At 48.0% G+C, this 142450-nt stretch overlaps 4 protein-coding genes and 1 pseudogene across 5 annotated transcripts; 1 reads left to right on the forward strand and 4 right to left on the reverse strand.

Annotated features, from left to right (window-relative positions):
• Nucleotides 1-12094: 12094 nt before the first annotated feature.
• On the reverse strand, nucleotides 12095-37513 carry PTH1R (parathyroid hormone 1 receptor). 2 transcript variants are annotated; one of them, XM_077129519.1, is made up of 15 exons: nucleotides 37407-37513; nucleotides 36267-36389; nucleotides 25557-25656; nucleotides 23597-23731; nucleotides 21805-21915; nucleotides 21568-21686; nucleotides 21292-21386; nucleotides 20935-21130; nucleotides 20308-20461; nucleotides 18661-18721; nucleotides 18234-18300; nucleotides 17839-17933; nucleotides 17039-17180; nucleotides 16899-16940; nucleotides 12095-16390 (listed from the first exon to the last, which is right to left on the reverse strand). In XM_077129519.1, exons 2-15 carry the CDS (start codon nucleotides 36339-36341, stop codon nucleotides 16013-16015), a joined length of 1770 nt encoding a protein of 589 aa, XP_076985634.1. In that variant the 5' UTR covers nucleotides 36342-36389; nucleotides 37407-37513; the 3' UTR covers nucleotides 12095-16012. The 2 variants fall into 2 exon arrangements, with proteins under 2 accessions (XP_076985634.1, XP_076985635.1); XM_077129520.1 differs by lacking the exons at nucleotides 36267-36389; nucleotides 37407-37513 and adding an exon at nucleotides 29098-29320.
• Nucleotides 37514-55871: 18358 nt separating this feature from the next.
• MYL3 (myosin light chain 3) lies at nucleotides 55872-61234 on the forward strand. The gene is made up of 7 exons (XM_077129521.1): nucleotides 55872-56065; nucleotides 58252-58279; nucleotides 58416-58565; nucleotides 59387-59560; nucleotides 60565-60642; nucleotides 60754-60796; nucleotides 60989-61234. Exons 1-6 carry the CDS (start codon nucleotides 55928-55930, stop codon nucleotides 60780-60782), a joined length of 597 nt encoding a protein of 198 aa, XP_076985636.1. The 5' UTR covers nucleotides 55872-55927; the 3' UTR covers nucleotides 60783-60796; nucleotides 60989-61234.
• A 32599-nt stretch (nucleotides 61235-93833) lies between these two features.
• On the reverse strand, nucleotides 93834-97848 carry LOC143656801 (serine protease 44-like). The gene is made up of 5 exons (XM_077128627.1): nucleotides 97500-97848; nucleotides 97100-97256; nucleotides 96172-96437; nucleotides 95211-95374; nucleotides 93834-94669 (listed from the first exon to the last, which is right to left on the reverse strand). The coding sequence occupies exons 1-5, from the start codon at nucleotides 97846-97848 to the stop codon at nucleotides 94433-94435; spliced, it is 1173 nt and encodes a 390-aa protein (XP_076984742.1). The 3' UTR covers nucleotides 93834-94432.
• Nucleotides 97849-112031: 14183 nt separating this feature from the next.
• On the reverse strand, nucleotides 112032-112402 carry LOC143656802 (diphthamide biosynthesis protein 3-like). Its single transcript, XM_077128628.1, has 2 exons — nucleotides 112381-112402; nucleotides 112032-112288 (listed from the first exon to the last, which is right to left on the reverse strand). The coding sequence occupies exons 1-2, from the start codon at nucleotides 112400-112402 to the stop codon at nucleotides 112035-112037; spliced, it is 276 nt and encodes a 91-aa protein (XP_076984743.1). The 3' UTR covers nucleotides 112032-112034.
• A 4317-nt stretch (nucleotides 112403-116719) lies between these two features.
• On the reverse strand, nucleotides 116720-121565 carry LOC143656803 (serine protease 42-like; annotated as a pseudogene).
• Between the last annotated feature and the right edge of the window lie 20885 nt (nucleotides 121566-142450).

The following is a 142450-nucleotide window of genomic DNA, read 5'->3' on the forward strand; positions in this document are numbered from 1 at the left end:
CTTTGAGTCATAAATAAAAAAAAAAAGAGTTGACTGTATGAGAAATGTGAAGAGAATCAGGGTTGTTTGTCTATGAGGTAAGTTAACTATCTTCATGGATACAAAGGAGTAAACTGAGTCTTCAAAGAGAAGGTTATACCATAGAAAGAAAGAATTTAATTGAACATGGGTAGTGATTAAATTTTCAGAGGCCACAGTGTCTCTACAAGGTAAAAAAACAAGAAAGTCAAATGCCTTTCCTGAAGAAGCTTCTTCCTAAAGGTAAAAACTGGTTATTATAAATCTTTTAGCTTAGATTCAGCACCATGATAGGCACTGAAATTAGATACTTTATCTTTCCAATTGATCACAGAATCTGGAAACTAGCAGATAATTGTCAGTTAATTCATACCACTACACTAATATATTTGAGCAACAGTTTTATCAGTTATATTTCATTGCAGAAGATAAAGACCTTCACCCTTATGATTTTTTTGTACTTAAAAATGAATTTTCCTTGTGTGCTTGCATTTTTAAAAAAATGGTTTCCTTTCTGAACAAAAAATTTTTCTTCTATAGGAAAAAAAGCGAGCTTATATAAACAACTAAACTCCTAAAGGAGTTGAAAAATCACGTAACCCATTTAGATAAAAAGGACGTCAAGGTATATCACTTTAAAATATGCATTTTACAGCTTTAAATGGAAAAAAAAATCTGTCCACAGTAAAATATATAATTAAAAGAAAACTATATATTACCACAGTAAAATGTAAAATCATAAATGTACTTTCCCATTAAATAAGCAAGCAAAATATAAAATATGCAATTTAAGCCTGCTTCTCACTATTATACTCTAAATGTCTCAGCAACTGCAAGTTGTTTGTATATGTTGCTTAAACTAGAGCTATATTGGGATCTTTTTCCTTTTAACAATTTTACTCTGAGGTGTGTAAAAAAAACCACATAATCTCCCTACTAGAAAATTATGAGTTTAAAGGAAAAATAAAAATTGCTGTGGTTGGAAAATGGCTCATGCAATGCCAAATTAGAAAAATAAGACAAAGCACTAAATATCATTAACATTTATTAAGTTTCATAGGGCATATGGCATTATAATCTGTGAAATTTTCATTTTACACATTACAAAATTTTTTGAAATTACCTGAGGAATCCTTTAAAGTTTTTAATAATAGACTTTATTTAATGGAACAGCAGTGAATTTTGTAGAAACATTTTTAAAGTATCTTATAAGGAATCACAGCAGTCATAAGGGTCCCAGGGACTTGGCTTGTTCCCCATTCCAAGACATTTGCCCAGGTCCTTTCCTGGAGATTAGGCATGATATCTTAGGTTTACTTTATATTGAATCAGCCTGTTTTATTTAGAGAACAAAGTTAGCCTTTAATAGAGTTTGGAATTTTGGTGAATTATCCAGTACAGGAGGCAACACCTGCTTTTAAAATTCTGCACTACAACTGGAACATTTTCAGCAGGATGATACTGAGTCAGGTACCCTGAATTCAAGGGGTCTCTGATTTAGGGGATCCTTCTAAGTGATTTAAGAATCCTTGGGAGAAATTAAATGAACTGTGCATCTTTATGTTCAAAGAAAGGCAATGGATTATTCTTAGTTATTTAGTAGCTAGGCTAATCAACAAGCTCTGACTTGCTCAGGAGGATAGAAGACAAAAGCTCAGCATAAGAAAAGGAAAGGATATATGAAAGTTGATTTACAGTACTAGTTTTTTTGGGGGGAGAAATCTGAGTATCACAGTCCTCTTTGAGAAATAGAATTATACATTTATATATTAAACATACAATTGATCAAATGCCATCTTATACCAAATTCTTGTATAGACTATATTCAGTAGGGGGCCACAAAAAGTTTTGGAGAACAAATTTGGGAGAAATACTGTAAAACAAAGTTTATCCATTAACACATCTCTTTATTAGAGCTGAGAAAAGACTATTAGATTGGATAGATCTAGTTCTTAAAAATACCTGTGTTCTTCAGGAGCAGAGCCTGAGACTCTGCTCCATAATTTATATATATTTCTTTAACTACAGCTGAAAAATACAGAATTTTAATTATGCTATTAGAATTTTGGGTTGTTGTTCACTGACTTTTCCCTTGTTTTAACCCAAAGAATGAACATACACCATTGTTTTGTATGTTTTAGTCGTCTCATAAATCTGGGAAGGAAATGTAAATTTCAGACTTGTTCGTATTCATTAAGTTCCTAAGCATTTTAAATAAATACAAGTTTATGTGAAGAAATAACTTTATCAAGCATAACAGGTGAGGGCTATGTACATAAAGAACACTTAAAGTATTGTACGTTGTTAGTAGGAGGATGGTATTCAAAAAAGTTGAAGACGCAGCAGTGCATGCTTTTCTCCATCTCCTTTAGTTTCTCTTTCATTTTTCCCCCTGAGTATCTCTTGAAGCACCCCAAATTCCTTTTTATCCACCATTTCATTGCCATCAGCGTCAGACATGTTAAAAGCTATTAAAAACTGCGTATGGTTTTGTTAAAAGACGTAAAAAGATATTCCGTGTAAGAAATCACACCTCTTTTAAGATTTCAAAAGAGCTTTGATGACCCTTTCCAAACTGGTGGAGATTCAGAGAGCATGTGATTTAATTCATGCTTGGAAAGTCACTTCCACATTTTAGTACATTTGGGTTCATCTTTTGTAACAGCCAATATAAAATATGGAGTCATGAACCATTGCCTTCCACATTCTGTGGAAGCAGGTAAACAAAATCGCCCCTGCCGAGAAGTTGCAGAGAAGTGAAGTCTTCGTTGGCTGTTCTGCCCTTGGCGGCCGCGACCGGGATGGGCAGCAGGGGCGGGGCCTCGAGCTCGGGCACCCGCGCGGAGTCCCCCGGCGGTGCTCGGCGGCCCGCGGCGCCCAGGAAGGGGCCGGGGAGGAGGGAGCGGCGGGAGGGGCCGAGGCGGCGGCCGCCGGAGCCTCCGGAGCGCGGCCATCGCGGGAACCGCCTTGGAAGGCTAACCTTCGCTTCTGTGCACTTTCCTGTGTGTGCTGTATTTCACACACGGTTTTCTAAACAGGATTTTACACAATTCACAACGTATGACACTCTAGGCATGAAGTGGGATGTGAAAAAAATGGCCTTGTCTGCAGTTTCACTACCGTGGTCTAGATTAAAATACTGAAGATAAAAAGAAAAATCATACAAGTTGCCTTAAAAAAAACAAAAGACAAACATTACCTAAAAGGAACGAAAGTTTCACTGTTTTCACTGTTCATCAATAGATAGTGGAAGACAATTTTTTCCCCTAAGTGCTAAGGGAAAAAACGTCAGTCTGCTCATTATCATAAAGAATAAGGGTAAAATTGACATTTTCAGGCTTTTAACAGTAATAAGCATTTACTATGTGCTGATCTTTGCTGAGAGAACTAAAGGATTCTGTGCCACAAGAAGAGCGGGGATGTGGGCTGGATGGGCCTCGGGACAGACAGCCACAAACGGGAGCTTCAAAGGGGGTGGTGCCTGTCTGAAGTCCGGAGGGGCGGAGCGGCTCCGTGAGGGCACCTCTGTCTCCCCAGCGCCCTTCTAAGCCCGCTGCGCCCCCGGGCTGGAACCCTAGGCCGGGCGGGGAGAGGGAAAAGTGGTGGACTAGCTGAAGACACCGTCGTTTTCAGCTGCGTCCCCCGGCCTGTCCTCACGCCTGACCAGCCTTACTGTGTGACAGGGCCACCGCTGACACAGAAGGATGTGTGGGAAATGATAGTCCGTGTTCATGAATTGAGAAGACTGAATATCGTTAAAATGTCAGTTCTACCCCAAGTGCTTTACAGATTCTACACAATCCCAATCAAAATTCCAACGGCTTGACACTCCCTTTGCCCAGTGTGTGGGCTGATGAGTAAGAAAATAAAGACAAAAAGTAAATAATGGGGAGGGGGTGTAAGGGATATGGGATGTCTTGGCTGTTTTGTTTTTTTGTTTTTTTTATCTTTGCTTTGTTTTGAGTAATAAAAATGTTCTAAAATTGATTGCGGTGATGAATGTACAACTATATGATAATACTGTGAGCCACTGTATACTTTGGATAATTATATCATATATGAATATATCTCAATAAAATTACATTTAAAAATAATTTCAATGCAGAAATGGAAAAGCCAGTCATCAGATTTGGTAATAGATAATGGTGATGGCAGCACAACATTGAATGTAATTAACAGTACTGAATTACATAGGTAAATGTGGTTAAAGGAGAAATTTTAGGTTGGATATATGTTATTAAAATAAAAAATTTAAAAAGAAAACAGGACTGTGCAACACTTTATTGTAATCTTACTTAAATGATGGATTATAGTTAATAACACAATTATAAAAATATTCATTCATGAATTATAACAAATGTACCACACTAAGGTATTAATAATAGGGTAATATATGGGAACTCTGTTTTATGCATGATTTTTCCATAAACGTAAAACTTCTCTAATGAAAATAAATAAATTAAAAAGAAAAAGCAAAATGACAAGTGTTGGAGAGGATGTGGAGAAATAGGAACGCTCAGTCATTGTTGGTGGGAATGTAAAATGGTGCAGCTGCAGTTGAAAACACCTTGGCAGTTCCTTAAGAAGTTAATTAAGGAGTTACCATATGACTCAACAATTCCACTCCTAGGTATATATCCAATGAACTGGAAAGCAGAGGACTCCGGCAGGTATATGCACACTGATGCCCCTGACAGTTCTTGTGGAAATTCACATTTGCCAAACGATGGAAGCAACCTAATGTGCGTGAACTGGTGAGTGGATACACAAAATGTGATGTATCCATACTATGGAATATTATTCTGCCTTAAAATGAAATGAAGTTCTGGTATATATGACAATATGGGTGAACCTTGAAGACATCTAGTTGAAGAAATAAGTCAGACACAAAGGACAAATATTATATGATCTCATTGTTATTACATAATTAGAATAAGCAAATTCATAGAGTCAGAAATGAGAGTATGGGTTACCAGGGGCTGGGGTTGGGATAGGGGAAGTGGAGATAACGCTTAATTGGTACCAAGTTTCTGTGTGGGGTAATGGAAGAGTTCTGGTAGTGGCTGGTGGTGACGGTAGCACAACATAGTAAATAACTCCAATGAATTATATATTTGAATGTGGTTAAAAGGGGAAATTTTAAGTTGTATTTATGTCATTAGAAATTTTAAGTTGTATATATGTCACTGAACTCTAACGTAAATTATAGACCATAGTTATTAGTAAATTATAATAATATTAAATCAATTATACAAAATTACCACACTAATAATAAAGAACGTTAATAGTAGAGGAAGCTGCGCACATGAGGAGGGATATATGGCAACTATATTCTCTGCATGATTTTTCTGTAAACCTTCAACTTGTGCAATTAAAAAAATACATTTTAAAAAAAGTGAGGAATAAAATAGGCTGTATCACAACAGATCTCACAGACATCGATAGGACAATAAGGGAATACTTCAACTCTGTCCACGTAAATTTGACAAATTAAAGGAAATGGACCAATTTCTTGAAATGCACAAACTACCACCACTCACCCAAGGTGAAATAGATCATCTGAATAGCTCTGTAATAGTTATATTCACTTCATATTTTTAAAACTCCTGCAAAGAAATCCCGACACCATACCCAGTTAATTTCACTGGAGAATTCTACCAAACCTTTAAAGAAAAATTAACGCCAATTCTACATGATCTCTACCAGAAAATGAGAGAGGGAACATTTCCCAATTCATTTGATGAAGCCAATATATTATCCTGATAGCAAAACCAAAGACAGTACTAAAAAAGAAAACTACAACACAATACCAAAAAAAGAAACTTTGGTATAATGCAGAATCCTCAAGAAAGTATTAGTAAACTGGACTTGGCAATAGATAAAAGGAATTATACAGCATGACTAAGTGGAGTTTATTACAGGGATGCAAGGCTTGTTATATATATGTGAATAAAAGCAGTGTAATCCATAGTATTAACAGGATAAAGAAGAAAAAAAATCACATGATCTTATTAATTGATACAGAAAAAGCACTTGGCAGAGTTCAAGACATATCCGTGATAAAAGCTCTCAGAAAATGAGGAATTGAGGGAAGCTTCCGCAACCTGATAAAGAACATATGTTAAAACAACCTGCGGTGGACTGGCCACGGTGGCTCAGCAGGTAGAGTTCTTACCTGCCATGACAGAGACCCGGGTTCGATTCCTGGTGCCTGCCCATGCAAAACAAACAAACAAACAAAAACAACCTGCAGCTAACATCAAACTTAATAATGAAGGGCTGCATTCTTTCCCCCAAGATTGGAAACAAGGCAAGGATGTGTATTCTCACCACTGCTACTCAACGTAGTACTGGAAATCCTAGTCAGCACAATAGGGAAGAAAAAAGACATACAGACCAGAAAGAAAGGAAGAATACTTCCCCTGCTTGCAAATGACATGATAGTCTAAACATATCCTACTAATAGTAGGGTATCCCATGGCATCTAGAAGAAAACTACAACTAATAAGAGATCTCTGCAAGCTTAAGGGTTACAAGATCAACATACAAAAATCAATTGTATGTATGTATTCTAGCAATGAACATGTGGAGACTGAAATTAAAAAGACCTTACCATTTATAGTAACTCGAAAACGTGATACTTGAATATAAATTTAACCTGTTCAGGATGAGTATGCTGAAAACAACAAAATGCTGATGAAAGAAATCAAAGATTTAAATAAGTGGAGAGCCATACCAGGCTTATGTGTTGGAAAACTCAACATAGTAAAGATACCGGTTCTTCCCAAATTGATATACAATTGTTATCAAAATCTCAATAAGATTTTGTTTTTCCAAATACAGACAAGATTATCCTAAAATATATACAGAAAAGCAAGGGAACTAAAAGGGTTGAAACATGCTCGAACAAGTAGAGTGATCAGCAAGAAGCATCACTACCCATTTGAAGACACTACAATGATTGCCATCAGGATTATGTGGAATTGGTAGATCAGTGGAATCAATTAGAGAACCAAGAAATAGCCCCACACAAGTAAGGCCAAAAGATTTTTGACAAAATTCCAAAAGTGATGCAATGGAAGGAGGATATTTTCAATAAGTAGTACTGAAGCAATTGGATAGCCAGTGTCGAAAAGAAAAAGAACCGTAGCCTAAATTTCAGGCCATATATAAAAATTAACTCAAAATGGATCATGGATGTGGTTGTTAGATTTAGGTGTCAGCTTGGCTAGGTGAAGGTGCCTAGTTCTTTTGCTGTGGACATGAGCCGATGGCATGTGAACCTCATCTGTTGCTGATTTACATCTGCAGTCGGCTAGGAGGTGTGCCTGCTGCAATGAATAATGCTTGATTTAATTGGCTGGTGCTTAAATGAGAGAGCTCAACGTAGCACAGCCTAAGAAGCTCAGCATACCTCATCTCAGTACTCACGGCTCAGCCCAGGCCTTTGGAGATGCAGAAAAGAATCACCCCAGGGAAAGATGTTGGAACCCAGAGGCCTGGAGAGAAGGCCATCAGAGACACCCCTGCGCCTTCCCACGTAAGAAGGAACCTCAGTTGAAAGTTAGCTGTCTTTCCTCTGAAGAACTATACATTAACTAAATAAATCCCCTTTTATTGAAAGCCACTCCATCTCTGGTGTGTTGCATTCCTGCAGCTAGCAAACTAGAACAATGGATTTAAGTGTAAAATGTAAAACTTTTAGGAGAAAACAGCAGAAAATCTTCAAGATCTAGGATTTGATGAAGAGTTCTTAGATATGACACTAAAAACGGTCCATAAAGAAAAAAACAGATAAAAATTGACTTCAAAATTAACAGCTTTTGCTCTGAGAAAGATCCTTTTCAAAGGATGAAAAGAGAAGCTACAGACAGAAAATATTTGCAAACCACCTAACTGACAAAGGCCTTCTATTTAGAATATATAAAGAACTCAAAGCTCAACAGTTATAAAACAAAGCAAAACAGTCCAGTTAGAAAATGGGCAAAAGACATGAAGAGGCAGTTCACCAGAGGACATGTGGATGGCACATAAAAGATATACTACATCATAGCCATTAGAGAAATGCAAATTAAGACCATGATGAGCTATCACTATATCCATTTCAGAATGGCTAAAATGAAAAATAGTGACAATACTAAATGCTGGCAAGGATGTGAAGAAGCTAGATCTCTCTTATACATTGTCAGTGAGATTGTGAAATGGTACAGCCACTCTGGAACATAGTTTGTCAGTCTCTAAAAAGTCTTCCAATCGGTGACTTATTAAGCTGTGGAACAGCCATACCATGGAATGCTATAGCTATTCAGTAGTTACATATCAGGGGATGGCTCAGCAGTAAAAAAAGAATGACTGATATATGCAATGGCTTGGATGAGTATCAAGGGCATTGTGCTGGGTGGAAAAAATATATATATATATATATGTACAGGTAACATTCTTGAAATGACAAAATTTATGGAATAAATTTATTCTCCAAGCATTAGAGATGGTGATTATAAAAGAGAGCTTGAGGGACATCTTTGTGGTGATGGAATAGTTCTATATCTTGATTGAGGTGGTTGTTACATTAATCTACATGTATAATAAAGTGGACGGAACTCTACACACACACACATTGTACCAATGTCAAATTCCTGGATTTGATACTGTACTGCAGTTACATAAGATACAAAGATTGGGAGAAACTGGGTGATGAGAACACAGGACATCTCTGCCCTTTTTTTTTTTTTTTTTTTGTATTCTCTATGGCAGGGGTTACATTTCGTTCTTTTTCCATGTGAGTATCCCCTTATTGCAGCACCATTTGTTGAGTTTTTTGTTTGTTTGCTTTTCATTTGTTTGGGAAGTGCATGGGAATCGAACCCGGGTCTCCCGCATGGCAGGTGAAAATTCTACCACTGAACTACCCTCGTACCCCCTGCACTGTCTTTTAATTACTTCACAGTAAAAAGTTAAGAAACTGGTAAAACTTTTTTTGTAAATGCAGATTTTTTTTTAAGTATGCCTTTTGAGTTTGAAAATGAGACAGAACACGCTTTCTGGAGTCTGGACCACAGTCTCTTAGAAGACTGACAGGATGGTTCAAGGTTAGTCACAGAGGGCTGAGGCCTGGCCTTGGTTGGAGGGACAATGTGGGGCTCACAGGCCCCAGCAGCCCCTTTGTATAGGGCTGAGAAGATGGACCAGTGAGGGGCAGTGCCCAGCTCTGTGGACAGAGCCCCAGTGTACCCGCTCCTGTCCAGTTCACCAGGTACTTCTCCAAGACAGCCCTGCCTGACCTCCCGACATTCAGGTCTCTTCCTGCTCAGGATCCTCCAGGATGTCTGGCCTCTGGATCAACTCGAGAGAAGGGCTGGGATATTCTGCAATGTCATGAATGTCCTTTCCCCAGCAGAGGACAGGAGAGTGGGGTTGGGTCACCTGGAGACCCAGGCTCAGTGACTCTGGGTCAGAGGGGAGGTAGCAAGGGGGCTGGGGGCATCGCAGCTGGGGTTGTAGGGACAGATCTCCAAGAAGACATCCAGGCTGGTTTAGGGCCTTGTATATTGGTGAGAAATGGTGGGCTTGGGGTGAGGGAGAGGCACAGCCCCTAAAGTTAACAAGGGAAAACTATTGTCCACTCCAGCGGGCTGCAGGCCAAGTGCGTACAGAACACCAGTTTCGGCAAGTCTGGACTGCTGAACTCTGTCTTGCCTCAAGCACTGGGCGTCCATGGAGCTTCCGTGCTGCAGCTTGACACCTGCAGGGCTCCAGTGGGTGAGATGCCCACCCATGGCAGGCACCCTCTCCTGCAGCTACCTCCCCACACAGGAGTCTGGTGATTCCACCGGTTGTTAATTCAGCACGTTTCTGAGCACCTGTCTATTCTGGACACTTCTGGGTGCTGATGCTGCTGTGACCCTGAACCCTTGAGGAGCTGACTTCCAACTCAGTGTCTGTGCCTGCAGCCAAGCTCCTTCCCTCAGACCAGTCTGAAAGACCTTGCTTCCCCCAGAACCACCTGGCTAAGCATCCCAAAGTGTCACAGTGAGTGTGTATGTGTATGTGTGGGGGTGGGATTTAAGATCTCCAGGGCCCCAAGTCCCCTCAGTCAAGAGACAGCATGGACTAAAATCTGCTCGCAGTTGTGGCCTTTATTTCGCCACTGTCCTCTCATGGCCACTGGGGGGCAGCAGGCGACAGACCCCAGGGTTCCTGGAGGGGAATAGGATATCCTGCTTCCCCCACCCCCCTACCAGCCAGTCTTCCGTAAAGCAGATCACCCCGTTGGATGAAGCAGCCCTCTCCTTTTCCCTAGGGCCCATGCTGTTTGTGAAGTGGCCAATCTTCAGAGATCTAGAGAGTGGGGTCCAGTTCCTCTGAGGCCCAGAGCAGAGGGGCCCGTGTTCTGGGGAGAGCAGCACCAGAGGCCGTCCTCCCTCAGGTTCCAGGTTTTGTGGGGTCCAGGCAGGATGTCTGGAGTGCCCTGCTGACTCTGGGGCAGCGTCACCCCTCTGTGCTGTGGGGTGTGTGTGGACAGAATGCCCAGGATGTGGAGCCACTGTAGTCTGGTTGGGGAGGGGGTGCCCGGAGGGTTCGGCTCCCAGGTCCTAGGTCAGTCTGAGGTGGCATCCCCTGAACCAGTCCTAAATATATGCTGCTCAGAACCAAGCTCCTAAAATGCCCAGTGTTGACCAGGGGCGCTCCAGGTGGGGGGCTCACGCGCTAGGTGGGCTCAGATGGGCAGACGTGGGAAATCCACAGAGCAGGGCAGGCCTGTGCACCAGGTCCTGGGAGCCACTCCCTTCCTGGCTCAGGCCTGACTTCATGGGCTGGGCAGGTGTGTCCAGGCTGAGCTTCCCGGCCAGCCTGCCCCTTTCATATTATTTACTGGTTTTCTTTAAATATTCCCATTACTCAGACCTCTGGTAGGCGCAGAGACAGAAATAAATCCCACAAGGCAGCCCAGCCAGAAGCCAGGAACCTGATTCCCCCTCAAAGGCTGGAAGAGGCCCCTGGGCAAAGGGAGCCAGGCCACAGGGCCCACACACTCCACAGGGCCGCAACCCCATGTGCACACTGAGCACATGCACACACACTGAGCCCTGCATAGCTTTGCCTTGTGCACACACACACACACGCACAGGTGCAGACTCACCTTGCACCTGCACACACACACATTCACACAAATGCACCCCTGCCGCAGATTTGTCTCAGACACACCCACCCCGTATTCACATACACACAACCCCAGACTTGCCCCACATGCACACACACGACTTCAACACAGACACCCTCATCCACACTCACCTGCACACACTCCCCACCAGCCCAGCTCACGGCCAGTTGGGACCACACACTCTGGAGCCACAGATACAGCCATCCTTAAGACACTGGTAGGTGCAATCAGTAGATGAGGTTGTAGAGGGTGGAAGGACGAGGCAGCCTCTGCACAGCTTCAAGGAGAGAGCCGCCTCATGGGAATGCAAGCCCAGGGCTGCCAGGGCTTCTGAATTTTTAAAAGAAGCTGGAAAGCTGAATTTTTATGTGAAATATCCTGCTTTTTAAATTTTGGCTCAAGATGTTGAAAATACTGTGAGGGCCAAACCAAATACATGTGCGAGCCAAATTCCACCCACAGGCAGCGTTCTCATACCTCGAGTCCACACAGACACACACAAATAGACACACACAAACACACAGACTCACATACAAATACAAACAGATATGCCACCTCAGGCAATACAGACACAGACACATACAGATACACACACAGACGCATATATACAAACACACATGGGCCACACATACAGACACAAAGCAAACAGAGTTCAGTGTATATACCGACCGACACATGTACACACAAATACAAATAAACACAGACACATACAATGTGGACACACAGCACATGCCTCTATCTTGCTGACGTGGGCGAGCTTGGTTGGGGCCAAGTAACCTGACAGTGTATCCTCCAGGCAGGGCCAGGGTGTGGTTCACACCAAGGTTGTCCCCTGACTTATAAACGCTAGAGCAGAAGGAGGTGCCAGAGCACAGGGTGCCTAGGAGGCCCAAAATGTCCTGGGCTGAGGGGGTAGGAAGTGGAGAGGGGAAGGCAGGCCGCTCATGTCAGTTTGGTAGGGCGTCTGACCGGAGTCACTGCACTGAGCTGAGAGGGAGCGAAGAGTTCACCCTCCACTGTCCCAGAACTCTACCTACCCAGCCCGGCCTTGTCTGTGCAGCCCCACTGTTGGGAAGCAAGTCCAGCAGGAGCCCAGAGGGTGGCCTGTCTGCAGAACTTGCCACCAGACCTTCTGGAGATGTCCCCATCCCCCAATGGTTCTGTCCGTGTCTGGCCATGACAGAGAAAACTGAGACAAAAAACCACTGGTCCTTGCAAACTGGGCTGGTGAGTTCCCCTGCTGAGTGATTCTGCAGATGTACCTCCCTACCTCTGCCCCATCTGAGGCCAAAGTGGAAGAGGGGCCCCACCTACTCTCCCTTATCCACAGGTGGGAGACTGAGGCCAGAAAGGACTGGGGAGTCACCAAGGCCCATGCCAGGCCTGCCTGGAATCTGGTCTCCTACGTCCCAGTCCCCAGCCCCTGGGGGGAAGGACCTCTGCAGAATCCTCTTGTCCTGCCCAGGCCCCTTGGCCCCCACTCTTAATATATGACCTGAGGAAAGAAGGAGCCTGCCACTTAGAAATGTCCTGGTCTTGGATCCTGCAGGTCTCAAGTCTGCCCAAGGGAAGAACAGTGGCTCTGTCACGCAACCAAAACCCAGCCTGAGGAGCCATGGTGGGGAGGGGATACTGAGTCCTTGCAGGCACATGAGAGGGGCAACTTGCTGGGGGTCACATACACACATGGAGCTTGGCTGCCTGGCTCTGGAGCCCCTCTGCCCCACTGACCAGTCCCCCAGGTGAGGCCTAATGCTGTTGGTCTTGACAGCTTCATGCTGGGATGGTTCTCCAAGAGTAGTCTGAGAAGGCTTCAGGGAAAAGGAGCTGGACCAACCCAGCCTGTGCGCCAGGGCTGTGCAGCAAGCTCCCTTCCCCCAGACCCTTCCAGTCACAGTGTGTCTCTTCCAACATCCAGAACAGAAGCAGATCCCTTTCAGACACGCCAGGGCTCATCTGTTGTCCCCCCAGACCTCCTGGGCATGGCTGTATCCCTTCAGATCCCCAGGGCAGAGCAGTTTCCTCAGACCTCTAGGACATAGTCATGTCCTTCTTGACCTTCAAATGATTTAACCCCCTCCCCATTCTGTCAATTCTATCTCTGACCAGCCCAAGGCTGATGGGTTTGGGCAACCTCCTTGGATGTGCAGGGTTCCCCCAGTCCTTTTCCTTGATGGGCCACCATGTTGAAGATAGGCAGAGCCATCTTGTTGATGTTCCTGGATCCCTTAGAACTCCCTGAGCTGGGAGCTCCTGGCTTTCATGGCTTCCCTTTGAGGCCTGGCCTGTGCCTGAGGGGTGAGCAGGGACCCCAAGAGGGTGTTCCTTCAGGGGGTCTTCAGAGGTCCTTCCCCCTGCCTCGGCTCAGGGGAAATTGGCCAGAAAGGGGCAGGACCTGTCCACATGCCTGACAGGTGGGAGCCAGGCAACCTGAGAGGTGCCAGACATGGTGGCCAAGGAGGCTGAGGAGTCAGGGTCTCTTGGTACCCTCCTCCCTGCCCGTAGCGCAGCTCAACTGGTGTTTACGTGTTCCCTGCGGTTTGGCTGGGCTGTGGGGCCTTGAAGGCAGAAGTGACCAACCTGGCTCTAGCCCCTGCTCAAGGCAAACAGGGTCCTGACCGCCTGCCAGACCCTCTGAGGGCTCCCACTTCCTCTGCCAATACCTGGACAGCCCAGAAGTTCAGGGGCTTCTCTGAGCCAGGGAGGCTGAGCCTGGCCTAGAGGCTCTCAGGAGGGAAGAGACCTGGTCCTGGCCTAAGGGTCCCACATAGGCGTGAGGGCCAGTCCTGCACTGAGTCTGAGGGAAGAAATGGTGCTCAGTCGGAAGAGGGAGGTCTGGACACACCCTGGTGCGAATGTTCTGAGGAGAGAAGACCAGTCCTCATCTGGGATGTGGAAAGCCTGGCCCTGACCTGGTGGCAGCAAACCTGGGATGGAAGGGCCAGCATTTCCGGGGGGCATTTAGTCCAGAGGGGAAGGTGGTGGCAAGTTTGAGGGGGAAGACACAGCACCCAGTCTGAAAAGAAAGACTCAATCCTGTCCTGAGGGGCACCTAACCTGTGGGAAGAAGCCCAGCCCTGCCTTGGGGCTGCCAATCTGAAGACTTCAGGGTGAGTAGTCCTCATGGGCTCAATAAGGGATGAGGCTGGACTGGGCCACAGGTCTAGCTCTGGACCTCAGTGACCCTGCCTGTGGGAGGGGTGGGTCCAGTACCCTGGATGCCCAGTGGTTTAGGGATCTCGTGGCTCTCAGTGGTCAGCCCAGACCCTGAAGTGGGTAGCTAGGTGCTCTGGGAAGAGGCTGAGGACATGTCCTGCTTTTGTTTCTCTCTCTTAGCCAGCACTCTGTCCAGCATCCTCCTGCTGCCACCACCATCTCCAGGCCTGGCCACTTGCTTCACACCAGGTAATCTTTCCACTTTGGAGCAGGGGCTCTCTGACTGTTGCTCAGACTTTGATGCATTCCCTCCTAGGACTTCCAATGGCTCCAGCATTCACGGGAGTCTTTGCCACTCAGCCTGGCTCAGTGGCCCTTTTGGACCTGGCCCGTTGCCTCTTTCTCCACCACTCTGAGCAGGTCACACCACACAGAGCAACGTGGGGGCTCAAGGCCTTTGGACAGGTTTTCTTGCCACCCACCTGAAAGGGAAGACAGGGCTGGGCCTGAGGCTGATCACTGTCAGTCTATGCTGCCTGCTGTGTGAGTGAGTTTATCACTACCCACCACAGGGACAGGAGCCTGTTGGAGATGGGGGGTACTTCCTGGACGCCGGGTCCATGGAGAAGAGCAAGGTGGTTTGTGCTGGAGACGAAGGGAAGGGAGGGCCAGATGGGCACCAGCAGGGACACAGACCTAGTGACAAGACCATCCTCAGACATGAGCAAGAAACTTGTTCTGGCCAGAGCAGAGGGTGGAATGCAGATGGGTCAGTCTCCAGGAGTCAGGCTGAGGGGCTGTGCCTTTCCAGGGCCCACGAGTGGCTCAGGACTGGGGTGGAGAGAGCCCAAGAGGACCAAGTAAGGCAGCACAGGGAGGTGTCAGAAGGTGCTGCCTAGTGACTTTCCGGTGCTGGTGAGTGTGCAGACCCCCGCCCCAGCTAGCCCTCCGGGCTCCTGGTGCCCCCACAGCCCCTGAGCCAGGACAGAGACCCAGCCCACCTTTCACGTGCTGCCCCTGGTACTCTTCCTGCACTTACTGTCTGGTTGCTGGAGGTATATTAGGTCTAGGGTGGGTGGTGGACTCCCCCAGTGGCCTCAGCCTGCAAGGGGCAATGTCCACCAGGTAGCCAGGAATGGATTCCCTCTGTGGCAGAGCCTCAGCCTTGGGGAATGTGACCAGGAACCTAAAGGCGAGTGGGCAAAGGAGTTGGCCCAGAGGCGCCCAGGTCACCCATGGGGCCTGGGTGTGAGTGGGGAAGTGGCTGAGGTAGCAGTGAGTGGCGGGAGGGCTGGGTCGAGATTCCTGCACGGGCCCACTTGGCCACTCTGTGACACTTGCAAACTCGAACCTTCTCCGGACCTTGAGAGGGACATCACCCAGGCCCTACTGTTGGACTATGGCCAAGGACCCCCATGGGTTCCAGATGTCCTCCTCCTGAGGTGAGCCCTTCAAGGATTCCTCCATGGCTCTCACCTCTTGTCCCCCCACTCCTGAGGTGAGTCCCCAGTTCAGACCAATGGAAGCCATGCACTGCTTCCTTTTCCCTTTTCTTTCTTTTTTTTTTTTTTTTGCCTCCTGGTCCCAGCCCTGAGTGGGCAACCATCCAATCACTTGTCTCTTGGTCCATCTGTCCATCTGCCCTTGTGTCCTCAAGTCCAACCCCCAGGTCCCCAGTCACATGACTGTCTCCCACTCTTCCTGCAGGAGAGCAGGTGGCCGCTCGGGCTCCGCAGTCTCCTCATCCAGCCCCGAGCAGGAGCCGTTGAGGAAGCCGTCACCCTTGGGAGCAGCCGTGGCAGGTGGCGTGTTCTCGAGGGCCGGGGGTCCTGGCTTGGTGTGGCTGGGCAATTGGAGGTGGCCATTGGTGGTGGCAGCGGGCAGCAGGCGAGGACTGAGGGGCAGGCCGAGTCCTGCACGGGGGCCTACGTTGGTCACACTTGTGTGTGACACCATCGGGCCGTAGCTGTAGCTGCTGCTCCCGCTGCGAGCCTTGCGCTTGAAGTCCAGGGCCAGTGTCCAGCGGCTCCAAGATTTCTTGATTTCAGCCTGTACCTGGGGTGGAAGCAGGAGGGTGGATGGTCAGGGTGGCTTCAGTTGTCACATGCCCCCTCCTCACGGTGCCCCCATCCCTGCCCTGCAACAACCCAGCACTGAATGAAAACAGAGGAATGGTGGATTGCTGGAAAATTCCAAGACTGAGTGAAACCCTGTCGTCATCAAGACATGGGGCCTACCCGCAGGCAGTTGGCACATCCTGACAATCTACAAGGCTCCAATGGCCCCAAACGGGGCCAAGTCCTTCAATCTGGATTACAGATAATTCAAACCATGGGGATAGAAAGATATTTGGATAACGTCAGAGACCGAATAACCCACAAATCCTAGCACATCTTGAGCCTGAATCATCTGGAAAGGCTTCTCTGTGCCTTTGGAACGTCATGGGGGACATTCTTGGAGAAGAGAAAGAACGGAGCAGAAGAAGGGAGAGTCAGGACTTAGGGAAGCCCCTGGCACGTTCGGGCCCCCTCCCTGCCCTGCCCCAAGGCTGCCCACTGCTTACCTCCCCATTGCAGAAACAGTATATGACGGCGACAAAAAATCCCTGCGGCGAGAAGGAGGCGGGGTCAGGGCCTGGAGCCGGGGTCTGGAGCAGCCGCCCACCCCGCCCACCCCAGCCGGGGCTCGGTCAGGCCCGCGCACCTGGAAGGAGTTGAAGAGCATCTCATAGTGCATCTGGACTTGCCAGAGTGTCCCTGAGACCTCGGTGTACGGCGTGGCCATGAAGACGATGTAGTGGACGCCGAAGAGCGGCATGAGCACCAGCGTGGATTTGAGCAGCTTCCTGGGCAGGAGGGTCAGGGCCGAGCCATTTGCCCCACGACAGGGACTGTGCCGCCTCCCCCACCCTCTGCCAGCCCCGGGCTCCAGGAGCTACAAAGGGCCCGAGGCTCTGGCCACCCCAGGAGGATGACCATGTGATGTCCTGGCAGTGTTACCAGGCCCCCTCGGTTCTCAGAGGGTTTGGAGTGGACCACAAATTACACAGGCCACATGCCTCTGGGGCCCCTGTACCTGTTGGGCCCTCTGCTGGAAATGCCCTTCCCTCACTCTCCCATGGCCACCCCCAGGTTTTGGCTGGGCTGTGGCCTCCCTGGGGCCACCCACTGCCCACCTATGCCTTGTGGGATTCCCGGTGACCAGCTCTTTGAAAAGAGCCATGGGTTCGTCTTGCACTCGCAGAGCGCAGTCCTGGCGCAGGTCCTGGCACCGAGCTGAGTGGGCCAGGCTGGATGTGGGATGCCCCAGGTGAGACCCCATCTCTGCTGGGGCAGGCCAGGCTCTGAACCAGCCTGCCAGCAGGGCCAGCCAGGGAGTCAGGCTCATCCATGGGGCCTCCATCTTCCCTTTTGTACATGGGGCTGGGGACAATGACCCCCAAATTCTGACACCTCTCACCCCCCCCAGCTCTGAGGAGCCTGGGTATGACAGGCGCCGCTCACCGGTACTGCTGTCGCGTGTCACACCGGCCAGCGTTGGTCTCCCGCAGCTTGGTGGCAAGCACCCGGACAATGTTGATGAAGAGGATGAAGTTGAGCTGTGGGTGGGGTGGGGTGAGGGAGGGCTCACTCGTGAGGCTGACCCTATCAGGGCAGGGGCAAGGAACTACAGACCCACGGCCATGCCGCAGGCTCTGCTATGCCACTGCATCTCTACGTGGCTTCTTGGGCCCTCAGTTTCCCCATCTGGGTAGGGGATAGAGATCAGCTGGTTCTTAGGCCATTGTGGTTCTGATCCTGGGATCCAGGGAAGCCTCTCAAGTTTGCTGTCAGGGGCTGGTCACTAGGGCCCGAGGTCCACATCCTCACCCCATGGCCAGCTGCCCGCCCCTGCTCACCACAATGGAGGCCAGGATGGGCACTTGGATGATCCACTTCTTGTTCCCGGAGCTCAAGTCCCAGCACCTGGGTGAGACTGAGGTATGAGCCCCCTGCCCCCTCACTGTCCCCACCCTGAACCTGCCCACAGACAGACTCCAGAGCTGGCTTGCTTTGACATTAGCTGTTGGGGACACAGGACAGGGGTGCTGGGTGTGCCCAGGCCTGGGGCCACCCTCTAGGTGTCTAGAGGAAGTGGTCTCCTATGAACCTGAGGGGATGCCCCAGCTGGTGGCTTAACTGAGAACTCCTGAAGCTAGGGCCCCACTTGGGGCCAGGGGGCAAGATGTCCCCTCACAGGCCTCATGGAGAAAAAAGGGTCCTTGGGGAATTTCTGGCCTATATCAGAGCCCCTCCCTCCCAGGTCCTCTCCCCACCTGGACCTACCCGGTGTTGGCCATCGTGGCTCTCACACCAACCCACACAGCCACGAAGGTGGCAGGCAGACCTGTGGGCACAGAGGCAGAACATGTGAGGGGCTGTGGATGCCAACCATGGATGTCTCCCGTCCCTCAGCCCACCTCGTGGGTCCCACTCCCCTCATGCCTGATGACCCCAGCTTACCCCATCATTGCTCCTGCCTCACCCCATCCTGGGCACGGGGCTTCTCAGTGAAAGTCACATTCTGGCAAAGTTGCTCCAACAGCTTTCCCCCGGGGTCCCAGCCCTCAGTACCCCAGCTAGCCCTCGGCCCCCATCTTGATTCTGCATGTCCTACACACACACACACACACTCACACACTCACTCTCACATGTCTGTTGTGCACATGGCAAAATAAGGTATCACTAGCATGTACATGTCCCAGGCCACTCCCTCTCCCCTCACTGGAAGGGTGGTTGCTCTGGGCCTGGGGATCCCCACAGAAAGGGGACTTACGACGGCCACTCCATCCCCATCCCTGGTTTGAAAGGTCCTGGCCCCCATGCATGAGGCTGGATGGGGCAAGAATTGCCCTGAGCTAGGCAGGAGGTTACCTGGAGGCTCTGTGAGCCTTGGCCTGGGCTAGCTCAGAGTGCATGAGGCATTGGCAAGGGAGCTTTGCCTCTAAGCAGGGATACCTGGGACCCCCCCGACACACACACACTTCATTCCAGGCTCCAATGCACCTCAGGAGGTTTTGATGTTCACATGCCACGGGGTTCCATGCAGCCCTGTCTGCATGTTTCTCACTCACCCTGAGCTACCCAGCCCTAGAATGTGCATCAGTTCCCAGGACCAGGCCCAGGTCTCCCCACACTCAGGCTCGCCATGGGTGAGGTCAGGGTCAGGATCTGTGCCAAGGAGCAGGGAAGCTGCGACCTGAGAGCCTCTGGATGTTTGAGCACAGAGAGGGCTCCAGCCACCCGGCCCACCCCTCTGCAGTCTGGCCAGTGGCCCCGGAGCCCAGCCAAGCTCTGGAGCTGCCAACAATAATGGACAATTATCGGTAACTTGATCCCAGAGTCCGTGAGGGGCTGGGAAGGGCGGAGAGCCCCAGCAACCCATTCTGCAAAGGGACTGCTGAAACCCAGACGTTCCTGCAAGGCAGGCAGGTCCCGCTCCAGGTCATGCACCCTGTGGCAGCCTCAGGTGTCCCTGCCCAGGCAGCTCCATTAGGGTGAGCAGTTTGGTTGGGAAACAAATATTTGCCCGGCCCATAGGGCTCAAATGGAGGTTTGGCTGGACCGTAGGGTGAGGGAGGGCCCTGGACCCCCAACTGCTGGATGATCTCTGACTCAGCAGCACACTGATCACAGGCTGAATCTGGACCTGATAACCCCTAGTCTTCTCTCCTTAGGTAAGTCTGAGCTCTGAACTCAGGTGAATGGCACAGCAGGTGAGCCCTGACCAAGGGCTGAGCCCCATCTCCTGCCTGGAATGGGGCCAGAGTCACAGAAGGGTGGGCAGGCCTTACAGCTCAGGGCCACCCACCTGCTTCCCTGCAGCTGGGAGAGGATATGCTGTGTGGGCACCTCACATCTGGGGGTGCCCTCTGACCCTGATGCCCGAGGTCCCCCCTGGCCCGACTCTCACACCCCACGGTGCCTGCATACCCCAGCCGAAGACTGTGAAGCCCCACAGGTACTTCTTCTCCGAGAAGAAGGCCATGAAGATGAGGCTGTGCAGATACAGCCCCTCCACCAGTATCCAGTAGTAGTTAGTGGCCAGGAAATAAAGGAAGAGAGTCACAGCCACGCGGCAGCCGGCCTAGGAGACCAGCTGGAGTGAGCAGGAGGTGGGGGCCTGCATCTGGGGAAGTCAGGGCTGGGCTGGGGCATCGGGGAGGAGGAGAGGTAGCAGGGGTGGCGATGTTGTGTTGGGATAAGTGGCGCTGGCTGAGGGGGCAGGGCGGGGGCCTCTGTTAAGGGCAGGGGCTGAGGGAAGTGGGGAGAGGCCAAGGGTGGGGAGGAATTCACAAGGGCAATGGCTGGAGTCAAGATGCAAACATGGGGTGGTTGGGGGCTGCGGTCCGGGTGTCGAGGAAAGTACAAGGGTTTGGGGGGAGCACACACAATGCTCCTAGGGGCCGAAGGGCGTGAGGGACCCCGTGAGGTGGGAGGCACCCAGGGAGCGGGTGGCAGCCAGAGCCTGGCAGGGATGCGGGCGGGGCCGCGGGGTCGGAAGCCGCGGGACGCCGGGGTGGCAGGGGCTCGGGCGCGGCCGGGAGGGGGCGTACTCACAGAGCCGGCGGTGGCGGTGGCGGGGGGCGGGGGCGCCTGGGCGATGGTGCGCAGCTCGTCCTCGGTGAGACGCTCGGTCTCGTCGAGCCCGGCGCCCGAGTAGAGCACGGCGTCCTTGATGAAGATGCTCACGGCGCGCAGCATGAAGGACAGGAACAGGTGCATGTGGATGTAGTTGCGTGTGCAGTGCAGCCGCCTGCGGGACCAGCAACGTGTCCGTCGGGGGGCGGCCGGGGCGGGCAGAGCGAGCAGGGTTGAGGGGTGCAGGGAGCCGGAATGGGGGTGGGGGTGGGGGAGCGGGAGCCACCCCCGGCCCCGCCCCCCACAACCACACCCCTCACCCCCCGCCGGGCCCACCTGAAGTAGACCAGGATGAGCACAGCCACGGTGAGGGAGGCCAGAGACACGGAGTAGCCCACGGTGTAGATCTTGCCGAGGCGGTCAAACACCTCCTGTGCAGGTGGGGAGGCACCATGAGAGCCCCGGGACTCCTGGGCAGCGTCAGGGCAGGGGTAGGGGCTGGGCTAAGGTCACTGTAGGAGCCCCTGGTCAGAACCCAGGTTGGGATGGGGGTCACCAGTGGGTTTGAGGTGGCCAGGGTCCAGGTGAGGTCAGGGAGGGGGAAGCTCGCACCCGCTCACGCGTCTCATTGGTCAGGAACTTGACGCACTCGCTGTAGTTGGCCCAGGTCCGGTTGTGCCCGGGTGCCAGCTCCCAGCTGCCATTGCTGTCACAGCGGCGGTAGGCATGGCCTGCAGGCCAGCGAGAGGGCCAGGGAAGGCAGAGAACGGAGAGGGGCCACTGTGACCCTGAGTCCTGAATCCTGGCCTTCCTGCAGCCTCCCCATTCCCACTCCCAGGTGGGCCTTACCATTATGATTGAAATCATAGATGTAGTCGGGACAGGGCACGGCCACCACTTCGCCCGGTGCCCCCAGTGGCCAGCAAAGGAGGTGGTCCCATTCAGGCATGCAGGGGCGCCCTGTGCCCACAGAGACAGACAGGTGAGACGGACCAAAAGGTTGGAAAGTCAAGTCCATAGCTAGTGGTCCAGAGGGATGACCACACCTGTGGTCAATGGTTCCTACAAGGGCAGGTGGGCCCCAGAGCTGGAGAGCTCAAGCTTGAATCATTCTGGAGAGGCCCAAGACTCTGATATGGCGGCCCCGTATATTCAGCCCTTACTCCACACTGTGCCCTGCATCCCACTGGCCTTTTAGAATTCCCTAAAGCCCCTGTGATACAGCTACTGGCAATGAACCCATTTTCCAGATGGGCTGATGGAGGCCCTGAGAGGTAAGTGATTTGCGGAGGCCGTGCAGCTCTGCCCTTCTCAACATTCAGCTCAGGCCAGGCCTTTCTTCCTTCTCTCAGCTCTGGTTCCACCATTCAGGTGTCCTTAGAAGAGGGCAGGTTCCCTTAGCTGAGAATGGCTCCCTATGTGTCCTTCCCCAGGGACTGTGGATAAAAGGATGGAGGTCTGGTTTCCAGGGCCTCCTGGACTCCAAAAAGCTGCTGACCCCAAACAGGTGCCCCCTTCTTTGCCCCGCAGTTTCCTCCTGGGGGATTGGGACTGACCCTACGAGCCCACACTTCCTCCACCACACAAGGCCTGCCCTGAGCACCTGCTATGAGATTCTTGTGACCACTCACGGTGGGAGGAGGGGGACAAATGTGATACCCCCAATTTAAGTACTAATGGTGGGATTTAAGGCAGGGTGGCACGTCTTATATTGGCGCCCTGGCCTCACTGCTGAGATGCTGAGTGACCTGGAAGGGTTCACTCCCCAGGCTCCCAGCCCCTTTTCTCCCCATGCAGGTCTCCAACCACAGGACTCTCTAGCCATCTTGGAAGGCTGCCTTGGCAGCGGGACCCGCCCCAGCTTGGTGAAAGGCTCTCTGTCCTGAACACCATATTCCTGGTCCCGCCCAGCCAGGCCCACAATTCCCTCTGGTCCCTGGGGAGCCACAGGGTTACCACAGCCTCCCAGATGTGGCCCATCTGGAATCCACTGCCCACCACCCAGCCGGTTCAAGCCGGCCCTGTGGCCAGAGCCTCCGCTCTGTGTTTGTCTGTGTTTGTCAGCATCTTCCTCCTTCCTCCCTCTCTTCTCTCCTCTTTGTCCCACTGTCTCCAGCCCCACCCCTCTGCAGCCACCCTCCTCTCCTGCTCTGTCTCTGTGTGTCCCCACCCCCACCCCACTCTGCGTCTCGGTACCCCTCTGGCATGCTGAGACCTGGGCTCTCAGTTTGTCCTCCTGGTCCCCTGGCTTGTTCTGTGACTCTCTGTCTCTCCCAGCCTCTGTGTCTGTGTGTCTCTTCTTGCCTGTCTCTCCGTCTCTGTGTGTCTCCTTGCTGCTCTTTCTGTTTCTTTCCTGTGCCTCTGTCTCCTAGGCTCTTTCATCTCTCTTTCTTTCCCTAGGTGGCGCTGTAGTTCTAGGTCCACCCCTGGGGTGGAGGTGGGGCTGAGTCAAGTTCTCTACCCACATCTTCTGGGGGCCTGAGTCCACCCAGACTCCCTATCCCTGCCACACACTGTCCCCTCAGCTCGGTCTCCTCCCAGACCCTGCCCACTTTGCTGCCGGGAGGGCTGCAACCTCTGCCCTCAGGGAAAGGAGCAGTGCGTGGTGGATGAGACTCGTGCAGTGGAGTCATAGACATACCTTGGTGCCTGCCGCCAGTGGGTGCCTCATCGAGCTCTTCGGACTCAGGCGGGAACTTCTCAGATGCCTTCTCTTTCTCGGGCTTCTCTGATGTAGGCACCGATGTCCAGCTCTGGTCTGACTCCATTATGTCAGCTAGAGAGGTCAGAGAGTCCCGGACGTCAGCTGCCCTAAGGCATTGTACACACTGCAGTGGTCTGTACAATGGCACTGACTTCCCTTTGCACAGTGGGGCTTGTCCCCTGCTCTGCTGACACCCTGGGCTGCCGGGAGATCTGAGATGATGAATGAGGAAGTCTGTAAAGTGCCCAGGAGTAAGTGGAGGGGATGGTGACTGTCCACAAAGGGTGCAAATGGGAGAGGACACCACACGACGGTGGGATCAGCTGGGGGGCTGAGCAATACATGTAGGAAAGATAGGGGCCGGCATCAGAGCTAGAGCCCCCCCCAGGAGGTGAAGGCCCCACCAGGGGGCGCATGGTCAGGTAGCCCAAGGTGGTGGAGAGGCTAAGCTGCAAGAATGAGTAAGGAAGCTGGTGGCATGGAAGACAAGGAGGAGAGGATGTGCAGAGGTGGACAAGTACCTCTGTCCCCATCTTCCTGCCACCATCCTTGAACAGCAGTGGGGTGGGGGTAGCAGGACGGGGTGAAGCAGAAAGAAAGGAGCTTTACTATGGATAGGGAGGGGACAGAGAGAGGCACCCCCAGGCCTAGCAACAAGGAAGAAGGCTGGGTTCAGGGCCCCGAGAAGGGCCCTACTTGACCTTCCAGACCCTGGTGTGACTGTGTTGGTGTATGTGTGTGAGCAGGGCTGCGGGTTCAGAGGCCATGGGAGTCCCTGTGAGTTTGTGCAGCATTGTGTGTGCTTGTGTCCTGGGTGTGTGTGTGTGTGAGAGCATCCTCCCTCCCCACCTCCCCAAGGGCCAGCTCAGCAGAGAAAGCTGCCCGTGAAGATCAGTCAGTCAGGGACTGGGCTGCTTCCAAGCTGTTGACATTAACCAGAGGCCTGGATGGGTGCTAACGAGGCCCTATCTCCGCTTCCAGGAAATGAACTCCAGGAAGTGGGTGGAGAAGAGCCCAACTTGAAGGGGGACACAGGATCTGTGGCATCTAGGGAGCGCCCCCCACCCAGCCCATGGGAGGGGTCTCATGGAGATGGGGTGCCGGCAGAGAGGAACCCTCCCAAGCCCAGGTCACCACCGTCTCCTCCTCACGACCACAGTGGCCTCAGAGTTGGACAGTCACAGATAACCATCCCTGCCATTAACATCCCCCCCACTCCCCATCCAGCCCACAGACCCTTGGTTCTCCCCGATCCTGGAGGCCTCTGCCTACTCTCTTGCCCTCTGCCCAGGTGGCTTCCTCCAAAGTCCTACCCATTCTGGACTTGGCTTGGCTGTCCCCTCCTCCAAAGCCATCCCTGCCCACTCCACTGGGGTCTGACGCCCGAGTCAGCACTCCCTGGCCCCGGCTTGCTTCACTCTCTCTAAGCCTGTGATGGCAATTCAGCTTTTCCCTGCCTCCACACCACCTTTATTTTGCCCTGTTCATCTCTGAACCCAACCCCACCAAAGGCCCTTTTCACCCCATCTCCCAACCAAGTGATGTATATATGTGTGTGTGTGTGTGTGTGTGTGTGTGTGTAAGAGAATCTGTGCAGGGAGAGGGTGTCCCAGGGCTGGTGACCAACAGCACAAAGATCCTGAACTCAGGTCTCAAACAACCCCATGACTATCTGAGTGTGCTGACCCAGCCGTGCTTGACCCACCCTGCATCTCGTCTTCCCTTTAGCCTGGCCCCCATACCTGGACCAGCCTTCGCCTGGTGCGGTCACCTGGCCTCCCTTGCTATGGCTGCGCCATCCCGAGCTCCCACCCTTGCCTAGTCCCTCCCTCTCATGCCCCTGCCCCAGACCCCCCTCAAGTGGCCCCTTTGCACCCAGCCCAGCCCCCACCCCCACCTGGCCTCAGGAATTCCTTGAGCTGCTTCTCACACTGGGCCTGGGCTCGGTGCAGCAGTAAGATCTGCTCCTCCTTGGTCATGACGTCATCCACGTCCACCTGTGAAGCCGAAGGTCAGACTGCGGGCAGGACTTCCTTGCCCAGCAGGCAGGTCCCAGTACCATCCCAACCTCCCACGGAGAACCACCCCCTTTCCCAAGGCCCTGACTCTAGGACATGGGAAATCTGCCTTATGTAGCTCCTATTTTACAGACGGGAAGCTGTGGCTCTGAGGAGTAAGACCTGTCCAGCCAGAGAAAAACAGACGGGGCCTTTGGGCGGGGAGGGGAGAAACTGTCTCCTGCCTGCCAGCCAGTGACCCCAAAAACAGCAGCCACTGAAATTCTCTGTTCATTCATTCCCCAGGGGTACGTGGGAATGGGGTAGAATGTCCCAAGATTGCTCTTCATGGGCTCCTGGCTGCTGGTTAGCAACCTGGGGTGGGGGGGAGGAGGGTTGGAGGGAAGAGGATAAGGCGTGGTAAACTCTAGGGAGATAAGTGTGGGTCTGGATTCCTTCAAGTCCTGACATCCTGGGGGGTGGGGGTGGGGGGTGGGAGTCATGGATTTCCACCCTGATCCCACCCCACCCCAGCCTCAGTGCTTTCCCCAGTGAAAAAGCCTCAGCCCCTCCCCCACAGCCCACCCCACTCCCAGCTCTTGGTGTTCTGCAGTTCCAAGATCTTGAGGATGGAGGGACTGCTGCAAATGGCCTGGGTCGGGGCGGGGGGGGGTGGCACTCCTGAGCAGGAAGTGGACACCCCCACATCACTTTGCTTGTCCCGACACTCCCTCCAACTAGCAGACCCCGTATTCTCAGGACACCGGCAAGCCTCTGGTCCTGCTGTTGGCTCCCACCGGAATGCCTTTCCTTCCAACCTACAGACCATTGGCAGCTCCAACTGGGCTTCACCGGTGTGGTTTTAAAGAAGGGAAAGGGAACATCATGTGGTCAGGGAAGGGTGGGATTTTTCACCCTGAGCAGACAGATGGCTGCTGGAGAGCGTCAGAGTCTGTTTCCTTGACTTAGAGGAAAGAAGGGGATTGGAGAGTGAAGGCCACGCTCTGCCCTGGAATAGCTGAGTGTGCCAACCCCAACTGCTCTCATGAGTATGACCCACAAGGGGTTAATATATCCACTGAGAACCCCCACCCCCACCCCCCAGGGCAGGACTGTTATACTCAAACCCCCCAAATCAGCACCGTGTTTCCTCGGACCCCCAGCACTGGGCCGGACCTTCCATCGCAGCTGAGCAGGGCAAGGCCAAAGGACCAGGGGGAGGCAGAGGGGGAAGGAGGCGGGGCTGAGAAGGGGAGGGTCCCGGGCAGATGGGGCTGGGCCGTCCGGGGGCGGGTCAGGGACCCTGGCTGCAGGGAGAAGTTAATTGACCGCGTCTCTTGGCAGCAGCAGCAGCGAGGGCTTCCAGGGCCAAAGAGCCTCCAATTGGCCTAACTTGGGTTCTGCTGGTTTTACTTAGTGAAGGAGCGTGTGCATTTTGCATGTGCGCATGTTAGTGGCGGCGCATCCCATGTGTCTGTGCACAAGCTGTCTCGCCAGTGTGTGTACTTGTGTGTGCAACTGTCTCTCTGCATTCTTGCGGGTATTGTCCAGCATGTAAATTTTGGCATGTGGGCCTGATGTGTTTGTGAACATGCATGTATACAAGTGTTTCTGAGTGAAGGTCTGCATGTGCACATCTGCACGTGTGTGATGCGACTGCTCATTAGTGCATGTGTGTGTCTCTTGACATCTGGAGTGGACCCCTGGGATCTCAGCTGGACCCAATGCATGGATCACCAGGAAGGGCAGGAATAGATTTCCACATGCTTGCTGCTAAACTACTCCCTACCCACTACCACAGCTCACGCTGAGGGGTAGGGGGCACAAGGGGCCTGGCAGTAGCAGGGATGCAGCTGAGGGCCATGGAGCTTGAGGGACGAAAACATGGGCCTGCCCAGGTCCAGGGGCCTCCAACAATAACCCTAAGCCTTCCTCCATCTGTCATTGGGAATACAGAGCACTAAAGGGTATGATTTCCTTCTGCCTACCATTACAGCTCCTCCTCACCACCATTTTCATCATTTGCAACTAGTATCTGCAACAATAACCACCACCATCCTCACCACAACCACCACCAACACTACCATTACCACCACTACCACCACTGACCACCACTACCACCACCGACTCTACTATCGCGACAATCATTAGCACCACCACCACTACCATTGTGACCACTGTCACCACCAATACTACTATCACTACCACCATCACTATCACCACCACCACCATCACTGCTGTCCCCACCACCACGATCACTAACACCACCACTACCATCATCACCACTATCACCAATGCTCCTATCACTACCACCATCATTACTACCACTGCCACCACCATCATGACCACCACCATGACCACCACTATCACCACTACCAGTACCACTGCCACCACCACCACCATCACCACTACTATCACTACCACCATCACACCACCATCACCATCACCATTACCACCACCACCACCATATATAGCACCATCATCACAACCACCACCAACACTACCATCACTACCAACATCATTACCGTCACCAGCATCACCCCACCACCACCACCATCTACATCACCATCATCATCACAACCACCACCAACAATACTACCTCCACTACATTGCTACCACCACTCTTACCGCTATCACCACCTACATCACTACCATCACCAGCACTACTAACATCATTACCACTGTTACCAATATTGCCACCAGCCCCATAACCAATATCAACACCACCTTTTCCATCTTGTTCTCACTCCCTCATGTTCTTGCCATGGCCCTTTCCCCACTGCCCCTTCTTCTCCCCATCTCTACCACTCTCAACACACAGATAATGCACCATTTTTTCCAGCTGACAGAGTCTCTGAATGACTGCCAGAGGTTCCCACCAGGCCCCAATGACTGGCTGACACACTGATGTGACTGAGGGTCGCAGCTGATGGTCTAGTAGAGACAGGCAGTTAGGAACTGACAAACAGACTGATCATTTGGCAAACTGACAAATGGGCAGGTGGGCTGGCTGGGTGGTGACCCAGAATTGATCAATAAACTGACCACACAACTTCTCACAGGCCGAAGGGGTCTGCCCAACTTCCACCTACTGTCATTGGCTTCACTGCCTTTGTGACCAGTTGGAGGCAAACCCCCTTTTTTCTGAAGTCTCGTTTCCATGAAAATGCCCAGAAAAGAAGGTTTGTGCTCACAGCACACTCCATACCCCAACCCCTTCATTCATCCACAAGAACGGTGGCCTCATTTCTGGTCACCCTGAGGCTTTTGGATCCATTTCTCAGTCACCCTCATCATGGGCAGAGCTGCCACTGCAGTAAGAGGAATTCAGGTCAGAATAAAAGAAGCACCTCCCAAGGGGAGGAGGGCAGCCCCACACCAAGTACCTTCCCACCTTTGAACCTGAGAGCAGAGCTCCCTGCCTAGAACGCCCCTGCTCACCTTCCTTCAAACTGCTTCCTCCCTTCATCTGAGGCCATTCTGCCACCTGTACAAGAGTTTGAATCCTGCCCTCAGCACTGACTGGTTTTGTGACTTTGGACAAGTTGCTTAACCCCTTTGCCTGTTTTCTACCTGTAAAATCAGGATAATAATAGGGCTTTGTGAGCATTAAAATAAATTTTCCACCTGAAAAGCCCGGTCGGAGGTAAGACAGCAGCATCAAGTCATGGCCCCCCCACCCCCATGATGGTCCCACTTGTTACCAAACAACTTGGGCACCCTTAGTCTGGGGACCCAGGGTGGCATGTAGAGATTGTTTATGCAGACTGAGTTTGCAGGGCTGTAGCGAGGGACAGATGGGAGGCAGAAACTCAGGGAGGGATTGCAGCAGGGAATACTAGAGGGTCTGTCTGCTGGCTGAGGTGTGTTGGTGGGAGGCCATGGAGGAAATTTTTGGGGTGCAAGGAGACCCCTATGACCCCTTGTATTTCTAGATCAAACTTGGACTCAGACTAGGATTTAAGGTCCCTTCCAATCCCCAAGACTCGGGCTTGGGGACCTAGAGGGCTCCTCCTCGGCCTCTGCCCTGTCTGAGGCAGCCTCATCTCCTAAGAGTGAAGGGAAAACTGCTGACAGCTTTGATTGCTTGTGTGTCGCACCTCCCTACTTCTTCCCTGCTGCCACAGCCCCTCTCCCCCACAGAGTTCCTGTCTTCTCGGCCCAGCTCCAAGGTGTGAGGACTCAGAATGGCATCAATCTTAGATCCAGAAAGTCTGGAGCTCTTGGATCTCAGGGGTGAGAACTGAGGGAGCTGGGGTTGGGCTGTGGCTGTGGGTCACTTAGTCCATAGCCATCACTGATGGGGTCACCACTGATGATGCCCGCACTGCCCTCCTCCAACATGCCTCTTATGCTCTTCAGTAAGGGCTGGTGTGACACCTCCCTTTTGTAAGACCTACCTTCATTGCCTCCCACTGCAGGGCACCCTCCCCCCAAATTGGAACAGTCCTGTGTGCACGAGTATGCCCGGTATGCAGGGCTTAAGAACACGCAGGGGGTTGGGTACCTGGAACTCAGTCCTGAGTTGGCAGATTAGAGACAAGAAGCAGCTTGGGAGACTGAGCTAGTATTTGTGGGGCTCCAGACAGGGTGCAGGTGGGGGCTGGGAGCCAGTATGTTATTTACAAACGTAAGAGTGCTGTGCAGGGGAAAGAGCAGTATGTGATCAGAGGCCCTGGATGTGTTTGTCATTTCCTAAGTGTAGGAGCCGAGGGGAGGAGAAAAGCCATCTGCTCACTACCTCCACCCCATGCAAACTGCTACTTCTAACTGCTCCCAGGGAGGAGATGCCACTGAGGATGGTGACGGAGCTTGGGGTGGCAGTGATCGTGACAGTGGGGTGGAGGTCTGGTGGCGGCGGCGATCTCAAGGCTGGTGATGGTGATGGACAGAGCTGCTGAACAAACCGGAGCCACTGGCACTCAATTCCTCTCTTAACTGCCAAATTCCACATGTTTGCTGTCTGTGATCCCAGACTTCTCCCCTCTACAGACAAGCACTGAGCAGGAAATAAAAGGAACCCTCCTTCAACTGCTGACACCTTCACCTCTAGGAAAGGAGCTTCTACGTCACAATATTAGCCTGGAGTTGCCTATCTGGATCATCTCATCCATCTGCCTACTTGGATTCCGCCTGGCCCCCTTGGGTAGGGGGGCTGTTGGCTCCTTGCTCATCTTTGGAGAAAGCAGAGCCACCTGGCACGCCCTGCCTTCAGTGTGGCCTAGGATTTGTCCCCAGCAGGGCCTGTCCTTCCTGGGTCCTGGAGCTTCCAGCTCACCACCTAATGCTTCCTCGGCCCCCTGCCACCCACAGGACAGCCCGTGCTCATCTCAGCAGAGCCTGGTGTCAGCCAGTCTCCTCCCTCACACACATCCCCCTAAGAGCCCCTCTACCTGCTGGGACCAGCCACAGCCCATAGATCTACTTGCATTGCTTCCACCCTCTACCACAACCCTGTGAGAGAGCTATAATCACTTCCATTTCACAAATGGCAAAACCGAGTCAGTTAGATAGAGGAGGGCCAGGAGCTAAGGTCTGCTTGACACTGAAGCAGCAGCACTAGAGAAAGGGAAAGGAAGGGAGAAGTGCTTAGCCATGTGGGTTCTCTGGCTTTAGTCAGAATCCTGCCTTCCCATGGAGTTCTGCATCACATCCTTTGCTGCATCAGGCAAGTGCCTCTTTGTAGATACCTGAGGCATCTCCCACAGAGGTAATGCAGGGTTTGGAAGCAGATGTGGGGCTGATGGTGGTGGTGGTGATGAGTTGGTGATGGTTGCTCATCCCCAGCTCTAGGTGGGCAGAGGAAGTCCAGTCCTGATGTTAGGAGCGAGGAGACCTTTTGCCTCCAGAAAAACCAGAAGGTCTGCCTCACTGGAGACCCCCTCACGCCTGACCTTCCTGCCCTCCGTCTCCAGATTCCACCACTGGGAGTCATGATGCCGCCCCTCAGTGTCTCCCATACCAGTTGGCTGGGGACTGCTCCCCCGCCCCTTGCTGCCTTCTGTCTGTCCGGCTGGCCTGAGCAGGCTGGGACGGGCTCCCTGCCGGGGACGCTCCTGCCCGCCACTGCTGACAAGTGCTGACTTTTCCTCCCCCTCGCCAGGCCTTCCTGAACAGGCTGCCTGTGTTCAGGGTGGGAGGGGGCGGGGGTGGGCAGGCACTGTGACGCCTCTCATCCCGGCCAGCGTGGACGCCTTCAGGGCAGGCGGTGGGATGGAGTCTGGGATGGCCCAGTTGGCTGCTAGGATCCCGTGGATCTCCATTATGGGCCCCTACCTGGGCCGGGGAACCCAGGCCAGAAGGACGGTATGGCCCAGCTAACCACAACTTGGACAGCAGAAGGGATTCCGCCAGATCTTGCCTCCTGCACAGGGCTGATCCTACAGCTGGAGTTCTGAAGGGTTGGGAGGGCTCTGATGTCTTTGTGATCAGAGAACTCTGCGCCTTTTCTCCGTCACATCATATCTTGCAGACGCATTCAAGGGTCTGCAAAATCCCTACCCGCCCTTTCTTTTTCCCAGGGACTTTCAAGCGCTGCCTTCCCGATGTGGTGGCCAGACCAGGGAGTGTCCCCAGAAGGCCCACAAGAGGAATCTGAGGGAGGCCGCTTGATGCCTCATTAAAACATTCCGAAGAAAATCCAAGTTCCCGGGAGGGCTCAGCCCCTCTCCCACTGCTCTGTCCACAGGCGGTTCCCAGAGCTTAGGGGTGGGGGTGGGGGCTGTGTCTAAGGGCAGGTGGTATAAAAAGCTTCAACAAATCAATATAAGACAGACAAATAACCCATAGAAATACAGGTAATGGCACTGAGCAAGCTCTTTCGGAAGATGGACAATAAAGCAGTGAAAAGTCCGCCAGCTCACTGGTAATCCACAAATAAAAATGACAACAGACACCATTTTTCACCCATCTGGACAGCAAAAAACAAAGAAAGGAATCTTCATAATATCCTATGCAATCGATGATGGGGGTCACTCCTGGACACTCCCGGTGTGAATATAAACTGGCACAGCCTTTTTAGAGGGCAATTTGTCCATGTCTATTAAAAAATGCTCATGTTCTCAGACCCGGCAATGACAGAATTTAGAAATATCCTACTGGGGAATCGTCACATGGGGACACCAGAGGGCATTTCAAGGAGCTTCCTTGTGCAACGTCTAGAATCACATACGCACACAAATTATGCAGAAACCATCCTAGTTTACATTGCAGGAGACTGCTTAATGAATCCCAAAATATGGAATACTATACAGCATTAAAAAGCGATAGTTCTATATTTACTGACATGAAGAGCTCCAGGTCACACGCTCTAAACAGAAAAATGTGCATGGCAGAACCCTACTTATAAACTGATGCCATTTCTTTAAAAACAACCAACGAAACAAATAGAAAACAACAGAACAGAACTATCTACTTGATAAGCACACAAAGAGGTACCATTTGGAAACATACAGAAAAGGTCCTGGGGGACACCCCCACCCCATCCCAGACTGTTAAAAATGATTTTTTCTGGAAGGGAGAATGGGTCTTGGAGTGATCAAGGAGGACTTTTGTTTAGTCTTATTATTTGACACTTTTATATGAAAACACATTCATGTATTAGTTGTGAAATTAAAAATAAGAAAGTAAAAGTAGCAGAAGGAAAGACAGAAGGGAGAGAGAGAGAAGAAAGTAGGAAAGGAGGGAGGAGAGAGGGATGGAGGGAGGGAGGGAGGGAGGGAGGGAGAAAGGAAGGAAGGAAGGAAGGAAGGAAGGAAGGAAGGAAGGAAGGAAGGAAGGAAGGAAGGAAGGAAGGAAGGAAGCCTGGAGTGGGACACGGGGACAACCAGCCACACCACCTCTGGAAGAAGGAGCTCAGTGCATGATTCTGAAACCTAATTTGCCTCAGCCTCACTGTGTGAAGTCACAGTCCTATCCTGCATAATGGGTGGGTGAACAGATGAAATGAGAAAACACTGGGATAGTTTCTAGCCTAGTATTTGGGGTGGCATTGCTCAGTACATGTTGGCTCCTTCCAGTCTTCAAAAACAGGGCCCGTGGCTGAGCCACCCCAAGAAGCAGGCGGGAGGGGTCCCATGCTCTCCCCGATGCCATGGTCTCTCCCAAGACCTAGCCCACGTTCACATCTCGGCACTCAGGGTCTGCCCCCGACGCTCAGCTTCAGTCTCTCCCCCTGCAGCTTCCACTCCACAGGAGAGCATGCCGAAGGTGTCCTTTTGGAGACATCCCCAAGGACAAGACCACTCCCTGGCCCCCCCACTCACAATCCGGGCCTGCTCCTGAGGCCAGAGGGACAGGCAGCAGACAGGCTTGGGAGGGGGGCTATCAGTTGAGGTTGGTGGGCTTTGGGGCACAGCGTGGAAACGGATGGGAGCAGTAGTCCCAGGGCTCAGGAGAGGGGGCTGGTAGGCTGTCAGCCTGTAGCTGGCTCCAGTTGAGCCCAGGAAGCTCATAGGGCATCGGGTGGGTGAGCAAGCTATCTTCTTGCCCCCTGGCCCTGAAGCCAGGGAACGTCCAGTGCATTCACAATCTCAGTGTCCAGCCACAGAGGCCCCAACCAGAGGCCAGGGCTGAGCCAGACAAATTCTTTCCATGTGCCTCGGTGTCCCTGGAGAGAAGTGCGGGGACCTGTGAACTTCTACCCACCCACCCACACCCAGAGACATGGGACTTGACACTTGGTTGGCATGAAATAAATAATGATCGTTGATTATATGATATAGGTCAGTAACAAAATGAGGATATTAATGGGACATTCCTCTGGGAATTGCTGGGAAGGTTAAATTAGTTAATGTAAAGTGCTAAAAACAGTGCCTGGCATGTAGAAAACACTAAGGAAGCATTTATTATATAAAAATAGGACAACAATAGACCTTGGGGCACATACTCTCAAATGCACATGCAGGCACAGAAAACCATGTTCCTGTAAGTCATGTGCAGACATAGAGATGTGGACACATGTGAGCTCATGTGTATACTCAGACGCTCAGAATCACACAGAGCAGATGGACACACATGCCCAGTGTCCCACAGAGCCCTGCCTTAACGCGCAGACCCCACTGGCTCACAGACCGTGGAGGGGCCTCTGGGAAAGTCCTTGAGCCTGACCTGAGGGGAAAGTGAGGAAATGGCTCCATCCCCCAGCATTCACCAGTGCTGGGAACAGCTCTGGGAAAGGTGCTGAGCCCCTCTGGACCTCAGGTTCCCCCCACCTATGAGTCCTTGCATGGGGTGAATTCTCAGGCTTTGGGGAAGCTTTGCTCAGGGTGGAGCCACGAGGGCACCAGTCTCCCAGTGCCCTTCCATGGCGGGTGCCGAGGTCCACACGGGAAGAGAGAGTCTCAGATCAGGGGATTCTTAAGCAACTGTTTCTTTCATGCCTTCTTTTTACAGATGGGGAAACAGGTGTAAAGGATGGCTCAAGGTTACATAGGCATCGAGCAAAACTAGAGGAATCCTAGAGCTCTGCCTCCTGGACCCGGAGCTGCTGCGGCTCAGAAGCAGGAGGCTGCCTGCCTGCTTGTCTGTCTGTCTGTCTGGGACGCAGATGTCCTCTCCTTGGGAGCAGCAGGGGCCTTGAAATCAGACACAAGAGACGACAGCCTTCTCAGGAATGGGCTGGCCTCTGGAGCAAGGCTGCTGTGGGATTTCATTGAGTGGGTGGGACCCCTTCTCCCTGGAATATGGCCCCCAGTCCCTGCCCAGGATGAGGAGGGTGCTGCCTCTCCGTGTCTCCCACTTTCTACTTCTCCCTGACCCTCCCTCCCTGATTCTCTTTGCTGTTCTTGTCTATCCACCCCTCCCACTCTGGTGCATGTTCATCCCACTCGCCTTTGTTCCGTCTCTCTTTTCCCCCTGGGCTTCCTTCCCACTTGATCTCTTCATCTCTCTCTGGTCCCCTCTTGGTTTCTACTCTCAGGAGGGTGCACGTCTCTCCCAGGGGTTTCCTCACTCACCCAAGTCCCCCTCAAGCAAGCCTCTCCAGAATGGGTGTTCTGTGAGGTCAGTCTCCTTCAGGGGACCTCCATCCTTCTTCCATGCCACACCACACCTCCGGGAGCAGACAGCTTCCACTCTGGGGAAAGCTGCTTGTGTGTGTCTGCATGTAAGCATGTGTGCAAGCATGAGCGCTGGGGCGGGGGCTGTAAATCCTATGCCTCTGCCTGGGTGATTCCGACCTCAGACCCACTGCCCAGTGCTTGCATCTGCGAACACAACTTGCTGAAAACAGGGGACCCCAAAGCAAAGTCTGTGGGACCCCACACCCCCGCCAGAGACCAGCCTTCTACCAGCTCATACTGTCATCCTCAGGAACACACAGGCAGCGCCATGGTGCTCATCGAAGCACAGGATAGGGGATCTCCAACCAGAGTTCCAGCCCTCCTACCCCAAATCCAGCTTTCAGAGATGGGGAGACCTCAGGCATCTGGAACCCACAGCCCAGACACCTCCGAGACAGCAGAGGGTACCTCCACCCAAAGTTCGGACGACTCGGAGAACGCAAGACTCTGCGTTCTGAACCCGCCTCAGGGACCCTAGAGCAAGCCGCAGCACCCTTCCAGAGCCCTGCTGGGCTGGTGTCTGTCCTGGAGTGCTGGCGGGGAACTTACCAGCGCGTACGCGGAGCTGAGCACCGGGCAGCAGAGCAGGAGCGCCAGGCCGGGCGCGATCCTGGCAGCCCCCATCGCCACCGCCTAGGGCTGCGTCCCTCGGGGCAGCAGCCGCCGCCGGCCCTGGTGGTGGGAGGGTGGGGGTGCAGAGCTGCGTTAGGCCCGGCCGCCCCGCCCACGCCCCAGCCTAGGGAACCCCGGCAGCCCGGCGGCCCCTGGCCCCGGGGCCCGGCGCGGGGCCCATGCGCTGAGGGCTGGAGAGCGAGCGCGAGGAAGGAGAGAGGGCGGGCGGGAGAGCGGGAGGCAGCCGGAGGCCGGGCGGGCGGCGGGCGGGCGCCGAGCGCTGCGGAGCGGCCCGTCTGCCTCGGAGCGTAGAAATCACATCCATATGGCCGGGCCCCCCGCCCCCGGCCCGCCCCCGACCCAACCCCCCACCCCACTCCGCGCCGCCTTTTCTTTTTCTTTTTTCTTTTTTTTTTTTCTTTTGGGGAATTGGGGCTGTGGCTTCGCCCCACACGCCCAGTGGGGGAGGGGTCGGGGTCGCGGTCTGCGGGGGGCGAACAGGGCTGTTATTTTTAGCTCCGCGGTTCACAGCAGTGGGGGGTGAGGGGGTGGGGTCCGAACGGGGCGGGGCGGGGGGCGCGTTTGGTGCCGCGCGGGGCGTGCTGCCTGGGGACGCGTTCCCAACTTTGCAACCACACCGAGCCCTTCGGCGTTCGTGCCGCCAGCTCCCGGCCCCGCGGCAGCTCGGGACTCCCATCCCCACCACAGCCGCTTCCGACACCCCCTCCCCATCCTCGGCTGGAGCCCCGCCTGCGCCCGCGCCTGCGGCCGGGCGGCTCTGTCCGTCAGTGCGTCTCCAGCTCCCCCGGCCTTGGCCTCCGGTCTTCCCGCGGCCCCGGGCTCCGTTTCGGTCACTCCCTCGTTCCCTCCCTCCCTTCCCCCCTTCTCTCTCGACGAAAACATTTGCAAGTTTCCAAAAAAGCCACCGAGCCGAGCGGCGCGGAGCTGACGGCTCCACCAGGATCCGAGCAGGCGCCGCCGACTGACACCGAGACAGACCAGCCCGACCGCCGGGCCAAGCCCGTAGTCACCCGGCCCCGATTCCGGCCCCTCCCCCGGCCCCCAGCCCCGACTTACTCCGAGAGCGCCGCCGCGGCCCCCGCCTTGCCATGGATGTCGGGGGCCCCCCGACAGCCTCCCCAGGACAGCGCCCTGCCCGCGGCCCCGGGGGGACTTCATGGAGCTCTCGAGATCCCCCCTCGCCGGCCTGGCCTCCAGAGCCCCCCGCCCGGCCGCCGCTTGGAGCCGCCGCCCGCCGCGCGCGTCCCTCGGCTCAGCGTCTGCCTCCCCCCTCCTCCCCGCAGCCCCGGCGCCTTGTCCCTCCCCCGCGCCCTCCCTGGGCCTCTCCCGCCCCCCACCTCCACCCGTCGCCTCCAACCTCGGGTGTGCGAAGGGGCTGAGCGGAGCCCGCGGCCCCCCACCCAGGGTCATTTCTCTGGAGGCTGCGGCCCGGGGTCTCCCGGCGGCCGGGTGTGAGTGTTGGGAGGATGGGACTAGGGGAAATCTGGCATCGGGGCCCGGGAACATGGCCCGGGGCGCTGTCGCCGCTTCCTCTTCTTCCTCGGGAAGACACACACGGTATTTTTTTTTTTTTTTTCTGATTGTCGGGCCGGAGCCGGTGAGTAGGGGCTCTCGGCCGCGGGGCAGGCCCTCTTTAAAGAGGTCTCCCTAGGGACCCCTGCGCGCCCCCGGCCATGGCACTGTCTGTCCGCCCGCGGGCCTCCCGCTCGGGCTGGGCCAGGGTCCCTGGGGAGACTGCTGGACCGCCAGCCACAAGCCTGGCTCCACCGCCGCCTCCCTCCCGCCTCTGTCTCTTCTGGAGTCTGGCGGTCCGCTCTGCCCTAGACCCTCTCCTCCCCTACGCCCTCCCCCGCCACACACACTCTCCCCCGCCGGCTCTGCCTCGGGCCTCACGCCCCTCTTCATCCCGCCCCTGTCTCTCCCAGGGTCCGGGTCTCTCAGGGTATCGACCCTTCCCGACGCCGGCCGGGCCTCTCTGGCCCCACCCTGGCCCCGCCTCGGGCCGCTCCAGGCCGCAGGACTCGGGGCTCAGCTGGAACCCGCAACCTCTACTCCGCCTCCCTCTCGGCTCCCCAAAGGTGCTGGGCGTGATGGAGGGGAGGGAGGAGTCTGTGGGGTCTGGGCCGGACGGGGGCGGGGCTTACGTGGTGGGGCAGGGGAAGGGCGCTGGAGTTCTAAGAGATGGGGGGCCTCGGATACCAGGTAACCAACTCCCCACGCAAGTGGGGAAACTGAGGCACCGGTAAGTGCTGGGACACCTGGAGGTGAGGGCTTTAAGAATGGTCAGGAGGAAGCTAATGTGAATTTGGAGTCCTCCAAAAGGTGTTCAGGCCCAGTGATAGCCCCCCTCTCCAACTTACAGGGTGTGTGTCCTGGGCGTTGGGACACTTCTGCTGTCAGGGCCTCAGTTTCTTCATCTGCGGAATGCGAGAGTGGACTGGCTGATTCAAAAAGCACTCTCACCTTTACTGTTTACTGCCTCTGAGGGTGGATGTTCAGATCGTGCGGTTAGACTCAGCCTGTGGAAATCAAGCTCCTCTGAGCCTCCAAACTGAACCCCAGCTCAGGGGTGGCACTTCCCCTCAATGTGAATGGGTCCCCAGGCCCAAGTGCTAAGACTGTTGGAATCCAGCCGTGCAAACTTCCTGGCAGCTCACCCCTCTCCAGGGTCAAGTTCACCCACCTCCCACACTGGACCCACACATATCTTTCCCACACACTTCTCTGGCCTCACCCCTCCTTGCTGTCCATTACTTGCAAGTTTTCTGTCCCGGCGTTCAAAAACTATACTGTTGGAGGCCATGCTTTCTCCAAAGACGATTCTCCCCAAGAGGTATTGTCCACCAGCCCCCTGGTTGTGCCCCCAGTGTTCACTACATACCTTTGCCCTTGCTAGGGACGAGTCCACCAGGATTGCTCTCCTCTACCTGATCTAAGGGACTCCCTCCTCGGGTCACCACCTCCTCTGTTACTGGTGGTTTCGGGGCTGCCCACTAGCATGTGAGGGCTCCTGTGGGAACAGGGACAGAGGCCCAGGTATCTAGAGTGGGCACCCAAATAACATGGTTTGTCAGTGATCTTCATGGCTCTTTGGTGTTATATTTTGAAAGTCTCAGTTTTAAATCTGTTTCTAATGATTCTGTTTTAAGTTTTATGGTTCGATGACCACTCTCCCTGTCCCCGTGGTGATGGGGAAAGAACATTCATGGAGGGATTGGGGAGACTTGGAGGTAAAACCAGGGACTGAGTGGGGGGGACTCTCTCAGATATGACACCAGAAAGCTTGAGATTTGGACACAAACAATATTTGTCCTCGGGAGGATCAGGGTGGGCTGTGGACAGGGCAGCAGACAACGGGTCTGGAGGGCTTCGTCATGCCCTAAGGCCATTTCCCTAGCTGTTATGCATGTGCTCCACCTGAGAATCCCCTGCTGGACATTCCACTGCTGTGGGGGCCCCTGACCCTCCCCAACCCGCCCCGGGGGCCTCTGGTTAAAATGCCACCATGGGGAATGGGTGTCACACACTAACCAGTTAGTACCCCAGTGCCTGGCAAAGCCAGCCTTTTTGACAGGCAGGCCCCAGGGCTTCAGGGTGAGTTTTAGGTCAGTTTCAATGACATTTGGAAAGAACTGGCTGGGGGTTGGGACAAGGGTGAGTCCCTGTGGGGTCTCCCCTCCCTGATTCTTGGGCTGGAGGCTGGGGGGAGGAGTGGAGGCGGCCACTGGGCTCAAGGCTGGAGCGGGGGCTGGCCCTGGTTCCCTCCCTGCTGGTGCGGCACCTCAGCCAACGGGCCTCTGCTGCCACCGCCACTGTGAGGAGGGCACAGCCAAGGTACACAGGCCCTGGGGCCAGGGTGGGCACCAGATGCAAACAGGAAAGACGGAGGCTCAGCTCTCTGAGCTCTGCAAGCTGGCCCGGCTCCCTCAGAAAACCCCTCGCCCCAGGCTGGGGCTTCTCTGGGACAAACAGTCTGCCTGTCCTTCTGTGTTGTCGCATTCCCCAATACTTTGTTCCAACCCTACCTCCAAATTCAGCCTGAATCCTGGGCTCAACCCTGGTCCCAGACTGAGCCCTACCCCGACGATGGACCCTGACCCCAGGCTGATTCCAGTGTGACTTCTGACCCTTGGCTGAACTCTGACCTCAGACTTCTCTACCCAGGCCTCAGTCCCAGACTCCTCTCAGGTTCTGGGTCTTCTCTGGAAGATTTGTAAGGCAAGGGGCAGGTAGGGGAGGGAACGGCCGGGCCAGAAGGGAAGGAAGGTGCCACTTTTACGGCCATTTCGGCTGCTCATAAACACCCCCCATCTGGCTGAGTCACTGTAGGCTTCCCCAGCCGTGGGCCCGGCAGGCAGCCCCTTCCCCTTGCAGCAGGAAGCCCCGCTTTCTCACCTCTAAGGAAGGCCAAGGGAGGGGGGAAATGGAGGCTCAGGGGGCCAGGAGACTCTGTCCAGGGCTGTGGGCTTCTTGTCCCCAGGATCACGTGGTCACAGGTGCCTTGCTGCCAGGTCTGCCCCGCGGCACAGCAGAGGTGCACAAACCCCAGGTTGGGGGGCTCACAGCCTTGCCCATCCCGGCTGCACTCAGGTCCCAGGGCTCCCCGAGACCCCACTCACCTGGACCCCGCAAGGCCTTCCAGAGCGGGGTCTGGAGCCAGAGGGCAGAATCAGGTCGGCCACCGGGAGGCCATGGATGGCCACTGAGCAGCTCCTGTGGATCTAGGCTGGGCAAAGATGCTGCTGTTGCTTTCTCTCAGGGAGAGAAAGCCTGAGTCAGAACTTTCACTTGAAGAAAAAAATTAATTATTTTTTACCAAGCCCCGTACTGTCTCGGGACTTTGTCCTAGACCCCTGGCAGGGGAGCAGAGGCAGGTCCAGGTGGGCCGGTGTTCAGGAACCCTGGGCCAGCCAGCCAGCCCCGCGGGGGTGGTGGTGGTGTGTGCCTCAGGGGTCCTCTCCCTGCTCTGCTGAGCCCTCTCCCTGACTAACTCCCCTTCTGTCTGTCCTTGTATCCCTGTCTACCTTCCTTCTCTTTCCACAGCTCAGGAATGATAGGCTGGCACGAGGTGTGAATACAGCCCCTCCCAGTGAATTTATTCAAGACTTATTCAGATCAGGCAAGGGCTGGGAGTGGGTCATACCCATGTCACAGGGAGGAAAATTGAGACCTGAGAAGGTCTGGCCTCCCAGCACTGGATCCCAGGTGGTTCTCTACTGGGAGAGATGCCAGGAAAGCTTCTACCCCAGCCCCTGGCCTGTGCCCTTATGACCCTCCAGCCATGTCTGACTCCTTGTCCACTGAAATGTGGGTTCCCGGGCTGAAGGCAGCCAGGTCGCCCTCTCTGGCTGTCCCCTCTCTGGCTGGGCTCAGGGCTTGCTTGTACAATTTACAGGTCACTGAGGCGGGGGGTGGGGACAGGATGCCTCTCTCTTGGGTCTGTGGAATGAGCCGTGGCAGAGGCAGCGCTGGACACCCTCGGTGAAGATGGGGACACCCCGGGGGGAAGAGACGATGCACAGCTTGGACACTTCACCCTGAGGCCCAGCGACTCTGAGCCCAGCCTGAGCTGGTTTGTGTCTGGAAGTCCCAGGCTGTACCCGAGGAGGTGAATGATTCACGTGGCAGCCGCCGCTCAGCACATTCCAGCCATGACCCCAGTGCCTGGCACGTGAGGCCATTGGCCCCAAGCTACCCCATAGTGGCTGGGGCCGGGAGCTGAGGCACATTCCTAGGACCCCCATCCCCAGGGGCCACCCCATCCCCAGGGGCCACCTCCCGGTTCCTAGGGGGTGCGTCATACTTTTTAGTTTCCAAAATGCTTTCTAGTTCACAAGGTGGAAAGGGAGACAGGGGGCTTGTCGACAAGGCGGGGAAACCAGGCTCCAGAGGGCCGACAGCAAGTCTACAAGTTGCCCTCATGGGGCTCCTGTCCTTGGCGCTGGCTGCTCTGAAGTTACAGCTCCAAGGAGTATCCTGGGGCACAGAGTAGGCCAGATTTCAGTTCTCCAGGGCACTGTACAGCTGTGGCCCAAAGCGGGAAAGGCTCCCCTGCCATCCTTGGAGCCTCCATATACATTCTCCTGCTCTTTCCACTGTTCCCGCCCCCACTGGCCGGGGAAGCGGGAGGCCTGCTCTGACCTGTGGGGCTCTGAGTGGAACCTTTGTTGCTCATTGCCTCAGTTTCCTGATTTGTCGTTTACAGATGAGCAGCTCAAGATTCGAGGTGCTCAAGCCCTAGGGACTTCGATGCAGACTTGTGCATCTGATAGCCTGAGGGCCTCTCTCCCCTGGAGCCTCGGGGCTGCCTGAGCTGCTGGGCTGTGCTCTTCCAGTGGGCCCCAGCCCAGTGCTCTGAGGGGTGAGGCTGGCCTTCAGCTCCGGGGACAGGAAGTCGTAGTTTGGTCTTGGGTCCTGAGAAAGGAGGAAGGGGGAGAATGGTAGCTCAGATGCAGTCATGTTTACTCGGGCCCGGCCCCCTCCGAACTCAACAGGCCCATTCATTGGGAGCCCCATAAACCTTTCGGGGCTCCCTGAGCTTCAGAGTGCCTGGACGCCAGACCTGGCTTCTGTCCCCAGATCCGGCTGCGGCATGAATGAATAGGGACTGCAGATGGCGGGTGGGAGCCTCACCCGTGCCTCAGTTTCCTGACCTGTGCTCTGGGGTAGCTGTTCCTGCTCCGTGCACACAGTGGAGCTGTCGGGAAAGTCGAGGGAGGCGATGGAAGTTGACGCGCTCCTGGGAAGGCCAGGGGCTCATCCTGGCTGCTTTCTCTTAGGCCAGGCCCCTGAAGACAGGGCTGTGTCAGGGCATGTCCTCAAATTGCATGGCCTTCAAGGCCATCTGGAGACCGCAGTGTCTAAAACCAGAGCTGGCTCCCTTGTTGAGACCCCACCCGGGCCTTGGATTGTCCGCAGTCCACACCCTGCCAGTAGGGTTGGGCATGGGTGCAAATCCCATGGGGCAGGAGGGGAGGCCTCACCCTCTCTTCCTCAAAGTCCAACGTGGGATATTCGGCAGGAGCTGGGACATCAGGATTGGAGGGATCATCGAGGGATGAGGCCTGAGGATCTGCGCATACCTGGGGCTGCCACGGGGGTGGCTCATGTCAGAGCCGCCTTCCCACGCTCCGCAGTCCTGCTCAGAGCTTTATTGGGTTAAGGCATCATTCACTGGTCCTGAGACATGGAAGGGAGGTGGCAGCAGTTTTTGGTGGGAAGAAACACCGCTGCCTGGGGGTCTGAGCCCTGCCCAATTTGTGTGTGACCTTGTTCTGTCCTGGGCTTCAGTTCCTCCAGCCACTGGTGGGGTTAGAATGGACACTTTCCAAAACCCCTCTCACCCTGAAGACCCGATGCCGGGCGGCTTTGAGGAAGAATACCCATCTCAGATCCCCTTTCAGCATTGCCCTCACATCCCGGGCAACCTGGCCAGTTGCTGGAGACCCTGGTGGGGGTGTGTGAAAGGGGGGTCATATTTCCCAGACGCCTTCCCGGTGGAGTGTGACTTCCCGCAGCAGTTGTAAAATCCCCAGACGCCTGGTGAGTCCCTAGTGGAGGGGGGGGGGTCTAGGCTTCAGAATCCCCCCCCCAGTGCCCCAGGCATGCATTGACACGTGTTTCCGCCTCTTCCGGCATGGGCTCCCGCTGCTGCTATTTATAACCTTTAAGAGCTCCTGCCGACTGCAAAGTTTTCTTAAACTCAAAATATCACCGAGGTCCTGGGCATGCGTTCCAGAGGCTGCTGGGCCCTGCGGTTTGAAGGGAGGAGGGGGCCAGGAAGGAGGAGGTGGGTGGGGTGGGGGTTAGCTTAGATTCTGGGTCTTGGCTGGGGGCTGTGACAGGGAGCTCTTGGATGAAGGACCCCTAGATCTTTACACTCTGGTGCTGTTTGGCTTTGAGGGACCCTCCACATGGGTGGTCCTTGGGCATGCGGAGCCATTGGAAGGCAGCTGGACAATCTCTCTGGGCCTCAGTTTCCTCTAATCCTGAATGCCTCAGGGAACATTGGCTGGGGTGAAGCCATGTTGGCAGACACCTGGGATGTCCCTGCAACTGGGACCAGGGCTGTGTCGGCTCGACTGTCCAGCTCCCGGCACAGAGCCTGGCGCAGAGACACTGTGGACGTTGGCTGAACTGGCCAGAAAGGGGAAGCACTTTGGGGAAGTTTGTAAAACTGCGTGTGGGAAAGCAATGTCCAGAGAGGGGCAGCAGCGTGCCAGGGGTCACCCAGCTTGTCCAGACCAAGTACCCAGGCCTTCTGAATGCCAGGGCCCTCCGAGCCTCACATTGGCTGGGGAAAGAGGCTGAATGGCCCAGGCTGGGGACAAGTAGGTCAGCTGCCATGGAGGAGGGTCCGGGTTAGCAGGAGGGTGGGGAGCCGCTGCTGGCCGGCCAGGCCCAGGCGGGGCAGGAGGCCGCCCCAAGTCTCACACCCGGCTCCTGCCTGCCTCAGGCCATGGCTCTGTCCTCATCCTCGGGTCCCTTCTGTCTCCTTAGCAGTGCGTGGAAAGCCTCACCTCCCAGGTGGAAAGAGGAGGTACTAAGGGTTCTGGACTCAATTGCACACTCTGTGGGCAGGTGCCAACCTAGGCATCCCCCATGCTGGTCAGACCCCTTCCTTCTCTGCCAGCCTGAACGGGTGTGGGGCCCACAGAGGCAGAGAACGGAGCCCTGACCTCCAGGCCATCGGCACTTCCTGTCCCCACCAGAAACCCCATTGTCCACCCCACCCTCCTCCCCGCAGCAGGTTCCAGAAGCCATTCCAGGCCCACCGAGCAGAGCTGGGTCCAACCTGGGAGGGTAGCCCCCTGCGTCCTTCCAACTCCGTAGTGACTCCACATCAAATTTCCAGCTGAAGCCTAACCACAGAGGGCTCCTTGGGGGCAGACAGGGGCAAGGAAGTGATGAGCTGGCAGAGAGAGGAGAGGAAGTGGAGAGAAAGGGAAGTCATTTTAGAGCCCTCAGCCCTGACTGGGCCACTCTTGCTCCGATGCCTTCCGTGGCTCCTGTAGTCCCCTGTGGTCACGCATTCCTAAACACGTGAACATTCACTCCTGGCTGGGCCGGGCTTGGAGGCCTGGAGACTCGGGCATGTAATAGGTATGGCCCACGCTTTTGGGTGGCCAGTCCCACTGCCCTGGAACCCCTGGCCTGAGAGACCGTGAGTCCCTGTGGGCAGGGCCTGGCTCTCCCTGTGGGCCCGGTGAGGGTCCTCAATGATAGGAAAAAATACCACCTTGCTCTGCATCTCTGCGGGGAGGGGACAGTTAGTGGCTGGAGGCTTGGACATCAAAAACCCTGCCCACTTCTGGCTACCTCCTCTCTCAGTGGCTGTGGGCAGGACCCTCTTCTTCTGGGCCTCACTTTCCCCATTAAGAGAGAACAGATCGTAGGGTTTCAGAAGGATCTTCAGGTTTTGGACAAGCCCCTATCGTTATATTGTTAGCTAGTTCTCCTCCAGCAAGTTCTCAAAAACTCAGAGCGCCTCTGGCTTCAGTGGAACGATGGGGTGGGGGGACTGCATGTCCTCTTTCTGAACCCCAAGGTGAGGGAAAGCGGGGGGCCGGAGATGGTGGCGGCTCCTGGCAGCCTCAGTCGATGACAGCTCCTCTTTGTGGTTTGATACTGAGCTGCATCCATGCAGTTAAAGGTGCGCGCAGGGGCTGGATACACGGGGAGAGAGTGGGTGGGGGAGCGGTCTTGGGGGCCAAAGCGTCCCCTGCGGCCCCCAACCAGAGGAGTTCCCCTGCTCCTCACCACAGACCTCGCTCCTGAAGGCAAGGTCCCCTTGCAGGAGGTGGCGCTCGCTGTCAGGCAGGGGGCTCAGGGATCGCCCACCTCCAATTGTCTTCTGGCTTGGATCCAGCCCTCTGTTTAGGTAGAATCCCAACAGCACCCCTGTTGACTCCATCTACGCTCCGGCCTCTCCACCCTGCACTGAAATCTAGGAAGCATGCAAAAGCTGGTGTAAGTACCGCCCTGCCCCTGTCTATGTGGGACATGACTCCCAGGGGTGTGGACCTTCCTGGCAGCGTGGGACAGAAATCCTACCATGAGCTGAGACTCAGCACCAAGGGATTGAGAAATCCTTCTCAACCAAAAGGGGGAAGCGTGAAATGAGACAAAGTGTCAATGGCTGAGAGATTCCAAACAGTTGACAGGTTATCCTGGAGGTTATTCTTACACATTAAGTAGATATCACCTTGTTATTCAAGATGTAATGGAGAGGCTGGAGGGAACTGCCTGAAAATGTGGAGCTGTGTTCCAGTAGCCATGTTTCTTGAGGATGATTGGATAATGATACAGCTTTCACAATGTGACTGTGTGATTGTGAAAACCCTGTGTCTGATGCTCCTTTTATCTACCTCATCAACAGATGAGTAGAACATACGGAATAAAAATAAATAATAGACAGAATAAATGTTAAAATAAATTTAGTTTGAAATGCTAGTGATCAATGAGAGGGAGGAGTAAGGGGTATGGTATGTTTAATTTTTTTTTCTCTTTTCGTTTTATTTCTTCTTCTGTTGTCTTTTTATTTCTTTTTCTGAATTGATGCAAATGTTCTAAGAAATGATCATGATGATGAATATGCAACTATGTGATGATATTGTGAATTACTGATTATATATGTAGAACGGAATGATCATATGTAAAGAATGTTTGTGTTTCTTGTCATTTTTTTATAAAATTTAAAGATTAATAGAAAAATTAAAAAAAAAAGTTGGTGTAAGCAGAGTAAGAGACTCAGGACCAAGAATGCCCCAAAGTGACCCTGCTGTGGGGACTGTGCACCTGATGAGCCAGCCCAAGCCCCCACCCCGATATCCAGGTGTGAACCCTGAGGTTTCCAAAGGGGAAGAGGCTTCCAGGAGTCAGTAATGGGGCCATGGCCAGAGCTGGGTTCTCTGCCCCAAACTGGCCGTGACTAGTCCCAGGACCAGGCAATCTGTGTTGGGTCTGGGGTCTGCTGCTCTGGCACCCCCTAACAGTCCGGCCTTCCCCTCAAACCATCCTCTCCATCCAGACCTACTGCAGACCTCTCAGACATAGAACCCCTGACCATGAGCTCCGGCTCCCGGACCTCGCAGGGCCTCCAGGCCAGCCTCTACAGAGCTGCATGCTGGGGTCACTGCTCCCCATTTGCTCCAGGCCCCATACTCAGAGATCTCGGGACTGGGCTGAGGGGGCGACTCACAGGCAGCCCTCACGGATCCAACTAGGCTTCTCACCTTCCAGTGGAGGAAGGTCAGCCCCGGTGATGACCCGGGCACACCTGGCTTGTGGGCAGTGGTCGCCCCACGTTCCTGGGCACCTGTGAGTCTCTGCCCCGCTGGGGTCTGCCCCCAGCCTGCAGTAGGCCCCAGGCCCTGAGACCTGCCTGATGGGGACTTGCCTTACCCCTGATGGTCTCTCTTTCCTTTCACCCTCCCTCTGCCTGCTCCGGGGCCCAAGATCAGGGAAAGGAATGGGTCGGGAGCCTTCCAGAGAGTCCTTTCCCACGAGAGCCGAGCTCTGACCCAGTCCTTATCTGGCCTGAATGTGCCAAAAACAACACAGATGCTGAGGCTCAAGACCCCAAACCCAGGGGCGCCGACCTCCCCCAGCCCAGCTGCCCTGCTCTGGCCTCTGTTTCCCACTCTGTGAACAGAACGGGGGAGGGATGACCCTCCAGTGGAGTGGAGGAGGGGGCAGTGGAAAGACCCCAAACACCTGGATGCACACGTCCACACACACACACACACACACACACACACACACACACACACACACACACACACACATGCTCACACAGTCCCGCAGACCAAGCCAGGCAGGCCTGGTGTGTGGGTCCCTGTTTTGGGTTCCTTTCACCCTCTCTCCCCCTTCTCATTGTTCCTAACTCACACGCAGAGCTCTTTCTGTAGCTCTGCACTTTTTGAAGTTGTGGTGCCTTACGGGTGTGTGGGGGGAGCATGGGGACGAGTGTGTGTACAAATAGGCAAAGGCGTGTGCATCTAAGTATGTGCAAAATGCTTGCCTGCATGTAGATGTGTGTGCCCAGGGGTGTGTAGAGGCATGCCCATGCTGTGGGTGGGGGTTCCTGTGTGAGTGTGAGTGTGTGTGTGTGCACACTCAGACCTCAGCAGGATTTCTGTTGGCCCTAGTGCCAGGGGAAAGGGGCTGGGCACGGTGGGTAAAGGCAGGGCTGGAGCACCTGGGGGCCAGACAAACCCCCAGCAGGGGCAGGCTGGCTTGCCTGCAGAGCCTGTGCACGTGCATGTGCGTGTATGTCTTGGAAGTAACCACCCTGGGTAGGCAGTGGGTGGATATATAAATACTCACACGGGCAGGTACCGGAATCCGACCCTAACTATTTCTGGCTGGGGACTCAGGCCATTTTTAACGCAGGGCCACAGAGGGTTTTTGTGTGGCCACTGGAGGCCAGGGTGCAGCTGGCGCTGGGTGGAGCAGGATGGGGACAGTCCCGGGTCTGGTGGGGTCACCACAGGTAGGTGGGGTTCCAGAGGGACAGACAGGCTCTCCCAGCCATGGGTGTCGTCACCACCGCCACCCCCTAGGCTTCACCTCCAACACGGCCATCCCTGTCCCCTGGGCGTTGTCCTTCCCGTCACTGTCACCTCTGTTGCCACTCCCCACGCCTACCCTGCTTTCCTGCACCCTGGTCTGGTGCCCACTCCTTGTCCACCTCGAGCTTCTGGGACCGAGTGAGAGGTGAGAATGACTCTGCTTATACTTGGTGCAGAAGTGAGGTTAGGGGTGAGAGGGCTGTGGGAAGCTGTAGCCTGCCCCGGGGACCCCCTTTGTCCCTGACCCCCACTCAGCAACTCTCTCTCTCCCCTGTTTCTGAATTTATCTCCCGCCATTCCCTCTTGGTCTCTCCGTCTCTCTGTCACACACACGGTCAGTCCGGGTCCCCATCCCCAGTTTCTCCGTGATGACCCAGGGGAGCTGCTTCCTTCTCCCAGCCAGCGTGAACTGTTTGCCCGAGACAGTCGGTCCATCCGACCAAACAACCACTCAATTCAGACTTCTCGTCTGACTGATGGGTTTTTTTTCCCCTTGCTAAATTTACTTGCATTTTTGACTGAATTGGCCATTCAACAGAGGTTGTATCCACACGCCCCCACCCCGCCTCATGCCAACAGATGCACAGGCCCACAGGTGGCCGTGCGCCCATGTCCTGTACACATGCCTGATCACACCCTTGTGCCCACGGTGACACGTGTGAGCGCAGACTGCACACGACACAGTCACACCTACACTCACACCTCACGCCCCAACATGCTACAGCAGTGTCTGTACACCCTCAACCCCATTGTGGGGAAACAGAGGTCTGGGAAGGAAAAGCGTGGCCCAGGGACCAGAGCTGGGCAGAGGCCCCACTGGGCAGCCCGGTGCGGCCTCAGCCCCTCTCCTCCGAGGCCAGCTCATGTCATACCCTCCTTCCTCCACCCTCCATGGGCTCTGGTCATCTTGGGCCGCCGCTGAGCCCCTGCAAGCCTCCATAGCAGCTCCCAGACCCCGATCCTAAAAGGGGACTCTTCTTTTTTTTTCTTCCAAGGACAATAAATATTTGCTCTTTGGGAAACTGCTGGTGGGAGAGTACAGGGTTTGGCCCAGCGCTGGGGAATGTCCAGGGCAGTTCAGGGAGGCCTCAGGCCACACGGGGGGAGGGGCTGGGCCCTGGTCTGGAAGCTGGGACAGAAAGCAGAGCTGGGGAGCTGGGGCTCAGCGCTGCACCCTACGTCCTTCCCTTTGAACCCCGCCCTAGGCCTTTGCTTTCTCAGCTTCTCTGACCAACGTGTTGACATCCTCTTCTTCCCATCCCAGACCCTTCTACCCAAACTTCATGCCCCATTCATCCTTGTCAGTCCCCCACCCCCAGCCACCCTTTCTCATGCACTCAGGTCATGTGGTCCCAGCTTGCAGTCTGACTCTTTGGACTAAATGAGATGCCTTTTCTATCTTCCTTCTTAGGCCAGCCCCGGACACCAGGCAGTGTCCCTCAGACTGGGTCCTTGGAGTCAGGGCAAAGCCCTTCTTCCATAGCGGACCACGCCTGGTCAACAGTGCCCCCCACTCAGCCCCCTACGAGGCCCTGGACCCTGGAGGCTCCTGCCTGTCCACCCCTCCTTCATGCTGAATTGGGCTCCCAAATATAGCGGCCGTGGCCACAGCCGGCCAGGACACCACAGTCCCAAGCGTCAGTCCTGGGCCGGCATCAGAGGGGCAGGAGCTGATTATAGGTCCCTGGGCCAAACCCAGGGCTCGCCTGCCAGCCCGCTGGGCTATGCCACCCCCACCCCCAGAACCACAAGGTTGGAGCATCTGGTCCCCGTCAGCACAGTGGGCAGAGGGAGGGGCCTGAGGGCTGTGTTTGGCCTGCCGGAAGACAGAGTTGTCTGTGTGTGGTGTGGGGGTAGCAAGGATGAGCTGGGACTCAGGAGGCAGCCACGGTCCTCCAGACCCAGCGTCGCATTGTTTCACCTGTGGCCAAGGCGCAGAAGGGGAAACTAAGGCCGAAAGCAACGGGAATCAGCTTCCCAGCATAGGGAGTTTCTTGCCTACCCTTGGGCACTCCTTCCCACCTTCCAAGGCCTGGGGCTGCGCCTCCGGGAAGCTGGCCACATCCTGTTGGTGGCAAAGAAGCTCTGCTGGAAAGTCCTCTTTGGAGTCTGACTTGCGCCCAAGGTTCCAGAGGGAAAGGATGGTGCAGAAATCCATCTCCTTGTCCTCATGCCTGCCTTGTGCCACCTCTAGCCAGAGTTGCCTGGTAGCCTCTGCCCTCCTTGGGGCCTTGGTCTCCTCGTATGAGCGGCCAGGCAGGGATCTGGGGCCCTGCGTGGTTAGTGTTCCCAGGCTGAGGGCCGTGCTGGCGGGGTCCCGGCCGTGTGTGCACACGCATGCGCCCTGGGGGTTGAGCGGCAACCCTGGGCCCGTCTGCACCTGGTCAGGGTCTCCAGAACCTGCCACCCAGCAACGTTTGACCTACTTCTGAGCCTCTGGGTCTGGCCCAGGCCGCGTTCTTGACTCCTCCGGGAAGTGTGGGCCCGTATCCCAGCCCAGAGGCCAGGGGCCAGGAGGGGCGGGCCTGGGCGGCCAGCGGAGCCTGTGGCCAGGGGGACAAGGGCACGTGGGGAGCTGTCCCCCGCCTTCCTGCCTGCCTCTGGCTCCTGGGCCCAAGGGGAAGCCAGGTCTAGCTCTGATCCTGCCACTCCTCCCCATGTGGCTGCCACACTGAGTTTCCCCAATTGACTTGACTGAGATGACGGAGATTCCTTAAGCCTCTCTGAACACTACCAGGGAGGCTGCCGAGCACCCACCGCCGCTGTCTGCCTTGGGTCCGTCCGTCTCCCCAGGCTGCCCTCATCCACACACGGCAGTGGGGACCTGCAATTCCCTGCCTTGGGTCCTAGGTCTGGGGTGTAGGTTTGGGTTTGTAGTCTTGGAGTCTGGGTTTAGAATCCTGAATCCTGGATTCTGGGTCTGGGTCTGTGGTCCTGGGCTTTGGGGCCTGCATTCAGGGTTTGTATGCCGGACCCTAGGTCTGGGCCCCCAGTCTGGGGTCTGTTCCTGGTCCTAGCTTCTGGATTTCAGGTCCTGGGTTTGGGTTTCAGATTCTGAGACCCCAGTCTGGAGTCTAGACTCTGGGTGTGAGGTTCTGGGCTTCAGGCCCTGGGGCTGGGGTTTGAGTACTAGGACCTGGACCGGTGGTCTGAATTTGGGGTTCCAGGTTCTGAGTCTTGGACCCGGGTTGGGGTTCTGGAATCTGGGATCTGGGTTCAGAGTCCAAACGCCTGGTTCTCATCCCTTCTGCGCCCCCTGCTGGCCGCTCACGGGAGTGACGTCAGCCTGTGCCTCCGGGTCACCTCTGCTTCTTCAGCCCGGCGAGGGTTCTCAGAGGACGGACTGAGAAGCGGCAGGAAGAGCAGGCCTGAGTTCAGGTGGCCACGGGGAGGGGCAGCAAGGGGGCTGGGGGCAGCCGCTGGCTGCGTGGCTGACCTGCAGAGCCCCGTGCAGTCACCAGCGCTCCTGTTGGTCAGTCCATGCTCCAGGCCCCCTCACCCCACTCCAGAGACGGGACTTGGGAAAGGACTCCAGTTCCCCTGTGAGAGGTGGGTAAGCAGAGGCGCCTGGGACATCCAACATTTATTGAGCGCCTATTGTGTACCAGGCTCTGTTCTAGGCCCTGCGACAGTGGAGGAAGAACAGAAATTTCTCCCCTCACAGCTGACTCTCCTAGGGGAGGGGAGGAGGGGTACTCACGAACAAAGAACAAGGTAACGGACAAACAAGGTCACTTTAGGGTCTGCAGGGATGGGGAGGCAGGGTGGGGGACTGGGCAGCGCTAGCGGCTCTGGGGTCGTCTGAGGTGTGTTCTCAAGGGAGTGACCTCTCACTGAGACGGAATGACAAGGAGCGCGGGTCCCAAGACTTGAGGGAGGAAAGAGCCCGTGCAGGGCCTGGGGTGGGGTGCGAGGCTGGGAAGAGCCCGGTGTGTCTGAGAATCTGGAAGGAGGCCAGAGTGGGCAGGGACCTGCCTCCATCCATGGACCCCTCAGAAGTCAGGGCCTGTGTTTTCTCCAGCATTCCTTTGGGTGGGGGCGTGGGAGCGGGGTAGAGGGGAGAGGCAAGGCGGCTGTCCTCAAAGAGGGCTCTGGGGCATGGTGCGTGTGTGAGTGCACATCAGACCCGGCCAGGACACCGGCCCTGGGGTTGGGGGAGAGAAGAGGGTTGCTCCCAGGCCCCGCCCCTTCAGGTCCCAGGCCCCGCCCCCGAGGTCCCAGGCCCCGCCCCCCGAGGTCCCAGGCCCCGCCCCCTCAGGCCCGACCAGAATCTTGCCTTCTTGGCCATTGCTTTTGAGGAGCGCAGAGCTCAGGCTGGACCTGGAAGGGAGAAGCGAGTGTCAATCCTTGGTGTGGCCTGGTCTTGCTGGCCCCTGCCCCCAGCTCGCTCAGGCCCGGATCCTTGCCTTGCACAGCTAATCCTGCTGGGAGTCGAGGGGACTGACCCTGCAGAAGGCAGGCATGGCTTGTTGGGGATGAGGGGGGAGGCGACATGCCAGCTGCAGTCCTCTCCCCGCAGAGTCCCTGTTGTGGGCTGGGCATTAGTTATGGGTTTCAGGGTGTGGGGTGAGCTCTACGGCACTGCACTGCCGCTGCTGATCCGGCGGGGGCACGGTCAGAGTTAGATCTCAGGGTGTCAACATCTGGTCCCCAGCCCCCATTGGAGGGGGTGTGGATGGCTCTGTGCACCCTGTCCCCACTGTGGGACCACAGCCGCTCTGTGTACCGAGGGAAAGGGACCAAGAAGGCGCTCCCACCCCCCACCCCCCAACTGGCAGAGAGAGGTGACCCTGCTGCGGCTCTGGTTGGCTGTATGCGCTTGTGCGTCCTGTCTCACAGACATGTAAACTGAGGCCTGGGAGGCCCACGTCACTTGCCCACCCCGGTACAACCGGATGTTGGGTGGTTTCCAAAGCACAGCAGTTATGCGTGGATGAAAGAAATGGGACAGGGAGTCTGGGTGACCCTGAGTATGTCCTCTGCCCCGGGCTTCAGGTTCCCCAGTGATGCGTGGAAGTGGACTGGGTAGTGTCTTCTCTGCTGTTCCTGCGGCTGGTTGGGTCCCCTGCAGAATGTCCAGCGTTAGGTGTCCTGAGAGTCACGGGTCTGGGCCGTTGGGGGCCGCTTCCTGTGTGCCCCCCCGGTCGTCTCCTTCTCTTGCAGCATCTCTGGTTGGACTCTGTGGAGCCCCCACCCCCCTTTCTTTCTCAATTCTGTTGCCAAACATCTGGAAGAAAAGTGAAAAACTTGCCTGCCTCTCTCTCCCCAGCCCCGGATGTTGTCAGATTTCCAGATGTGGAGCTCTGCCCTCCAGATGAGGGAGGAATGTCCCATGTTCCAGCCGGGAGGGGTCTTGGCCGCACCCCTGGACCGCTGTCACCCTCGCCACGAGGCTGAGTGACAGGATGGGAGGGCTCCAGGGTCCAGCAGGAAGGCAGGTGGGGGCACAGACCCCAGCGAATCCTGAGTAGCCCCTGTCCGCACCCGGGAAATCCCCCGGGGTTAGTGGGGTGAGGCGGGGCACTGTCTCTGAAGTTTCTATCAAAGGCTCCAGGCACTTAAAAATAACCAGAAACACCTCCTTCCCACCCCTCAGGCAGAGAGGCCGGGCAGGGAATGCAGCCCAATGTGTTTGCAAGATGTCCCTGCTGGCTGGGCACTCTGGGCTTGGGAGGACCTCACACCACCGCGGCTTTCCCACCTCCCCCCTCCTCCCCCAGCAGGGCCCGGCAGGCTGCACCCTGCCACTCTCCCTGCGGGGGCCGGGGGCGCAGGGATGGGAAACCCACCGACTCAGAGCCTCTCCGGGTCTCTGCTAAAAGGCTCTGCAGACGGTATGATGTGGTGGCGGGAACAGCGTCAGGGAGAGCGCCCTGGAAGAGGGGGCTGTGCGTGTGGCCAAGCCTTGAAAGTGTCAAGCCGGGGGGGGGGGGGGCACCCCAGGCAGAGGACTGGCACTGAGCCAGGTCCTGGGCCGGGTAGGGAAAAGGGTCACTGGGGGCTGAGGAAGAGGGGCAGTAGGGAAGCCAGGGGTGAGACCTGAGAAACCAGCCACTGGGCCAGGCGGCAGGCAGGGCTGGGTGACTGCCTGGAGGAGGAGCACCCACTCTGCTCCCACCTGGGACCACCCCTTAGACGCATGGCTCTGGCTACAGCTGCCTGCGAGACAGACACTCACACAGATCCTGAAAAACATGCAGACACAAACACGTAGAGATGCCACCCACAGACTCACATAGACATACACAAACAGACTCAGGCACACATATATATCCAGACACAGACGCACAGAGATGACACACACACACACACACACACACACGGACCACCCTCCACGCAGGCACAGAGACACGGCACACACAGACCCGCACACACACAAAAGCACCCAGTCGCAGACAGACAGCACACAGAGACCTGGACACGCACTGGAAAAACCACCAGATACACACAGCTGCTCCCTGTGCATAGACACACAGACATAGAGCCACACATGCATAGAAACACATAGCACGGACACACAGACACAGGGATGCGATGTATAGGTGGGAAGTTTAACTCTAGGGGTGTCCTCAGGTGATCCCGGGCCTTTTGCATCCAACACAATGCACAGCACGCACTTGGGCCAACCTTCGCCACCTGCCCAACCTGCTGAGGGGCACCAGGGCCCCTGTGGGCATTTGTCTGTGTGCCCCTGTGCTTGTGAGTGTGAGCGGGTGTGTGTGTTCAGCAGCAGCCTCTGTCCTCCCCTGCCCCGCCCTCCCCCAACAGGTGATTGGGAGGAATGGCGAGCCCTCCCCCTCCCCACCCCATTCCTGAGCCTGAACAATGCCCCAAAATAGCCCCTGAGCCTGGCCCGTGGCCTTTTATGGCCCTGTCCCTATTGTGCACAGCAGGGTGGGGTGGGGTCATGAGACGTCCAGACCCGATAAAGGCCTGGTGCAGGAGGCTCGCGTACCTTCTCGCTGCATCCTTCTGCTCACATCCGCCTCTGTGCCTACAGCCCCCATGGCCCCCAAAAAGCCAGAGCCCAAGAAGGACGACGCCAAAGGCACGAAGGCGGCCCCAGCCCCGGCCCCAGCGCCTGCCCCTGCGCCTGTGCCCGAGCCCCCCAAGGAGGTGGAGTTTGATGCCTCCAAGATCAAGGTGGGTGTGGGAAGCAGTTCGTGCAGGAAGGGCAGGGCAGGGGACCAGATCCCAAAGTGGACCTACCCAGAGCCAGACGCAGAAAGAGAACACTGTGCTGAGGCTGGAAGCTTGCGTGCAGAGGTGGGACGAGCTCTGAGGGCTTCAGGCGTAGGGAAGGTTGCAGCGGGGGACCAGGCAGTTGGATGGGGGTGCATTCCAGGGGTGGAGTATGGGCTGGGGGTTGAAAGGAATTTCTTCTGGGTTTTTTTTGAAACTGACACCCTGGTCCTTCACCCCAAATCTCTCACTTCCCTGGGGAATACTGGAGCTGCCCATCCCTCCCACTGTCACAACCAAGCAGGGATCTTCCATGTCTGGACGTGGGGTCCCAAGTCCATGCTAAATCCTTCAGGGTGGACAGGGTGGGGTGAAAAGGGAAGAAGGACCCCTGCCAGGGCTGGGTCACACTTATTCCAGCCCAGGTCACTGAGCCTCAGAACTGGCAGAGCCCTCCTGGGTATCGGCTTTCCGGTGGGGAAATTGAGGCACAGGCTGTGGAGGGACGTACGAAGTTCTCAGAGTTATGGTCAGTGGCCCCTGGGGCCCTCCCCTGGCTGGGAAGTCTTTCCCAGAGTCTAAACTTGGAGGCTGAGCCATGACTCCTACCTGTGGCATCTGCATAGCGTCACGCAGCCTGTGTCCTGCCTGCTCCTTGTTCTTGGCTGGCCACCAGCTGCTCCTGCTCTGGTCTCCTGAGAGACCCCGCCTCTGCATGCCCAGCAAGGCCTGTATCCCATCTGCTCATATCCCCCTCCTGTTTGTGAACTCGTCTCCAAGACATCTGCATCCCTAGAGGCATGGGTTCAAACCCCTTATCTGCTCTAACTTTATTTGCCCAGCCCTTTGCCGCTCCAAGTCTTGGTTGCCTCAGCTGTGAAGTCGGATGAAAAGCAGGCTGCTTCAGCTCCGAAGTTGGGCTTCCTGTCCCCTCACAATTCCCAGGCTTGTATCTTGTCGCAGGCCCCTGGCGAGGGTCTGGCTCTCCCAGAAGCCCATGGTGGCATTGTCCAGTCTCACCCCACATGTGCTCCCACCCTCCAACCCCCACAGGCTAGTAGGGGAAGGGACAGGGAGGCTTTGCTAGGAGGCTGGAGAACCTAATCTCAGCAGCCTTCCTGATGGAGAGGGGCCTCAAGGGGTGAGAATGACAGCTTGTTCTTCCCAACGCTGAGTTGAGCCAGGAGGGACAACCATGGCAGGGTGGCGGGGACAGGGTCTCTCTGCTTTGGTGAGTACCATGGGGGCTGGTGGCACTCCTGGTGGAACAGGCACCAGTCATGCCCCCCTCCCCCCAGCTCCTTTGCCTCGTCTGACCTTGACCTTGGGGCGAGTGGCTGCAGTGATAAAAATAGACCTGGTATCGGGTGAGGAAGGGGACACTGGTTCCCAGGAGGCCTCCTGACCTCAGGGTGGTCCTGATGGGACCTCAGCATACACCTAGTGACACCGCTGTTCTGGGGGGAAAACCTGGGCGCCAGGGTCTGGGCAGTGGGAACGGTGAGACTCAGGTCTAGCCAGGGCCACACGAGTGACACCGTCCAGCCTGGAGAAGCCTAAGAGCTTTGTGAGGCACAGACACACGTAAACACTCACAGATACGTGGCATGCGTACACACACACACACACACACACACACACCCAGGTGCCCAGACAGGCACAGCCTCCTGCGGGCATGCCCCCATGCTGACAGAGCCCTCTGGCCTGCACCCTCACCCTTTCTCCTCCTGTCTCCCCGCAAACCTCCAACTCATGCAATGCCCCAGACCTGGTGGGGGTGGTAAAGCCCACCTGGGCCCTGGTCTTGTGGCTTCAGACACATCCGTCCAGGACCAGGGGCATCAGGTAAGACTCACCCTGGGCTGGGTGCTTGGGTGTCAGGCCTCCCTCCTCACCAGGACATGTGGCCACAAGGTATCAGGGCCTGTGCACACCAGACCCAAGGCCCTAAATTAGGCCAGACAAGTGGCGGAAAGGCAGGAGGGTGTCAGAGTGGACAGCAGGAGGCCCTGGGTGGGGAGGGCTGGGGTGCTAGAATGGGGCAGGCCATGGCAGCTGAGAGGCCGGGGCCTGGGCTGGCCACAGAGTGATGAGGAAGAGTCCCGGCCCTGTCCTCTGAGCTCACGACCTTTGGGGTCTCCTTTCAGATCGAGTTCACACCAGAGCAGATTGAAGGTGAGCCGTGGTCTCGAGCTGAGGGACTGCAGCAGGTGGGCCAGGGGTCCCCAGGCTGAGGGTCCTGCCAGGTGTGGGGCAGGTGGGGCTGGGCTTGCCCTGGGAGCGTCCGCAGGTCACTGCCCTCTCCTGGCAGAGTTCAAGGAAGCCTTCATGCTGTTTGACCGCACGCCCAAGTGTGAGATGAAGATCACGTACGGGCAGTGTGGGGACGTCCTGCGGGCGCTGGGCCAGAACCCCACGCAGGCTGAGGTGCTGCGCGTCTTGGGGAGACCGAAGCAGGAAGGTTGGTGCTCCTGCCTGGGGTCCCCGCATTAGTCCCTGTCCTGCGGGATGATGCCAGGGTAGGCTGACGTCTGTGGGGGAACAACACGAGGTCTTCCCTGCCGCGGCCTTTCTTGGCTTCCTCCAGTTGTCCAGATGAGGACACTGAGGCTGGGCTCAGGGAGAGGCTGACCAGGTGACCAGCAGCAATGGTCCACGGTCCCATCTGGCTGTACTGTGGGCCACTGTCCCGTCTGGCTGTATTGTCACAGGGAAACGACCCCCAAACAGCTTGTGCGAGAAGAGGGCAGATGACAGCCGGGACTCCCGCTCCAGAGCTCTCCCGGCCCCTCTCCGCTTCGTCTGCACCTCTCTCTGAGTCAGCACCATTCTCCCACTCCCGCTTCCCTCACCACCTAAGCCACAGGTGGTTGCCTGGCTTTGCCACCAGAGGGACTGAGACCCAAGCCCTCCTCAAATGGTTCACAAGCCCCAGGGCAGGGATTGGCCCGGTTCCTCCTGACCTTAGATGGCAGGTGGGTGGGGTCCACAAGAAGATGCCATTTGAGAAGGACCATTTCTCAAAAATAAAAAAAGGGGTGCTGGACAGACCCCACGGTGGTGCACCTGCAGCCAGCTCTCCTTGTGAACGGCAGAGCACTCTATTATATAGCAAGGCATTCCTTGGTAGACTGTAAAGTACATTGTGACTGTGGAGTGCTGTGTGAATGGCACATCAGGTTTAGACTGCTTTTGGGACTGCCTGATGGGTGATGGTTCTTCACTGTAAGGCGCGGGGCGGGGTGTGCCTGGGAACCTGAGACTCAGGCCACCTCTCTGCAGATCTCAACCACAAAATGATGGACTTTGACACGTTCCTGCCCATGCTGCAGCACATTTCCAAGAACAAGGACACTGGCACCTATGAGGACTTCGTGGAGGGGCTGCGGGTCTTTGACAAAGAAGGCAACGGCACTGTCATGGGTGCCGAGCTCCGCCACGTGTTGGCCACGCTGGGTGAGGGCAGCCTCTGTCTCCCACCGACTCCTCCTCCCCGAGGGTGGCCGGGATCCTGGGAGAAATGACTGTGTCGCCCGTGGGGCCCGTGTCTCATCTGTGAAATGGAAACGGTGGCACAGTCAAGGCTCTTTGATTGCGTCACTTAGATGGGGGGGTCACAGAACATCAGGGGGTCGGGATCAGCTCTGGGGATGGTGGGTGCAGGAGGAGGTACAGGACGAATTCATTCCCGGTGTTGGTTGCCCCAAGGGTCAGATTGCAGGGCCGCAGCATCTAAGTGGCCAAGTGAGGTCACATGCGACCTCTTAGGTGGGCGGGGCGGGGCCTCCTCCCATCCCCCACCTCTGGGGACAGATGCCTGGCCGGCAAGGGCGCCTCCTTCCTCAAAGCGGCTTTTTCCTGCAGCGAATGTTTATAGAGCGACCGCTGCACGTGGGGCCCTGAGCTCCCGTCTGGGGTCTGGGTGGTGTTTGTGTGGGTGCGGCTGGCTGGAGGTGGCAGGGGAGGGAAGAGACGTTCTGCTGGGGGAGCAGCACAGCCCAGCACACACAAAAGCCCGCAGGCAGCGAAGCGCTGACTGCTCTGGGGAGCCGGGCCTGCTGTCTCTCGGGCCCCTCCACAGCCATCCTCCAAGACCCCCAGCTCCTGTGCATGGGTCCTTCCTCTGGCCTCAAAGGGCCACCCCAAAACCCTGCTTCCGGGGAGGTGGGACTCCTACTGGAGGGAGCCCCCACCCGCCTAGCTTGGGCAGAGGATGGCAGGCATGGCAACTCGAGTGGCATGGTGGTGCTGCCATGGACGGAGCTCAGGCTCGGAGGAGCCCCTGGCAGCACCCGGGTCCCACCCTTTTTGATTTGTCATTGTGTGAGCAATGACAGCTGTGCGGATGGAGGTGTGGGGATACTGGAGAGGCGTGGAGGCCACCGCCATCCGGAGGGCTGCAGTGGGACCCCCTGCCCCGTCGCGCCCCCCACGGTGCTGACAGCTCCCACGCCCTCCAGGTGAGAGGCTGACAGAAGATGAGGTGGAGAAGCTGATGGCCGGGCAAGAGGACTCCAATGGCTGCATCAACTACGAAGGTGAGCCCAGCTCGGATAGGGGGTCTTCCAGGGATGGAGAGCACTGGCTCAAGTCCCCTCCCTTGGCCACCTGCTGCTGAACCCCTGCCGCTCACTCTCCCTTCTTTTCAGCCTTTGTGAAGCACATCATGTCCAGCTGAGCCTCTCAGCCCAGGTGAGAGTCCTACTGGCAACCAAGCCCTCTGCTGCCACCTTCGCCGTCTCTGGAATCCCAGCCCCGCTGTCCTCTAGGGTCCACATCCCTTGTGGCCACCTCCCCCATCTCCATCTGTTGTGATTCTCAGTTGACATCCTGCAGCTTCCATTGACCCCATCCTCTGTAACCCGTGGCTGCCTTTGTCCTCAGGGACCGCAGGGGAGGCCATGCTGGGGACAACTCATCTCCCATTCATGACATCAGTACCAGTGGCCTGAAGTTGTGGGAAGGAGGAGAGGGCTTGGAGACTCTGCAAAAGCCCCCTCTGCATACACCTAAGACCTCTCTGCACAGCTGTCACCTTTGGCCCTAGTGGGCTGCACTTGCCTGTGACTGGGTCTCTGTCCCCATCCCACAGGCCTCATGAATAAATGGCTTCTCTCCTTCTTTCCTTTCTTCCTTCCTTGATTCCTTCCTTCCTTCCTTTGTCCTCCCTCCTTCCTTCTCTGTGGCCCTTTGGTTGATTTCTGTAAAGTCTATATGCCACACACAGTGAGCCCTAGACAAAACAGAGGGAGTCCCTTTGAAGTCCTGCCTCCTTGTTCACCCCATCAAAACTGTCCAAATCCTCTGAGCCTGCCCACCAGGACACTGGGATATGAATGGGGGCTGAGCTGGAGCAGGCCCGGCGTCCCCCTCTCTCACTCTCCCCGTCCCCCTCCCCTTTTGGAGATGGCAGCTGTGCTGTAGCCACTGGGAGCCTGAGAGCACTGTCTGAGCTGTCTCACTCCATTTGCAGCAGCCTGGATGGGCCATTGGTCCAGGTCGCCCATGTCAGGGGTGAGGAAACTGAGACCCAGAGCAGAGAATGGCCTCACCTGAGTCACATTAGGAGTGGGTGGTGGGGCAGGAGCTAATCCTGTCCCCAGGCTGTCAGAGCTGAAGGGGCCTTAGATGCCTGCCCTGATTCGGATAGAGAAAATGAGGCACGTCTGCATGCAGTGTAGGTCTAGATGCGAGGTTGAAGCTTTGCCAAGGTGGCATCTGGGATCTACCGATGGCTTCCTCAGTCCTGGACTTCTCAGCAGCAGACGAGTGTGCAGTGCCCGCAGTGACAGGAAGAGGCACACACCGCCTGCAAACTTCTGCTCCGTTCCCCATTTGCCTGGGCTTTGGAGCCCAAGGGGAGCAGTTAGGGAGGCTTCCTGGAGGAGGTGACCCGCACAGGTGTGTTGAGGAGGAAGAGCAATGCCCTGCAGAGAGGTCCCTAGAGATCAGGGGTGCGGGGGAAATCTAGGGTTCAGAACGGGGTGTGGGTCACACAGGGTGGGAAATAGCCCGCCGGCCAGGAGGACGGGGAGGCCAGGGCAGTCCACCAGGGCCATGTCCATGACCTCGGGAGGGTGCAAGTGTGTCTGTCTGTAAGGTGGGTGTGTCAGCATGCAAGGGTGAATCTAAAGGTCTGTATGGCTCATCCTGCCCTGCGGGTGTTGGGGTGTGTGTGTGTAAAGTGTGTGTATGTGAGTGTGTCAGGGTGTGGAGTGTGTCGCGCGTGTGTGAAAGGGTGTGTGCGTGTCTGTATGAGAGTCTGTCACTTCTTCCTTTTCTCCCCCAACATTTATTGAACGCCTTCCACGTGTCAGGCTCTGTTCTAGGTGCTGGGAATTCCTCACTGGAGGAACGTGCAGACAACAAACCCCATAAGCCACCAAACTTTAAAGTGTATCAAATAGTGTATCAAATAGTGATAAAGGCTGAGAGGCGCTTAACAGGGGAGGGGCTAGGGAGTGTGTGTGAGTATGAGTGTGTGGGTGAGAGAGTGTGTGTGAATTGGTGCGCGACAGCTGATAAAGCTGGGCAAAGGACTTAAAGGAGGGAGAAACAGGGTGTCAGACTTGGCTGCTGCAGAAGCATGCCTGGGAGAAGGCCCCGGGGCTGAGCGGGGGAGGGAGGTAGGGCAGGGAAGGACCCATGGGGGCCGCCCCAGGGAGCAGGTGAGGGGCCTGAGGTGCTTATCCGTGCCCCCACCGCCCCCGCTCCTGGCGGGTGCAGGGCCCGTAGCAGGCTGGACCCTCCCTGTGGGGCACTCAGCGTCTGCTGCAGGGAGCCACGAGCACATCTGAGGGAGGACGCCCTAGACGGGGCAGGTGGTGCGATGGGAGGTGACAGACAGCCCTGGGGGCCACGGGGAGGGCTTGGGCTTGCACGCTGGGGAGATGCAGTAGCCTCACGAGGGCTGCAGCTGCACGGACTGTAGGGGGCACGAGCAGAAGCGGGGAACCCAGGAGGCTTCTGTGAGGGCCCAGGAGAGAGAAGCAGATAGATGCACGCGGGACCCAGGTGCTGGCAGTGGAGGTGGTGGGCAATGGTCCACGTCTGGATGGCTGGCAAATCCACACCCCCGACTCCAAGCCCAGGAACGGCTGAGCTGCCCTTCAGAAGTCTCTGGGGGTGACTGGGGGGTCCTGGCCCTTTCTTTCTGGGAACACCTGGCCTGGGTTGGAGTCCCAGGCAAGGAGCACACCTGCCCTCAGTATCTCCAGGTGAGAAGTGGCCCTGTGTCCCAGACCCCGGGGTGTATGTGTCCCCCTCTCCCAAGAATTCCTGCTTCCGCCAGCTTCCAGGGCAGCCTGCAGGACCCCTACATAACCCCAAACCGACTCTCCTTGTGCGCTCCTCTAGTTCCACGGAGCTGGCTCCCGACTTGGCTTGGTGGTGGAAAGGACCAGGCTGCACCCATGACACTTTGTGGCCCCACCCCCATCCCACCAGTCTTCTCGTGTGGACTGGGAGGCGACACCGATAGGGGGCAGGGCCAGGGCTGCTGTGTCTGGCGAGACCAGAGTGGTTTAGCCCCACCTGTTGGGACTCAGCAACCTTTAGAATGTGTCTCTGTCCCAGCCATGGCCACCTTGTCAATCTAGGGTTACTTAACCTGTCATACGTGGCTGTAGTGACCATGTGTGGCCTACCGCTCATGGGCTCGGGTCACTGGCTATGGGACCAAGCATCAGAACGGATGGGGTGGAAGGCAGGGTGAGGGTTCTCCTTACTTAGCCTCCTTCCACCTGCCCTGGCTGGATGTAATGCGTGTGTATTTCTGTGAGTTCCTGTGTTTCATGTGTGCACATGTGCACAAGCATGCCTGTGTGCCTATGGGTGTGTGTCTGGGAGTGTGTGCCTTGTGCTTGTATGTGTGTAGTATATATTGTTTGTGCTTGGGGTGTGAGTTTTGTGTACCCTCGTGCCCGTGTGTGCATACCTGCGTCTGCATGTACAGTTTGTCTCTGCATCTGTCCGTGTGCTTACCTGTGTGTGTGTGCATGAGCACGTGTGTCCATGTCCGTGTGCAGTCTGAGTGTGTGCATGCTGGGGGTGGGGTGGGGGGCTCTGCTGAGTCGGTGCTGGTGCTGGGTAGGCAGCACTGCCAGCCGGGCTGTGTCCTCCCCACGGCTGCACAGACCCTGTTCCAAGCTTCCCCCTCAAGTAAGGTGGTCCAGCCCGTGGCCCTGTGGCTGGTGGAAATGGATGGGAAGGGGCAAGGGGTTTGCCCACCCTGCAGCCTGGTCCCCACCACGCCTCAAGTACCAGGTCATGTGCCTGTAAAGCTGGGGTCTGACCTGGGCCCTCTTTGTGCCTCCCTTTCCCCATCTGGTCTTTAAGGTGGCAGGAAGATCTGCCTCTCCAGTCCTGGCCCAGGCTGAACCAGATGATCTGTGGGGACAGGGGTTTTGGAGGCCCAGGGACAGATTCAGCCTCAGGACCCCAGGTAGGGATCAGCGGTGCCTGCGTGGGCTGGGCACCCTGAAACCACAGAACCCAGCTTGGAAGGTCTGGTGGCTTCATGGGGTAAAGCTATTTCTGCGGACACCAGGAATCCAGAACTCATTTTAGGGCAGAGGTTTGAGATCTGGAACTTGAGCCCACGGGGCAGAGAATTATGGGCACTGGGCCTGTGATGGGTCCAGAACAAAACGCCCTTCCTCTGCTTGGATGTCCCTGCGCGGCCGCCTGTGGCTTGACAGCCTGCCGCACTCTGTGTGCTCCCTCCCAGACACGGTCTCCAGGGCTCCTGGGGCCACCATCGGCATGGGGATCAGATGGTGTGGGTGTGAGCAGGGGCCAGAAAAGCCAGAATTTCAGGCCGAGGTAGAATGAAGTCGGAGGAGGTGCACCTTGAAGAAATCAGGTGTTGGAGGAAAATATTCCCAGGCCACAAGAAACAAAGAAATCAGATCGCAGGTGTAAGAAATTGGACTTCAGCTCAAAGCACTCAGAGCAGCAGAAGGGCGGACAGGAAACCGGTGAGGGCCTTAAGAGAAATCAGGAGGTGGAGTACAAGGGTCCAAGCTTTAGGGTCTAGGGATAGGGGCAAAAGAAATTGGGCAGCGGCACAAGGGGTATTTTGGGGCAGCAGACTGGAGTCCTTTGCTGTTAGTCCTGAGGCCTTGGGTGCTGGGCAGGGGGCTTGCAGGGGGTGGGGAGTGGTGTTGCTTCCAGTAGAAACGGAGCTCGAAGGATATTAAGGAATGATGAGAAAGAAAAGAAAGGAAGAAAGAAAGAAAGAAAGACACAGACGGGCTCAGGGGGTCTGAAGCTTGAGTTTACTTCAGACAGACTTCAGACAACTTTATTCTCAACCAGATCCTTATTATATACCACAGGATGTCAATAGATATGCAGGCATTTCCTGAGGGAGCAAGATTCTTATCTCACAGTGTTCTTCTTCATACTTAACATAACTGTTTGGGGTAAACCTTCTCTTCCTCCCAGACTGCTCTACATAACAATCGCCACAGTTTACCGCTGCCATCCCGAGGCCAGCAGCTTGCAACAAATTCTGTAGGTCTTGCTTTCAACTCTTGGCTTCTACAGAGTGGGGACAGACAGGCCCCACCCCAGGGAGTGCTGACCAGTCACCTCAGAGAACAGCAGGAAAATCCCACACCCTGAACCCGGTGACCGGGCACACAACTGGCTCCCTGGGGTAACTCCCAAGTCCCTTCCAACCAGCTTCAGTGCCCCCCTCCCCGATAATTCGCCCAAGTTCGGGGGTTATTTGTTCCCCTCCTTTCCCAAAGCCACACAGTCTTGGTTTGCCTAAACGCTGACAGAGCACAAATGGAATGTGGAGTGTGTATAAGTTGTATGTGCCTGGGTTTCCCCCAGATCCCAACGGCCGGGACCCAGGGCCCTTAGACAAGAGAAGGGCCTGGAAGGTCAGGACTGGAAAGGGTGGCTGCCTCCACCTCCTCCCCAGCCCCACTGAGGACGCTGGAGTTTCCACCCCTGTCCTCTAATCTCCGCTCCCTTCTCTGGTCCATGGGTCCAGGTATCTCCCGTATCCACTGAGGCCCTGGTGAGGATGGGTACATAGAACCTTTCTGAAAGGAAGGTGGTGTTCTAGTTTGCTAGCTGCCGGAATGCAACATACCAGAGACGGATTGACTTTTAATAAAAGGGGATTTATTTTGTTAGTTCTTCAGAGGAAAGGCAGCTAACTTTCCACTGAGGTTCTTTCTTGCGTGGGAAGGCACAGGATGGTCTCTGCTGGTCTTCTCTCCAGGCCCCTGGGTTCCAACAACTTTCCCCTGGGTGACTTCTTTCTGCATCTCCAAAGGCCTGGGCTGAGCTGCGAGTGCTGAGATGAGGAATGCCGAGCAGCTTGGGCTGTGCTATGTTGAGCTCTCTCATTTAAGCACCAGCCAATTAAGTAAAACATCATTCATTGCCCCAGGCACACCTCCTAGCCCACTGCAGATGTAATTAGCAATAGATGAGGTTCAAGTACCATTGGCTCATGGCCAAAGCCACAGAACTAGGCACCTTTACCTGGCCAAGTTAACAACTGAATCTAACTACCACAGGTGGGGATGTGGAGGGGGGGGGGGGGGGGTGGACAGCTGGAAGACCTCGATTTCTGGAGATGATATGCCCTGGGAGAAGGCTCAGGTCTCGGCTGAGTTTCTGATTTTTATATTTTGGTGAAACTGAACATGAGCACCCTGTTTCCCCACAACTCCTGTGCCCTCTCCTGGTCCGGTGGTCTTCATCTCCTCAGCACCTCTGCTATCTCACCTCCCTCTGGCCACTTCCTCTCCCTCCCACAGTGGGCGTGAAAATCATTTAAAGTCTTGATTGACCTCCTCTAGCTCCTGAGCTAACCAGGAGAGGTAGTGAGAACCCTGTCCCCAAGGGTGTGCAAGCAGAGGGAATCAATCCCAGCCAGGGAGGCTGCAGAAGGCGTTCTTGCCCTGGGCAGAGGGTGGACACACTTAAGCATTTGTTTTTAAATAGGAGAAGTTATGGGTTTATAGAACAATCAGCATAAAATACACGATTCCCATATGCCACCCTATTATTAACGCCTTGCATTGGGGTGGTACATCTGTTACAACTGATTAAGGCACATTTTAATCATTGTACTTTTAACTCTAGTCCACAGTTTAACTTAGGATGCAGTGTGTTGTGCAGTGCCAGGGATTTTTCTTTTTAAATTTTTATTCTAGTACCATATACACAACCCCTACTTACTTTTTTTTGGCCTTGAGAATAGTTTCTTGTTTATGAAACAGCAGTGATGGCAGCTGTAGCTACCATGATTTCCAGGTCTTTCCTTGGCAAAATGAGACGAGGCAGTTTGTAAGTTTTGAGGGAATTTCACAGTTTGATGCAATTGACATCTCCCAAACTCCTGGATGGAGAAAGTCCTATGTGGCAAATCCTTTCCAGGCCCGGCTCAGATGAATCAACACATCTATTCATTCATTCATCATGTAATCATCAGGTGCCTTATGCTCAGTCTGTGATGACTAACAGAGACCTGGCCCAGAGACCACCTGGGAAGGAGTGGCGAGTGGGAACTTGGCAGGGGCAGTGCAGGCCCACGGGACAAGCAGGCACTGCTGAGATTGGGGCCAGAAGGAGAGTGTCACCCAGGTGGAGATGTCTCAACTCTCTTTGTTGGAGTGTTTGGGATCCTGAGATTCTGAGTGCTCCCAAACCGCTGGATGTCCAGGTGGAGAATGGGGAGCCGGCGGCGGTGCCCTCCCTCGCCAAGAGTGGGAAGGCAAATAGTCCACGGTTCCTAGCCTGAGAAGAGGATGATGGTGCTCAGGGCTGAGGGTTGGGAGAGGAAACTGGCCACATCCCAGATCTTTAGGGGTTCCCTCTCTATGGCCAGGCCTCAGTAGTAGGGGCCTGGGGTGGGAGGCCCTGAGGGGGTGAGGCACTCAGATCCCACAGCCCTAGACTGCGACAGCTCTGTTCCGGGGAGGGGCCCACTCGGAGGGCCAGCAGGTGGCTGCTTCCTCTCAGGAGCTCAGGCTCTGCATGGTCAAACCCCAGATGGTGGTTCCTCATGTGTAAAAGCTCCCCGAGGGTAGTTCTGGAGAGAAGAGCTGGAGGTGTGGGCAGAGATGCTTAGCTATGGGGTCAGCTAGGGCAAGATGGTCACAGGGGTTAGAATGACCTCAGACTCAGTCCCCAGCATCGCCAGGCTGCCCACTCCTCCTGGGTTCCTGCCTCAGTTTCCCCCGGGGACACTCCCGTAGGTGGAGGCTCTGACCCCTGTGGGCTGCTTTCCACCCTGAGCTCTCTGACTATGGCCCGGGTCAGACCCTATCAGCACACGATGACTGTGTGCGGATTGCACTACCTGCACATTGCCGGGCACAAAGATGCTACAGTAATGGGGAGAATGCCCTGGCAGGCCCTGCTCTAGGCTTGGCCCAGCTCCCACGTGTCCTGTCTTTATGTCCTGGTCTGTGATTCCAAACCTGGCCAGCTGCCTTTACGTGAGCAAGGAGGGACCTCAATTTCATCCATTCGGATTGTGCCCTGAATTTTGACCTACAAGTTGGACAGGAAGGAGCCTCTGACACTTAGGCCAACCTCTCCTCCAAGACAAGAGTCTGACGAGCTGCTGCTCGAATACTCATCCCTGTTGAGACAGCTCTGCTGGGCAGGTGGCTTTCTGACGTAGGGTATAAATCTGTTCAGGTCTCCGGACCTGCCACCCCACACCAGGCCCCTCGGTGGTCCAGTAGGCTGACCCCAGCCCTGCTGTTTACCAGGGTGAGCTCTTTCAGGCTGCTAACCCATTTGGGGCTCAGCTTGCCAGGGCTTCATGTAGGGCAGGGACCCTAAGAATTGTCCTAGCACCTGCTCTGGAATGAGAGGTGGTAAGGACTGCTCAGTGGGCCTCGAAGGTCAGGAAAGGCATCTGGACCACCAGCTGTAGGCACTGGGAGCCGTGGAGGGAGCTGGGCTGGGCTCTGTGTTACAGAAGGCCACTGAGGCCAGCTGTGGGGAGGGGGCTGGAGACGGGGAGGGGGAGAAGCGATGTTAAAGGCCTACTTGGTAGGGGCACATGGTGCTGGGCAGGTTTGGGGAGAACATAAGTTCAGGTGTAGACTGTAGGGGGAGACCCCTGCAGGTTGCTCTGTGACTCTACCTCACCCACCTCTGGGCCTCAGTTTCCCTTCTCTGCTGAGATGGAGGTGTTGGAGCATCTGGGGTCCTGAGCCCTGGAGAGGCCCCTTCTGGACTTTGAGTTTCAGGCTGGGGGCAGCTGGAGGAGGCGACAGCTGCTTTGAAATGTGGGGAATAATAAAGCGAGGAATGTCTGAGCTCAGGGGAAAAAATAACCCCCGCCCACCAGGGCCTCCCACCCGGCCCGGGTGTAATGAATTAAGCACAAGGAGGCACGTTTCATGTGGGGGCGTGGGCTGGGGGAAGCAAGAGGGCCTCTAATGAGAAACAGCCTCTTGGGTGGGGTTGCTGGGAGCTGGGGCAACCCCTGGGGGTGCCCTCAGTTCCTAGAGGCTTCTTCTCAGTCCCCCCTTTGCCCCCAGGGGTGATGTCATCCCCATGCTGACCTCTGACCTTGGGCTGTACCCCCGGTGCTGACACTGGTCCCAAAAGGTCACAAAGGGGGCTTTATGGTTGAGGGTGCAGAGGCCCAGAGGAGTTGGGAGGCATCTACCCTCACCCCTCACCCGTCTCTCTTGAGCCTCCCTGGCGGGCCCTCAGGACCCAGGTAACTCTTTCCTAGAGGAGCCTTCCTGGGGAAGGAAGGGGGAGGGGAGGGATGGTGAAATCAATCTCCCCGACCCCAGGACCCCCCGGTGGGGTGGGGAGAGCTTGAGAACTGGGGGTCGTTGAGGGACGGCCCAAGTCAGGGAGGAGGCCCCCACCCCCACCCCATCACCACCACCTCCTCCCTGGGTGAGCAACCCACTGTGCTTGCGGCCCATCAGCCTGAGGAGGGAGATCCGGCGTCACCCCCGCCAGGCCCGCCTCTGCCTCTGCCTCTGCCCAGCCATCCCCTCAGCCCTGCTGCCCCCCGGGCCGGCCAGCCTTCCAGCCACCCTTAGGCCCCGTGCCCCCACCCCCCACCCCCGTTCGGCATCCCCATCTCTCCAGGGGTTGAACAGCAGCCGCTCACCCACCCAGCTCCAGCCTTCCAGTCTGACTTTTCCATGGTTTGGCAGGTCCCCCTCCTCCCTTGGCAGTAAACGCCGTGCTCCCTCCATAGGGCCCAGTCTCTTCATGCTTGCCATCCCCTCTTCCTTCTCTGCCTGGGAGCGCCCCTTTATCTCCCCCGCAAGACTGCTTCCTAAAAGACCACCCCCTCCCAGAGGGGTCCAGGGAACAGTGGAAAACTAGTAAGTGGGTGGTCAGCAAAACAGCAAATTACCAGCAAGGGGGCTGGAGAGGGGGTGGAAGCAGGTAGGGGTGGTCCTCGGGGCTCCCCAAGGGCCCCTGCCTTCCAGCCTCTGCTGGCTTCAGGCAAAGCTCCCACTTTATTTTTAAGAAGTCCGGTGAGGGACTTGGAATTTCTTGCAATCTTCTCCCCCACAATCCCTTCTCTCCCCCACCCACTATAATTAAAACCATTGTTTTTCAAGCACATGTTAATTAAAAAGCAAACATGTTTTGCTAAGTAATTTAGAAGCTTTGGTTATGCAAACCAGAGTCATGATAGTTAAATACACACTCATAACCACTACCCTTACCTAGCGTGCCCCAGCCTAGGGCCCCTGTAACCACTGTGGGTGTACTTCCCTTTACAGTTTACATGCCCTGTGGTGGCCCGGCCAGGACAGCGTGTCCTTGTCTCACATGTGGGTCCCCCTCCACCCGTAAGCCCAGCCTTGCCAACCCCCTGGAATCTGTGCTCTGGCTCCCAGGGGCAGGAGCTGGTGAGGGAGGATGATAGCAGGCTGGGTCCTGGTCTCAGTCTCAGAGCCATGACCCAGCTGAGGCGGGAAGGGAGGGAGCTGTGCGTGTGTGTGTGCGCGCATGTGCGTGTGTGCGCGTGTGCGCGCGCGCACATGTGTGTGTGTGTGAGAGACAGAGAGAGAACCTTGGAAACCCAAACAGGAGGATCGGCAGATGGTTTGAGTCGCCTTCCCAGGTCTTCTTTCTGGGGCTGCAGATACTTAGAGTGGGGACCACAGGACCCTGAGGTGAAGCTCCCTGGATGCTCAGAGGCACCTGCTCTCCTCCAGCTCCCCAACTGTGCCTGCTATCTCTGATACCTGTGGTGGCCATAGTCCCCAAAGGCCATTCACGCATTGGGCAGCAGTGACCTCCAGGCCCTCCTGTCCCCCATCCCCCCACTGCGCAGGTGATGGGGGATCTCACCAGGCTTCTCTTTCCTGGGCTCCTCTCACCCCCACCCAGTCTGCATGACTTAGCACCGAGGCCCTGGAGGGTGAAAAATATCCACAAGCTGTTGTTACCACCTCGCAACCTGCCTGTTAGCTCTCCTGAGTTGCATCCCGCTAATAGGAGAGTTGTGTGTCTGACGCCATGTGTGTATCCGCGTGTGTGTTTCACTGTCAGCCCTAACTGCCTGCTGCGAGGGAGTTTCTTCCTCCCTCCTGAAGGAGGAGATTGCTCAAGGTCCGGCTCTGGTGGGTGGCAGAGGCCAGGGAGACTGGGGTTGAGTTGGTGGATGCCGGGCCCTGGGAACTGGCTCCAGCACTGTGGGGCAAGCGGCCAGCTCAGAGCTTCTTACATATGCACAGGAACACACAGGGCAGGGGAGTGCGGAGTCCCAGCCTCTGCACGGGGCCAGCCCCCCCCCCCCCCCCGGACTTGGCCTTCTTTTCTCTGCAATGAGGCTAATGGCCCTGCAGGAGAGTATGTCCCGACATGTGTGCAATCCACCGCAGGCACAGCGTTTCCCCCATAGGGACAAACGCACCGTCACAAGCCACGACGCACGGGCGGCACAGGGCGGCACACACGCTGGCTGCCGGCTCCCAGGGTTCAGCCGTCGCCGGGCGGGGCGCCAGTGACACGCACGCTTCGGCCTCTCCCACTCACACCCACATCCCAGGAGGAGACGCTGCTCCAGCCGCGCTCCCCGGGGCCCGGCCCTCAGCGGTGAGGCGCTTCTGTGCTCTGTTCCCTTCACAGCCCGGTGGAAACCGCAGCGGGGCGGGCCGGGATGAGCTCACGCCGCCCGCCAGGCCTCGCCACCCCTAACTCGCTCCAGATGCCCGGCGGTGGGCCGGCCCGCCTGCCTGAGCCGGGAGAGGCACAGCTCTCTCGCGCCCCCTGCAGGAAGGGGCTTTAGCAGGTTACCCAGAGGTGGAGAATTGGAAGCTCAGAAGGTGGAGAGACTAGGGGATGCGGGCTGCACACCCCGGAGGAGGAAGCCCTTGTCCCTGCTGCCTGCTGCCTGAGTTCTGTCTCCCGCGGGGGGAAGCTGTGGATGCGGTCCTGCCTTCTTCCTCTTCCCCACCCATGTGGTTTCCAGGTGACGATTCTCTACCCCTCCCGGGTCTGCTCGCTGTGTGGACCCTGGGCCCCGAGCCCTACCCTTGGCTGCCCTGGCCAAAACCTCGGGAAGCAACGCCCCCCACCTCCCCTCCTCAACCGGATACTGCTGACCACGCCTCCTGCCTCAATGGCCCTGGCTGGGCCCTGGCTGGGCCCTGCCCATTCTTGTTCCTCTTGGAACAAACACTCCAGTTTCTACTGGAAAAGCAGCAGGGGCCTGGCCACCGCCTGTTTTCAATAAGGAGCTGGTATTTCCCCGAAATCGCCGGCCGCCGCTGACCTCACGGGGATGACGGCTGGCTGGGAGCCAGGAGCAGGAGCCAGCTCCTGTGTGCGCCCCTGACGCCCAGCCGGCCGTGCAGAGAAGTCCAGCGGGGAGGAGGAACTCTGGTTTCTAGTCCCAGCTCAGCTGCTGGCTGATCCAAAAATCTGCATGCTTTGCTGTGCTGTGAACCCAAGACCATATCGTCAAGCCCAGTGATCCTAGGCCCTGGGTTCAAGTTTTCCTCCATCTCTACCTTACTGTGTGATCCTGTCAAACTACTTAACCCCCCACTTCTCATTTCCTCCATTGTAGTATTTGCTGTTGTGAGGACAGGCCTGCCCACCGGGAGGAACAGTGATTTAATTTCGTGAGGGCAGGAGGAGGGGCCAGATCAGGCCCTGGACTTCCTGGGCCAGGGGCAATGTTGAGAGCAGGGGAAGGGGCTGGGGATTGTCAGATTGGGAGGAGGCAGGGGAGTTGCAGATGATGTCCTGGCAGAGTGACAGTGCTCAGTGAGGGGTCAGCAAAGGGGACTGTGGGCACCCAAAGGCTAGGGTGTATATCAGGGAAAGCTTCCCAGAGGAGAGGGCAAGTGAGCTGAGGTGCAGTTTGAATGCAGATAAACCAGGCAGAGACTCAAGAGGGTAGAACCCTCAAGGCAAGGGCTTAGAAGCTAGAACAGGAGAAGGTGGGCAGGCGCTGGGGGAGAATGGGGGAAAGGTGGGATGAGGCAGAAAGTTCCAAGGTATCTTGGGTAGTGAGAGGGGACTCTGTGGCTAGTGAGGGGTTCTGGGGCCATCAGATTTGGCCCAGGAGTCCTGTTTGTAAACCAACAGGGACAAAGACTGAGTGAATCAGAGGGAAACAAGGCCCAGCAGGAGGGACAGGGGCATCAGAGAGATGGGGAAAGGAGACACAGCAGGCTCAGGACCCCCCTGAAGTAGCAGTAACAATAACAGTGCTGTGAACTAACACTCATTGAGCATTTAGTTGTTTGCCAGGTACTGCTCCAAGTGCATTCCAACTTTACTACAATTCTATTCATTCGTTCATTGAACAGATATTTACGGAGTGCCTTCTACGTGCCAGGTATGTTCCAGGTGCTAGGAATACAACAGTGATCAAGACAGACAAAAATTCTTCCCACATAAAATGTATATTATGGATAATAAATAAACGAGTAAAATATATAGTATATCAGATTGTGAGCCGTGCTACAGAGAAAACTAGAGGATAAGAGAAATGGGAGGCAAGGCTGGCAGACAGTTTTCAAGAGGATGCCTTGGGAAGGCTTCACTGAGGAGGTGATATTTGAGAATAGACAAAACCTGGCCTGCTCTCTGTTTTTTGTCCAGACCCACAAGCTAAGTATGGTTTTTACAGATGAACATTTGCAGTAGATTCTGTGATAGGGTACACTATTTTGGATGTTATCCTCTCCAAAAAAACTCCATTCTTCTCGTTAATAGACCTTGTTAAAGAAAATGCCTTCAATTATTATAATTTTCTTTTCAATTTTGTCAGAAATATCTTTTCTCTGTTGTTATGTAAGTACTTACATGATATGATTAATATTGCCTCTTGGCCTGAAGTCTAAAATGTTGACCATTGGGGCCTTTATAGAAAATGTTTGCTGACTCCAACATAGACCAAGAAGGCGAAGAAATAAATGATCTGGGATTGGAGCGAACAGCCAGTGCAAAGGCCCAGGGGTAGGAGAACCATCAAGGAGGCCAGAGTGGCTGAAACCACATGAGCAAGAAGGAGAACAGTAAGAAAGGGGCCGAGGAGCCAGGGTCAGATGGCGTTCGGCCTTGGTGCTGTGTCTTAGGTATCTTAAAAAATGTGTGTGACTATTATGAGTAGAATATCTTTTTTTTTTTTTCATTATATTTTCTCACTTGTTATTCCTGCTGGGTAGAAAGTTATTGATTTTGTGTGCTGGTCTTTTCTCCCAACCACCTTAGGTTATTCTCTTATTAGTTTTATTATTTTTTCAGCTATTTCGTTTGTCTTTTAGAAGACTATCATATCTTCTGCAAAGGATGCATTTTTTTTTATCTTCTTGTCTCTGTATAATTCAATTTCCTCCTTTCTTTCCTTATCTCCCCTTCCCCTCTCCTTGCCTTCCTTCCTCCCTTCCCCTTTCCTCCTCTTCTTCTCTCCCTTTCCTTTCTTCCCTGCAAAATAAGGCAAAAATCCATATTTTCTTGTGAAATGTCCTCATCTTCTAATACTGGCAGTAAGTCCAACACTGGCCGCCTACCCAGAGTGGCTAAATGAGACCCTGTGTCTGAGGGCAGGCTTGGCCTGCAGTCTGCCCCCCTCTGCCCCGCTGCCTCCTCTGACCCCATCTGGCTTTTCACAAGACCCTCCCCCTCCTAACTCACTGAATGTAACCATCAGCCCCTCCTGAGGACTCTGTAGCTGTGCCATAGAGCACTGTGCATCATGCCAGGCCCATGCCATGCAGATTTTTTATTTCCCGAAGGAGAAAGGATGGAGGGAAGAGGAACTACCTGAAGACATTTCAGACTGAGGAGCAGGGGGCCGGAGAAGAGCAGGAAGTGCAGAGGCAGGGGCAGCAGTGGGACAAGCGGGTTTGGCCTAGGCTTTCCTTTGAAGTTTTACAATGACGGATGATCTAGTTGGCCCAGCTGTGCCTTGATTGAAAACACACACACACACACACACACACACACACATACCACAATTTGTTTATCCATTCATCCATTGATGGACACTTGGGTTGCTTCCACCTTTTGGCTATTGTGAATAATGCTTCCACAAACATAATTATTTTCCAGGAGCTGTACCATTTTACATCTCCACTAGCAATGTATGAGGGTTCCTGTTTCTCCACATCCTTGTCAATACTTGCTATTTTCTTTCTTTCTTTCTTTTTTTTTTAAATAATATCCATTCTAGTAAGTATGAAGTAGTATCTCATTGTGGTTTTTTTTTTTTTGGTGTGCTGTATGGCAGTGGGTCACATTTAATTTTTTTTCCATGTGAGTATCCTGTTATTGTAGCACCGTTCATTGAATTTTTGTTTGTTTGTTTTTCTTGGGAAGTGCATGGGATGGGAATCAAACCCAGGTCTCCCGCATGGTAGGCGAGAATTCTGCCACTGAACTACACTTGCACCTCTCACTGTGTCTTTAATTTACATTTCCCTAATAGCTAATGATGTTGAGCATCTTTTCATGTGCTTAATGGCCATTTGTCTCTCTTCTTTGGAGAAATGCCTATTCAGGTCCTATGCCCGTTTTTAAATTAAGTTATTTGTCTTTTTGTTGTCATGTTGTAGGAGTTCTTTATATATTCTGGGCATTTAACCCTTATCAGCCACATGGTTTCCAAATATTTTCTCCCATTCTATATGTTATTTTTTCACTTTCTTCATAATGTCCTTTGTTTGATGCACTAAAGTCTTTAATTTTGATGAAATCCAATTCATCTACTATTTCTTTGATGCTCATATTTTTGGTGTAAAGTCTAAGAACACACATTCCTTTACATTTTCTTCTAAGAGTTTTATGGATTTAGCCCTTGTATTTAGGTGATTAATATGTTTTGAGTTAATTTTTATATATGGTGTGATATAGAGTCCTATTTTCATTCTTTTGCATATGGAGATCCAGTTCTCCCAGTACCATTTGTTGAAGAGACTATTCTTTCCCCATTGAGTGGATTTGGCAGCCCTGTCAAAAATATCTTGTGAGTTTATTTCTGAATTCTCAGCTCCATCCATTGGTCTGCATGTCTGTTCTTGTGCCAGCACCAAAATTGTTTTGATTACTGTAGTTTTGTAATAAGCTGTAAAATCAGAAAATGTGAGCCCTCCAACTTTGTTCTTCTTTATCAAGATGGTTTTAGCTATTTGGGGCCCTTTGCCCTACCATATGACTTTGTTGATTTGCTTTTCCAGTTCTGCAAAGAAGGCTGTTGGAATTTTTACAGAGTGACAGTGAGTCTGTAAATTGCTTTGGGTATTATTGCTATCTTAACATGAACATGGGATGTATTTTTGCTTATTTAGATCTTTAATTTCTTTCAGCAGTGTTTTCCAATTTTCCATGTACAAATCCTTTACGTCCTTGCTTAAATATTTCCCTAGTTATTTCATTCTTTTGGTTGCTAATATAATTGGAATTGCTTTCTTGACTTTCTTTTTGAATTTGATTGTTCATTGCTGGTGTATAGAAACACCACCATTTGTGTGTGTGTGTGTGTGCGCGTGTGCACGTTGATCTTGTTACCTGCCACTTTGTTGATTCATTTAGTAGCTCTAGTAGCTTCTTTGTAGATTCAAAATCTAGTGGCTTAAACAATGACCAGTCTCATTTGCTTACAAATCTGCAATTTGGTCAGGGCTTCCTGAGGAGACCTTATCTTTGTGTAACTTGGCAACAGCTGTGGCATCTCAAAGGCTGTGCCTAGAATCATATGAAAGCTCAGTTAATCATGCGTCTTATGGTTGATGTTGGATGCTGGCTTGAACTTTACTGGAATTTGTTTGGAATATCCACATCTGACCTTTCCACATGGGTTCCTCACAGGGTGAGCATCCTAATATAGAGAAAGCCATGTGGAAACGACATCACCTTTGATGATCTAGCCTTGAGAGTTATGCATTTTCAGTTCCACTGTGTTCTGTTAGAGGCAGGTGATTAAGGTCTGCCCATATTCAGGAGGAGGGGAATTAGATTTCAGCTTGTGATGGAAGGAGTGCCAAAGTTTTGTGAACATATTTTAAACCACCGCTGCCATATTTGCCTGAAATCTTCTGTTAAAAGAAATGAAATATTATAGTTATAACTGACTACAATATTTATAGCTCTGACTCCCTTTCTTTTCTCAAAAGGAACCTCTATTCTGAAATTGATTGCATACTTTCTATCCAGGGTTTTATGTTTTTATTACTTATATATGTACATATATGTGATATTAAGTATGTTTTACATATTTTATACTTTTCACAAATTGTACCGTATTTTACATGTGTACTCTTTTGCTTGCTTTTCCTATTTGACACTACCTTTTCAAGATTTATCCATGTTGATAGATGTAGTTTTAGTTCATAACTTTTAGCTGTTGTATAACATTTTATTGTATAACTATACCACAGTTCTTTTTATTTATTCTTCTGTTGGTGGCCAGTTGGGTTGTTAATAGTTTATTGCTATCACAAACAGTGTAGTGATCAACATTTCCACCAGTATCCTATGTGCGCATATGCAAGAGTTTCTCTGGGGTACATTTCTTAGGTAGAATTGCTGGATGTTGAGGTATTGCACTTAAGCTTTCCTAGATATCACCAAATTTCTTTCTGAAGCAGTTGAGCTCATTGAAAGTTAACCCAATTGTTAATGAAAATTTCCATTTTGCCACATCCTCTATAACACTTGAAATATCAGACTTCAAAATTTTGCCAATCTAATGGGTATGAAATGCTACCTCAATGTTTTCATTTGTATTTCTCTGATAACTATTGCGTTTTGGAATTTTTGATACTTATTTTCTGACATCAGAGGAGGTTTGGATTTCCAAAACTTTGTTTAGGATTTTTGTATCCATATTCGTAAGGGATATTGGTCTGCAATTTTCTTTTCTTGTGCTGTCTTTATCTGACTTTGGTATCAGTGTAATGCTGGCCTCCTAGAATGTGGTAGGAAGTAATCCTTCCTCTTCTATGTTTTGGAAGAGTTTGAGAAGGATTGGTATTACATTTTCTTTAAATGGTTGGTAGAATTCAGCAGTGTAATCACTGGTCCTGGACTTTTTTTTTGTTGGGGGGTTTTAAATTACTGATTCGATGTCTTTACTTGTTGCAGGTTGGTTGAGCTTTTGTGTTTCTTCTTGCATCAGATTAGGTAACTTGTATATTTCTAGGAATTTGTCCGTTTCATCAAGGTTTTCTAATTTGTTGGCATATAATTTTTCACTGTACCTTCTCATAATACTTTTTATTTCCATAAAGTCAGTAGTAATGTCCCCACTCTCATTGCTGACATTGGTTATTTGTGATCTTTTTCTTTGTCTCCCTGGCAAAAAATCTGTCTATTTTTGATCATTTCAAAGGCCAGCTTTGGTTTTGTTGATTCTCTCTATTGTTTTTCTATTATCAATTAGACCTCTGGTCTAATCTTTACTATTTCCTTCCTTCTACTAACTTTGGATTTAGTTTTCTCGTTTTATTCTAGTTTCTTTATGTGTGAAGTTAGGTTATTGATAATATGATTTTTCTTATTTATTAATGTAAACGTTTAGAGCTATATATTTCCTTCTGAGAAAGGAAATTTCTCAGAAATTAACTTTACTGTTTTCATCTATCTCAAAGTTATGCTAATTTCCCCTGTGATTTCCTCTTTACCCCATTGGTGGTTTAATAGGAGTTGTCTAATTTCCACCTAATTGTAAATTTTCTGGTTTTCCTTCTGTTACTGATTCCAACTTGATTCCATTGTGATCCAAGAAGATACTTTTGATTATTTCAATATTTTGAAACTTCTTAAGATATAATTTGTGGCCTAACATATAGTCTGTCTTAGAAAATGTTCCATGTGCTCTTGAGAAGATGTGTATTCTGCTGTTGATGGGTGGAGTGCTCCATATATGTCCATTAAGTCTAATTAGTTAATAGAGTTGTTGGAGTCTTCTATTTCCTTACTGATCTTCTGTTTAGATATTCTATCAATTATTGAATATAATGTATTAAAATCTCAAACTACTATTATAAACTATCTATTTCTCTGTTAAATACTTTCATTTTTTTCTTCATATATTTGGGTCTCTGTTTTATGCATATATGTTTATTATTATTATTATTATATATTTTGCCAGATTGAGATGTTCATCAACATATATTTTATCTTTAAGAATATATTTTCTGTTCTGAGAAATGATCATGGTGATGAATATACAAGTATGTGATGATATTGTGAGCCATTAATTGCACAGCAAGTATGGAATGGTCATACGTTAGGAATGTTTGTGTTGTATGTTGATTGGTTTTATTGTTGAAAATAAAAAAAGAATATATTTTTTTATAGCTGTCTTTTTTTTTTTTTTTTTTTTACATGGGCAGGCACCGGGAATCAAACCTGGGTCCTCTGGCATGGCAGGCAAGCATTCTTGCCACTGACCCACCTTGGCCCACCCAAAAAAAGAATATATTTTAATGCAAATAAGTGCTTCCAAATACTATTAATCCACAAATATATGCTTTTAATTGAGAATATTCTTCCCCTTGAAGACATTTAGAAAGTTTTATTAGATTCTTCTCTTGACATTTACTTTTACTGGATGTTCTGAGTATGTTGTTATAACTCTGGAAATCTAGTGCTCCCGCTTTTCTGGGATTGCTAGGGTTTTTGTTGTGGTTGTTGAAAGCTGGAGCCATCAATTTGTGACTTTCCCAAACTAATTTTTCTCTCAAACAGGGAATGGAAAGATAAATGAGAAAAAAAGGATTTGCCTCTTCAAGACTCCGCTGGTGCTTTTCCGAAGAGGGCCATGATTGGCACAGTGGCCATCCTCAGAGCCAGTGCCCCAGCAATCTGAAGTAGCTACGCAAAAGCAGTGATCAGTTATCAGTCCAGACACTCTGGATTTTTTTTTTATACTTTATTTATTATCATTATTATTATTTTTTGCATGGGCAGGCACCGGGAATTGAACCCGGGTCTTTGGCATGGTAGGTGAGAACTCTGCCTGCTGAGCCACTGTGGCCCGCCCACACTCCTGGATTTTTGAGGACTAGGCCCTTACAGCCCCTCATACCAGCAAGCAGCACAGGACCCTGGGCTGCAGCCTCCATTTCCTCACTGCCACATGGTTGAGGGAAGAGGGGTGGTAACAACCGTCTGAAGGGTGAAATTCACTGATATTTGCTGCGACTTACTGACCTTTTCATCCAACATTCCCCTAGATGTTGCACAGTGTTCCACTAGACTCGAGACTTTCAAATCAGTTGATTCAGACAGTTCCTGCCAGACCAAAGTTGTTTTGGTGGAGGGATGAATTCCTGGAGCTTCCTACTCCACTATCATCCCACAAGTCTCCTTTAACTGTTTTTGTCTGCTTGTTTGTTTTTTGTATGCTGTATGGTGGGGGTCACATTTCATTCTTTTTCCATGTGACTATCCTGTTACTACAGTACCATTTGTTGAATTTTAGGGAGGCTGGGGGAAGTGCACGAGCCAGGAATTGAAACCAGGTCTCCTGCATGGCAGGCGAAAATTTTACCACTGAACTACCCTTGCACCCCCAGCTGTGTGTGTTTTAATAGTTGATTCTCTATCAATTTGAGTAAGTTTTCCTCTGGTCCTAGTTTTTGAGTGTTTTCATTAAGAATTGTGTTGGATTTTTGCCAAGTGCTATCTTCATTTCTATTGAAATGATCATGCAGTTGCTGTGCTTTCTTCTAGGAATAGGATGAATTATATTAGTTAACTTCTATATGTTAAACTAACCTTGCATTCTTAGGATAAATCGCACTTGTCATAATGCATAACCTTTTTTATATGTTGTGGGATTCAGTTTGCTAATGTTTTATTTTTTGAAGATTTGCATCTATATTCATGAGGGAATTTCATTTTCTTTCCTGTGATATCTTTTTCTAATTTTGGTATCCAATTAATATTTGCCTCATTTGAGGGAGGTTCCAAGATGGTGGCTTTTACATGAGGTGTGGGATTTAGTTCCTCCTCCAGAGCAGCTAGTAAATAGTCAAGAACAGTACAGAACAACTGCTGGGGCCACGTCAGTGACTGGACACGCAGTATACAACAGCCTGGACAAGCTGGACCAGCTGTGAGCCCACACAGAACTATAAGCTCCCCAAGACAGGAAGGCCAGCACCCTCCCCCACGGGCATGGCAGCCTGGTTCCAGAGTGGAAAGGAAAGAGATTTTACTAGCAGCAGATGCTTAGCTCAACCAAGCTCCAATTGAGGAATTAATGAGCAAATTCTGACTATTGAAATCAGGCCCTCAGCTCATCTAAATCTGGAATAAGAGCTAAAAGTACTAGGAGTTTTTGTCCTGGTAGAGAGTAGGTAGGACGGATGGGGGTGAGGGGGGTGGGAAACAGAGATTTTTGGATCAGACAGCATAAAATACTTGAAAAGGGCTGGACCCTAAAAAAGGGAGGGGAGCACATAGAGCCTGGAGACACATAGAGCAAAGAACCAACTTAAGATCTTGATTAACAAACCCGAGGAATGGGGGTCCTGTTATGAAAGGATTTTTTGTTTTTGCTTTGTTTCTACTACTTAACAGCTCATTAGATAGCACTGTAAGGCTTCTCAGACTCCAACTACCCCTGGGAAGGGCAGAATTAAGCTTGTCTGAGAGACAAAGTGGCTGTTAAGGTGAAAGGAGTTAATTCCCTGGAGGCTGTGCCTTCCCTAGGAGAGGGGTGGGACTCAGCTCAGGTGGAATCCTTCCCTCAAGGAATTCAGACCCCAGGGGCTGGAAAACTGAAGCAATTAAAGCCAGCCTACAACCTTCTCCTCTGGCTCAACCACACCACCAGTAGGGAGACTCTGCTGCATCACTTTGTGCTGGTGGGAAGCTGCAGGCAGACAAGCACCACAGAGTGGGTAGGATAGGAAAAACACAGAGTCTAGAGGCTTCATAAGAAAGTCTGTCAACTTGCTGGGTCTCATCCTCAGGGAAAACTAATGCAGGTGACTTTCCTCCTGAGAGGAGCCAGTCAGGTCTGAGAAAATATGACTGGAAAAAAAAAAAGGGTCCATATAGGCAGGGCAAGAAACAGAAAAAAAAAAACAGGAACTGAAAACTTCTGATCCATTAAACAAAACCTATGCTAGAGGTCTAAAATAAGCTGAATTCAATGTTAAAAAACAGAGAACAAAGCCATCCAGCAAGAAAATCCTAGGTAAAAGAGTGAAAACGATCTCCAGAATAACTAATTAAGGAAAGTAAATGCCTAGAAGCCAGCAAAAAATAATAAATCATTCTAGGAAAATCAAAGATATGGCCCAGTCATAGGAACAAACCAACAATTCAAATGAAACACAGGAGTTGAAACAACTAATTCAGGATGTCCGAACAGACATGGAAAAATCTCATCAAAAATCAAATCAATGAGTTGAGGAAGGATATAAAGTAGTCAATGGGGGAATAAAAAGAAGAAATCAAAAGTTTGAAAAAATAAGCCATGGAACTTATGGGAATGAAAGGCACAGGTGAAGAGATGAAAAAGAAAACAGTGGAAACCTACAACAATAGATTTGAAGAGGCAGAAGAAACGATTAGTGAACTGGAGGACTGGACATCCAAAATCCAACAAACAAGAGAAAATATAGGGAAAAGAATGGAAAAATATGAGCAGGGACTCAAGGAATTGAATGACAACATGAAGCACATGAATATGCATGCTATGGGTGTCTCTAGAAGGAGAAGAGAAGGGGAAAGACTAATGGAAGAAATTATCACTGAAAATTTCCCATCTCTTATGAAAGACATAAAAATACAGATCCAAGAAGTGCAGCATACCCCAAACAGAATAGATCCAAATAGACATACTCTAAGACACTTACTAATCAGAACGTCAGATGTCAAAGAGAAAGAAAGAATTTTGAAAGCAGCAAGAGAAAAGCAGTTCATCACATATAAGGGAAGCCCAATAAGGCTATGTGTGGATTTCTCAGAAAAAACCATGGAGGCAAGAAGGCAGTATGATATATTTTAGATTCTAAAATAGAAAAATTGCTAACTAAGAATTCTATATCCAGCAAAACTGTCCTTCAAAAATGAGGCAGAATCTACCTCCCAGGAAGCCAGTCCCACAGGCTGAGTTTGTGGACATGCCTTCATTCCCACTTCATCTTGTTTTAGAGGGTATTTAGAGGGTATTTGGAAGTGGTCCCTTCCCCTCTCTCAGCCCCTCCTCCTCAATGCCAAGAGGCATCAAGGGCAGGTAAAAAGCAGCCAGCCATCACAGGAAGATATGAATGCTTGTAGCTGGACCACGATGGTAGTTTTACATGGAGATAAAGTGTAAAGAAAACTTATTACACTCTTCATCAGAATTCAGAATAATCACCAAATGCACAGCTCCACACAGAGCTGCTTCTTAGCTCCCTAACAGCTCAGGTGAAGCAGGAAGGCTGGTCTAACCAGTCCATCCCTGGTGATTGGGGACCTTGAACTGGGACCTGCCCCTCACTGTTATTCCCAGAACCTTTCCCAAGAGACAAGGATTATCTGCGCATTGCTCTCTGGACAGGCTGGTCATTAGAATGTTGAACCTGATGCTGCCTATTGCACAGCCACAGCTATACATTTTTGGTTGTTTTTAAGAAACCCAATGAAGAGGGGTGTCATTCTGAGCTCAAAGTGGTTGCCTGTTCTTCACCAGAAAGGGTACCACATCCTCATGCAACCACTTCTGTCCTCTTTAGCCACCTCTGCCCTCCAAGCCAAAGTGTGGCCTGGCTTTTGTTTCCCATTTAGTTTTCCTCCTTTACTTTCCTTTCTGTGCTTAATTTATTAAAATAGTTGCTATATAATTTATTTTCATAAACTAAATTTAAAAAACTAAATGGTTAAAATAGACTTGCAGGCCAATCTTAAATTGGGTGGGAGGGTCTGACAGTGGGATGGGAAAAGGGAAAGATGTTCTGACATAAACTAAACAAATGCACTTTGGACATGTTTTGGTATTTTTCTAGGGATAGAAGGGGTGGATATTGAGATGTCCCTGTAGATTAATTTCAGGATGGGGTGTCTGTATATACTGTATTAATAGACATGTTTGACTCTAATAAAGAGACATTAGTAGCTGCTGCAGGTCCTGTTTGGAAACCCATGTACAGTTCCCAGTTTTTCTAAGTGTCAGTGCAGGAGACATGTGACTCTTGTGTTTGTATCTCCTTTTTATGATTGCTGTACTGACCCATGTCTTTTTGGGGAGGTGTGAAAAGAGATTTGAAATAAAAATGTTTAGAAATTAAAAAGAAATTGAGGGTGGAAATAAAAATATTTTCAGACAAACAATCACTGAGAGAATGTGACGAAGATACTGGCTTTGCAAGAAATACCAAAGGGAGCACTAGAGGAAGATAGGAAAAAGTAGTAGGTGTGGAGAAGAGAGTGGAAATGAAGAAAAAAACATTAGATATGACATATAAAATCCAAAAGGTAAAATGGTAGAAGAAAATACTGTCTTTATAGTAATAACACTAAGTGTTAATGGATAAACTCCCCAATCAAAAGACAAAGACTGCCAGAATGGATTAAAAAACAAGACCCATCTGTATGTTGTCTACAGCAGACTCATTTTAGACCCAAGGATAAAAATAGGTTGAAAGTGAAAGGTTGGGATAAGATATTTCATGCAAACAACAATCAGAAAAGAGCAGGAGTAGTTATACTAATATCCACCAAATTAGACTTCAGTTGTAAAACAATTAAAAGAGATAAAGAAGGACACTATGTAAATAATAAAAGGAACAATTCAACAAGAAGACATAACAATCATAAATATTTATGCATGCACTGAGACAGTGTGCTCCAAAAGATATGGGGCAAACGCTGAAAACACTGAAAGGAGAAATAGACACCTCTATCATAATAGTTGGAGACTTCAATTCCCTGCTCTCATCAATGAACAGAACATCTAGACAAGGATCAATAAAGAAACAGAGAATTTGAATAATACAATAAATGAACTAGATTTTACAGACATTTATAGTTCATTACGCCTCACAACAGCAGGATACACCTTTTTATCAAGTGTTCATGGGTCATTCTCAAGGATAGACCATATGCTGGGTCACAAAGCAAATCTCAATAAATTTAAAAAGATTGAAACCATGCAAAACACTTTCTTGGATCACAATGGAATGGAGTTGGAAATCAACAGGCAAAGGGCCAGAAAATTCACAAATATATGGAGACTTAACAACACACTCTTAAACAACCAGTGGATCAAGGAAGAAATTACAAGAAAAATCAGTAAATATCTCAAGGCAAATGAAAATGAGAACACAACATATCAAATTTATGGGATGCAGCAAAGGCAGTGCTAAGAGGGAAATTTATTGCCTTAAATGCCTATATTAATAAAGAAGAAAGGGCAAAAATCGAGGAATTAACTGTTCACTTGGATGAACTAGAGAAAGAACAGCAAACTAACCCCAATGCAAGCAAAAGGAAAGAAATAATGAAGATTAGAGCAGAAATAAATGAAATTGAGAACATAAACAATCGAGAAAATCAGCAAAACCAGAAGTTGGTTCTTTGAGAAAAATCAATAAAATTGATAGACCCTTAGCAAGTTTGACAAAAAGATAAAAAGAGAGGATGCAAATAAATAAAATCAGAAATGGAAGAGGATACATAACCACTGATCCTGCAGAAATAAAGGAGGTAATGAGAGGATACTATGAACAACTTTGTGCTAATAAACTAGACAATGTATTATTGAAATGGACAACTTCCTAGAAAGGCATGAACAACCAACATTGATTCAAGAAGAAATAAAGACCTCAACAAACCAGTCACAAGTAAAGAGATTGAATCAGTCATCAAGAAGCTCCCCAAAAAGAAAAGTCCAGGACCAGATGGCTTCAAATGTGAATTCTACCAAGCATTCAAGAAAGAGTTAGTATCAATCATGCTCAAACTCTTCAAAAAAAATTGAAGAAGAGGGGAGGCTAACTAATTCATTCTATGAAGCCAACATCACTCTCACACCAAAGCCAAACAAAGATATTGCAAGATAGGAAAATTACAGACCAGTCTATCTAATGAATATAGATGCAGAAATCCTCAAAAAAATTCTTCCAAATCGAATCCAGCCACACATTAAAAGAATTATACACCGTGACCCAGTGGGATTTATTCCAGGTATGCAAGGGTGGTTCAACATAAGAAAATCAATTAATGTAATATAGCATATCAACAAATCAAAGATGGAAAATCACATGATCATCTCAACTGATGCAGAAAAGGTATTGGACAAAATTCAACATCCTTTCTTGATGAAAACACTTCAAAGGATAGGAATAGTAGGGAACTTCCTCAACATGATAAAGGGAATATATGAAAAACCCATAGCTAACATCATCCTCAATAGGGAAAGACTGAAAGCTTTCCTCCTAAGATCAGGAACAAGACAAGGATGTCGACTATCACCATTGTTATTCAACATTGGTGTTGGAAGTTCTAGCCAGAGCAATTATACAACACAAAGAAATACAAGGCATCCAAATTGGAAAGGAAGAAGTAAAACTCTGTTTGCAGACGATTTGATATTATATGTTGAAAATCCCGAAAATCCACAGCAAAGTTATCAGAACTAATAAATGAGTACAGCAAAGTGGCAGGGTACAAGATCACCACTCAAAAATCAGTAGTGTTTCTATACACTGTTAATGAGCAATCTGAGGAGGAAATCAAGAAAAAAAATTCCATTTACAAGTGTGTCATGGTTAAGGACAGGTGTCAACTTGGCCAAGTTGTGGTACCTGTTCATCTGATTGGGCAAGTGCTGGCCTGTCTGTTGCAATGAGGACATTTCATAGGATTAGGTCATGATCACGTCAGCTACATCCACAGCTGATTCCATTTGTAATCAGCCAAAGGGGAGTGTCTTCTGCAATTAGTGATGCTAAATCCAATCATGGGAAGCCTTTTAAGGAGGACTCAGAGGAGACAGGTTGCTTTCCTGCTTTGGCTGGTGAGCCTCTCCTGTGGAGTTCATCCAGGCCATCCATTGGAGTCGTCGGCTTCGCAGCCTGCCCTGTGGATTTTGGACTCTGCATTCCTACGGTCACGTGAGACACTTTCATAAATTTTATATTTGCAAGTGTTCCCTGTTGATTCTGTTTCTTTAGAGAACCCTAACTAATACAAAGTGCGACCAAAGGAATAAAATATTTAGGAATAAATTTAACTAAGGATACAAAAGACCTATACACAGCAAACTACAAGAAATTGCTAAAAGAAATCACAGAAGACTTAAATAAATAGAAAGGCATGCATGTTCATGGATTGGAAGACTAAATATAGTTGTCAATTCTGCCTAAATTGATTTATAGATTCAATGCAATACCAATTAAAATCCCAAAAACTTACTTGCAGAAATAGAAAAACCAATAACAAACTTTATTTGTAAGGGAGGGAGCCCCGAATAGCTAAAAATTCTTGAGAAAGAAAAATGAAATCGGAGGTCTAACACTACCTGATTTTAAGGCAGATTACAAAGGTTTAGTGGTCAAAACAGCATGGTGCTGGCATAAAGATAGATATACTGACCAATGGAATCGAATAGAATGTTCATATACAGACCCTCTCGTCTATGGACAATTGATCTTTGATAAGACAATCAAGCCAACTCACCTGGGAAGAGCAGTTTCTTCAATAAATGGTGCTTGGAGAATGGGATATCCATATGCAAATGACTGAAAGAGGATCCGTATCTCACACCTCATACAAAAATTAACTCAAAATGGATCAAAGACCTCAACATTAGAGCTAAGACCATAAAGGTTTTAGAAGAAAATGTAGGGAAATATCTTATAGAACTTGTAATACTAGATGGTTTCCTAGGTCTTACACCCAAAGCATGAGTATTGAAGACAGAAATAGGTAAATGGGAACTCCTCAAAATTAAACACTTTTGTATATCAAAGAACTTTGTCAAGAAAGTAAAAAAGGCAGCCTATGCAATGGGAGACAATATTTGGAAAGCACTTATCAGATAAGGGTTTAGTATCCAGAATATATAAAGAGATTCTTGAACTCAACAACAAAAAGACAAACAAGCCAATTACAAAATGGGCAAAAGACATGAACAGACATTTCTCAGAAGAGGAAATACAAATGGCTAAAAGGAACATGAAAGATACTTAACTTCAATGGCTATTAGGGAAATGCAAATCATAATCACAATGAAATACCACCTCACACCCATCAGAATGGCCAGTATTAAAAAACAAAACAAACAACAAACAAAAAACAGAAAAATGATAAAAAATGCTGGAGAGAATGTGGAGAAAGAGGCACACTTATCCATTGTTGGTGGGAATGTAAAATGGGGCAAGTATTGTGAAAAGCAGTTTGGCAGTTCCTCAGGAAGCTAAGTATGGAATTGCCATATGATCCAGCAATCCCATTGCTAGGTATCTATTCAGAGGACATGAAGGCAAGGACAAAAACGGACATTTGCACACCTATGTTTATAGCAGCACTATTTACAGTTGCCAAAAGATGGAAATAGTCCAAATGTCTATCAATGGATGCATGGCTGAACAAGCTGTGGTATAAACACAATGGAGTAGTACACAGCTGTAAGACAGAATAAAGTCATGAAGCTTGTAACAACATGGATGGATCTTGAAGACATTCTGCTGAGTGAAATTAGAATCAAAAGGACAAATATTGTACGGTCTCACTGAAACAAACTAACATCGAGTGAACCTGGAGAATTTCAGTTAAGAACACAGGTTATCAGGAGATAGAAATAGGGTAGATATTGGGTAATTGGAGCTGAAGGGATACAGATTGTGCAGCAGGACTTGCAAAAATTCAGAAATGGATAGCACAAAACTACCTGATTGTACCACAATAATGTAAGTACACTGAATGAAGCTGAATATGAGAATGATAGGGGGAAAAGAGCTGAGGGCATGTATGAAACCAGAAGGAAAGATAGATGACATAGACTGAGATGGTATAATTTAGGAATGCCTAGAGTGTACAATGATAGTGACTAAATGTACAAATTAAAAAATGTTTTTGCACAAAGACGAACAAAGGAATGTCAGTACTGCAGGGTGTTGAAAATAGATGGTTATTCATATTTTAAAACTTCAACTTTTGTGTGAGACTAAAGGGAAAAATGTTTTTTTGGTGCAAGATTTATATTTTGACTAGTGCATTTCCTAATTTAACTTGTATGGTCAGTTTATTTGAACACCGTAAGTACATGGAACCTTGAATAGGGCATGATATTTTGTTGGGTTTGTCCAGGTTAGTGTAATGCCCCAATAAATCCCAAAGTGATTTGAACAGTGAACAAAGAAGTATTTGCCAAGTCCCCTTGGGGGAATGCGGAGAAAGGGGGAAATATTCAGCTTGCCCATTTGGAGAATTCCTGATATTCTTGGAAGCAGTGGGGACAATCAAATCAATAGGCTGAGCCTATTGATCTTGGGGTTTGCCCCTATGAAACTTATCCCTGCAAAGGATAGTTTAAGCCTAATTAAAATTAGGCCAAAGAATCACCCCCCAGAGAACCTCTTTTGTTACTCAAATATGGCCTCTCTCACAGCAAATGAACTTACTGCCCTCCCTGTGTACGTGGGACATGACTCCCAGGGGTGTAAACCTCCCTGGCAATGTAGTACAGAAATCCTGGGATGAGCTGGGACTCGGCATCAAGGGACTGAGAAAAACTTTTTGACCAAAAGAGGGAAGAGAGAAATGAGACAAAATAAAGTGTCGGTGGTTGAGAGATTTCAGAGTTGAGAAGTTATCCTGGAGGTTATTCTTACATGTTATATAGATATCCCCTTTTTAGTTTATGGTGTATTAGAATGGCTAGAGAGAAGTCATGCGCTTCAGATGAGATGCTAAGCAAGCCAGAACACAGAGCTCTACCTGAAACTGTAGAGCTGTGTTCCAGTAGTCATGTTTCTTTTTTTTTTTTTTTAACTTTTTTTATTAATTAAAAAAAAATTAACAAAAAAACCATTTAAATATCATTCCATTCTACATATACAATCAGTAATTCTTAATATCATCACATAGTTGCATATTCATCATTTCTTAGTACATTTGTATCGATTTAGAAAAAGAAATAAAGACAACAGAAAAAGAAATAAAATGATAATAGAGAAAAAAAAAACTATACGTACCATACCCCTTATCCCTTGCTTTCATTTACCACTATTTCAAACTGAATTTATTTTAACATTTGTTCCCCCCTATTATTTATTTTTATTCCATATGTTCTACTCTTCTGCATCAGACATAAGGTTTTCACATTCACAGAGTCTCATTGTGAAAGCTATATCATTGTTCAATCATCATCAGGAAACATGGCTACTGGAACACAGCACTACATTTTCAGGCAATTCCCTCCAGCCTCTCCACTACATCTTGAACAACAAGGTGATATCTACTTAATGTGTAAGAATAACCTGCAGGATAACCTCTCAACTATGTTTAGAATCTCTCAGCCATTGACACTTTGTCTCATTTTACTCTTCCCCCTTTTGGTGGAGAAGGTTCTCTCAATCCCTTGATGTTAATTCTCAGCTCATTCTAGGGTTTTTCTCAGTACTTTGATGCTGAGTCTCAGCTCATTCCAGGATAGTAGTCATGTTTCTTGAAGATCATGTATAATGATATAGATTTTACAATGTGACAGATTGTGAAAACCTTGTGTCTGATGCTCCTTTTATCTATGGTATGGACAGATGAGTTAAAAAGATGGATAAAAAATAAACAAATAATGGGGGAACAAAGGTTAAAATAAATTGAGTAGATTGGAAAAAAAAAAACAAAACACCACAATCTGGCACTAGGGATGCTCATTGTTATATGTCACTTGCTCTTTATGACTAGAAGTCCACAAAGTTTTCGTTTATTCCTTCCATTTGCTTTTTCTCTAAAATTCAATAATTATATAATTTTTTTTCTATAAATTCTGCCTGTGTTAGCTATCTCTTTCAGAGGGTGGTTCCAACCTCATCACCCAAGCCCCTTACTGAATGTTCGGCCTAATGATCACCTCTTTCCTCCTGTCTGCAGTCTACATCTTATTTGTGGCCGCAGCCCAGATCCTGATTCATATGACACTCCAAAAATATTTGCTGCAAAGAGTAAAAATGGCTAATATTTTCTTATCACTTGTTCTATTCTTTGGGAAGTTATGCCTGTCTCTTCTGGTAACCAGAGGGTGTTCCTCAGAAACCAATCTACTTGAATTGAATTCTTGTTTCCCTCAAACAAGAAACACATTCTAACATCCTCCAGAAAGGGCATCCCATCTGAAACCATAAATGTCCCAGAGCTTTGGGACTTTTCCTATAGTAGAAGCCATAAGCCTTGCTTACCTGGTTTTCCTTTTTCCTCTTCACCAAGATATCCTGAAAAGAAAAGGGGGTCAGAGCAATGAGCTGAGAGTACAGGGAGAGGAAGGAGTAAGGTGACAGAGGGAAGGTGAGTGTTTTAGTTTGCTAATGCTGCCGGAAAGCAATATACTAGAAATGGCTTTTAAAAAGGAAATTTAATAAGTTACAAGTTTAAAATGCTAAGGCTATAAATATGTCCTAACTAAGGTATCCAGAGAAATGTACCTTGGCTCAAGGAAGGGCAAACTGGGAAGGCACGTGGCTGGCATCTGCTTGTCTTTGTTCCTAGTTCAATTGCTTTCAGCTTCTGACAGTAGTGGTTTCCTCTCTAAGCATCTGTGGGCCTTCACTTAGCTCCTCCAGGACACAACTGTGGGTTCTGGCTTGCTTATCATCTCATCTGAAGGCACATGACTAGGTCTGCTGGGTTCTGCCCATGTCTAGGCATATGCTCTCTCTTTTAGGACTCCAAATATCTCCAAACATCTATGTCTCTGTCAGCTCTAAAGCAACTGTTCTCCAAGTGTCTGCAACTGCATTTCCTAATGTCTGTATCTTGTGTCTGCATCTGAGTTTTCTCCAAATGTTTCCCCTTTTAAAGGACTCCAGTAAACTAACCAAAACCCATCTTGAACAGGTGGAGTAAAAACTCCATCTAATCAAAATTGGGTATGTCACATCTCCAAGGAGATAATCTAATCCAAAGTTTCTACCCTACACAATTGAATCGGAATGAAAAGAAATGGCTGCCCCCACAGGTTGGATCAGGATTAAAACCTGGCTTTTCGGGGTACATAATAGTTTCAAATCAACACACTGGGTATTCATTTACCCATTCATTCTTTCATTTGCCAATTATATCCTGAAATCCTACTCTGTCCCAAGCCTTGAGCTGGAGGATGGAAGATAGTAAATGATCAGATAGAGTACTCCAGCCTTGAAGGACAAAATGTCAAGCAGTAGGAAAAGCGATAGGAGCAGGCACAGGGTTCACTAGAGTTAGAGGAACCTGGACAAAAGCAGGTTTCACAGCCCAGGTTAGTGAAAAGTAGAGGATCTTGAGGGGAGAGAATAGTTGTGCTGGGTCTTAACTGATGACAAGGGAGAAAGAAGGAAATGAGAAGCCATAATGGCATTCCCAGCAGAGGGAAACAGCATTAGTAAAAACAAGATAGCTTTTTCTGAAAGAACTGCCTAACTAGGCATTCCTATAGAAAGACAGGAAACTAGGGTGTGACTGTAGTAGCTGGACTCTAAGAAAGTGGTATCCCAGCCTCAATCTCCCTTGGGCAACAGATGAGACTCAGACTGCCCACCGTGGCCCATTGAGATCTGGGAGTGGGTAGGCAGGAGATAAAGGCTAGGGGATGATCAGTAACTGGCTCAGGCAACTTTGGACATTAGGTTTGCTAACTGGGCAAAACAACTTCTTTGCAGCCACACACACATACACATACACACACATGGAGCCCCTGCCTCCATCCCTCCTCTGTTGGGGACTCAGCTCTTTTGGCTTAAGGCCCAGCCCATGGTATCTCCTCAAGGCATAACTGCAGCAAAGCTGCAAAAAGGGATACTACAGGGAATAAGTGTGCCATGCCTCAGTTCCGTTCCTCTTGCTTCTCTGTTCCTAGTTGCAGAGGCTCTAAACTCAATTAAAATACTCTCAGTGGTAGATATACTAATAAGAACAGACAGCAGACCTAAAACTACCCACTAGATCTATATCTGGGTAGTCAGGGACTCACCTCCTGCTCTCTTAAAGTTTAATGGAGACGATGAATATTTTCCTTAGCTAAATGGAAAATGAGTTCTCCTCAGAGTATGTTATATACAACCCTGTCCCAGATGAGCAGAGCTTCACAACACATAGGCAACTCTCAAGTATTTATTCAGTTGACAGTTTAAATCTCGGCACTCCATAATGCCTCAACACAACTGGGTGTCTCTGGATGTGGCCACTAGGACACTGAGGAAGGGGGTTCCAAGACTGGGTTGCCCCAGGACAGCAGAGACTGTCCATTCACAGATGGATCCACACTGGGGTACGGGGGAACTTCTCCCGGCCCCAGACAGCAGAGTCCAATATGGAAACCTCAGTAGGGACATGACACCTTCTTCACTCTCTCTTTTTTGGTAGATGTTCTCCAAAGTGTCGATGAATCATCAAGCTCCACCAGGCAGGTCAGCTGGCCCTTTGGCTGGGATCTTTCGCTCTTCTCCTTCCCAGCAGGCAGAGCATGGTGAAGGGTCTGGGAGCACAGCTAAGGCTTTAGCGTGGCTTATGCAGGTGACAGGTGCACTGGACCAGGACACTTCCCAGGCTCCAGCCTTGCTGCCATGCTCTATTTTGTGGATCTCCACAGGGTCAATGGATCCCAAACGTAATTTGAGAAAAGGGCAGTAAAAAAGAATGGGAGGTCAGAAGAGAGGCTTCGCGGGCAAATCAGAAACAGGAAGGGAGTGGGCAGGGTGATCACGGGGTCACCAGGATGCCCAGGGGCAGCACCAGACACAGGCATAAGATGAAGAAGGCCACTGCGTCCAGAGAAGAAGCCTGACTCAACTGAGAAGTGAGCCACGCCCTGTAGAAACTAACATCTGAATAAACTCCAGGAAATCCTTTGCGACCGCAGCCAACGCCCCAGCTCACAATCCCCACCTGGATCCATGTCTCATTAAATTCACAGACCAGGGGTCCCCCAGAATCTCCCTGGAGAAAGAGAACAAAACAAACAGCAAGAATGAAAGAAGATTCTCATCAGAGCAAGCTGATTGCATAACAAGGTGCTGGGAAAAATGCATGCGTGGGGCTTCCCCCAGATACCCCAAAGGCCCTGTGAAGGTGAGATTCGAGAACAGAAAATTTTCAACAAAAAAACTGTGTACATACTCAAAAAAATTGTGTATAAAACACTGTACACATGCAAAAAATGTGTACATATACTAAGTTGGCATAAGTTAAAGTGCTTACCTGAGTACTTTGCCTGTCTCATAGAAGGGTCTCAAAAAATGTAACTTGCATTAGTAACACCTGCCTAAATCTCCCCTTTTCTAGGCAGCATCAGCTGCCCTCTCCTGAAAGATCAGGTCAGACCAGCCCAGGTAAGCTTTGGTAGCTGCCCCCTGAGTCCCTTAATTTGAATAAAGAAATAATAGAGGACCTATCAAATAACCCAGGCCCTACCATCTGAGGTTAAAGAAATTTGGAGAAACAACCAAAATGCAGAGTAGCAAGGCGCCCATGAACTGACCTGGCAAGAATCCTTTCCTTTATTACTATAGCCACAGATAGCCCCTTTCTTAACCAAAGTGGTACTGCTTGACAATTTTTCCTGGAGTATCTCATTACATTTCTCATGGAACATAATATTTTGCTCAGCCTCCTGAAGATCTTCTGGTGCTGAACTCGGTGGCTCTACAGAGAGACAACTTAGGAGTGAGTAGATCTGTATAAGTGTGACAGGACAGGGAAACCTCACACCCACTCTGCATCTCAATATTGTATATCCACACCCAGACACCCCCTGAAAGGAAAGTAGGGCAGTTGGTTTTGTCCCCATTTGACACAGGAGGAAATGAGGTCCAAAGTTGACATGGGGAAAGGAGGAAGAAAGAAGCAAAACCAAAACAGAAGAAGCAAAAATAGATCACAAGAGGAGAGGCAAGGCCTTACCAGCCTGAGAAATGATAACCAGGTATCTGTCACTCTGAGTATCAGTAATAACAGTGACAGGATGTCCTGTGCTTCAGTAAAGCATCTTTACGTTCCTGAGCAGGACAGATAACACCCCAATGTGCCAAATCAGCCTCCTCCTCAGGGATAGGAGGCCCTACAGCCTCACTGATGGGGTCCTCGGGCTCTGTGTACAAGACAGGGGGACAGAAAGCTCCCTGCCCACTAAGGCAGTTACTTCCTGTGAGGGGCAGCTCTGGCTGGCAAACAGCTCATCACCTCTCTGGGCTGCAATCTGCCTTGGAGACAGCCCCACCAAGGCCCCACGCCCTGACACACCAATAGGACTTCAAAACACAGTTGTTAAATTACTCCCTGGCAGAGACAGATGGGCAGCATCTTCTCCACCAGCTACATCTTTATCCATCGGCTACAAAATCTGCCTCCCTGCCCCTCCCTTTAGCTTGCAGGCCAAACCCAGGGCATCAGGCTGCTTATGCTTGGCTTGAATCTGCTGTAAGCTTGCTTTACAGTCTCACCTGATTCATCTCGTTTGCCCCATCCAGTTACCCAGCACTTCTTATCACTTTGCAACTGGAAAGACTTTTCAGGGAGGCACACAGGCTGGATGTGTGCGGAGTAGTTCACAGGGAAGTCGAGCAGAGCGAGAGCAATGTCGTTTGAGATGGCTCCAATGGAGTTATAATATTTGTGGACAACGATGTCTCGGACTGGAACCGCAACCGCTGTAGCAGACTCATGTTTCACATGTGTGTCTCCTATCTTCACCGTGTATTCAAAATGTCTGCGGGGAGATCCTGGAGGGTCTACACATCCCTTCCACAACTTTCAGGGGCTTTCCCCCCTGGCCCCATCCTCCCACAGCACCAGTACAGCCACCATCATCCCACCAGTCCATCTTTTTTTCCCAGACCCCTCACCGCTCAAGCCTGTTGGTTCTTAGAGAGTCGTTTCCTGCCCAGCACCATCAACAACACCGGGAAATTTGTTAGACATGCAAATGCTCTGGCCCCACTCCTGATCCACCCAATCAGACATTCTGAGGGAGGGGGGACAGGCAATCTGCATCTGTCCTGCAGGTGCATCTGATGCTTACTGAAGTTTAAGAACCACTGATCTGGCCAAAACGGTCTACTGCCCCTCACTCCCCTTAAATATTCCCTCTTGCAAATCTTTGCCCTCTGGCATCTCTGCTCTTCTTGCCACTTGGCTTGAAGGCTAACCAGCACAGCATTTAAAAGCAGTGACTGGGACCCTGATTTGGGTTCTTGGCTGTCCAGGCTACCAACGGTTCTAACATCACCTACCTCTGACTATAGTCAGCAAAGCAGGGGCTGGGATTCGTTTTTTTCAGACCAATAAGAAGCAGCACAGGGAGGGGGACAGGTCTGGTTCCAGCTCACACCGCTCGAGCAGGGGCCCAAAGCCTGAGCTCTAAACACTCACCCAAATATGCAGTGGGCCGCCGTCATTACCCACTGATGGTGGATGAGGGAGCCTCCGCATACGTGTGTATCTCGGATCTGCAGGCTCACCTGCCAGGGCCACTTCTTCTCGGCAGCCGGCTGCCCACCAACTATCCTCGAAAGCCGACGGCCACATCCTGGAGCAGGTCAGTGAAAGGAGGGACTGAAAGTAAAGCCACTACTCCCGTACCCACCCCACGGCCCCAGCACCACCAGGGCTGCCCAAGGTGGAATCAGGTGATCAGAACCTCGAGGGCAGGGTCAGGTCCACTCAGACCCCCAAGGAAGGATCATGTCCCCAGAGATGTCTCTCCTTCAAGACACACCCCTTCCCCTCAGACCGGCCGGGTCGCTCTGGCAGGGTCTGGCGCAAACATAACCTGAAGCGATTGGCGGTGGCCCTGTGATCGCAGGTCGTAATCTTGAATTTCTGGTTTCCACCGCCCTGTAGGAATTGGGGTCAACTGGGGCGAACTCAGGTGAATAGGGGGATTCCGTGATCCCCCTGGATTCGGGGGCTCGCGAGGGTCGCGGAGCCCCTCCAAGGGGCAGCTTCTGCCTGTTCGCTCCGGGCTCCTCGCCGCGGCGGCCGCCTGAGGAGAGAGGAGGGGCCGAGAGCTGCGCCCACCCGCCCGCCGCCTCCGACCCGCCCGCGCGGGCCTCGCGGAGCCGGGGCTGAAGGAGCAGCAGCCAGAGCAGGAGCCCCAGGGAGCCGCCCGGGAACGCCATGGGCACCGCCGGCGGCCTCGGCCCTTCTGGTGGCGCCCCCTCGCGGCGGCGCGGGCGCCTGCCCCTGCCGCGGGTTCTGGCGGGAAACGGGGTCCCGCGGGGGCGGGGCGGGGCCACCGAGTCCTGGGACGCGAGGAGCTGTGACTCGGTTTAGTTTTCCCTGCTCCCAGCTCCCCGTGGACCCAGCCGTCTCCTTCTCATTAATGGGGCGCCTCTCGGGCGCGCAGAGACCCCCTGGTCTAGGTCCCCGGCCGCAGAGATCTGCGGCGTCGGCGTCGGAGCAGGTGGCACCCGACCAGCGTTCTTCACAAAGATGCTCCGTTGTTTCCTGCGGCCTCGTGGAACTTCCCAGCTTTGGATGAGGAGCCGGCACTTCCCAGCACCTCCCTCCCCCGCTTGTTTGCAGTAAAATTTAAAACTTCTTAGGATGAATGTTGCATTTCACGTTATTAACTACTCAGAGAAGATACTTTTTTAACAATCAGCATTCGCAATCCAAAGATGCTCAGCATCATTAGCCTTTAACGAAATGCAAATTTAAACAGCAATAAGACATCACTATACCTATCAGAATGGCTAAAATTACAAATAGTGACAATTTAAGTGCTGGTGCAGATGTAGAGAAACTGGATCATTCACACATTGCTAGTGGGGATGTAAAATATTCCAGCCACTCTAGAAAAACAGATTGGCAGTTTCTTATAAAACTAAATATACAATTCTCATAGTCACGGAAATAGTAAGTTGTTATGTGGTTTTAGGATTTTGTCCATTTCCTCTAATTTGTTGACATACATTTGCTCATAGTAACCTCTTGTGATCCTTTGTGTTTTTGTAGGGTCAATAGTAATACTTCCCTTCTCATTTCTGGTTTTATGTATTTGCATCTTTTCTCCTTTTTCCCTGTCAGTTTGGCTAATAGGTGTTGGATTTTGTTACATTCATTTTTCTGTATCAATTGAGATGATCACGTGGGGTTTTTCCTTCATTCTGTTAATGTGGCTTAGTACACTGATTGAACTCATTTTGAACCATCCTTGCATCTATAAATCCCACTTGGTTATGGTGTATAATACTGTTGATAAACCATTGGATTTGGTTTGCCAGTATTTTGTTGAGAATTTTTGCATCTATATTCATAAAGGATATTATTGGTCTATAATTTTCTTGTGCTGTCTATATCTGGATTAGGTGTCAGAGTACTGCTGGCCTCAGAGAATGAGTTAGGAAGTAATTCTATTTTTGAAGAGTTTGAGAAGGATTGGCTTCAAGTCTTTAGATGTTTGGTAGAATTTACCGGTGAAAAGTACATCTAATCCTGGACTTTTCTTTGTTGGGAGGTTTTTAGTTATTGTATAAATCCCTTTACTTGTTGTAGGTCTGTTGAGATTTTTCTGTTTTTCTTGTATCACTGTAGGTAATTTGTGCATTTCCAGGAATTTGTCAATGTAGTCTAGGTTTCTCAGTTTTTTTGGACCATATCTGTTCATAGTTCACTCTTACAATTCTTTTTATTTTTATGAGATTGGCAGTACTATCCCCCACTTTCATCTTGATTTTAATTATTTGAGTCCTCTCTCTCTTATCCCTCGCGAAAAAGATTGCTAAATTTTTAATCTTTTAAAAAAATGAACTTTGGTTTTATTGAAATTCTCCATTGTTTTTCCATTATCTATTTTTTTTAATGTCTGGTCTAATCTTTACTATTTCCTTCCTTCTACTAACTTTGGCTTTAATTTGTTATTCATGTTCCAGTTTTTTTGGTTTTTTTAGGTGTGAAGTTGTATCATTGATTCGTGATCTTTCTTCTTCTTCTTCTTTTTTGGGTGCATGGTTTGGGAATCAAACCCGGGTCTCCCTCATGGAAGGTGAGCGTTCTAGCCACTAAACTACCCATGCACCCCACCCCTTCTTCTTTTTTAATGTAGGAGTTAGAGCTATAAATTTACCTCTGAGCACTGTCTTTGCTGCTTCCTATATGTTTGGGTATGTTGTGTTGTCATTTTCATTCCTCTGAAGATATTCCTAATTTCCCTTGTGATTTATTCTCTGACTCGTTGGTTGCTTAATAGTGGTCTTTAATTTCCACAGACTTGTGAAATTTTCAGTTTCCCTTCTGTAACTGATTTCTAACTGTAGTCCATAGTGGTTTGAGAAAATATGTTGTGTGATTTCAGTAGTTTAAATTTAATTAACATAAAATTTGTGGCCTTACTTATGCTCCATCCTGGAAAATGTTCCCATGTTAGCTTGCAAACTATCAGAATGCAATATACCAGAACTGGAATGGCTTTTTAAAAGGGAAATCTAATAAGTTACAAGTTTACTGTCCTGAGAAAGTGAAAATGTCCAAACTAAGGCACCAACAAGAGGTTACTTTCACTCAAGAAAGGCCGATTGGTCTGGAACACCTCTGTCAGCTGGGAAGTCACAGGCTGGCATCTGCTGGTCCCTTGCTCCTGGGCTCCATTGCTTTCAGTTTCTGTCTGTGTGGGGGTTCCTCACTTTGGTTCTCAGGGGCTGGGTTTCATCTCTGGGCTTCCCTTGGCTCTCTCCAGGTTCTGGCTTGCTTAACATCTCGTGGCATTGTCTGCTGGGCTCCAAGCATCTCCAAACACCCATGTCTCTGTTCTCCCCATGTAGGCATTTGTGTTAGCTTTGCTCTGCAGTTTCTGTCGGCTTTGTCATTTCTGTCGGCTCTCTCTCTCTTGGCTCTGAGGTTTCTGTGGTTTCTGTCAATTTTCCAAAATGTTTCCTCTTTTAAAGAATTCCAGTAGACTAATCAAGACCCAACTGGAATGGGTGGAGTCACATCTCCATCTAATCAAAAGATTACACCCACAATTGGGTGTGTCACATTTCCATGGAGATAATCTAATTGGAAGTTTCCAACCTACAGCATTGAATCAGGATTAAAAAAAAAAAAAATGGCTGCATGGGACATGACTACCAAGGGTGTAAATCTCCATAGCTACGTGGGACAGAAACCCCGGGAAGAGCCAGGACCTGGCATCAAGGGATTGAGAAAGCCTTCTTGACCAAAGTGGGGAAAAGAAAAATGAGACAAAATAAAGTTTCAGTGGCTGAGAGATTTCAGATAGAGTTGAGAGGTCATCCTGGAGGTTATTTGTACACATTATATAGATATCCCTGTTTAGTTTATGGTGTATTGGAGTGGCTAGAGGGAAGTACCTGAAATTATTGAGCTGTGTTCCAGTAGCCTTGATTCTTGAAGACGATTGAATAATGATATAGCTTTTACAATGTGACTGTGTGATTGTGAAAAGTTTGTGTCCGATGCTCCTTTTTTTTAGGGCTTGGACAGATGAGTAAAAAATATGGATTAAAAAATAAACAAATAATACGGGGGACAAAGGTTAAAATAAATTGGGTAGATTGTAATACTATTGGTCAATGAGAAGCAGGGGTAAGGGGTATGGTATATATGAGCTTTTTCTTTTCTCTTTTTATTTCTTTTTCTGGAGTGATGCAAATGTTTTTAAAAATGGTCATGGTGATGAATACACAACTATGGGATGATATTGTGAGCCACTGATTGTACACCATGTATGGATTGTTTGTATGTTGAGATTTATCAATCAAAAAAAAAAAAGGAAAGAAATACTGCTCCCACAAAATTGGATCAGGATTAAAGCTTGGCTTTTCTGGGGTACGTAATACTTTCAAACTGGCACGGTTCCACTTGCACTTGAGATGAATATGTTTTCTGCTGTTGTTAGGTGAATGTTCAATATATGTTCATTAGGTCTAATTGGTTAGTGTTGTTAAAGTCTTCTGTTTCCTTATTGATCTTCTGTTTAGATGTTCTATCAGTTATTGAATGTGATGTAATCTCCAACTATTGTTGTAGATTATTTCTTCCTCCAATTCCGTCATCTCTTGTTTCATATATTTTGGGGAACTGTTGTGTGGTGCCTACACGTTTATAATCACTATATTTTCTTGCTGGATTGAAACTTTTATCAATATATTATATCCCTCTTTGTTTCTTTTAATCTTTTCTTTTACTTAAAAACTATTTTATTTGACTTCAGCTCTTTTTTATTACTACTTGCATGAATATCTTTTGCCAACCTTTTACTTTCAACTTCTTTGTGTCTTTGTATCTAAAGTGAGTTTCTTTTACACAGTATATAGATGGATCATGCCTTTTCATCCTCTCCACCAATCTCTGCCTTCTAATAGGGGAGTATAGTACATTGATATATAAAGTAATAAAGGGGAAAGAAGAATTTATGTCTGCCATTTATCTATTTGTTTTCTATATGTCTTGTATTTTTATCCTAAGCTACTTCATTACTGCCTTTTTCTGTAGTTAGTTGCTTTCTTGTAGTGTACCATTTGATTCCATTCTTTAGTCCTGTATTTTAGTTATTTTTAGTAGTTACGTTTAAAATTTCAATGAACATCTTAAACTAATAACAACGTAGTTCAACTGGTATCAATTAGTTTCAGTGGTATACAAACTCTCCCTCCTATAATCTATGTCCCTCCCCCTTCATGTTCTATTGTCTCAGAATGCATCTTTATATATTGTTATTTCCACTTACATAGATTTATTTATGTTTTTTTTTGGTCTGTTTTCTTTTGTTTGTCTTTGTGTTTGTATTTTCTTTGTTTATTTTCACTAACATAGATTTAAAATGTTATTTTAGGTGGGCAGTGGTGGCTCAGTGGCAGAGTTTTTGCCTGCTATGCTGGAGACCCAGGTTCGATTCCTGGTTCCTGCCCATGCCAAAAAAACAAAAAAAGTTACTTTACACATTTGCTTATTAAATGGTATGGGGTGGGGAAGCAGCTACAAACCAAAAGTAAAATAATACAGGCTTTTGTTTGTTTTTCTCTCTCTCTCTCTTTTTTTTTGTCCCTGCTACCATCAAGCTTTAAAATGCTTTACCTATTCCTTTTTACTTTGCAACTAGATTTTGGGATTATTCTCTCTTTACAGAAGTAATTATGCGATGAAAGGACATAACAAGAGGTTATTTAGCAGTTGTATGACTGCTGTCTGTTATATAATGGTATGAGATAGGAAATGGAGAAACTTTCCTTGTTCTGTTTGGGTCTACTGTGTACAGACCGCCTTTCTTGATGCCTTTTTTGCCAGTTATACCCTAAAGGACTTTTTATTTTACTCTTTATTTTGAAACACTTTCAAAATTATAGGGCAGTTACAGTAACAATACCAACCCCATACAGAGAACTCCACCTTACCCATACTTCCACTCCACATACCTAGACCAACCAATTTTGTCACATTTGCCTAATTACTCTATCTATCTATCTATCTTTATCCATCCATCCATTTTCTGAACACTTGAATGCAGATTGTGTACATTATGCTTCTTGAACACTTACTACTGTCATGTACATGTTTAAGAACAAGGATATTATTCACTTATGCAACCACCTTAAGTGCAGTTGGAAAATTCAAGAAATTTGACATCTATATCAAATCTTACAGTCAATATTCCATTATTTCCATATGTCCCAATATCATGATCAGGTTCATGTGTCAACTTGGCCAAGTGGTGGTACCTGTTTGTCTGGTTGGGCAAGTGCTGGCCTGTCTGTTGCGATGAGGACATTTCATAGAATTAATTCATGATCATGTCAACTGCATCCACAGCTGATTCCATTTGTAAACAGCCAAAGGGGTGTGTCTTCTGCAATGAGTGATGCTTAATCTAATCACTGGAAGCCTTATAAGGAGGATTCAGAAGAGATAGGCTCTTCCTGCTTCGGCTGGTGATCCTCTCCTCTGGAGTTCATCCAGACCCTCCATTGGAATCGTCGGCTTCACAGCCTGCCCTGTGGATTTTGGACTCTGTGTTCCCGCGGTCATGTGAGACACTTTTATAAATTTTATATTTGCGAGTGTTCCCTGTTGATTCTGTTTCCCTAGAGAACCCTAACTAATACACCCAATAATGCCCACTTGAGATTTTTCTCCTCCGTTGTTAGATTCCATCCAAGATCATGTATTGCTTCTTTAGTTGTCCTTTTTTTAAAAAAAAAATTGTGGGAGTATATATACATACAACATAAACTTCCTCATCTCAACCACCGCCAAGCATACCATTCAATGAGATTGATCACATTCATAATATTGTGGAACCCTCACCACCTTCCATTAATAAATCTTTCCCATTTCCCCAAGGAGAAAACCTGTGCCCCTTGTGTGTTAACTCTGGAGGGCAGTGTGGTGGTTCCACAAAGGTCTGCGCGTAGGGTTGCCATATGCTCTTGCAAACCCATTATCAGGTATATACTCGGAAGGACTGGAAGCATGGACATGAATAGACATTTGCACACTGGTGCTTATGGCAGCAATATTCACAATTTGCAATAGATGGAGGTGGCCTAAAGGTACATCAACTGATGAATGTAATGGAGAACTGTGGTGTATGCACACAATGGACTATTGAGTGGCAAGAAGGAATGAAGTTGTGAGGCACGTAACTAACTGGGTGAATGAAACTTGAGGACATTACAGTGAGTGAAATAAGCCAGAAACAAAAAGACAAATATTGCATGTCCTCACTAATATAAATTAACTATACTGTGCAAACTCTGAATTGAATTTGAGAGCATAGATTATCAGGGGATAGAACATGGGCAGAGATTAGGCAATAGCCAATTAGGAGTACAGAATGTTCAGTAAGGCTGTTCTAGTTTGCTAGCTGCCGGAATGCAATATACCAGAAATAGAATGGCTTTTTAAAGGGGGAATTTAATAAGTTGCTAGTTTACAGTTCTAAGGCTGAGAAAATGTCCCAATTAAAACAAGTCCATAGAAATGTCCAATCTAAGGTATCCAGGGAAAGGTATCTTAGTTCAAGAAGGCCGATGAAGTTCAGGGTTTCTCTTTCAGCTGAGAAGGCACATGGTGAACACGGTCAGGGTTCCTCTCTCATTTGGAAGGGCACATGGCAAACACAGCGTCATCTGCTAGCTTCTTCTCCTGGCTTCCTGTTTCGTGAAGCTCCCTGGGTGGTCTTGTCCTTCTTCATCTCCAAAGGTCGCTGGCTGGTGGACTCTGCTTTGTGGTGCTGCAGCATTCTCTGCTCTCTCCGAATCTCTTTCATTCTCCAAAATGTTTCCTCTTTTATAGGACTCCAGAAATTTATCAAGACCCACCCAAACGGGTGGAGACATGTCGTCACCTAATCCAGTTTAACAACCACTCTTGATTAGATCACATCTCCAGGGAGATGATATGATTACATTTCAAACATACAGTATTGAACAAGGATTATTCTGCCTTTATGAAATTTAGATTAAAACATGGCTTTTCTAGGGGACATACATCCTTTCAAACCAGCACAAAGGCTTACTGTAGAGCTTCCTAGATTGTAAACTCCTACAGCAGTCATATTTATCCCTGAGTTTTAACTGTTATTTCTAAATTCTGAGATGTTGAGCTGTTTGTGTATAACCTGGTCATTCCCTGGAACTGTGGGTATCTGTGTGATACCTGAGAGCTCTGCATTTCTGAAAGTCATCATTACCCCTTACAGCAACTGATAAAGAAGGTGAAAAAGAGATCCGACTTGAATCGGAGATATTAATGAAACGGATCTGATTAGGACTAAGATAAATCAGAATACATTTTATTGACTATATTTTAAAATTTCAGCTTTTGTGTGAGACCAAAGGAAGAGATGTTAATTTGGTACAAAATTTATATTTTCTGTAGTACACTATCTGATTTAACCTGAATGGTCAGTTTATCCAAGCAACATAGTTACATGGAACCTTGACTAGACACTGAGATCTTGCTATTCTGTACAGGTCAATGTAAAACCCTGATACATCCCAGAGTAATTTGGGCAGAGAATTAAAATGTATTTGCAAAGTCCCCTTGAGGGAATGGGGGGAAAAGTGAAATTTTAAACTTCCCCACATGGGGAAGTTCTCATATTCTTGCAAGCATTAGGGACTTCCAATTTTTAAGAAGCCAACTCCTTGATCTTGGGACTTGCCCTAGTGAAACTTACTCCTGCAAAGGAGACGCTAAGCCTACTTATAATTATGCCTAAGAGTCACCCCCAGAGACCTCAATTGTTCCTCAGATGTGGCCTCTCTCTCTAAGCCAACTCTGTAAATAAACTCAGCACCCTCTCCTCACCGCCATGTGGGACGTGACTCTCAGGAGTGTAAATCTCCCTGGCAACATGGGACATGACTCCAGGGATGAGCCTGGCCCCAGGATCATGGGACTGAGAAATCCGTCTTGACCAAAAGGGGGAAAAGAAATGAAACATAATAAAGTTTCAGTGGCTAAGAGATTTCAAATAGAGTCAAGAGGTCATTCTGGAGATTATTCTTGTGCATTAAACAATATTCGCTCTTAGTTTATAGTGCATTAAAATAGCTAGAAGGAAATACCTGAAACTGTTGAACTTTAGTAGCCTTGATTCTTGATAATGATTGTATAACTATATAGCTTTTTTTTACATTTAAAAAATTTTTTTATTAATTAAAAAAAAATTACAAGAAACAAACATTCCCAACACATATACTCAGCAATTCACAATATCATCACATAGTTGCATATTCATCATCATGATCATTTCCCAGAACATCAGCATCAATTCAGAAAAAGAAATAAAAAGACAACAGAAAAATATAACAAACAGAAAAGAAAAAAAAATTTTACAGGCCATACCCCTTACTGATCCCTTTCATTGATCACTAGCATTTCAAACTAAATCTAATTTAACATTTGTTCCCCCTATTATCTATTTTTATTCCATATGTTCCTCTCGTCGGTTGACAAGGTAGATAAAAGGAGCGTCAGACACAGGTTTTCACAATCACACAGTCACATTGTGAAAGCTATATCATTATACAATCATCATCAAGAAACATGGCTACTGGAACACAGCTATACATTTTCAGGCAGTTCCCTCCAGCCTCTCCATTACATCTTGGATAACAAAGTGATATCTACTTAATGCATAAGAATAACCTCCAGGATAACCTCTCGATTCTGTCTGGAATCTCTCAGCCATTGACTCTTTATTTTGTCTCATTTCACTCTTCCCCCTTTTGGTTGAGAAGGTTTTCTCAATCCCTTGATGCTGGGTCTCAGCTCATTCTAGAGTTTTTCTCAATCACTATATAGCTTTTATGGTGTGAGTATGTGATTGTGAAAACCTTGTGACTGACACTCCCTTTATCCAGTGTATGGACAGATGAGTAAGAACATAAAGAAAAATAAATAAATGAACAATAGAGGGGGATAAAGGGTATGGGATTTTTGGGTGTTCTTTTTTATTTTTAATTGGGGGAGTAATGAAAATGTTTTAAAGCTGATTGTGGTGATGAATGCACAACTATATGATATTACTGAGAGCCACTGATTGTATACTTTGGATGATTATATGGTATGAGAATATATCTCGATAAAATTGCGTAACAAATAAATATAGTGCCCATGTGACCACTTCCTCCCGTCAAAACAGAATATTTCAAAACCCTAGGAGTGTCTTTGTGTCCTCTTCCAATGTATCATAGGCAACTACTGATCACTTGTTTTGCCTGTATTTTATCTAAATAAATGAAATCATAAAATTGTACTCTTTTGGGTTTGGCATCTTTTACTCAATATATTAATCTTTTTTTTACTTTCATCCATGTTATTTGGTATACTAGAAGTTTATTATTATTTTTTTATTATTGGGTACTATTTCATTGTTTTTCATTTGCGTGTTGATGGACATTTGGTTTGGTTCCATATTCTGGCTGTTGTGAACCAAGCTGCTATGAACATTCTTATTTAAGTCTTTTAGTGGACATTGCTTCTATTTTCTTCCAGTCTGTAGCTCTTTTGTTCATTTTCTTAAGTGTCTTTAAAAGAGTACAAGATTTAAATTTTGATTAAATCTAATATATCACTTCCTTCCTTGTACGGCTTTTTGTGTCCCATATAAAAAACAATATTTACCTATGCTAGGGTCACAACAATTTTTTGTTGTTTTCTTCCTGAAGTTTTATAAATTTTGGTTTTAAATTTAGTTCTATTATCCATGTAGTAGTTAGGTTTAGGTGTCAACTTGGCCAGGTGATGTGCCCAGTTGTTCTGTTGCTGTGAACTTAAATCATCAGCATGTGAAATTCATCTACAGCTGATCACATTTGCGGTTGACTAAGGGGAGTGCCGTCCACGTGAGTGACATTTAATTTAATTAGCTGGAGGCTTAAAAGAGAGTAAATGTAAGAGCTAAAACTATAATGCTTATAGAAGAAAAAATAGTAGAACAATCTTTGCAACTCCCATAATTAGAAAGTGAAAGAGCCAAGCCACAAACTCAGATAAAATATTACATATCCATAGAACATTCACAATGGACTCAAATCAGAATAGGGGTATGCTTACAAATCAATGATAAAAAGTCAAGTATACCAGTTTAAAAGGGGCAAAAGACTTGAAAAGACATGTCACAAAAGAAGATACACAAGGGCGGGCCACGGTGGCTCAGCAGGCAGAGTTCTCACCTGCCATGCCCGAGACCCAGGTTCGATTCTCGATGCCTGCCCATTTTAAGAAAAAGAAGATACACAAATAACCAATGAGTACATGAAAATGTGTTCAATATCATTAGTTACAGGGAAATGCAAATTAAAATCTCAATGAGATGCACTATGATTTCTTTCCAGAAACCTACAACCCCCAGATGGGTTCCTAGGCCGGATAAGTCCTGAAACCCAGAGGGACCAGCCTCTCCAAGAACATTAGCTAGTTCCATCCCCTATCCCATATTATCAACAGCCCTTTCCAACATGAAAAAGTTAGAATGGTTGTAGCTCAAATACCCTAAAGTGTGGGAGAAGGATCAAAAGAGAAGGTGGATCAAAGGAGAAGATAGGATTTAACAAATGAGAATGACTGTTGAGTCATTATATTAACATTTCTTTTAGTCTCCAGTGTCTTCAGCTAGAAGGAAAAACCTAAAATAGTAGAATTGTAACCCAAAACCAAACTCTGAAATCTATTCTATAATTAATTGTTGCAGTGTGCTTTGAAATTTATTGCTTTTTTGTATACATGCTATTTTTCACAATAAAAATAACTTTAATGGATGATACATTATTATTGTGATGTAAAGAGAGTTCTTTACACACATAAATATGATATGAGCTGGAGCAAAAGTTTCTGCATTTGGCAATAGATCTAACTTCAGGAGATCTATGCAGAGTTTAGGAAAATGTATTACCAGTTTGGCATTTACTGTAGCGTGTCTATTGAAGAACTTTGACTTTCATGGATTGGAAACTTGTCACATTAATATTAATAAATTTTTGTATATCACAGAGAGGCTAGAATATCATCGTGTTTAAATCTTGGTTCTACAACCAGAGAATCAGGTTTATGTTATGTCCCAAAGAGAGATATACTTCTCTGTAAGATGTCTTAATGATCCATGACATTATCTGAAACGTTTTTTAAAAAGTCTAACAATGCTTAAAAAAAAAGTATAACAATGCTAAAGTAATTGAATATAGTTAATAATACTGAAAAAAAGTCTCAATGAGATACCACTTCTAACCTAACTGAACTGGAAAAAATAAAAAGACTACAAATATCAAATGTGGATGAAATGGAAATTTCATTTGCTGCTAATATGAGTGTACAATGGTATAACCAATTGGTAAAACTCTTGGGCAAATTCTAAAAAAGTAAACATACATCAATTCTATGTATCCACTCCTGGTTTTAAGCCCAGAAGAAGTGAAAGTACATAGCCACAAAAAGTCTTGTACTAGAATGTTTATAGCAACTTTACTCTTTTTTTCTCAAATCTGACTTTATTTAGCATACCAATAGTTTATCCTGGCAATAAATTAATGTGTACAGTTATCAAAAAATGTTGGGTGCTTTCCAAGGAGGTGTACACTGGAGGTGTATACTAAAGTGTTATGTAGAACCATTTAAACAGCTGTCTTTAGAATTTTCAAATCCAAGTATGGTAACAAGAAGTTTTTGAAAAGTAGAGTCTCTTTCTTTGTAAATCATGATTTAGATAGTTTGAGTTTATAAAGGTTTCAGATGCCATTTCAGTGACTGCAGGCTACCAAATCTGACATTACAGAACTGACAATTCAGAAATCATTTGATCCAATCACCTAATTATACAGATAGGAATCTACTGGTATTGTCAAAGATTACGAAAGTTAGTAAAAGGCAGAGCCTAGACTACAAATTGTTTCTTAGGAAGGTTCCAGAAATATCTGTTGGGCTAAATAAGGCACATATATCAAATGGAACTGTAGTCATAAGTAAAACGACCCTGGTTTTACTTTTAGTTTAACATTAGATCAAATTCTGATGGTTCTGCTGTAGTTCACAAATATATTTGGTGATTCAGTTGCTTTGGAAACAAAATCTTCCCAACTATGCAGTTCATCACCCATCACTGATTGCCAGTGTCGTTTATGCTTCTCTTTTTCCTATGATGTTTCATCTCTGGCAACTTTTCTTCCCGTTATTCTGAGCTTATAATAGACCTATGTCAAGGGTGTCTTTTCTTGTTTGAAATTCAACATCAGCAGGAGTTAACATGGTATCAACACCTACAAAACAATCAACATTTGAGTTAGAGGCAGCTCACTTAGGTCAGTTATCACGTATCCTGCTCTGTTCATTTGAACAACCGCTGATTCTGAGCCCAGTTTTTGTAAAGCAGCTGTGGATTACTTCAGGGGTGTCAGCATCTCACATAGCAATGAGATTTCTCAGCACACCAAGAATATGCCATATAACGAATGCTTCATAGGATGTACCATGGTGATTTATGTCTCAGCGTAATGGCTGCACATAACTGTGCTGCAAGCAAGTAAAAGGCTACACACTTGTTTTAATTTAAACTCTCAATGAGTGTGTGCAGCACATTTATCAATTAGTAAAAGAATGTTCAAACTCTAACAAGCCAGTTTTCTCTTTAATTGCAGGAGCCATCTCCGAAACAACCTGCCAGACATCAGTTCATGTTTTTGACTTTATATTTACACAGGAGAGTTGCATATATAAAGGGAAATTTTGAATTTCCATGGCAACAAAAGAAGATGAATGGCCTATGTTAATATATCTATTTTTCCCCAGAGCAATACCTTGGTAAGAGTGCATGCGCCCCATGGGCATGTCTATTCAGAATAGCCCTCCAGTTTTCAAACTCATCTTCGACAAACAGAAGCACTGTGGAGGCTTCACCTTTTAGCCACATTGTCATGATACTGTAATCATGCTGAAAGCATTGGCTCCAGCCATAAAGACTGGACCCCCATCTGAAGTACAATTACGCTAGCCTTTTCTAAAAAGAAACAAACAAAACCTAGATACAGAAATTGGATTTGTTCTGATCTGGCAAAATCATTCAAACATCTCATCTACTAAGTTCACGTTTGGCTCCTCTGTTAACAATTTTGCTTCCCTTGGCTGCTTGTCTTTTTATCTTATCCTGCTTTTCAAGGAACATACAGAATATTGAAAAGGAAACAAAATTCTTTGACCATTTTCACTTTTTAACTCATCCTTTTTATTCATTAACTTTTACTCTGAAGAAATTATGACCTCACCATATTTTCTCTTTAATCCCACAGCCAGCACTGTATGTATCAAGCATAACAGAAAAGCCATGCTTAGCAGAGTATCAACATTCTAACACTGACACACTTAAGGAGAGACTAATTTTCTTAAGTTTAGAATAGCAAAGTTGATGTCAAATTTCAAAGGAATGGGCTAATGTTAATAATCTTAGTAACCAATTAAAAAACACAATCCCTTTTTTGTCAAGGAATATTGACTTTGAGGTAGATGATTCTGTTATCAGATATTGAAGTAATTAGGTTTAAGATATAAAAATAGTTGAAACTGAGAGGGAAAAATACACTGGCTTGAAATCATCTTTTAAAAAATTTGGATGGAAACTTCAGAACACTTGCAATTAAAAGTTTTACGCATGAAATCCAGGTATGTCATACTGTGGGTTGCTTCTTTAATTGAAGGTGAACGTAGAACGTAGAAGCTGAAAGAATCCACACTCTAACAGAACAACAAACCACAAAAAGTTGTCCTTGTGAAGAGGTCTGTAACTCTGCATTTGATTTTTCCATCTTAGTTCATTCTCAACAGTTCAAGATTTGGATTCTTACAGCCTTCTTCAGCATTTAACTAATTCTTTGTTGGTGGAAGGCGCTGGGATTGTTTTTCCACACACAGACTGACCTTTGTTATAGATCACTCTTCTAATGAGAGAGCAGCTAGGGCATGTTGCCACGTCTTCCCCATTCTCCAAATCTTCCTTGGTGGTGGCGAAGTTATCCCCACATGGGCAGGGGTAGAAATACGTCTCCAAGTCTTCATCATACTGGAAGTCCTTGATCTCCAGCTCGCCGTGAAACACCGCCACTGTCACTGGGATCAGCAAAAGGACTGTCAACCCCGCCGTCCAACGCCACCTCCGTGGGTCTAACGTCAGTGGTGCCGGCTGGGCCAGATGCTGTCACCACCAGCAGCTTTATTCTTCATTGCCGCAAGCTGGAAACAAACAAAATGCCCACTGTGAATGCCTGGATTACGTGCTCCAATTTAGACATGTTCTTAACTTGAGCCTGCATTCCTGTGCGTGTGAGCCCACTGTAAATAGGATCTCTTGAAGATGTTATTTTAGTTAATGTATATCCCTACTGAATGAGGGAAGGCTTTTATCCAGATTACTGGAGTTCTTTATAAGCAGAAGAAATTCAGATATAAGTCAGAGAAAGCCATGGTAGGTGAAGGGACCTGTAGACCAGAAGTCAGCAGGAACCCAGACGGGAAAGAAGACATCACTATGTGACAGGAAGCAAAAATAACAAGCCAAGGAACGCCAAGGATTCCCAGCAGCCAGCAGCTGAATGTCATAAGCCAATATATTCCCATTGTTCAAGCCAACCTATTGTGTGATACCATCAACGGGAATACAAGCCAACTATGGAACAGTCATAATGGAATGCTATTCAGCAATGAAAATGAATGAACTAATGATGAACATAACAATATGGATAAATCTCAAAAACAGATGTAGACCAAAAGAAGTCAGACACAAAAGAGTACTTACTGTGTGGTTCCCTTTATATGAAGTTCCATAGCCTGCAAATCTAATATGACAGCAATCAGAGATTGGTTCCTCTGAGGTAGGGTAATTAGATGGAAATGTTCTCTGTCACAATTGGATGCTATTCACGTGGGATATACATTTGTAAAAACCCATAGAATTGAACTAATATAATCTGTGCATTTATAGAAAATAAATTATATTTCAGTAAAGAAAATAATACTATAGAAATGCACTGAGATAACATGGGAGAGAATTGTGGGAAAATGACAAAGTAGGAAGGTCCAGGAATTGGTCTCTCCACCGAAACAACTATTTAATTGACAGGAACTGTCCGAATGAATTATTTTGGAACTCTAGAGTCTAGAGAACACCTACAGCATCCAGGGAAGAGCTGGATGAAAGGGCTGGTAAATTGCAGGAAATATCAGTGAATTTGACGTTCTTGATAGTGCCTACCATCCCCCAAACATTTGGCAGGCACCTGTGTGCTGGTGCCAGGATAGGCAATACGGACCTGTCTTTGAAAATCCAAGGGTTTCAGGTGTGATTACTGATCACCACTTTTGTTAACTGCTTTTGCTCTTAGGCAGGGGTGGGGGCATGGGGGAGTGTGGAGTGGGGAAGCAGGGAGAATGGAAGTGGCGATTGTTTCAATCCCCTACCTGCAGAGGCAACACGGGAATCTTAAAAAAACAGTACCTCCTCTTTTTCTTTCTTTTTTGCCACTCTCTTTTCCTCATTTGGGAGCAAAAATAGTGAAGAAACTCACAAACTAAGCTCCAGCCCCCAAGAAGACAAAAAGCAAAACCAGAAATCCCAGAGAAGAGGGAAAATTGGATTCTCAACTTACAATATCATAAGACTCATAAGACTCAATTCTAGTCCTCAAAAAAAAAAAATTACAAAACACACAAAGAAACAGGAAAGTATGACTCATTCACAGGAAAAAAAATAATTTGCTAGAAACTATTCCTGAGGAAGCTCATATACTGGAACTATTACTCAAAGAAGTTAAATCAATTTAACGTCTTAAATATGTTCAAAGAGCTAAAGGACAAATAGTGTGTTATCTCACTGTTATGAAATAATTACAATAAGCTATAGAGTCAGAAACTAGAATATAGGTTACCAGGGGCTGGGTTGGGGATAGGGAATGGGAAGTTAATTCTTAAATTGTACAGAGTTTCTATTTCAGTCGATGGAAATGTTTTGATAATGGATGCTAGTAATGATAGTATAACAATGTGAACATAATTAACAGCACTGGATTATATATTTGAATATGGCTAAAAGGGGAAATTTTAAGTGGGAATTATGTTACTAGAAAAAAAATTTTTAATTAAACCATAGGACTTCACAACACAAACCAAGAATCCTAAAGTAAACCATGCAATATACCTAATAGTACAATTATAATAACATACTCTCATCAATTGTAACAGATGTACCATACTAAAGCGAGATATTAATAATGGGGGGTATATGGGAACTCTGTATTTTCTGCATGCTTTTTCTGTAAACCCACAACTTCTCTCATTAAAAAAATTTATTAAAAGGATTTTTGTTATGTACATTTACCACAATAAAAAAGTGATACTACAATCATGCATCAACTAAAGCTTTCATTTAAAAAAATGAATAGAGAAGGTAGCAATGAGACACAGGGATGTAAAAAAAAATTTGTTCCATGGGACTAAACACAGTGAACCCTATGGTAAACCATGCACTATAATTAATAGTACAGTTATTAAAAATGTGCTTTTATCAATTGTAACAAATGCACCACTAGTGCAGGTGTTAATAATAGGGTGGTATATGTGAACCTTGTATTTTATGCATGATTTTTCTGTAAACCCACAACTTTTCTAATAAAAAATAATTTAATCTAAATAAGAAAGGACTTTAAAAACCTACATTCATAACAAACAAGAAATAGAGCTCCAGATGATACCAATTGCATTAGCTAGGATGGGGTTGTTCTATGAGTAACTGAGACCCAAGATAATGGTGGCTTGATAAAAAGAGAAGTTTATCTCTCGCATGAAGAGCTGTAATAGCAGCACTTCAATTTCCAGGGAGCAAAATTCTTTCTAAATTGTTGTTTCATACTCTTAGCATATTCCTCATATCCCAAGATGGCTGCTGAAGCTCCAGCCAGCATAGTCAAAAGGGATGAAGGACTTACCCTTTCTTTAAGGATCTTTCCCAGAATTCACACCCAATATTCATGTTGGTATATTACACCTAGATATAAGGGAGGCTTGGAAATGTAGTCTTTATTCTGAGCATAAGATGCCCAGAATGAAAGGTGGAAAGGTGCCAGGAGGGATGCTCATCAGGCTATACCCTAATCTACTTCTTTATTCACCTAAATATTCAGATGTACCTTCTCCCCATGTGCAAAACACACTCACCTCCTCCCAAAATTAGGTAACACCAAAGTCTCATGAACAGGGAAGGAAATCAGAAGCAGCCAAGTGTTTTTCATCCTGATAAAGAGTTTCTCTGGGGCTATAAGGTAATAAGGGAAATGAGCCCGTTCAGACACAGTAAGCACCCCACCCTGTCTCTCCCTGAACTAACTTCTATGTTCCTGTATAGAGCCTGCCCAAAGGGATCTGGTGATCAAGGCTCTACATATCTGGAGGCAGAGGGGCAGCAACAGACAGGAAATCAGGGCCACAGTTTAGGATGCAATGTCCTGTCCCCTCCCTTGCTTCCAAGCTCTCTTGCTCTCTCCCTTCCAGTTGCAACAGCTAGTAAATTGAGCTACAAAGCTCCCTGCACAGATGCTAAGGGCCATATGCAAAGTGCAGGCAGCAGGACCCATGAAATACACATCAGGGTGGGCAGGGACCTCCCCTTTCACTCTAGGATTTCAAAAGAATCATTAATATCTTCCTAAAACAAGTGTGAGATAAGTTGTCGTCCTTAGTATCCCCACACCCAGATGAGCAGAGATGTGGAACATACTGGCAACTCTCAAGTATTTATTGAGTTGACATCTTAAATTTCAACACTCCATAATACCTCAACACAACTGGGTGTCTCCGGATGTGGCTACTTGGGCACTGAGGAAGGGGTTCTCAAGACTGGGTTGCCCCAGGAGGGCCTGTGCGGCAGAGACTGTCCATTCACGGATGGACCAGGGTACAGGGGAACGTCTCCCAACCCCAGACAGCTGAGTCCAATATGGAAATCCTAGACCTTGTGCTTCAGCAGGGACATGGTGATGCCTCCTTCAATGTCTCCCCAAGCAGGCTGTTTCAACAAAATCTCAGGTAAAAGCCCTGAAATCAGAACCAGGGTTTGAGGCTTGTTTCACTATTGATGATTCCTTTTTTGGTAGACATTCTCTAAACTGTCAATGAATCATCATCAAGCTGCACCAGGCAGGTCAGCTGGCCCTCTAGCTGGGATCTTTCACTTCTCTCCTTCCCAGCAGGCAGAACAATGGTAAAGGCTCGGACAGCACAGCCAAGGATTTCGTGTGGCTGATGCAGGTTCCAGATGCACTAGGCCAGCACACTTCCCAGGCTCCAGCCTCATTGCCACACTCTGTTGTGTGGATCTCTATAGGGTCAGTGATCCCAAACAGAATTTGAGGAAATCTGTAGGGTCAGTGATTCTAACCAGAATTTGAGGAAGGGGCAGTGAGAAAGAATGGGAGGTTGGAGGAGAGGCTTAGTGCACAAATCAGAACCAGGAAGGGAGTGGGCAGGGTGGCCACATGGTCACCAGGATGCTCAAGGCAGCACCAAAAAGAGAAGTAGGCTGTAGAACACATTTGGATACAAAGAGATAGCCTGGTTCAGCACTCTGACCAGCCAGTTCTTATAGAAGCCAACTTCTGCATAAACCCCAGGTATTCCTTCATAACCAGAGCCCTAGCCCCAGCTCACAATCCCCACCTGGATCCATGTCTTGTTAAGTTCGCAGACTATGGGGCTTCCAGAATCTCCCTGGAGAAACAGAAAGAAACAAATCAGAGGAATGGAAAAGGGTTCCCATCAGAACAGGCTGACTGTACTTCAAGATGCTGGAAGAAAGGCACGGAGGGGACTTTCCCAGGTTTCCCAAAGACTGTGCCAGGCCTATTATTCTGTGAATTTGAGATCTGGGAATTGAAAAGTTAATGGGAAAACTTTAATATCCTCTGAGAAAGGGCTCAGGGACATAGATTTGGGACAAAAAGCTTGTTGGCCTCACTACAGGATTTAGCATGCACGTCACAGGTACACTAGGCCAGGACAGTACTACTGTACCGTCTGGTAAAATTTTGAAATCTCTCATATCTATCCAGTAATGGCTATGTTAAGAAACCTTGAGCGCTACCTATTTTCTCAGTGTCCCTTCTTATGACTCCCCTCCCCCCCCAAAAAAAAACCTACCCACTGGAATTAAAGGGGTAAGATGTGGCAGAAACAACCCTAAGGCTTGCATCTATTCTGTCTAATCATTTTCCCAGACCACAATGGATGTTAAATACTCTGAATACTATCACCTGTGCATGGAGGTCCCACAATCCCCTACATCTGCCCCGAAGCTTCTCTAGAGTTCCCAACTCCGAAAACCAGCTCCCTCCACCTTAGGTTCTGCCCTCAGGTATCCCACACACTTCCCAGCTCAAGCAAAACTCCTATGTGCCCCTCCACCAACTATCTCAGTCAGAAACTCGGGATCCTTGTCCCCATCTCCACAGGCTGTCAGTCAAAGAACTGATGATTCAACCTGACCCCCACTAACTTCACCCACTTCACTACCCCAGGCCCTGCTTGGGACTCAGTATCTTTTGCCTAGCCTACAGTCTGTTCACCACACAGCCCAGAGAGTCATTCATCTAAAAGGCAAATCTGACTGTGCCCCACCCCCACCCCTTGATGTCCTGCCTGGATGGAAGTCTAGAAACTTGGCACAGCATTCCAGGCCATACATCCCCCAACTCTAACCCACTACTCTGGCCGCATTTGCTACTTCATTGCTCCAGACGTGCACAACATTTCCCAAATGTGACAGGCTCCCACAGACCTCTAAGCCACCGGATGCATTATTCTCTCTCCCTGCAATGCTGTTGTTTCCAAAACTAGAAACACTCATCCTCTGGGGCCTTGCTCAAATGCTCCCTCTCAGGAAGATATCTTGGTGCAGAGGGTGGAGCATGGGCCCCAGTGGCATACAGGCACTCACAGGGGGACCTTGAACTAATTCTTTGGACCTTATCTTCCACTCTGTATAATAGGTAAGATGTCTATGTTACTGGGTTGTGATGTGGGTTAACTGAGATAATATGGTAAACGCTCACACCAGCACCGTGAGTTCCACATAGTAGAAACTCAATTAATGGAACTTATATTATTAGGGTTACCTACCCCCAAATTCCCCATGCCTTGGCAGCACCCTCAAGCAGCAAAGACTGCTCCCTTTTAAAGGAACAGGCCAGGCCAGCTCAGAAGAGCCATGGGGCACTTCTCCCCACAATATCCTTAACTCAGCTAAAGGGTGAATGAAAGGGTTGGCAAATAACTCAAGCCATTCTACCTGGGAATAAGAAAAATTTGATGGAAAAACTGAAATGCAGAGGCAGCAAGGGGCCCATGAACTGACCTGCCAAGCATCTTTTCCTTGAGCTTTATAACCACAGACCATGCTTTCCAGTACTACATTTTTAGAAGTTGACATGGCCTCCTGCATTAATTGATTATCTCTTTCATGGCGGATGATATTTAGTTTGAGTTGTGGGAGAATATGTGACCAAATACTAACTGCAGGCAAAGAAAATAGGCAATGCATGGATCTGCACAAGTAGAGAGGAAACCCAAGCACCCAGAATCCCCTGGGGAAAAAGAAAGGACTGTGGGTACTGTCCCCATTTGATATAGGAAGAAATGAGGCTCAAAGTTGACATGGGGAAAGGAGAAACTAAGAAGCAAAACCAAGACAGGAGAAGCAAGAACAGATCACAAGAGGGAGAAAAGGATTTACCAGCCTGAGAAATGATAACCATACATCTATTGGTCTGAGTGTTGGTAATAATAATGACAGGATTTCCTGCGCTGTAAAGCAGCTTTATTTTTCACAGCAGGATCACAGACCATAGGACAGGGTGCATCCTAAAAGTTCTAAATCCAGCCTCTCCCCAGGGATAGGATGCCCAACAGCCTCACTAAAATGGGTCTGTCTACACGTCCAGGGACACGAAGCTCCCTACTCACCAAGGCAAGTATTTCCAGGAGGGGTACCTTTGATTGGCAGACAGCTCTTCACCCCCCTGAGCTGAAATCTATCATGAAGATGACCTCATAGCATTTGGCTCTGTCACCAAGGAATCTAAAATTACCCTCAAATTAAGCCAGCCAGGTACAGTCCCTCACAAATCTGCAGAAGGAGATCTCGCCCATGTATTCTTCCCCTCCTGTCTGAGCAGCTCCAGTGATCAGGGCAGGTGCTTTTCTAAATTGGCTGCTGACAAATATTTGTTTTGCAACAAAAAACTTCAACTCAATTTCTGCAATCTCCCAAGGGAACCAGGGAGGCATACGCTGATTGCTGCTAAACTGCTCCCTCCTTCTCACCTGCCTCTCTCCCTTGAAGCTTCATGCCTACTCCAGGGCACAGGGTTGCCTCCCCTCTGCCCCCAGTTGGCTTCTTGCCTCACAATCTCATTACCTGGTTAATGTAGGACCCGTACAGACACCCAGCAAGTGGTCCTAGCTTCCACCTTGAAAGTTTCCTCAGGCATGCAGACAGGCCAGATCCTTGAGGTGAAATTCACAGGGTAGAGGAGGCAGAGAAGTGCTAGGTCATTCTTTAAGACTTCAGCATTTGAGAACAGAGGGTGGATACCTATCTTTTGAATAGGTACCACTATACTTGTGTATTTTGTTTTGTTTTTTTTGCATGGGCAGGCTCCGGGAATTGAACACGGGTCTATGGCATGTCAGGCGGGAACTCTGCCACTGAGCCACTGTTGCCTGCCCTTGGGTTTTTTATTCTGTAGATATTCTGGTCTCCCATCTTGATACTGGAATGAAAATGGCTGTGGAGAACGGACATGCTCTTCATAGAGAACCTGGGAAGCACCTCTTGTGCATCTTTCACACGTTTCAGATACTTTCTAACCTGGCCTAGCCTCCCCCATCATTCTCTCCACTACCCAGTCTTTCTACCAAGAACCTCACTTTCAAAATGGGTTTGATTGCTCCCCACCCCTTAAATATTCCAAGTAACAAGTGCCAATGCAGAATCTCTCCCGCTTTTATCCTGAGTGGTTTTGTTCTGTTTTGTTTTTGCCAATTTGTCAGAGCAAAAGACCTAGGCCGGTGTTTGAGGAGAACGAGACTGGCTCCAGAACTCTCACATCTCAATCACTTGCCACCCCTCCCCTGTAAATGCAGTGGGCCGCGGTCAGCACCCACTCTGCTGTGATGAGGGAGCCGCCACAGACATGGATGCTTCTGACCCTCAGGCTCACCTGCCAGGGCCACTTCCCTTCCTCCACATCCTGTCCTCCCCTGGTTTTCAAATCTGGTTGGTCACAGCCTGTGGTGCGGTTAGTGTAGGAAAATAATGCTTAAAGAAAGAGGCCCTGTCCTTCCTAAGGGTAAGCCTTCCCAGGACAGCACTACGTGCCCCTAAGACAGCCAAAGAGGAGGCCATGTCTTCTTAGACTCTGGGGCAGTGCTACACCCTCCGGGCCATGCCACGTACCCAAAGACTTCTCAAGGCAGAATCGTGTCCCTCTCCGACCTCACAGGCCTGCATCCACTCAGCTCCCCGAGGGCAGGCCGGTTCCCCCAGTCTCCCAGGTGGCACAGGGTCCCACTCCAACCACCTCAACCCTGTCCTCCGGACTCGGCATGCAAACAGTCACTTGGGGCCAACAGCTGTCCTCGGGGCTTCCCACAGAGAGCCACCTGAGGCCAGCTGCACCAAATAGGGGGATTCCCTGGTCCCCTGGATTCGGGGGCTCCCGAGGATCGCGGAGCCCCTCCAAGAGGCACCTTCTGCCTGTTCGCTTCGGGCTCCTCGCCGCGGCGGCCGCCTGAGGAGAGAGGAGGGGCCGAGAGCTGCGCCCACCCGCCCGCCGCCTCCGACCCGCCCGCGCGGGCCTCGCGGAGCCGGGGCTGAAGGAGCAGCAGCCAGAGCAGGAGCCCCAGGGAGCCGCCCGGGAACGCCATGGGCACCGCCGGTGGCCTCGGCCCTTCTGGTGGCGCCCCCTCGCGGCGGCGCGGGCGCCTGCCCCTGCCGCGGGTTCTGGCGGGAAACGGGGTCCCGCGGGGGCGGGGCGGGGCTGCCGGGCGCTGGGCCCCGGCGACTGGCGGATCCCGGCGCTGCAAGGCCCCTTGCCCGAGGGAGAACGGTCGCGCGCTCTCAGTTTCACATGACAGCCAGAACCCGGCCCTGGGCGCGAGGTTAGGCCACTTGTAAGGAAACTGGCCCTGACGGGCACCTTCCGATTAGTCGGCACTTACAGGCGGGGCCGCCTGCCGCTCCTGCTCCTTCGGCTGAGTTACCTGGCCTGCAGCTAGCGAGGAGGGGCTGTCTGGGGAGCTTTGTTATTCTCCGAAATGCTTCTTCCAGGCCCGGCCTCATTCAGCACACCTAGATTCCGGCGGTTAAGGAGGTTTAGACAAAGGGTACGTTGCTCTCCTACTTCAGTCGCGGGGACTCCTTAGAATATTAGCCACCACCTAGATACCTACTTCAAGTCATACTATTGTTATTAACTCTGTCTCTGGTGTCTGTTCAGGTAGCACATACTGTTTTGTCTTTGTTACTTATATGCTTCCACTTGGCCTCTCTCTCTCTCTCTCTCTCTCTCTAGGCTTCATCATCCCTGTCGAAGTCAGAAAAAAATAATTGTTCTTTAAATTGCAGTACTTCCCACTTTAGTCCCTGGTGGAAAGAGGTCAAATACTGTTGTGTATTTCAAGGATGCTGTGGTCCCCTCAGCAATTCATTTTCAAAGTCTAAGGGCCTCTGGGAGGTCAGAGGAGTGGGTGAGCAGGTCACTACATCATGAATCAATTCCAATATTCTCTAATTCTTTTCATTCCTCTCTCTACATTAAACCAATGAATTTGTGACATATCAACTTCATTTAGTGTGGGCCATCATTGTGTTCAGGTTTAAAACAACCAGGTAAACAACTGGGATTACTCTCACCTCCTGAAACAGTGAACTGAATCCAGCATTTCTGGTAAGTGTATTCAGATATATTTTGGGTCTAGTCCTCCCCAATCAACAGTTCTTAGAATCCTATCTTGTATTTATTCACCAAGCTCCTTGCTAAAGTAAATTAACAAAGTCTTGCAATTCTTTTTGTAAGGAAGCCTTCTCCTGGGATATACTTTCACCCTGCCGTGCAATAGTATGCTAGGATCTAACTCTGGTTATAAGTTAGAGGCAGTGAAGACTGATTGGGACTGCAGGTAGAGAACTGGCATGCCCTTGTGATATCACTTCTTCAGATTAAATCATTACAGTGTCTCTAAGATAAAGAGGACCAGCCTTATCAAATGGGAGGAAGCAGTGCATTTGTTAACAAAGTAGGTTCAGTGTGGCTGCATGCCAGGATGCATGCATGCAGCCACACTGCAATCTACCCAAGAGGGTCACATTTCAGAGTCTCACTCTCCAAAAGCTGTCACTTTTATACAGGGCTCCAATGAGGCAGCTAATTCAATTTATGCTGTAATTCAGCAATGCAAAAGATCAGATACTACATTTAATTTCCGATTACATCAACCCTACAGTTACAAGGATATGGAATTATTTTATTTATTTATTTTTTTATTAATTAACGGAAAAAAGAAATTAACCCAACATTTAGAAATCATACCATTCTGCGTATGCAATCAGTAATTCTTAACATCATCACATAGATGCATGATCATCGTTTCTTAGTACATTTGCATCGGTTTAGAAGAACTAGCAACACAACAGAAAAAGATATAGAATGTTAATATAGAGAAAAAAATAAAAGTAATAATAATAGTAAAAAAAAAAAACCTATAGCTCAGATGCAGCTTCATTCAGTGTTTTAACATGATTACTTTACAATTAGGTATTATTGTGCTGTCCATTTTTGAGTTTTTGTATCTAGTCCTGTTGCACAGTCTGTATCCCTTCAGCTCCAATTACCCATTATCTTACCCTGTTTCTAACTCCTGCTGGACTCTGTTACCAATGACATATTCCAAGTTTATTCTCGAATGTCGGTTCACATCAGTGGGACCATACAGTATTTGTCCTTTAGTTTTTGGCTAGACTCACTCAGCATAATGTTCTCTAGGTCCATCCATGTTATTACATGCTTCATAAGTTTATCCTGTCTTAAAGCTGCATAATATTCCATCGTATGTATATACCACAGTTTGTTTAGCCACTCGTCTCTTGATGGACATTTTGGCTGTTTCCATCTCTTTGCAATTGTAAATAACGCTGCTATAAACATTGGTGTGCAAATGTCCGTTTGTGTCTTTGCCCTTAAGTCCTTTGAGTAGATACCCAGCAATGATATTGCTGGGTCGTATGGCAATTCTATATTCAGCTTTTTGAGGAACCGCCAAACTGCCTTCCACAGTGGTTGCACCATTTGACATTCCCACCAACAGTGGATAAGTGTGCCTCTTTCTCCGCATCCTCTCCAGCACTTGTCATTTTCGGTTTTGTTGATAATGGCCATTCTGGTGGGTGTGAGATGATATCTCATTGTGGTTTTGATTTGCATTTCTCTAATGGCCAGGGACATTGAGCATCTCTTCATGTGCCTTTTGGCCATTTGCATTTCCTCTTCTGAGAGGTGTCTGTTCAAGTCTTTTTCCCATTTTGTAATTGGGTTGGCTGTCTTTTTGTTGTTGCGTTGAACAATCTCTTTATAAATTCTGGATTCTAGACCTTTATCTGATATGTCATTTCCAAATATTGTCTCCCATTGTGTAGGCTGTCTTTCTACTTTCTTGATGAAGTTCTTTGATGCACAAAAGTGTTTAATTTTGAGGAGCTCCCATTTATTTATTTCCTTCTTCAGTCTCTTGCTTTAGGTTTAAGGTCCATAAAACCGCCTCCAATTGTAAGTTTCATAAGATATCTCCCAACATTTTCCTTTAACTGTTTTATGGTCTTAGACCTAATGTTTAGATCTTTGATCCATTTTGAGTTAACTTTTGTATAGGGTGTGAGATACGGGTCCTCTTTCATTCTTTTGCATATGGATATCCAGTTCTCTAGGCACCATTTATTGAAGAGATATGGAATTATTTGGGGGAATTATTTGGGGGAAACCATAGAAACTTTTCATTCAAAAAGCTAAAACTCAAGATTGCTGTTTTCTTTCTTTAAAATCATCAGTGCAGTAATAAATAACAGGCCCTTTCCCACTATCCTTCTGTTTTTCATTTCCAATAACGTTTCCAGCAACCTCTTGTCTTTTAATGAACTGTGAAAGGCAGAGTGTAGGCTAGTGTAAGACTGTAGGACCTTAGAAACTTCAGACACAGGTCAAATGTGTACCCACTCAAAGACTCTTTGCCCACAAACCTCCAGTGAGTAGTCATGAGAAAGACTGGAAACAAGAGCAGAAATGAAAGTCTGACCCCTTGCACAGGCCTGGGGAAGGTGGCCAAAAACTATTGCGGTAAAGTCAAGACGTGCCACTGGGAAAAGAACAAAAAAACTCAATCACCTAGAGTACGTAACTGGGGAAAAGTAGCATAAAATAGTCCCCTCCTTAGGGGAAGGAACAGGAAACCATACTGGCCAAACCTTTATAAATCTCTTATGCTGGGTGAGGTGCTTATGCTGAGAAGGCCCATCCCTGAGAGACAGTAACCCAGCACTTGCCTGAGGATGAGGCTTAACCAGAACATCAAAGCAAGTCCCACCTCTTCCCCACTCTGTCAGGCTGGCACGTTTGCAAGAACAAGTAACTGATGGAGGAGGAAAAATCATGGAAAGGCAGTCTCTCTGAGGCACAGGCCTGTAGAGAACACTGATAGCTGAGAGTGGAGACCTTGAGCAAAACTATCTGGCAAACGAGCCACCACTCTAAGCAAAACTTAATTAATTAATTTCAAAACACTAGAAATATTTGAAGCTTGTTGCTTATTGGGGGTAATCATACAAAAACAAAACTTGACATGATTGTCTCAATGCTCTTCCCTAAAGAAAAGGCATCTATGGTGTTTACCAAGTCTCTACTGTTCTACACAAGATGATGAGCTTTTAATAAAAAATTATGAGACACACACCAAAACAAAATATAAGCAACCTACTGCCAACAGGCAAACCAATCAACAGAACCAAATTCAAAACAGGCACAGATTTTGGAACTATCACACAGGTAATCCAATATATCTAATATATACTATGACAAATATATTTGAAGATTGTAATTCAGATGTCCATAAACTTTCTTTTAAAGGGCCAGTTCCTAAATATTTGGGGATTTGCAGATTGTGAAGCAATATTGAGGATATTACATAGGTTTTCATATGACAAAAATAATTTTTCCACAAAATTTTTTATAAAATTCAAAATGTTGTAATAATATAATTAAACTACAATATTTTGAAATAGAGGTCTGTTAAGGAGAAGAATGGTATTCTTTTTAGGGGGATAACTTTTCACTTAGTTGGAATTTAAAGTTAATGTTCTCTGTTATCAAAATTGATTGCAAATATTCATCTGTTAATGTTAATCTGTAATATTTTATGTATTTTGTCTTTAAGACTGTCTTTTCATGCAGATAGGTGCTTCCAAATACTCTTAATCTATAAATATATTATTTTAATTGAGTATATTCTTCCCCTTGAAGACATTTATAAACTTGTATTAGATTCTTCTCTTGACATTTACTATTTTAGCATGTCATTACATTGCAGATTAATTACGTCCATTGAAGTTTAGATAGAAGCTCTTCAACTGATAGTTAAATGTATTTTGAAATATGAAAATTTCCTTTGCATTTGCCTTGAGGTCCAAAAGATGCTTCTGGAATTATAGTTTGAGTTCCGAAAATATATCCACTGCAAATCTGTGTGGGAATAGAGATCCTGGTTTTTGTTTTAAAGTTTACCAGCATGGGAAAGGTATTAAACAGCTTCACATTACTTGTGATGCAATTACATTAGCTGTCATCAAAATTATTTTCCTATAGTGTAACTGTAATCTGAAACTAATGCAGGATGGGAGAGGGGAATTGGGAAGATACTGTTTTAAGGCTCTGGTACTACATAAGAAGCACCTTGGATGACAGCTAAAGATGCATTCTGTAAACTCAGGGCAAAAATAAAGTTAAAAAAGATAAGTGTAAATAAGCCAATAATGAAATAAAATGAAATCACAAAAAATGGTCTATGTCTCTAAAGAAAGCAGAAACAGAGGAAAAAAGAAATGAGATGGAACAAATAGAAGACAACTAGCAAGATGGTGGACTTTAGTCCAGCCATATCTGCAGAGACATTAAATGTAAATGTTCTAAACTCACAAATTAAAGAATATGTATTTGTCAGAATAAAAAAGCAAGACTCAACTGTATGTCCACTTTAAATATAAAGGACAAAAAGGTTATATGGAAAGGGATAGAAAGAGATAAATGATGCAAAGTACTAATCATAAAAAAAATGGAGTGTTTATATTAATATCAGATAAAGTAAATATCAGAACATATAATAATTTCAGGAATAAACAGAGACATTAATTACATAGTGGTGAAGGAACAGATTCACCAAGAAGACAAAATCCTAAATGTTTAAGCACCTAAATATACCTAAGAAAAGATACATGGAGCAAACCAAGATGGAATTGAAAGGAGAAAAAGGCATATCCACAATTAGAATTTGGGGATTCAACATGCTTTCTCAATAATTGATAGAACGAGTACACAGAAAACAAGTACATCTATATAAAACATGCAAAACAGTATCAATGAATTAGACGTAATTTATATTTACAGAACACACCACACAACATGGAACATACACCAAGATAGATCAGATTATGGGCAGGTAAGCATACCTCAATATTTTAAAAAAAAATTGACCACCATACAAATGATAGTGGACATATCCATAGCAAAATTAATTAGAAAACAATAACAAGGTATCTTGAAAACTACCAAATATTTAGGAAAGTTTCTAAACACTTAATTTTGGGTTTACAAAATGGCTGGGGGAAGAATTCAGTCGATACTCTTTCTAGAGAAAGTATTATAACTCCTGAAAACGATTTTTAAAAAGACAATCAGTTTTTGTTTTCCGGAGCCTGCCCATGCCAAAAAAAAAAAAAAAAAGATAATCATTTAATGTCTCTGGAAATTGTCCTAAGCACATACAGAACATTGAAAAACATTTATTCAGGTAATCTACTAAATCTTGATAAAAATGATGAGAGGAAAATTTTTTAAATGCTCTGAGCTGAATGAAAACAAAAACACAGGATACCAGCACTAATGATGTGTAGCAAAGACTTAAGGAGAATTTACAGCTGCGAATGCCTATATTTTTTAAAAGAAGAAAGATCTCAAATCAGTAACCTAACATTTATCTTATGAAAGTAGTAAAAATAAGAATGAAATAAACCCAAAGCAAGCAAAAGGGACAAAATAACAAGATGACCACAGAAATAAATGAAATAGAACATAGAATAATAATAGAGAAAACCAAGGACACCGAAAGTCAGGTCTCCGAATGCATTGACAAAATTAACATTCAATTAAAGTGACAAGAACAAAAGAGAAGACTCAAATTAATAAAATAAAGACTGAAAGAGAGGACAGCACTACCAACACCATACAAATTAAAAAGACTTTAATGCAATTCTGTGAGACAATTGAATGGCAAAAAATCAGAAATTTTATATGAATGGGAAAATTCCATGACTACTAAAGAATAGAAAATCTGAATAGGCCTATACCCAGTAAAGAGATTGAATTATAATTTTTTTAGACTAGTAGAGTTTTAATAAAGTATAATATATATTAAGTAAATAGAACAGTCTCTTGAAATTGTCTCCCTGGTATATTCAGGAAATATCCTGAAATCCTGACAGTTCTTACTAATTTTTTTATTGTGAAATACAGCATATATATACAAAAGCAATAAAGTTTCAAGTACATTTTAACAAGTAATTATAGAGCAGATTTTAAAGTTTGGTATGAGTTAGTTTCACGATTTTTCATTCTTTCTTCTAGCTGCTCCAAGACACTGGAGACCAAAAACAGTATCAATGTAATGATTCAGCGGTCATACTCATTTGTTAAATCCTATCTTCTCTATTATACTTCTCTTTTTTATCTTCTTTCTTGCGATAACATATATACAAAAAAGTGAAAAATTTCAAAGTACATCTTAACAAATAGGTATAGAACAGATTTCAGCTTTTGGTATGGGTTACAATTCCACAATTTTAGGTTTTTACTTCTAGCTGTTCTAGGATACTGGAGACTGTTCTTTTTTAAAATTTTTTATTAATTAAAAAAAATTACAAAGAAGAAACACAAACATTCCCAACACATACGCTCAGCAATTCACAATATCATCACATAGTTGCATACTCATCATCATGATCATTTCCCAGAACATTTCCATCAATTCAGAAAAAGAAATAAAAAGACAACAGAAAAATAAAACAAAAACAGAAAAAAAAAATTTTACTTACCATACCCCTTACCCCTCCCTTTCATTGATCACTAGCATTTCAAACTAAATTTATTTTAACGTTTGTTTCCCTTATTTATTTTTATTCCATATGTTCTACTTGTCTGTTGAGAAGGTAGATAAAAGGAGCTTCAGACACAAGGTTTTCACAATCACACAGTCACATTGTGAAAGCTATATCATTATACAATCATCATCAAGGAATATGGCTACTGGAACACAGCTCTACATTTTCAGGCAGTTCCCTCCAGCCTCTCCATTACATCTTGGTTAACAAGGTGATATCTACTTAATGCATAAGAGTAACCTCCAGGATAACCTCGACTCTGTTTGGAATCTCTCAGCCATTGACACTTTGTCTCATTTCACTCTTCCCCCTTTTGGTCTAGAAGGTTTTCTCAATTCCTTGATGCTGACTCTCAGCTCATTCTAGGGTTTTTCTCAATCCCTTGATGCTGAGTCTCAGCTCATTCCGGGATTTCTGCCCCACGTTGCCAGGAAGGTCCACACCCCTGGGAGTCATGTCCCACATAGACAGGGGGAGGGTGGTGAGTTTGCTTGTTGTGTTGGCTGGAGAGAGAGGCCACATCTGAGCAAAAAAGAAGTTCTCTTGGGGGTGACTCTTAGGCCTTATTTTAAGTAGGCTTGACCTATCCCCTGTGGGGTTAAGTTTCATATGAACAAACCCCAAGACTGGGGGCTCAGCCTATAGCCTTGGTTGCCCACACTGCTTGTGAGAATATCAAGAATTCAACTTGGGGAAGTTGAGTTTTCCCCCCGTTCTCACCATTCCCCAAAGGGGGCTTTGCAAATACTTTTCCACTCACTGATCAAATCACTCTGGGATTCATCAGGGCATCACCTGGACAAACCAACAAATTCTCATGTCCTATACAAAGTTCCATGTACTTAAGGTGTTCAACCAACCATCTACATAAGTTATATTAGGAGATGCACTAGTCAAAGTATAAATTTGTACCAAATAAACATTTTTTACTTTGGTCTCACACATAAGTTGAAAATTTAAAATATTAATTACCATCTATTTTCAGCACACTGCCGTAATGACATTCATTTGTTCTTCCTCATGCAAAAACATTTTTTAAATTTGTATATTTAGTCACTGTCATTATACACTCTAGGCATTCCTAGATTACACCATCTCAATCTTTATTGTCTGTCTTTCTTCGAGATTTCATTTATGCCCCAGCCCTCCTCCCTCTGTCATTCTCATATGCAGCTACATTCAGTGTTTTAACATAATTGTATTACAGTTAGGTAGTTTTGTGCCGTCAATTTCTGAGTTTTTATATTCAGTCCTGTTGCACAATCTGTATCCCTTCAGCTCCAATTACCCAATATCTTGGGTAATTACCCTATTTCTATCTCCTGATGGTCTCTGTTACCAACGAAATATTCCAAGTTTATTCACTAATGTCAGTTCGTATCAGTGAGACCATACAGTATTTGTCCTTTTGTTTCTGGGTAATCACACTCAGCATAATGTCCTTAAGGTCCATCCATGTTGTTACATACTTCATAACTTTATTCTGTCTTACAGCTGCGTAATATTCCATTTTATGTAAATGCCACAGTTTGTTTAGCCAACCGTCTGTTGATGGACATTTTGGCTGTTTCCATCTCTTGGTAATTGTAAAAATGCTACTATAAACATTGGTGTGTAAATGTCCATTTGTGTCCTTGGCCTCAATTCCTTTGAGTAGAGACAGCATATAGATGGGTCCTGTTTTATAATCCATTCTGCCAGACTATGTCTTTTGATTGGAGAGTTTAATCCATTAACATTCAGTGTTATTACTGCATGGGTAGTACTTTCTTCTACCATTTTGCCTTTTGGATTTTATATATCATATCTAATGTTCCTTCTTTTTACCTTTACTCATAGTCTTCCTTTCTACACTCTTCTCCACACCTCTCTCTTCTGTCTTCATATCTGTCTCTAGTGCTCCCTTTGGTATTTCTTGCAGAGCTGGTCTCTTGGTCACAAATTCTCTCAGTGATTTTTTGTCTGAAAATGTTTTAATTTCTCCCTTATTTTTGAAGGACAATTTTGCTGGATATAGAATTCTTGGTTGGCAGTTTTTCTTCTTTAGTAATTTAAACATATCATCCACTGTCTTCTCGCTTCCATGGTTTCTGCAGAGAGATCTGCACATAGTCTTATTGGCTTTCCCTTGTATGTGATGGATTGCTTTTCTCTTGCTGCTTTCAAGATCCTCTCTTTCTCTTTGACCTCTGAAATTCTGATTAGTAAATATCTTGGAGTATGTCTATTTGGATCTATTCTCTTGGGGTACGCTGCACTTCTTGGGTCTGTAATTTTAAGTCTTTCATAAGAGTTGGGAAATTTTCAGTGATAATTTCCTCCATTAGTTTTCCTCCTCCTTTTCCCTTCTCTTCTCCTTCTGAGATACCCACAACACATATATTCATGTGCTTCATATTGTCCTTCAATTCCCTGAGTCCCTGCTCATATTTTTCCATTTTTCTCACTGTATTTTCTTTTTCTTGCTGGATTTCAGATGTTCCATCCTCCAGTTCACTAATCCTATGTTCTGTCTCTCAAAATCTACCATTGTAGGGTTCCATGTTTCTTTTCATCTCTTGTACTGTGCATTTCATTCCCATAAGTTCTGTGATTTGTTTTTTCAGACTTTCAATTTCTTGTTTTTGTTCATTCCTTGCCTTCTTTATATCCTCCCTCAATTCATTAATTTGGTTTTTGATGAGATTTTCCATGTCTGTTTGTATATTCTGAATTAATTGTTTCAGCTCCTGTATGTCATTTGAATTGTTGGTTTGTTCCTTTGACTGGGCCATATCTTCAATTTTCCTAGTGTGATCTGTTATTTTTTGCTGACATCTAGGCATTTAATTACCTTAATTAGTTTATTCTGGAGATTGCTTTCACTTCTTTTACCTAGGGTTTTCTTGCTGGATGAATTTGTTGTGTATCTGTTCTTTGACATTCAGTTCAGCTTTATCTGGACCTCTAGCTTAGGTTCTTTTTAACAGAGGAGAAATTTTCAGTTCTTGTTTTCTTGTTTCTTGCCCTGCTTGTATGGTGCCTTTCCCTCCCCACCTTTAGGAGGGTCTACTTAGGTATTATAGACCCCAGTCGGATTTTCCAAGATCAAACTGGCCTCCTATCAGGAGGAAAGAGTCACCTGTGTTGGTTTTCCCTGAGGGTGAGACCCAGCAGATTGAAAGTCTTTCCTGTGAAGTCTCTGGGCTCTGTTTTTCTTATCCTGCCCAATATGTGGCACTTGTCTGCCTGCAGATCCCACCAGCATAAGATGATGAGGTACCTTTAACTTTGGCGGACTCTCCATGCTGGGGGCATAGTGGAGACAGAGGAGAGGTTGTAGGCTGGTTTTAATGGCTTCAAATGACCAAGCCCTGGTGTCTGAATTCTTTGAGGGAGGGATTCCACCTGAGTTGGGCTTCACCCCTCCCCTGGGGAAGTCTCAGGCTCCAGACAAGCCCCTCAAAGAGCTCACTTCTGCCTATGCCTGGGGCAGTTGCAGCCTGAGAAGCCCTGCCGCTGTATCCAAAGGCAGTCAAGCCTTTGTAGAAACAAGCCACAAAAACCTATTTCCTTTTTTTTTTTTTTTTTTTTACCCTTTTTCCGTCAGCCCTGCCCCCTTGGTGCCGGGGCAAAAATGAGCTACCTCTGCTTTGACCTGGTTCACCTAAGCTGGGGGTCTATTTTTAGTAGTCAGAATTTGTTAATTAATGCCATAATTGGTGTTGGTGTTTGGTTGGACTCAGCCCCTGCTGCTGTTAAAGTGTCTTTCCTTTCCCCTCTGGGAAGCAGCCTGTTGGGGAGGGGCGCCGGCTGCCATGGCTTTGGGAACTCATGGTTCTGGGGAGGCACACAGCCGGTCCAGCTGGTCCAGACTGGGGTACGCTGTGTATCTGGTCACTGACGTGGCCCCAGGAGCTGTTCTGTACTGTTTCTGGTTATTTTGTAGTTGTTCTGGAGGACGAACTAAAATGCGCACATTATTAAGCCACCATCTTGTCCTGGAAGTATCTGAATTATAGTTTAAAACCCATAGCTTCACTGGTGGGCCCCACCAAAAAGTTGAACAAGAATTAAACCAATTCTTCACAAATTGTTCAGAAAATAGAATAGCAGGGACCACTTCTCAACTCATTAAATAAGGCCATTTTTTTTTCTCATGCAAAACATTTTTAAATTTGTACATGTAGTCACTATCATTGTACACTCTAGGCATTCCTAAATTATGCCATCTCAGTCTTTATCATCTATCTTTCCTTCTGGTTTCATACGTGCCCCCAGCCCTCCTCCCTCTATCATTCTCACATTCACCTTAATCAGTGTACTTACATTATTGTGATACAATCAGGTAGTATTGTGCTATCCATTTCTGAATTTTTACAAGCAGCCCTGTTGCACAATCTGTATCCCTTCAGCACCAATTACCCAATCTCTACCCTATTTCTATCTCTTGATAACCTGTGTTCTTAACTGAAATTCTCCCAGTCCACTCATTGATGTTAGTTCATATCAATGAGACCATACAGTATTTGTCCTTTTGATTCTGGCTGATTTCACTCAGCAGAGTGTCTTCAGGATCCATTCATGTTGTTAAATGCTTCATGACTTTATTCTGTCTTACAGCTGTGTAATATTCTATCATGTTTATATACCACAGCTTGTTTAGCCACTCATCTGTTGATGGACATTTGGACTGTTTCATCTCTTGATAATTGTAAATAATGCTGCTGTGGGTGGGGTGTGCAAATGTCTGTTTGTGTCCTTGCCCTGAATAGTTACCTAGCAATGGGATTGCTGGATATATGACAATTCTATACTTAGCTTACTTAGGAACTGCCAACTGCTTTCCACAGTGGTTGTACCATTTTACATTCCCACCAACAGTGGATAAGTGTGCCTCTTTCTCCACATCCTCTCCAGCACTTGTCATTTTCTGTTTTATTTATTTATTTTTAATTATATAGTGGCCATTCTAGTGGGAGTGAGATGATATCTCATTGTGGTTTTGATTTGCATTTCCCTAATAACCACTGAAGTTGAGTATATTTTCATGTGCCTTTTAGTCATTTGTATTTCCTCTTCTGAGAAGTGTCTGTTCATGTCTTCTGCCCATTTTATAATTGGCTTGTTTGTCTTTTTGTTGTTGAGTTGAAGAATCTCTTTATATATTCTGGATACTAAACCTTTATCTAATATGTGGTTTCCAAATATTGTTTCCCACTGCATAGGCTGCCTTTTTTACTTTCTTGACAAAGTTCTTTGCTGCACAAAAGTGCTTAATTTTGAGGAATTCCCATTTATCTATTTCTATCTTCAATGCTCATGCTTTGGGTGTAAGATCTAGGAAACCACCTCCCATTACAAATTTTATAAGATATTTCCCTACCTTTTCTTCTAAAAGCTTTATGGTCTTAGCTCTAATGTTTAGGTCTTTGATCCACTTTGAGTTAATTTTTGTATGAGGTGTGAGATATGGATCCTGTTTTATTCTTTTGCATACGAATATCCAGTTCTCTAAGCACCATTTATTTTTTTTTATTTATTTTTATTTTTATTTTTTTATTTTTTTTTATTAATTAAAAAAAGAATTAACAAAACAATTAGAAATCATTCCAATCTACATGTACAATCAGTAATTCTTAATAACATCACATAGTTGCATATTCATCATTTCTTAGTACATTTGCATCGATTTAGAAAAAGAAATAAAAAGACAACAGAATAAGAATTAAAACAATAATAGAAAGAAAAAAAAACAAAAAAAACAAAAACAAAAAACCTATACCTCACATGCAGCTTCATTCAGTGTTTTAACATAATTGCATTACAATTGGGTAGTATTGTGCTGTCCATTTCTGAGTTTTTATATCCAGTCCCGTTGTACAGTCTGTATCCCTTCATCTCCAATTATCCCTTCTCTTTTTTTTTTTTTTTTTAATTAACGGAAAAAAAGAAATTAACCCAACATTTAGAGATCATACCATTCTACACATGCAATCATTAATTCTTAACATCATCACATAGATGCATGATCATCATTTCTTAGTACATTTGCATTGGTTTAGAAGAACTAGCAACATAACCGAAAAAGATATAGAATGTTAATATAGAGAAAAAAATAAAAGTAATAATAGTAAAATCAAAACAAAACAAAACAAAACAAAACAAAAACCTATAGCTCAGATGCAGCTTCATTCAGTGTTTTAACATGATTACTTTACAATTAGGTATTATTGTGCTGTCCATTTTTGAGTTTTTGTATCTAGTCCTGTTGCACAGTCTGTATCCCTTCAGCTTCAATTACCCATTGTCTTACCCTGTTTCTAACTCCTGCTGAACTCTGTTACCAATGACATATTTCAAGTTTATTCTCGAATGTCCGTTCACATCAGTGGGACCATACAGTATTTGTCCTTTAGTTTTTGGCTGGATTCACTCAGCATAATATTCTCTAGGTCCATCCATGTTATTACATGGTTCATAAGTTTATCTTGTCTTAAAGCTGCATAATATTCCATCGTATGTATATACCACAGTTTGTTTAGCCACTCTTCTGTTGATGGAGATTTTGGCTGTTTCCATCTCTTTGCAATTGTAAATAATGCTGCTATAAACATTGGTGTGCAAATGTCCGTTTGTGTCTTTGCCCTTAAGTCCTTTGAGTAGATACCTAGCAATGGTATTGCTGGGTCGTATGGCAATTCTATATTCAGCTTTTTGAGGAACCGCCAAACTGCCTTCCACAGTGGTTGCACCATTTGACATTCCCACCAACAGTGGATAAGTGTGCCTCTTTCTCCGCATCCTCTCCAGCACTTGTCATTTTCTGTTTTGTTGATAATGGCCATTCTGGTGGGTGTGAGATGATATCTCATTGTGGTTTTGATTTGCATTTCTCTAATGGCCAGGGACATTGAGCATCTCTTCATGTGCCTCTTGGCCATCCGTATTTCCTCTTCTGAGAGGTGTCTGTTCAAGTCTTTTTCCCATTTTGTAATTGGGTTGGCTGTCTTTTTGTTGTTGAGATGAACAATCTCTTTATAAATTCTGGATACTAGACCTTTATCTGATATATCATTTCCAAATATTGTCTCCCATTGTGAAGGCTGTCTTTCTACTTTCTTGATGAAGTTCTTTGATGCACAAAAGTGTTTAATTTTGAGGAGTTCCCATTTATTTATTTCCTTCTTCAGTGCTCTTGCTTTAGGTTTAAGGTCCATAAAACCGCCTCCAGTTGTAAGATCCATAAGATATCTCCCAACATTTTCCTCTAACTGTTTTATGGTCTTAGACCTAATGTTTAGATCTTTGATCCATTTTGAGTTAACTTTTGTATAGGGTGTGAGAGATGGGTCTTCTTTCATTCTTTTGCATATGGATATCCAGTTCTCTAGGCACCATTTATTGAAGAGACTGCTCTGTCCCAGGTGAGTTGGCTTGACTGCCTTATCAAAGATCAAATGTCCATAGATGAGAGGGTCTATATCTGAGCACTCTATTCGATTCCATTGGTCAATATATCTATCTTTATGCCAATACCATGCTGTTTTGACCACTGTGGCTTCATAATATGCCTTAAAGTCAGGCAGCGCGAGACCTCCAGCTTCGTTTTTTTTCCTCAAGATGTTTTTAGCAATTCGGGGCACCCTGCCCTTCCAGATAAATTTGCTTATTGGTTTTTCTATTTCTGAAAAATAAGTTGTTGGGATTTTGATTGGTATTGCATTGAATCTGTAAATCAATTTAGGTAGGATTGACATCTTAACTATATTTAGTCTTCCAATCCATGAACACGGTATGCCCTTCCATCTATTTAGGTCTTCTGTGATTTCTTTTAGCAGTTTTTTGTAGTTTTCTTTATATAGGTTTTTTGTCTCTTTGGTTAAATTTATTCCTAGGTATTTTATTCTTTTAGTTGCAATTGTAAATGGGATTCGTTTCTTGATTTCCCCCTCAGCTTGTTCATTACTAGTGTATAGAAATGCTACAGATTTTTGAATGTTGATCTTGTAACCTGCTACTTTGCTGTACTCATTTATTAGCTCTAGTAGTTTTGTTGTGGATTTTTCCGGGTTTTCGACATATAGTATCATATCGTCTGCAAACAGTGATAGTTTTACTTCTTCCTTTCCAATTTTGATGCCTTGTATTTCTTTTTCTTGTCTAATTGCTCTGGCTAGAACCTCCAACACAATGTTGAATAATAGTGGTGATAGTGGACATCCTTGTCTTGTTCCTGATCTTAGGGGGAAAGTTTTCAATTTTTCCCCATTGAGGATGATATTAGCTGTGGGTTTTTCATATATTCCCTCTATCATTTTAAGGAAGTTCCCTTGTATTCCTATCTTTTGAAGTGTTTTCAACAGGAAAGGATGTTGAATCTTGTCGAATGCCTTCTCTGCATCAATTGAGATGATCATGTGATTTTTCTGCTTTGATTTGTTGATATGGTGTATTACATTAATTGATTTTCTTATGTTGAACCATCCTTGCATACCTGGGATGAATCCTACTTGGTCATGATGTATAATTCTTTTAATGTGCTGTTGGATACGATTTGCTAGAATTTTATTGAGGATTTTTGCATCTGTATTAATTAGAGAGATTGGTCTGTAGTTTTCTTTTTTTGTAATATCTTTGCCTGGTTTTGGTATGAGGGTGATGTTGGCTTCATAGAATGAATTAGGTAGTTTTCCCTCCACTTCGATTTTTTTGAAGAGTTTGAAGAGAATTGGTACTAATTCTTTCTGGAACGTTTGGTAGAATTCACATGTGAAGCCATCTGGTCCTGGACTTTTCTTTTTAGGAAGCTTTTGAATGACTAATTCAATTTCTTTACTTGTGATTGGTTTGTTGAGGTCATCTATGTCTTCTTGAGTCAAAGTTGGTTGTTCATGTCTTTCCAGGAACCCGTCCATTTCCTCTAAATTGTTGTATTTATTAGCGTAAAGTTGTTCATAGTATCCTGTTATTACCTCCTTTATTTCTGTGAGGTCAGTAGTTATGTCTCCTCTTCCATTTCTGATCTTATTTATTTGCATCCTCTCTCTTCTTCTTTTTGTCAATCTTGCTAAGGGCCCATCAATCTTATTGATTTTCTCATAGAACCAACTTCTGGTCTTATTGATTTTCTCTATTGTTTTCATGTTTTCAATTTCATTTATTTGTGCTCTAATCTTTGTTATTTCTTTCCTTTTGCTTGCTTTGGGGTTAGCTTGCTGTTCTTTCTCCAGTTCTTCCAAATGGATAGTTAATTCCTGAATTTTTGCCTTTTCTTCTTTTCTGATATAGGCATTTAGAGCAATAAATTTCCCTCTTAGCACTGCCTTTGCTGCGTCCCATAAGTTTTGATATGTTGTGTTTTCATTTTCATTCACCTCGAGGTATTTGCTAATTTCTCTTGCAATTTCTTCTTTGACCCAGTCGTTGTTTAGGAGTGTGTTGTTGAGCCTCCACGTATTTGTGAATTTTCTGGCACTCTGCCTATTATTGATTTCCAACATCATTCCTTTATGGTCCGAGAAAGTGTTGTGTAAGATTTCAATCTTTTTAAATTTGTTAAGACTTGCTTTGTGACCCAGCATATGGTCTATCTTTGAGAATGATCCATGAGCACTTGAGAAAAAGGTGTATCCTGCTGTTGTGGGATGTAATGTCCTATAAATGTCTATTAAGTCTAGTTCATTTATAGTAATATTCAGATTCTCTATTTCTTTGTTGATCCTCTGTCTAGATGTTCTGTCCCTTGATGAGAGTGGTGAGTTGAAGTCTCCAACTATTATGGTATATGAGTCTATTTCCCTTTTCAGTGTTTGCAGTATATTCCTCACGTATTTTGGGGCATTCTGATTCGGTGCATAAATATTTATGATTGTTATGTCTTCTTGTTTAATTGTTCCTTTTATTAGTATATAGTGTCCTTCTTTGTCTCTTTTAACTGTTTTACATTTGAAGTCTAATTTGTTGGATATTAGTATAGCCACTCCTGCTCTTTTCTGGTTGTTATTTGCATGAAATATCTTTTCCCAACCTTTCACTTTCAACCTATGTTTATCTTTGGGTCTAAGATGTGTTTCCTGTAGACAGCATATCGAAGGATCCTGTTTTTTAATCCATTCTGCCAATCTATGTCTTTTGATTGGGGAATTCAGTCCATTGACATTTAGTGTTATTACTGTTTGGATAATATTTTCCTCTAACATTTTGCCTTTTGTATTATATATATCATATCTGATTTTCCTTCTTTCTACACTCTTTTCCATATCTCTCTCTTCTGTCTTTTTGTATCTGACTCTAGTGCTCCCTTTAGTATTTCTTGCAGAGCTGGTCTCTTGGTCACAAATTCTTTCAGTGACTTTTTGTCTGAGAATGTTTTAATTTCTCCCTCATTTTTGAAGGATAATTTTGCTGGATATAGGAGTCTTGGTTGGCAGTTTTTCTCTTTTAGTATTTTAAATATATCATCCCACTGTCTTCTAGCTTCCATGGTTTCTGCTGAGAAATCTACACAAAGTCTTATTGGGTTTCCCTTGTATGTAATGGATTGTTTTTCTCTTGCTGCTTTCAAGATCTTCTCTTTCTCTTTGACCTCTGACATTCTAACTAGTAAGTGTCTTGGAGAACGCCTATTTGGGTCTAATCTCTTTGGGGTGCGCTGCACTTCTTGGATCTGTAATTTTAGGTCTTTCATAAGAGTTGGGAAATTTTCAGTGATAATTTCTTCCATTAGTTTTTCTCCTCCTTTTCCCTTCTCTTCTCCTTCTGGGACACCCACAACATGTATATTTGTGCGGTTCATATTGTCCTTGTGTTCCCTGATACCCTGTTCAAATTTTTCCATTCTTTTCCCTATAGTTTCTGTTTCTTTTTGGAATTCAGATGTTCCATCCTCCAAATCACTAATTCTATCTTCTGTCTCTTTAAATCTATCATTGTAGCTATCCATTATTTTTTCTATGTTTGCTACTTTATCCTTCGCTTCCATAAGTTCTGCGATTTGTTTTTTCAGTTTTTCTATTTCTTCTTTATGTTCAGCCCATGTCCTCTTCATGTCCTCCCTCAATTTATCGATTTCATTTTTGAAGAGGTTTTCCATTTCTGTTCGTATATTCAGCATTAGTTGTCTCAGCTCTTGTGTCTCATTTGAGCTATTGGTTTGTTCCTTTGACTGAGCCATATTCTCAATCTTTTGAGCGTGGACAGTTATCTTCTGCTGCTGGCGTCTGGGCATTTATTCAGATTTCTCTTGGTGTTGGACCCAGCAAGGTTGTAATATTTTTCTGTGAAATCTCTGGGTTCTGTTTTTCTTATCCTGCCCAGTAGGTGGCGCTCGTGGCACACGTTTGTCTGCGGGTCCCACCAGTAAAAGGTGCTGTGGGACCTTAAACTTTGGAAAACTCTCGCCGTCCTGGGGGTTCGCTAGCCGAAGCGGCTTGAGCCGGCCCAGGGTCCGAACGCAGGGAGGGTGTCCGAACGCAGGGAGGGTTGCTGGTCGCCGCAGCCAGGGAAAGAGCCCGTCCGAATTTCCTAGTTGGCCCTGGGCAACAAGCGTGGCGGGAGGGCGCCAGCGGCAGCGGCCCGCCCGAGAGAGTGCACGTTCCCCGGGAGTCACGGGGTCACCGTTCTCCGCGGCCTGGGGGTTTCCGATCCAATTCTCTCAGTTGGTCCGGGGGCTGCGCGTGGTGTGGGCGCCAGCCGTCTTTGTTTCAGGGGACCGCCTCTCCAATTCTCCCAGCCGGCCCGGGAAGGGGGAAGGGAGTAACTCCGGCCGCTTGCCACCCCGCCCGGTAAGGCCCGCGCGCCTCGGCGATCTCACCCGAGCTGCTTCTCTCAGCCAGCCAGCCGTTCCAGGATGGGGTACGCTGTCTTTTTTATCTCTGTTGTGGCTTTGGGCGCTTTCTGTATCGTTTCTACTCCCCTAGTAGGTGTCCTGGAGAAGAAACTAAGATCCGCGCGTCTTACTAAGCCGCCATCTTACAGCAAGCACCATTTATTGAAGAAACTCCTCTGTCCCAGGTGAGTTGGCTTGACTATGTTATCAAAGATCAATTGTCCATAGATGAGATGGTCTATATCTGAACACTCTATTCAATTCCATTGGTCAGTATATCTATCTTTATGCCTGTACTATGTTGTTGTGACCACTAAAGCTTCATAATATACCTTAAAGTCAGGTAGTGTTAGGCCTCCCACTTCATTTTTCTTTCTCAAGATATTTTTAGCCACTTGGAGTTCCCTCCCTTCCAAATAAATTTGGTTATTGATTTTTCTATTTCTGCAAGTAAGTTTTTGGGATTTTAATTGGTATTGCATTGAATCTATAAATCAATTTAGACAGAATTGACACATTAACTATATTTAGTCTTCCAATCCATGAACATGGTATGACATTCTATTTATTTAGGTCTTCTGTGATTTCTTTTAGCAATTTCTTGTAGTTTGCTGTGTATAGGTCTTTTGTATCCTTAGTTAAATTTACTCCTGAATATTTTATTCCTTTGGTTGCACTTTTGTAAATGGGATTTTTTCTCTTGATTTCCTCCTCAGATTGCTCATTAATAGTGTATAGAAACACTACTGATTTTTTAGTGGTGCTCTTGTACCCTGCCACTTTGCTGTACATTTATTAGCTCTAATAACTTTACTGTGGATTTTTGGTGTTTTCAACATATAGTATCATATCATCTGCAAACAGTGAGAGTTTTACTTCTTCCTTTCCAATTTGGATGCCTTGTATTTCTTTGTGTTGTCTAATTACTCTGGCTAGAACTTCCAACACCAATGTTGAATAGCAATGGTGACAGTCAACATCCTTGTCTTGTTCCTGATCTTAGGAGGAAAGCTTTCAGTCTTTCCCCATTGAGGATGATGTTAGCTGTGGGTTTTTCATATATTCCCTTTATCATGTTGAGGAAGTTCCCTTCTATTCCCATCCTTTGAAGTGTTTTCATTAAGAAAGGATATTGAATTTTGTCCAGTACCTTTTCTGCATCAATTGAGATGATCATGTGGTTTTCCATCTTTGATTTGTTGATATGCTATATTACATTAATTGATTTTCTTATGTTGAACCACCCTTGCATACCTGGAATAAATCCCACTGAGTTATGGTTTATAATTCTTTAATGTGTTGCTGGATTCTATTTGTAAGAGTTTTGTTTAGGATTTTTGCATCTATATTCATTAGAGAAATTGGTCTGTAATTTTCCTTTCTTGTAATATCTTTGTCTGGCTTTCGTGTGAGGGTGATGTTGGCTTCATAAAATGAGTTAGGTAGCCTTCCCTCTTCTTTAGTTTTTCTCAAGAGTTTGAGCAGAATAGACTCCTTCGTTGGCAGGTTTTCTCTTTTAGAATATCAATATATCATACCACTGCCTTCTCACCTCCATGGTTTCTGCTAAGAAATTCACACATAGACTTTTTGGGCTTCCCTTGTATGTGATGGTTTGATTTTTTCTTGCTGCTTTCAAAATTCTCTCTTTCTCTTTGACATCTGACAGTCTGATTACTAAGTGTCTTGGGGTCTGTCTATTTGGATCTATTCTCTTTGTGGTATGCTGCCCTTCTTGGATTTGTAATTTTATGTCTTCCATAAGCGATGAGAAATTTTCAGTGCTAATTTCCTCCATTAGTCTTTCTCCTCCTTTTCCCTTTTCTTCTCCTTCTAGGATACCCACAGCACATATATTCATGTCCTTCATGTTTTCATTCGTTGCCTGAGACCCTGAACATATTTTTCCATTCTTTTCCCTATATTTTCTTTTGTGTGTCAG

Source organism: Tamandua tetradactyla, chromosome 15, assembly GCF_023851605.1.
Source record: "Tamandua tetradactyla isolate mTamTet1 chromosome 15, mTamTet1.pri, whole genome shotgun sequence".
NCBI lineage: Eukaryota > Metazoa > Chordata > Mammalia > Pilosa > Myrmecophagidae > Tamandua > Tamandua tetradactyla.

Excerpts from the sequence above, each read along its gene's own strand:
- LOC143656801 (XM_077128627.1), bottom strand. The coding sequence starts at position 97,848 with ATGGCGTTCCCGGGCGGCTCCCTGGGGCTCCTGCTCTGGCTGCTGCTC. Across the intron at positions 95,375-96,171 it reads GGGCAAACGAGATGAATCAG|AGCCACCGAGTTCAGCACCA; the intron begins GTGAGACTGTAA and ends GTCTCTCTGTAG. Across the intron at positions 94,670-95,210 it reads AAGGAAAGGATTCTTGCCAG|GGAGATTCTGGGGGACCCCT; the intron begins GTCAGTTCATGG and ends CTCTTTCTCCAG.
- MYL3 (XM_077129521.1), top strand. The coding sequence starts at position 55,928 with ATGGCCCCCAAAAAGCCAGAGCCCAAGAAGGACGACGCCAAAGGCACG. Across the intron at positions 56,066-58,251 it reads TTGATGCCTCCAAGATCAAG|ATCGAGTTCACACCAGAGCA; the intron begins GTGGGTGTGGGA and ends GTCTCCTTTCAG. Across the intron at positions 58,566-59,386 it reads GGGGAGACCGAAGCAGGAAG|ATCTCAACCACAAAATGATG; the intron begins GTTGGTGCTCCT and ends ACCTCTCTGCAG.
- PTH1R (XM_077129519.1), bottom strand. The coding sequence starts at position 36,341 with ATGGGGGCTGCCAGGATCGCGCCCGGCCTGGCGCTCCTGCTCTGCTGC. Across the intron at positions 21,916-23,596 it reads CACTGGCGGCAGGCACCAAG|GGCGCCCCTGCATGCCTGAA; the intron begins GTATGTCTATGA and ends CTGTGGGCACAG. Across the intron at positions 16,941-17,038 it reads TGCTCTTCAACTCCTTCCAG|GGATTTTTTGTCGCCGTCAT; the intron begins GTGCGCGGGCCT and ends TTCTCGCCGCAG.
- LOC143656802 (XM_077128628.1), bottom strand. The coding sequence starts at position 112,402 with ATGAAGAATAAAGCTGCTGGTG. Across the intron at positions 112,289-112,380 it reads GAAGAATAAAGCTGCTGGTG|TGACAGTGGCGGTGTTTCAC; the intron begins GTGACAGCATCT and ends TGCTGATCCCAG.